This window comes from Cervus elaphus, chromosome 17 (genome assembly GCF_910594005.1).
Source record: "Cervus elaphus chromosome 17, mCerEla1.1, whole genome shotgun sequence".
NCBI lineage: Eukaryota > Metazoa > Chordata > Mammalia > Artiodactyla > Cervidae > Cervus > Cervus elaphus.
In genome coordinates, this window is record NC_057831.1 from 7,951,918 (window position 1) to 8,094,363 (window position 142,446).

A 142,446-nucleotide genomic window follows, 5' to 3' on the forward strand; every position below is an offset into this window, starting at 1 on the left:
CCACCATCAATTTACCAAGAACCTTCAGGGACCAGACAGCTCCAGTCTGGTTGGTCCTTGCCAACAATGGAGTAGAGACTGGAGCCATGTAGACATGAGCCAAGGAAAGCTAGCAGCTTCTAAAAGTTGGAAGAGGCAAGAAATGGATTCTCTTCCAAAATGAACCAATCCTGCAGACACAACAGTTTTAGTCCCACTGATTTTAGCCCTGTGAGACTTAATTCAGCCCTCTGACTTCCAGAAGTGTAAAAGAATAGATTTGTGTTAAGCCACTAAATTTGTGATAATTTGTCACCACAGCCACAGGAAACTAATAAAAGTGATTTTCCTAGTTACATGAATATAGTGAGGGGGCACCTATGAGGACAGATTCCTTTTGACACTCACTCTTTACTGTTGCTGCTTAAAAACCCATACGAGAAATTTGCATGAAGAACCTAGGAGCCTCAGAGAGATTGGGACCAAGACAGAAATCTGGAGTTAGACTGCCTGTCAGCATAGATTAGGGTGGTTCTGACTAAGGCTTGGTAACAGAGAAGAGCAATGACTCATCCCTGAACAACCAAAAAAGAAAAAAGCGTTTCATGTAGTCCAATTAGAATACACACTCTGTTGAACAACCCTAACTCTGACAAGTGAGAAGCAACATATTTAGTCATCTGGTATGAGTAGTTTATCTATTAGCAACTTTATGGGAAAAAACACAGAATATTAGGTTGAACTATATGAAACTGCCAATTTTTCCAGGTGTTTTACCTATAAAAATGGTAATGTCATATAGTGCAACATAAAGTCTATAAATGGTTGCATTTCAAGCCCCAGCCACACTCATCTAGAGCTCTACATGGGACACCTGGTAATTCTCCAAAACACCCTTCTCGCCTTACACCACCCTAACCTGACCCTCAGTAAGATTTTGGTGTGTTGGCTATCTTCTATTTGCTTGTCGAGACCCATCCTCCACCATTCTCACCAGCACCCTGCTCTGTAGTCCTGGGAGGCTGACCTCCGTGGACTGCTCCAGCCACCTGGCTTCAGGTACGTTAGCTAAGCAGAAGATCGGAGGGCATGGGACAATGAGATGAGAGTGTGTATCCACCCTCTTCCTCCTCCACCGGGTCATCTTTGGCTATCTGCATCTCTCCCTAAATGCTACCAACTTTTGTCAGACACCCTGTACAAACAGCTCCCTTGATTTCTGGTAACTTCTCCCTTTCCTTCAGTCCAGGGAAAGGCAATGGCTCTCTACTGTTACTAGTTTGGAAGTTCTATATAATCCTTATTTTTGTTTTCTTTAAACACTCCCACACTTTAAAAAATAATCCTGACAAGACCTCACAGCATAACACAGTGGTAAAGAGTGCATACCCTCTAGCTGAACTGTGTGGCTTCAGTCACTAGCTCTGTCACTCACTGTGAGCCCCTTGCCCATTAGTATAATCTCTGCATGCCCCAGTGTCTTCATCTGTAAAATGGTGATAATAGCAGCACACGGCTAATAGGGTTATTAGGAGGATTGAGTGAATATTATTTGTATATTATTCCAGAGTGCCTGGAATATAGAAAGTGTGACATAAAACTGTTAAATAAAATAACACAGTTCCAGAAAATGACCAGTTTCCACAGAAAGCAAAAGAATGAGTAAGACTCAATGAATCCAAAAATCCTTAAGGATAGTCTTAAACACCTAGTCTCTTCTGAAGTATTCTAAAGTATTTCATTAAGGGTAACTGTGAGGCTGTCACGGCTAACGCCATGGCAGGCAGCCTAGATTAGGAGTAGGCCTGGTTTCCCAGGGTAACATAATAATCAGGCCTCCTAGAGTCAGCCAATCAACATATGCCTAGCCAGAGAAAAGGGAACCTATCAGGGGAAAGCTGAAAGCCCCACGTTGGGCCAACAAAAATTACCTTGCAACTGTGTAACCTATCAGCTTGCGCCAACTACCCACTGTGTAACCAATCTGATTGCGCCAACTATGCGCCAACTACCTGCTGCTTATTTTGACCTAATAAATACCCGAGAAAACTGGGGCTCGGGGCCTTTTGTCCTCACACACCTGGTGAGGGTGGGAGGCCCTGGCTCGAGTCAGTAATAAATTCCCCTATTGCGAGTTGCATTGTTTCGAGGAGTCTTCTTTCCTGACCGGGGACTCGGACTACGGGCAGAACATTTGGGGGCTCGTCCGGGATCCCTTGACCGGGGAAGAACGCTCTTTGGAACAAAGGGGAAAAAAAGATAGGGAATAGCACCGGTGCTCAGGCAGGTTTAGAAAAAGACCAGAGTAAAGCCAAGGCCCTGCTGTGAAGCGGGAAGGTGTCTGGCGCAGAAAAAGACCAGAGTAAAGCCGAGGCCCTGCTGTGAAGTGGGAAGGTGTCTGGCGCAGAAAAAGACCAGAGTAAAGCTGAGGCCCTGCTGTGAAGCGGGAAGGTGTCTGGCGCAGAAAAAGACCAGAGTAAAGCCGAGGCCCTGCTGTGAAGCGGGAAGGTGTCTGGCATTAGGGAAAGCTTTCCATGAGGGAACGGACTGGCCGTTCCGGCTGGCGTGAGGCTGTGGCCAGCGAGCGCGCTGGGAGGCAGCCAGCTCTGCGGGAAGGAGACCTCCTCTCCTAAGCCCGAATCTGGGGAACAGTGGACGCCATACGGTAAGGTGACCCTTGTTCCAGAGGATCTGTGTCGTCGGCTGATGTATGTCTGTCTGTGTGTTTTTCTGTGTAACTGCTGGCATTGTCTCCTGTCTCGTTGTTCTCTGGTGTGTCGTTGTCTACTTCTTCCTATAAAGCCTTGGAGCCTCATTTCTGTTTCTGGGAGTTTCAGTGAACGGGCAGACAGTTGTCGGGGCAACTGATGAGTCCCGGCCAGGGCTACTCCCTGGCGGATTCTGAAGGCCTCCCAACAAGTCAGCCCCAGTAACGGGAGCCCGGGGGGGTGAAACTCCTTTCTTTTTTTCTCGTATTCTAAACCGAGAATCTGGCCAAATAAAAACCCGTCTGTGTGGGCACGGGACAGGCACTTAAGAGCCAATAGGGCGCCTGCCACTGGAAGACTCCCGTGAAAGGATAAGGGGTCACAGAATGGGCTAGAAACCCTTAGGGTGCCCGCCCCCAGCAAGAAAACTTCCGTGCAACGACTAAGGCACTCAAATAGTTCCACAAAGCATACCACAAGCCCAACCTCCTGGCCGCCACCACTCCTGATAGGATTTATTGGTGGTAATTCTCAGTGACTTTCTTCTGACTCTCGTTATGGGGCAAAGAAAATCTACCTCACTCTCTCATGACTGATCATTTCTCGGATGTCAGGGCTAGAATGTATGATCTGTTGCTACTGGTTACAAAGAGTAAATTAATAACCTTTTGCTCTGCAGAGTGGCCCACCTTCCAAGTTGGATGGCCTCCAGAGGGAACTTTTCAACCTTCTATTATTCGGGCGGTGAAAAAAAAAAAGTTATGGCTCCTGATCCCTGGGGCCACCCGAGCCAAGTCCCATATGTTATGGTCTGGCAAGATCTAGTAAAAGATCCACCCGAATGGTTAAAACCTTTTGTTCACAAACTCCCTGATTCTCCTAATGTACAGGCCCTGGTTATGAAAACTCCCACTGCCCCAGAGGAAGCCAAGAAGAATAAGGGCCCAAAACCGGTCTTGCAGGAATCCTCAGACCGGAACCTGATTGACTTGGAGACAGAAATTAGGCCCCCGCCATATGCCCCTCCTCTGTTGCAGGTTCCCCCGGGGGGAAGAGCCCCCCCCAATGAATCAGAAGGGACAAGGGAATCCCGACCCCGGAGAAAGAATAGAGGAAATAGGGGTGAGCAGGATCATGGGGAACCTTCATCTACTGTACAGACACTCCCCGTCCGGGTGGGACCAGCTAACCCGGACGGAGAGCGAACCTATCAATACTGGCCCTTTTCCATTTTGTTCACTCATAACCCCACCTGGGATGATTGCCAGCAGCTGTTGCAGGTGCTCTTCACCACGGAAGAATGGGAGCGAATCCTGGCAGAGGCGCGGAAATGGGTCCCGGGGGTCGACGGGAGACCAACCGCCCAGCCTCATCTCGCGGATGAAGGGTTTCCTCTGTTGTGGCCTAACTGGGATTTTGAGCAAGTGGAAGGTAGGAAGCGCCTAAATACCATCCAAATTATGGTATTGAGACAACAATATCAGTCAATTTCACAGGGTGAAGAGGAAGATTCCTCTACTTGAACAACAGACAGGGGGGAAATGTGAGGCTGTCACGGCTAACGCCATGGCAGGCAGCCTAGATTAGGAGTAGGCCTGGTTTCCCAGGGTAACATAATAATCAGGCCTCCTAGAGTCAGCCAATCAACATATGCCTAGCCAGAGAAAAGGGAACCTATCAGGGGAAAGCTGAAAGCCCCACGTTGGGCCAACAAAAATTACCTTGCAACTGTGTAACCTATCAGCTTGCGCCAACTACCCACTGTGTAACCAATCCGATTGCACCAACTACCTGCTCCTTATTTTGACCTAATAAATACCCGAGAAAACTGGGGCTCGGGGCCTTTCGTCCTCACACATCTGGTGAGGGTGGGAGGCCCTGGCTCGAGTCAGTAATAAATTCCCCTATTGCGAGTTGAATTGTTTCAAGGAGTCTTCTTTCCCGACGGGGACTCGGACTACGGACAGAACAGTAACATGCTAATTACCTGATATAAGTATGTACATGTGCCATTTTGCTAATTTGTGTGGTTTTCTAAAGCATAATTTTGAAACTCCTTACATAGACTGTAGCTTTCTCCTCTGTTCTTTAATAAATCTTGAAACGTGTATATATATATCAAGTCTGGTTTATAAGCCAAGATCCTGACAAGAAACAGATAATACTCTCAAACTAGGTGATGCAGGAGAATTTAATTAAGGGACTTTATTCTGAAAGGTGGACAAGATTTTTAAAAGCCAATGACAAAAGATAGTACAGTGCTTGATGGCGGGGAGTCACTCCTTCCCCTAGGCTGTAAAGCAAAAGTAGTTCTATGGAGAGGCTGTCTTGGAGAGACTTGGGCAGAGGGACACAGTCTACCAGGGCTCACCCAGCTAGGAGGTTACCAGGCGTTTGGTTGTTTATTGCTCTGAAATGATAATCACATACTGTGCTCACAATTTTGTGGGTCACTAGTTCTGGCAGGGCGCAGCAGGGATGGATTATTCTTGCTTCACAAAATCCTGGATCCTCGACTGGGGTGGTTTGAACAGCTGGAGATGTCTGAGACAGCCCCACAGGGGTCATATATATCTGGGGCCTCAGTAAGGCTGTTGGCTGGCTTCTTCGGTTCTTCTTCACCAGCTATTTGCTGGGACTGCAGTGTCCTTCAAGGCGTTGTCTTCACTCACATATCTGCCTCCGAAGGCTGGAACAGCTTGGGGACGGCCAGCATTGCTCTCTCCACGCTCTCTTCATATGCGTCTTTCCAGCAGGGAAGTCTCAGGGTGGTTGACCTCTTACTTACAAGACAGCTCAGAACCCCAAGAGTGAGTGCTCCAAGAAAGTGAAGCAGTGGGGTCTGTAAGTCTGCTTGTGATGATCTAGTCTCAGAAGCCTCAAAATGTCACTTCTACTGCATTCAGTTGTTCAAGAAAGTTACTTAGGCCAATCCTGATTACAGGGGAGAAAGGAATTAGACGTCACCCTTCGACGGCAAAAATAAAAAAAAAAAATGACATCATGTTTAGTTTACCATATCAGGTTATTAAATATGCTGAGCTCATTTTCCTCCTGGCCTGCCATCTCTTGCTTATACTCCCAATTAACCAAGACAACCAATAGCCAGAGGGCAAAGGAACTTGTTCTTTTTAATCCTACTAAAATTTAATAAAATGAGGAAATTTACAAATTTATATTATTATACTTTTATAATCACTATTATGTTGGTTAATATGTTTTTATATTCCTATTTTTAAATTGAACAGTAGTTGATTTACAATGTATTCATTTCAGGTGTACAATAAAAGTGATTCAGATTATATATATGCTGCTGCTGCTGCTGCTGAGTCACTTCAGTCATGTCTGACTCTTAGCCACCCCATGGACGGCAGCCCACCAGGCTCCTCAGTCCATTGGATTGTCCAGGCAAGAGTACGGGAGTGGGTCGCCATTGCCTTCTCCAATTATATATATACATATATATATATTCTTTTTCAGATTCTTTTCCTGTATAGGTGATTACAAAATATTGCATATAGTTCCCTGTGCCATACAGTAGGACCTTTTTGGTTATTTATTTTATATATAGTAGTATATCGGTACTAATCTGAAACTCCTAACTTATCTCTGCCTCCCCATTTCCCCTTTGGAAACTATGAGTCTGTTTTCTATGTCTGTCAGTCTCTCTTTTGTAAATAAGTTCATGTGTATCATTTTTTTACACTCCAGATATACATGTTCAGTTCAGTTCAGTTCAGTCGCTCAGTTGTGTCCGACTCTTTGTGACCCCAGGAACCACAGCATGCCAGGCCTCCCTGTCCATCACCAACTCCCGGAGTCCACCCAAACCCATGTCTATCAAGTCGATGATGCTATCCAACCATCTCATCCTCTGTCGTCCCCTTCTCCTCCTGCCCCCAATCCCTCCCAGTATCAGGGTCTTTTCCAATGAGTCAACTCTTAGCATCAGGTGGTCAAAGTATTGGAGTTTCAGCTTCAACATCAGTCCTTCCAATGAACACCCAGGACTGATCTCCTTTAGGATGGACAGGTTGGATCTCCTTGCAGTCCCAGGAACTCTCAAGTCTTCTCCAACACCACAGTTCAAAAGCATCAATTTTTTGGCGCTCAGCTTTCTTTACAGTCCAACTGTCACATCCATACATGACCCCTGGAAAAACCATAGCCTTGACTAGATGGACCTTTGTTGGCAAAGTAATGTCTCTGCTTTTTAATATGCTTTCTAGGTTGGTCATAATTTTCCTTCCAAGGAGTAAGCGTCTTTTAATTTCATGGCTGCAATCACCATCTGCAGTGATTTTAGAGCCCCAAAAATAAAGTCAGTCACTGTTTCCCCATCTATTTCCCATGAGGTGATGGGACTGGATGCCATGATCTTAGTTTTCTGAATGTTGAGCTTTAAGCCAACTTTTTCACTCTCCTCTTTCACTTTCATCAAGAGGCTTTTCAGTTCTTCTTCACTTTCTGCCATAAGGTTGGTGTCATCTGCATATCAGAGGTTATTGATATTTCTCCCAGCAATCTTGATTCCAACTTGTGCTTCCTCTAGCCCAGCACTTCTCATGATGTACTCTGCATATAAGTTAAATAAGCAGGGTGACAATATATAGCCTTGAAGTACTCCTTTTGCTATTTGGAACCAGTGTGTTGTTCCATGCCCAGTTCTAACTGTTGCTTCCTGACCTGCATACAGGTTTCTCAAGAGGCACCATGTCAGGTGGTCTGATATGCCCATCTCTTGAAGAATTTTCCACAGTTAATTGTGATCCACACAGTCAAAGGCTTTGGCATAGTCAATAAAGCAGAAATAGATGTTTTTCTGGAACTCTCTTGCTTTTTCGATGATCCAGCGGATGTTGCCAATTTGATCTCTGGTTCCTCTGCCTTTTCTAAAACCAGCTTGAACATCTGGAAGTTCACGGTTCACGAATTGCTGAAGCCTGGCTTGGAGAATTTTAATAATCACTTTACTAGTGTGTGAGATGAGTGCAATTGTGCGGTAGTTTGAGCACTCTTTGGCATTGCCTTTCTTTAGGATTGGAATGAAAACTGACCTTTTCCAGTCCTGTGGCCACTGCTGAGTTTTCCATATTTGCTGCATATTGAGTACAGCACTTTCACAGTGTCATCTTTCAGGATTTGAAATAGCTCAACTGGAATTCCATCACCTCCACTAGCTTTGTTCATAGTGATGCTTTCTAAGGCCCACTTGACTTCACATTCCAGGATGTCTGGCTCTAGGTGAGTGATCACACCATCGTGATTATCTGGGTCATGAAGAATACACAGTTCTTCTGTGTATTCTTGCCACCTCTTAATATCTTCTGCTTCTGTTAGGTTCCTACCATTTCTGTCCTTTATTGTGCCCATCTTTGCATGAAATGTTCCCTTGGTATCTATAATTTTCTTTAAGAGATCTCTGGTCTTTCCCATCCTATTGTTTTCCTCTATTTCTTTGCATTGATCACTGAGGAAGGCTTTCTTATCTCTCCTTGCTACATATGACATCATATGATATTTATCTTTCTCTGTCTGACTGACTTCACTTAGTATGATAATCTTTAGGTCCATCCATGTTGCTGCCAATGACATTATTTCATTCTTTTTATGACTGAGTAGTATTTCCTTGTATAAATATACCACATCTTCTTTATTCATTCATCTGTCAATGGATATTTGGGTCGCTTCCATGTCTTGGCTATTGTAAGGAGTTGCTGCAGTGAACATTGGGGTGTATGCATATTTTTGAAGTATAGTTTTCTCTGGATTTATGTCCAGGAGTGGGGTTGCAGGATCATGTGGTAACTTTATTTTCAGTTTTTTCAGGAAACTCCATACTGTTCTCCATAGTGGCTGCCCCAATTTCCATTCCTACCAACAGTGTAGGAGGGTTCCTTTTTTTCCACAGTCTCTCCAGTAGTTATTACTTGTAGACTTTTTGATGATGGTCATTCTGACCATGTGAGGTGATATACCTCATTGTAGTTCTGATTTGCATTTTCTCTAATAATTAGCAATGTTGAGCATATTTTCATGTGCCTGTTGCCCATCTGTATGTCTTATTTGGAGAAATGTCTATATAGATCTTCTGCCCATTTTTTTTATTGAGCCATGTATATATGTTTGATATTAATCTTTTATTGATTATATTGTTTGCAAATATTTTCTCCCATACTTTAGGTTATCTTTTCATTTTGTTCATGGTTTCCTTTATTGTGCAAAATCTTTTAAGTTTAATTCGGTCCCATTTGTTTATTTTTGTTTTTATTTCCATTCCTCTAGGAGATGGTTCCAAAGAGATATTGCTGAAATTTATGTCAGTGTCCTGCCTGAGTTTTCCGGAGTTTTATAGTATCCGGTCTTATATTTAGGTCTTTGATCCACTTTGAATTTAACTTTGTACATGGTGTTAGAGAACGTTCTGATTTCATTCTTTGACATGTAGCTGTCCAGTTTTCCCAGCATCACTTATTGAAGAGCTGTCTTTTCTCCACTGTATATTCTTGCCTCCAAAGGAACTTGTTTATACAGTCCTTATAAGCCAGCCCTCTGGAGAACAGAGGAGCCAGAGGAACAAACAGAAGATACCCAGCATATCCAGTGACTCTTCTAATCTTCAAATACTTGTTTTAGGACTTTCAAGCACTGTGCTATGGTTATATAGGAGTGTGTCCGTGAGAACATAGGAATGACCAAGAGAAAGGAACCCTATAAGCCCTTCATTACCTACATTTGTATTTCCTATTGTTGTACATTTCATTCTTAATCTGTGTTCATATGGAACAGTGTTCTTTGGTTTGGGCTAGAATTTCATTACCTACACATCCTCAATTTCTGGTAGTCTATTTCTCACCTGCAGGAAAAAATAGACTTACTTCCAGTTGGAATCCCACCACTGGGATATCTTTACAAACTATCCTTACACAGGGCCACTAGCAACATGTTAGTCTGTTGTGGTTGCATATTGAGACTTGGGATACAGTGTACTTGTACACCCAAGAGTCCAGCAACGTCAGATACCAGGTCCCCTTTCACCATGAAGCTCTGTTTAAAAAAAATGATGGAGGGCAGGGAATGGTAGAGTATCAGGTGAAGGCCCTGGAAATCATACTCTACACCCTTTTCTTTTTTATCTTCAGAATCAAATAGTTAATATCTTTTTCAGCAAAGGCTAGTAAAGTAGCATTTCCCTTCTGTATCTTCCAGAATTTTTTGCTGTCCAGTAATTTTAAGACATCTTGCAGTTTCATTTTAAACTGTTTCTTCACAGTTTTCCAGATTCTCCAAATCAGAGTCTTTTTTCTCTAGAATTATCCACATACTTCTAGTGACAGGTGATATAAGGCACATTCATATCTTGACAGGATGTCTGACCTTTCCTGTCCTGGTATTAGGTGATTCTGAAGCATGGGTGGTAGGGATAGTCTATTAAGCCTTTCCTACCTCAGGGCAGCTAGCAAAAACTCAACGATAAAAAGAAATGACAGAAAAAGAAAAACAAATATAATATCGATTATATGTAGAATCTAGAAAGATGATACAGAACTTATTTGCAAAGCAGAAATAGAGCCCCAGATGTAGAGAACAAATGTGTGGACACAGGGTTGGGGGGTGGGAGGGTAGGAGGAATTGGGACCGCAGTATACACACTGCTACGTGTGAAACAGATAAACAATGAGTGAGGACCTACCCTATAGCGCAGGGGACTCCACTCAGCGCTCCGCAGTGGCCCAGATGGGAAGGAAACCCAAAGAGAGGGGATGTATGTGTCCTGACCGCGGACTCACTGCGCCGTACACAGACAGTGAACGACGTCGTAAAGCAGCTCTGTGACCACAGTGCTAGGGACTCACTCAGACTCGGAAGGCGTCTGGTAAGCGAATGGTGCGGTGCGCCTCGGTGACTGAGGTGAAACCACCTGTGCCCTTTCGCAGGTGAATTTCCTCAGGAGGAGCCCATGCTCTCTGCCTCTGCACCTGGATCAGGGACATCCTGACTCAGCTTGGCGCACTCTCCACCAACCCCCGCCACCCCCAGCTGCCTCCCAGTGCTAGATCTCAGGTAATTGAGATACACATTTTAGTTCATCTCTTCCAGAAGTTCCAAGTTCCTTATGCAAATTAATCTAATTTCATCCTAGGAATCTGCCTTTGCTCAAGGGGCCCCAGGGATGGCATCCCCCTTCAGCGGAAACCTTCCAATGCCACCTGTACATAACTAGAGGCAAAACTTCATGTGATTTTTAGCAGATCTGATTCAAAGAAACAGTCTGCCCTCTTTCTCGCAGGATGGAAGTGCTCACTTAATTGTTAATTTTCCCCCTCAAAGGATACCTACAGGTTCTGTCTGCCTCAAGAGGCATCCTGTTACTTTTTATCGGCAACTACAACAAAAAAATACATGTACATATATCTATCAATCACATACTATATAACATTTTAGGTCATGATGTGGAACATACCCAATTTACTGTTCTCAAGGATCTTATAATCTGGTATTCAGTACTTTACTTAAAATTAAAGACCCAATATGTGCCAGATAGTATGGTGGGACCTGGGGACCCAGTGGTGAATGAAGCAAATTCAACCTTATGGAGCTTACAGACATCAGGAATGAAAAAAAAAAAAACAAATAGTAAATATAGAATATAATGTCCAGAGTAGACAAACGCCTCAAGAAAATCACAGCTCTGTTTGGCAGCTCTGATTGTGTGTCTTATTTGCTTGCTCAGAAGATCCTTCTGAGATGATCCTTTAAGATGATCCTTAAAGATCCACATTAAGTGAGAGGTTGAGGTAGATTCAATGCAACTATTTGGATTTTTCCAAGGCAGAGAGGGCGGGTGTGAGAGCCAAAATTTGACAGTTTTTTTTTTTTTAAATCTTAATAGCAATAAAAATTGTTAATGAGTCACAAGAACAGTAAATAAGACGTCAGAAACATTATTCATTCATTCGTTCATTCAATAAATGATTACTGAGGCCTATTATGTTCCCTGAAGGAGGAAATGGCAACCCACTCCAGTATTCTTCCAGGAAAATCCCATGGACAGAGGAGCCTGGCTACAGTTCATGGGGTCGCAAATGGTCAGACACAACTGAGCAACTGAGCACATTATGTTCCTAGGGATACAAATGTGAACACAAGGTCCTGGAGGGTGTAACTAAGACTGGTATGAATAAGACACAGTACCTGTAAATAAATTTCAAACAAATAGAGGGTAACAATACAGTCCAATGGCTAAGCAAGTGTTACGAGATTACGTAAGAGGTATACATAAATAAGCCTCATGTGGGAAGTGGGGCCCTTAGAGGGCCTGAGAGTATTGAGCTTCCTGGAGCACCTAATGTCTAAAATAAATCCAGAGGAAATAATAGGAATTAGCCAGAAGCGAAAGAGAACAAATTTCAGCCTCATGCAAAATCCTAGGAACATGAGAATATGCTACATTTAAAGAAATGTGGCATTGAGTTTCTGCAGTAAACCAACTTCAGATCACAAATAGCTTTCTATGTCCTACTGAGAAGATTGTCTTCTACCAGAGGATAATGGGGAGACATTAAAATGTTTTAAGAGGGAAGTGACTCCATCAGGCTAACACTTTGGAAAGATCACTCTGCCTACAACATGGAGAAGGCATGGCTTCAGGGATTGAAGACAGGAAGTGGGTTGGAGAAAAAGATTTAAGAGTCATGATGAAAGATCAGTCTTGAGGACTCCATGATTGGTTGGAAAAAGAGAAAATTACAAAATGAATTACTTACACAACAAAGGTGACTTCAGAGAATGGATTTGGAGTCAGTTTTGAGTGATGTGCTGGATCTGGATTGATGGATTGAGAGTTTAATAGAAACGAGAGGTCTAGAAATCCCTTCATGGAGTTATTCTTCAGGTGAGAACTGTTCAACTGTGTGCTGGGCACTCTGACTACTATGGTATATTTATTATATCACTTAATAGAACAAGTCTATGTGAACCATTGTTACTGTTGTTACAAATAAAGAAACTGAGGTGTTGGGCAGTCACATAGCTGACAAACAGGATAACACAAACTTCTAATCTCGACTATAAAAATCAGTCTCATAACCTTGTAACCATTTTACCAAAAAAAAAAAAAAAACCAAAGAAAACAAACAAAAAAAACCCTCTTATTTCCCACCAGACCATAGGTGAAGTAACTTTCAGTTCAGTTCAGTTCAGTCGCTCAGTCGTGTCCGACTCTTTGCGACTCCATGAATCGCAGCATGCCAGGCCTCCCTGTCCATCACCAACTCCCAGAGTTTACTCAAACTCACGTCCATCGAGTCAGTGATGCCATCCAGCCATCTCATCCTCTGTCGTCCCCTTCTCCTCCTGCCCCCAATCCCTCCCAGCATCAGGGTCTTTTCCAATGAGTCAACTCTTCACATGAGGTGGCCAAAGTATTGGAGTTTCAGCTTCAGCATCAGTTCTTCCAATGAAGTAAATTTAGGCTCTTTAAAATACCAAAAAAAAAACAAAAACAAAAAACAAAAAAAATTCACTTCCAGCATGAAATCTACAAACCAAAATATTGTCACTATTGAAGAGATGCAAAAAGTCAAATGCAGACTTTGAAAGCAATTCAAAGAGGAATTTCCCAAAATGTTTCAAGCAATGGCAACACAGTTTATAAAAACATACAGCTTTCCAAGGTAACTATGGCAAAGAGAAAATAACTTACATTGATCAATTCTAGAGTTTTAAGACATTATAGAAATGTTTTTCAAGTTCTCAGACCAGTATTGCACAATACTTCCAATCTATGCACCACATCAGTGATTTCACTGACAGAGAAGAATGAAAACAAATGAACTGTTCCATGGAACAGTTCCTTCTTTCCATTGATTTATTGATTGCTCTTCTTGGAAGTGCTATTATTTAAAGACAACATTTTATGTAAGCATAGCCAGAAGTTTTATCCTGGAACTTCCAGATTAGAATGTTGCACATTACCTACTTTCAATATATTGTTCATTTCCCTATAAGAAGTGAATGGGAAAATTGAGTCACTGTGAAAAGAATGAACTTCATCTCCGTACAGCCTTTGTTTATTTAAAACATGTATTATTTTCAAGGCATGTAGTAAAGTTGAATGAAGAATTTTGCATAAGTATTCCTAATACTTAGGGTCTTTTTTGAGTTTTAGTTGATTTTATTAAATTATAAAATGTTGATTTTTGTTTCCAACGAGTTCAGTCAAAAAAGTTATCCAAAAGCTACTTCTAAAAGATGAAAATTATCTCTGATCATGAGGTTCTTTTTTTTTTTCCCTGTGGCATTATAATTAAATCACACTTTCCTTACATATTTGGGAAGAGGCAGGCTTCATAATGATGTCTATGCAGTCATCTGAGATATTTTAAATGAGACTGAGCATCACTTAAAAAAATTTTAGTCTGTAACTTACAAAGGAAAGACAAATGATTCTCTAGGCTGGAATCAAGATCAACAAGATGATATCTCTTGATTTACGTTTAAACATACACGTTTTTGTTCCTTTAACCTTAAAGAGTCTATTTTTAAATGACCTACTTTTAAACTGGTTTTTAGTTAAGTATGTCACACTCAGGTGCAGTTGACTTTTAAAAGTGTTTCACTCCTTGCTATTTCTTTCTAAACTAATTATTTTATTTTTAGCCATTCTGACTAGCACAAGATATTTTCTCTAGAGAATGAAATCTTTTCTCTAATAGGAAAGTGGATGAAAAGAGCATAGGTTTGTTCTGGATATAGGTGTTTTAGGTTATTTCATGTTTATGTGCATGGTGCATATTATACTGATCAATTAAAACAACATCATTCTTCTGTTTAATATCTTCTCCAGACGCAGGTGAAAGGGCAGTGAGAAACCTCAGGAGTTCCTGAGGTTGATCTGCCCTAAGACAGGACTTCAAAGCATTAGCAACAGATGGTTGTCCACCTCATTCGTAAAAGTTGCTGGGGGGAAATTCCACAGTTGTTTTTCATCCTGAATCCATCTGTGCTGCATCCCTTTGTCAGGAAAGTGTGTCTAGTATCTGTCCAAAATCTCTCCTGTTTGAATGTAAGTCCATTTCCTCTCGTTGTGACCTTCCTTGATGTGAAGAACAGCTGCTCGCCATCACTGTGTAATGTCTCTTCACATGGATCAGCCTTTATACATCAAATAGAATTCTTGGCTTCTTCAAGAGACTTGGGTAAAAAAACCCTATGTTTGATTTGGAGGGAACATGCTGTGTACTGATTGAAATCATTGCACTGCACCATAACACAGTCTTATTATTCATAGGTTGGCTCTGTCTTTGAAATATATAATTATGGCTTGATTTAAATTTATGCAGTTAAAAATAATAAGCTGATCCCTACTGTGTGACACCCTGAAACATGTACTCCAACACTCTCTGCAGAAAACTGCTATATCACATGAGCCTAGTGCTGCTAAAAATAAAGGATGATCTTGTGAAGTGTGATAAGACTTCCACAGACCACTAAAAGAAATAAACCTTCCCCAAAGATCAGTTGCTGACATATTTACATATATCCAATAAGCAAAAGTACCGCCAGAGGCAGTATCAAAGTTGAGTGAAAATTTAAAGCTATTTAAAATTCTAAAAGATGATGCTGTTAAAGTGCTTCATTCAATATCTCAACAAATTTGGAAGACTCAGCAGTGGCCACAGGACTGGAAAAAATCAGTTTTCATTCCAATCCCAATGGAATGCTTTTCCATTCCAAAAGAAGGGCAATGCCAAAGAATGTTCAAACTCCTGTATAATTACACTCATCTCACATGCTAGCAAGGCTATACTCAAAATCCTTCAAGCTAGGCTTCAGCAGTACATGAATCGAGAACTTCAAGATGTACAAGCTGGATTTAGAAAAGGCAGAGGAACCAGAGATAAAATTGTCAACATTCATCGGATCATGGAGAAAGCAAAGGAATTCCAGGAAAACACCTACTTCTGCTTCATTGACTACACCAAAGCCTTTGACTGTGTGGATCACAGAAAACTGTGGAAAATTCCTAAAGAGATGGGAATACCAGACCACCTTACCTGCCTCCTGAGAAACTTGTATGCAGGTCAAGAACCAACAGTTGGAACCAGACATGAACTGGTTCAAAATTAGGAAAAGAGTACAACACGACTGTATATTGTCACCCTGCTTCATACAACTGCCAGGCTTGATAAATCACAGCTGGAATCAAGATTGCTGGGAGAAGTATCAACAACCTCAGATATGCAGATGATACCACCCTTATGGCAGAAAGTAAAGAGGAACTAAAGAGCCTCTTGACGATGGTGAAAGAGGAGAGTGAAAAAGCTGCCTTAAAACTCAACATTCAAAAAACCTTACCTTAGCTTTTTGACCATGGCATCCAGTCCCATCACTTCATAAAAGGTGGAAAAGTGGAAGTAATGTCAGGTTCTATTTTCTTGGGCTCCAAAATCAATGTGGACAGTGACTACAGCCATGAAATTAAAAGACACTTGCTCCATGGAAGGAAAGCTATGACAAACCTAGACAACATTCTACAAAGCAGAGACTGACAAAGGTCCGTATAGTCAAAACTGGTTTTTCCAGTAGTCATGCACAGATGTGAGAGTTGAACCATAAAGAAGGCTGAGTGCCAAAGAATTGATGCTTTTGAATTGTGGTGCTAGAGAAGACTCTTGAGAGTCCTATGGACTGCAAGGAAATCAAACCAATCAAACCAAGGAAATCAATCCTGAATTTTCAATGGTAGGACTGATCCTGAAGCTGAAGCTCCAATACTTTTGGAGCTGTTTGCAAACAGCTGACTCCTTGGAAAAGACCCTGATGCTGGGAAAGGTGGAAGGCAGGAGGAGAACGGGAGAGCAGAGGATGAGATGATTAGCTAGCACCACTGACTCAATGGACAGGAATTTGAGCAAAGTCTGGGAGATGGTGGAGGACAGAGGAGCCTGGTATGCTGCAGTCCACAGAGTCACAAAGACTTAATGACTGAACAGAAACAACTGCCAAAATACTCTTTTAAAAAGCCCACAGTTCTTTTTAAATTGACCCAACAAATAGCTACTGAACACATGTTATGTCCCAATCACTGTACCTTATTCTACAATATTATTCTAGGTGGATTTTTGAGGTGGCCTCCATGATCCCTTCATCCTACTATTTACACCCAATGTCACCCCACTCCAGTACTCTTGCCTGGAAAATCCCATGGACAGAGGAGCCTGGTAGGCTGTAGTCCATGGAGTTGCTAAGAGTCAGGCATGACTGAGCAACTTCACTTTCACTTTTCACTTTCATGCATTGGAGAAGGAAATGGCAACCCACTCCAGTGTTCTTGCCTGGAGAATCCCAGGGACAGGGGAGCCTGCTGGGCTGCCATCTATGGGGTCACACAGAGTCGGATATGACTGAAGCGACTTAGCAGCAGCAGCATATTCCCCTCTGAGCACACGGTTGGGACAGCTGCAGGCTTGATGGCAGGCAACATTCGCTGTTTACTGAAATGGCAGGCAACATGTTATTTTGCCCACACTTCGAACAAACAATATGGCAAAGGTATGCATGTGATTATGTGTCTGTGACAGTTTTGATGACATTATTACAAACGTGCACTGCCCTTCTTGCTGGAGGCTGTCTCCCTTGCTGGTTCTGAGGAAACAACTGACCACGTTGGAAAGCTCCCCGTGGCAAGGCACTGAAAGTGGCTTTGAGAACCAGAGAGGGGCCTCCAGCCAGTGACCTGTACAAGTTCCAGGTAGCATCCAGCAAGAGAAAGAATTTCTCAGTTCTACAATCACAAGAAAGTTAATTCTCCCAACAGTCTGAGTGATCCTAGAAGAGGCTCCTTCTCCAGTTGAGCCTCAGATGAGACTATAGCTCTGGCCAGCACCCTGACTGCCTTGTGAGACACCCCTGAGCAGAATGCCCAGCTCAACCAACCTAGACTCCTAATTCACAGAAACAGAGATAATGAGTGTGTGTTGCTTTCAGTCACTAATAGTGTGGTGGTATCGCTCCATAGCAATGAATAACTAACAAACAGCTCCTCAGTCTTTACCTTTCTTGACCTTGAAATTTTTGAAGCATGCAGGCCAGTTATTTTGCAGAATGTCCCTCAATCTAGGTATGTTTGTATGGAAATCAGTCAATCTCATCCTCATGACTAGATTCACAATTTTGACAGTAATGACATAAATGTAATGTTGTATCCTTCTCAGTATGTTCTAAAATGTGCATACTGTTGGTTTGTCCCAATATAAGTGATACTGAATCACTTAGTTAGAGTCTCTTTGTTGTAAAGATACTATTTGCCCATGGTAACTAATAAGAAACCTGCCAGGTGACACTTGAAGCTATGTAAATATCCCACCCATCATCACACTCTCATCAGTTAATTCTAATGACCATTAGTGATTTTTCTGGGTTCCCTAGTGGCTCAGACAGTAAAAGAATCTGTCTGCTATACAGAAAACCCAGGTTCAACCCCTAGGTCAAGAAGATCCCCTGGAGAAGGGAATGGCTACCCACTCCAGTATTCTTGCCTGGAGAATCTCATAGACAGAGGAGCCTGGTGGGCTACAGTCTATGGAGTCGCAGAGTCGGAGATGACTGAGTGACTAACAACTTCTTTTCAATGATTTTGTAATTACATGATTCCTTTTATATTCATTTCATTGACATTCTGGAACATTCCTTTCTCTTCTGTTTATTGCTTATCTAGTTACTTATTTATATCAGTATGGAATCACAGTTTATTTTAGTCAATGGTTTAAAATTTGTTACTATCAATATATGTCAATATATATCAATATGTATTTTGATGTTCTAATTGTTTCAGATTTGTATTATATTTTGGAAGTCCTCTGTTCTGATATGCTGGCATTATTTTTAAGTCTTTCTTATATTCTGTCAAAACAAGATTTTCCAGGTATATTTTGCACTTTCCCTGTCACAGACCTGGAATCTTCTACAGAGACTCTTGGTTTCTTTTGAAGTGAAGAAAGATATGTTTAAACCAAAATCTGGGACTAAGTGTACTCTGCCACATGAATATCATTGCTTCTAGTATTTCTCAGTGACAGTGGGATATATACTGAAATAAGTTTAACAAAATACATGTAAGTCATGTACACTAAAAACTTCAAGACACTGCTGGGAGAAATTTTGAAAGATTGAAGTAAATGGATAAATACATACATTAATAGATATAGGACTCAGTGTTATTAAGATGTTGATTATGAAGATGTCTACTGCTTAGCATCTCATAAGGGTGCAATCAGTTTATTGGCTGGAATTGTGGTTGTGGTCCCATTTGAGGCGTGACTGGGGAAATACCTGCTTTTGAGTTCACTTTAGTCTTAGTCTTGCAGTTACAACACCGAAGAATTAATTTTCTTGGTGGCTGGAGCTCCTTGTAGGCTATCAGCTGGAGGCTGCCCACAGCTCTTAAAAGCTGCCTGCATTTCCTTGTCATGTGGGATTTCCCCACATCATGCACGCATGCACACACACACACATACACACATTTAATTTGTAACCTCCAATTGCATTTCAACATCACAATGTACCTTCTAGGCTTCCCCTTCAACAATGAGGGACCTAGATCCTATTATATGTGCTAATATATTTATTAGCACATTATATATGCTAATATATTTACTCAGTTTTCTCAAGCTTAGAATATATAGGTTTGCTGTAAGAAAAAAGAAGATACTATGTAGTGTTTGGAAAAAAAAAAGGCAGGAAAGATGTCATGACTTTTATAATCTGTGTTCTCTTTTGGAAAAGGAATTTGATCATCCATTGTTTGTTTTTTCTAGTTGTATGAACAAAACCTTTAGCAACAGAAATGAGTAAAAGTCACGCAAAACCTTGTAAGCCATGTTAGAGACTTCGGGTTTTTTCCTAGTACAATGAGAATATAACAGGTTGGAGGGCTTTGTGTTAAGTCAGTGCAAGTTTTTTTAAGTAGCATTTACATCATTTTCCAGGTTATTTCCTGGTAATGTTTATTATTTACTCATCCTTCAACTTATTCTAAAACAAGATTTGATATGCTTAGAGCAATCCACACCAATAAGTTAGAAAGAATGTATGTTAAAAAAAATGGGGAAATTGGGATAAAGAATAAAAGGAGCTGGAGAACAGATGCCAGGGTGAGGCCAGTTCAAAATATTCTTAACTTTAAGTACTTTAAAGTTACAAGAGGTATTGTTTTATCTGAGTTTTCTAGAGACTAGAACAGTGTGAAATGCCTCATCCCCATCCCTTGTGATATACTCACTCAGGTAACGGCCTTCACAGTAACCCCCACCCAACATCTATACCACACAGACTTGAGACTCACTGATGGGAGAGTCCAGGGATTGTTTTTCTTGCATAATTTTTTAGACGCCTTCCTGGTTTCTGATAATTTAACCCTTTCAGGTTGGGAGAGAAAACGGACATTTGGATAATGCCTGTTTATTTAATCATGGTAGCCAACCAAAGCAAGCATTTTTAAGCCAAAAATTCACTCCATCCTTAGTTGGAAGTAGAATTTTAAATTATAATTGACCTCCTGAGGGGAGAAATGCATGACCTTCCACAGAGAAAACCTGACCACTGAGGAGATGGTCTTTAGGTCATGAGCACTATAATCACTATCATAGTAAGAAATTAGAAAATAATTCTCATTTAAAAGTCTGATATAACTTACCATGTATTATTTCATACTCCTTTGCTTGCTTTTTACTGGTTTGTGGCTACTTGCATACAACAGTGAACTTTCAAAGAAACTGAAATTACAAAAGGACAATTATTTAATGAAGGAAGTATAAACTGGGGGACTGGAAGACATTTATTAAAGTTCTCATATTATCTGTTTAATTATGTGTTTCTATGTAGTGAGTAATGTCTTACATTCTTGCCAAGAATATTTTGAAAGGAGTTTGTTAAAAGTGTGTCAGCTACATCACTTTTGGTATATCACTGCTAATGGTGTCGTTCACACATTGTGAAACACACAGCTCCAGTTTAATTCTGCCAAAAAAAATTAGGTCATTGCAAAATACCATATTAAAACTGCAGGGAGATGGGGATGAGAACAAAGCAAGGGAAGACTCCCAATTCTTTTTTTGTGAAGCATGACAGAAGTGAAGTGAAGTCGCTCGGTCGTGTCTGACTCTTCGCAGCCTGGTAGACTATACAGAGAAGGCAATGGCAACCCACTCCAGTACTCTTGCCTGGAGAATCCCATGGATGGAGGAGCCTGGTGGGCTGCAGTCCATGGGGTCACTACAAGTCGGACACGACTGAGCGACTTCACTTTCACTTTTCACTTTCATGCATTGGAGAAGGAAATGGCAACCCACTCCATTGTTCTTGCCTGGAGAATCCCAGGGACAGGGGAGCCTGGTGGGCTGTCGTCTACGGGGTCACGCAGAGTCCGACACGACTGAAGCGACTTAGCAGCGGCAGCAGCAGACTATACAGTCCAGGGAATTCTCCAGGCCAGAATACTGGAGTGAGTAGCCTCTCCCTTCTCTAGGGGATCGTCCCAACCCAGGGATCGAACCCAGGTCTCCCGCAGTTACAGGCAGTTTCTTTACCAGCTGAGCCACAAGGGAAGCCCTATCAAAGCATGATAAGAATACGACAAAACAGGGTAGGAATGCCGAGCCCTTTTAAACGGATACATTTTTCGAGGCATGTGTATTTTAACTCCAGTTCAATATAAATGACGAATTAAAAACTGGGCTAACTGGCTGCTCTGCACGGTACCTGGGGACTGCCCCTACGAGCAAGTTAACCTACTTGTATGGAGATTTGCGATTTCATACACAAACCATAGTGATTATTGTATTTCAATTTACCTTTATCTTTTTCCAGTTAGGAAAGGGGGCTTAATGCAAAGAAAGGCAAATTAAGCCTTTCCTGTGAAGGCAGTTAATTTATACTTACTATGGTTAGTATTAACCTTAATCACAGGAATGGCTCTGTTAGAAGTTACCCACCAGGACTGTCGAATCTATTTTGGTGACTCACGTCCCAGATCTCGTCACCCCAGACGTGGTCCTTGGCGGGGGCGCCCTGAGCGGTTGCGCTGTCCGGGCTCCGTGGGCCGTGGGCCCCAGCTCCTCCCAGACCCACGCGCTGATCTGGCGGAAAGCGAGGCAAGACAGTCATTGTTCTCCCAGGCCCGGGTGAAAGAGCCCGGGCTACTAGCACCTCTCATTTTCGGGCGAAAATTTCCCCAGCTACCGCTCTCTGGGTTTGGGCTGCGTCTCCACAGCGTGACCTTCCCTTGCCTAGAGCGGGACGCTCAGCGAACACATCCACAGTCACCTTTGCGCGCTCCTCCGGAGCCGGCTTGGCACGCAGCGCACCCCAGCGGCCGCCTGGCCTCCTTTCTAGTCCTGGCCACTAGGCTTCCGGAGAGCTCGCCAGTCGCCGCCCCGGCCGCCTCGGAATCTGGAGCCTAGAGAGACTTCCAGAGCCAGTCTCAGACAGACCCCGGGGAAGGCGCGGGGCTGCAGCACCGCCCCGCCCGCCGCACCTGGAAGCGGTGAGGACCGGGAGAGGCGGGGCGCGGCAGGAGGCTGGCCCGGCGCCTGAGCAGCTCCGCCGAAAGCCGGCCCGACTGAAGCAGGGCGAAGGGGGAGGGTCTCGAGGCGAGTTCTGCTCCTCCGAGGGAAAGGACCCCAGCTGGAGTGGAAAACCAGCACCAGCTGACCGCAGAGAGCCGGGCTGATCATGGAGAGCGGCCCCGGCTCCGCGCGGCCTCAACAGCAATGGGACCAGGACTCGGTCGAAGCGTGGCTGGACGATCACTGGAACTTTACCTTCTCTTACTTTGTTAGGAAAGGCACCAGGTAAGAGGAGGAGCCACGGAAGACCCGGCTGGGGCAAGGAGCATGACCTGGGGTTTCTCTCTTCCCTATTGAATTCCCTTCCTTAAGCATTAAACAGCCTCCACTCTCAGGCCCTGTGCTTTTGAAGTAGGGCCATGATCTTACGGTGTAGAGACCTCGACTTTTAAGGCGAGTACAGTCGAAAAATCCAAGCGTCGGATCCGATCCAACTTGCTCACAAAAGTTCAAATACAAAAATGTATGTGCCGAACCCCCACCCCCACCCCCTACACGCCGGCTGCCCTGGTATTCCCTGGGAGCAAGATTATTTCCATATATTTGCGCTCACGGGCCTTTCTCTAGCCTCCTGGTCCCCCTAAATCTCCTTAGCGAAACCAAAACAGTGTTTGACCCCCTTCCCTGCAGCTCCGGAAGCACCATTTCCAACGCGGTCCCCGTGGCTCCGCTCCTCCCCCGTCCCCCTTTGCCCCGGCCCTGGCGGGGCGGGGAAGCCGGGGTAGGGGCGAGACCGAGAAGCAGCCCAAAGCCAGCACCATGCCGGAACCTTCCCAGAGTGAGTGCTGTCGTCTTTTACCCCTTCCAGTCCCCTAGTTGTCCCGCGCTCTTCCTCTCATTCGCGTTTGCGCGCGAGGCGGCGGCGTGGAAGGCGCTCCGCAGAGGGGCTGGCGGCGCGCACACAAAGGACGGCGGAGAGCTGACCCCGGGGGGTGGCAGGTCCCGCGCGGCCCGAGGCGACCCCGGAGGCCAGTCTTCCTGGTCCGGAGCCAAGCGCCCGGGCGGCTGCTGCGGAGGGCGGGGAGGAGGGAGCCTGTGCTTTGGGAGGAGGCTGCGCGGCTGACAGTCGAGGCGCGCGTGGGAAACGCCCGCGGGAGAGTTGGAGAGGCACTGAGGCTGAAGCCGAGGGGCTAGGAGGGTGGAACGAAGAGTGGGAGGCTGGCGGGTGCCCGGAAGCCGGAGAGTTGATGCGAAGCCGCAGCCAGGGCAAGGCTGCTGCGCGCGGACGCGGGCTGACTCCCAGGCGCACTCCTTTGGAGAAGGGGCCCGGACTTCGCCGTCGCCGGCTCGGGGCAGCGGCCTTCGGGCAGCCGGAGCTGGCCGCCTCGGCCGGGAAGGAGGCGCACGCGGGGCGGTGATGGTGGAAGAGCCGGCCGGGGCTGGCAGCCGGGCTCCCACCCGCCGGCGCACGGCCGCGGTCCGGCCTGGCGCTCCCCGCCAGGGGGCGGCGCGGCGCGGGGCGAGCGGGCGGCGGCGGGCGGCGGCGCGACGGCGGGGACCGTAGGGAAGCCGGCTTCGAGCGACCCGCCTCACCTGGGCGAGTCGTCGCCCCCCGACGCCTCCTGCAGTCCAGGGTCCGCCGAGGCCGCCTGGTGTGCACCTCCAACTTCCCACGTTTGCTATGTTGCCCTTTGGAGACAAAACAAGGTACTTCCTTCAGCAGTCCCCCCGTCTTTCCCACTTTTCCCGGGGGGCGCGGTGGGGCCGGGTGCTGTGCTGGCTGGTGGCACCCGGGTCGCACCGGCTGGGAGATGCTCTATTGAAAATGCGTTCTTTGACATTTTTGTCTTCGTTTACATTCCTGCAGAGGTAATAATTTTGAAATCTTAGATGAGTCTTTTTAACTCCGTTTCTCCCAACGAACGTTCAGGGTTGGTATCGGTTTGATGACTTCGGGGGTTTTTAACAGAGGCGCAGGTTTGGGGACAAACCTTCTCTCTTCTGTTTGATTACTCCGCCTTCCTTTTAAAATCCTCTTCTCCCCGCTTTCGTCTTCTATCACAATACTTAATCTGGAGTGACCAGAGGATAAACCCTGAATGGAAGTGGTTTCTTTCCGAAGGGCACTTTTCTGTGAGTTTGGGGTGAGCACCAAGACCGTCTAGGCCTGGAATTATCCATTGCTGGAGGCCAACAGTTTCCAGAGGTGGTCTCCTCCGAGGCCGTCTGTCTCCGGATTCGTTTCACCGTTTGCACACTTCCACCCTTAATGAATTACAGCGCATAAGAGACTGGGCAGGAGATCTGGGCTGATCTTTTAAGTGTGAAGGGGGATGTTCTTTAGAGATGTTCCTTAGGCATATTATTAAGAAAGAACGAAATTATTTATTTAAAAATCAGAGTTAATATCCTTTTGTTTTGTTTTGTTTTCTTTCCTCTCCCTTTAAAGACACAAACTTGGGGGTGTTTGGCGGTAGCTTTTAACTCATACATAAGAATACTTCACTTTGAGAATCTGCCAAAACTTGAAGAGTAATATTTTTTCCTAATAAATTAAATGAATTCAGTTACATTTCTTTTCACATTTTTTTCCCTCCGAAGTAGCATAGGATTAAAATCTCAATTCTCAAAATGACACTACTTAGTATAAAATTTAGATCATCTGAGACTGTTAAAGACTTTTTCTTCAGTTGGAGTTTTTATATTACAGTTGATGTTGAGAGTAGGCTGAACACTTTCTGTGATATGTGTGTGTGTATATATATATAATCTTGAGAGAAGAGTTTGTGTTGAGTAGAAGTTGGAAAATGAAAGTGAAGATATTCAAGAATAGTACAGGCCCTCAGTTTTAGGAATTATAAAGTGCTGAAAGTTGTCAGTGTGAAGAATATAATCTAAGTCTTGTGCGTAGCCATAATTTTTTCTAGAAACAGTATTCCAGTTTGGGCTTATATTTGATAGCATTAGCTGGAGACTTAAAATTTTAAGAATGAGAGGTTGGACATAAAAATGCCACCCTGCTAAACCATGTGATTCACATGGTTGCGGTAAAATCTAATTGCAGACACTAACTTTACAGCTGAGCTGTGTGTGTGTGTGTGTGTGTGTGTGTGTGTGTGTGTGTGTGTTTAACCAGAAGCTCCTGTTACTTTGCTACCCCCCTTTTCTTAAATTTTGTATGTATAAAATGAATACTGTTGTAATTCAGGAAACTTGTGAAATAGAATAGCTCTGTAGGGGCGGTTTGCATGTTTATTTATTTAAAATAAATTTGGATTTACTTAGATTGGCCATCTGCATCTGTAGACAGGCTTATTGGTAGAACTATTTCCTCCTTATTTGATTTAATTGTTTGACATTTATCTGTGCTTCTCTGTTCTTTTCCCAGACTGAATGGTCTGCACCCAATAGTAGTCATTGAATAGAAGGAAGGTTCTGGCACTCCTAAACTCTCATTTAAACACCTGTGAATTTTGATTGACCTGGAAAGCAATTATTGCTGCTATATTACATTGTTTTCTATAATAATCTTTCAATACAGAGCTAAACACGTCCTTAGAAGCCAGAGCGTGCAGCACACAAATAAATGGTTTTTAGCAGTCAAAACCTGTTGAAGTGGATTTGAGAGTGTCAGTTGAACAATTCATAACATAATCTATTGGCATAAAAATTAGTTTGCGACTGGAAACTAAAACCTGTGGGAAACTCCCACCCTTGCTGTTGTAGAAAACTTTGCAGTCCTCCAGGTTTGAGATACCGTGTTCCTTAGGGGCTTAAATGCCCCTGCCTTTGCAGATGAAGCCTTTCTGATGCTAATGCCACTTTAACAGCTGTGGTTATTCTTGACAGCATATTAGAATAATTTACCTTTCAATATTACTTACCAGCTCTGTGATTGTGGGCAGTGTTTTATGTCATTTAGTATTGACGAGGTAATATGATTGACTTTTTATTACTTTGTTTTATACTAGACAAAAGCTTGAGAATATTTGGCACATACTGGAAATAGGAGATATTAAGTGAGGGCAACTTTTTATGACTTCTTGGATCAAAGTCCAGAAACAGAAGTTTTACACTCCCATGCAGTTTTCTATGATAGACTTTTTATTTAACACTGCAAAGCTGTGGTGAATTAGTTGGTGTTCCAAGTTCACTGTTTAGGATTCTTTCTTTTTTGTTTGCTTGTTTTTAATATTTTTTTTATCTCTTGAAGCTGTAATTATTATTTGCAAAATATTTTTCTTAAAGTCAGATGATGGGTATAAACTAAATATTGCTATTCACTCTTTAAAATGATAATTTCTATATCATATAGGAATATAAACTTTTCACAGTTTTCAGACAAACATTTTGTTAAACATATTTTGTTATGTAGTCATTAGGGTTGAAGACAATATAATCCTGTGCGTATTGACTTAGTCGGGCTTTGATATTATTTCTCATATTTTTATTATGGTAATTCTGGTGTGATAATGTCCTTTTATCCTTGTATTGCTTATAACCAGGGTTCTTATAGCCAGCTCTAAGGCACTTTTTAGTGCCCTAAAAGTTCTCATGTGGATTGAATTTGGATGTGATTAAATCTAGAAGAATCTGCAGGAGCCCCTGAAATGATGCTTCTCATTGCCCTTCTGTCACTAATGTTCTCAAGGTTTTATATTTAGTTCCATTTTTAGAGCCCCCAATACAAGATCATGATTCCTAAAACTGTGATAGAACCAATGCAGTGGCAGTTAGTCATAAATATCTCAAAATAAATATATTTGTTTAATATTAATATAATACTTAGGTTTGTAATACATTTCATTAACTTTTTTTTTCAGTTTGTGATCTAAAAATCTATAGAAATTGCTAATATTTTCATGAAGTCATCTTCAATACCTAAAGATGAGCAACTTTTAGCATTTTGATTATGTGGTGCAACAGAATTTCCTATTTAGATAGTTCCATCTAAAGAAATGACTTGAGTCTTGTCTCTGATATCATTTCTTTTAAAATATTTGAAGGTGTTTTCAAGTTGTATGGATAGAGTTTGTACCTTCACCCTCACCTCATTACAGAGAGTATGTCTTACCAAGATGCTTTGCTTCCTCTAGGTTTGAAGACGCAATTTAACTTAAAACTGCTTGAACTTCATAGTACATTTTAATAATGGTTGGGAGAAAGTTCTTTCATAGTTAAAAAGGCTGGGGGAAAAACTGCTTGCTGTTTATTAGTTTGTCCCAAATATTTTTCAAACAAACAATTTGTTAAACCTGTAACTGTTGTATTGAGTTGTTTTCTTTCTTTGTTTTCAGGGCTAAGTGTAGGATAAAAGCTTTTCTTAGGATAAAAGCCTTTGGTAAGGACTGCAGAGTAATTAAATAAATCACTGAGGTGATTGACAGTGAAGGGTTGAAAAATGACTGAATTTGGAATGCAGAGTGGCTACTGACTGTGTAGGACTTCCTATGAGATTAGTTTAGCTGAACAGATACAGATTTAGTTGACCAATTGATGTGGCTGATTGGTGTGGCCTTGGAAATATCTGTTAAATCAGGTTCAGTTAAAAAAAAGTACCTGTGAGTTACAACCTAAGAATAAAAACTGAAGAAACTTTTCCATATGAGTCATTCACTTGATACTTAGCTCTGTAATCTTACTTACTGACTTGGTATTCTCATTTTATTTTGAATCTTTTTTTTTTTTTCTTTTTCATGGTGTGAGTGCTTTATTCATTTTCTCTTACTGGTAGGAATTTATATGTATTACCAACTAAATATCAGGCAGGTAAAGCAAACTGAGTGTTAAGTTTATAAGAATCATTCTGATAAATATTAAAAGCTTAAAGCCTTTTATTGGTAGGACAGAAAGTTCCTCTGTTTTTTTCCGGAAGATGTTATGGAAAAAAACAAACTTTTCCTACTCAATATATATATGGATGCATGTGTGTATATGTGTGTGTGTGTGTATGTATATATATATATATATGTGCCCCGTTTGTCGTTTGTAGTGAACTTGCTTTTTAAAATCTTAGGTGCCATTATTAGCTTCTATATGCTTTGAAACCTTTTCCTTGATTCTGAATCATGACGTAAGATTAACTTTTTGAAATTGTCTTTTCTGAATAATTTTATTACATCTAAACTTGAGAGAGAAAAGTCTCCTATCTGATATAATATCGCTGGTAATAATCATGAAAAAAGTAATCACTTCTACTTTCTGTTGAATAAGCGTGCTGAGGTTATAAGAAAAGATCCTGATTTTTTTTTAAAGCTGGTGAAATGTTTAAAACACACACAGAATCTTTGAATTTTATAGAGCTGGAGATCGTGTAATCCAGTGTTTCTCAAATTTAAGTAATCTTCCCCTGTTAAAGAAAGACATTCTTATTGACCTCCAGTATTTTAGTTTAAAAACTTTTGGTCACAAATGACAGAAATTCATGTTGAACTCATGCAAAATTGACATTCCTGGGGACTGGTTTGGATGTGAAATTCAGCGGGATGATATAATCTTGTCAGTATTCTTTTTTTTGGCCTGTATATATATCTAATCAATCTGTCTTTCCCACTTTCTTCCCTCCATCCATCTCACCATCCATTCATCCCACCGTCCATCCATTTGTTCAGCCATCCTTTTGACACTGTGCTATATTGGTTTTATTCTCCAGCAGGCTTTCTTCATGTGCTGGAACATTTTTCTTGGCAAGTTTATGTGGGTCTTAAACTTTTGATGTTTGAGAAATACCTTCTTATCCATGTCAGTCCTCTGAGAATTATTTTGGCCTTACTTGCATAATTTGCCTGCTCTGGACCAACCTTTATTTCTGGAAGAATAGGTTTGTCTCCTTCCTTTGTTGGGGCAGGTAACCCATAGTGTGATGTGTCAGTGAGGGAGGAAAAGTTCCCAAACGAAAGTGATGTGAGTGCACCCAGAAGTTCCAGCTATCTGCCATAGCTAATATTGACTTTCTCTTATTTTAATGTTAGTTAAATGTGGAATTCTTAAGAGTAGGTATAATTTAATCATAGTTATAGCATTTGTGCAACTGCAATACCAAAATAAATGTATAAGTTAATTATGAATAAAATGATAAAACTCTAGCCAAATGCAAATTGACAACACTCATTAAATCATCCTTGCGGAGTGAATGTGGCCCTAATTGCAGGACGATGCTGGGGTCTGGTGAGGTCATCTTGCCTTTGCTACAGTTGCCTCGTGATGACTCATTTTTCCCACTGGGTCTCTCTCAACAGTCATGAAACTTTCAGTCCTATAGCACAGTACACCAGCTTTTGGTTTTACTTGGCTTGAAAGCATATTTGCATATTAAATCTACCTCTTTTATTTTCTCCTTATCCCAGAACCTTTGGGCTGCAGTGTGACTGTAAACACAAATATAAACTTGACTCCTAAAATTGCAGGATAGTAGTTGGTTATAAGGTAGTCATCCCAGTAATTTAAAGTATATGTCTTTGTCTGTCTTTGTTGTTATTGTCGTTAGTGTGAAAACACAGAATTGTAGCATTTCCATAGAAAAACTGTGTGTGGGTGTTAGTCGCTCAGTTGTGTCCAGCTCTATGTGACCCCACGGACTGTAGCCCAGCAGGCTTCTCTGTCCATGGGATTCTCCAGGCAAGAATACTGGAGTGGGTTGCTATGCCCTCCTTCCGGGGACCTTCCCAACACAGGGAATGAACACAGGTCTCCTGCATTGCAAGCTGGTTCTTTACCATCTGAGCCTACTACAGGTCTTCAAAACATACTTGCTTCAGACTCTGAGGCCTTCTCATACCTCATATTGAGACATGCCAATCTAGTCTAATCTTTTCTCCATGTCTAAGCTGCAAAACAAATTGACGTACATACTTACAGCATAGATTTTGGTTATTAGATTTTCTTTTAGATGTAAATAGATACTTCTTTAAGGAACATTTTTCATACATGTGATTATGAATGCATGGAAGATTGCAAAACATGTCTCTTCCAACTCTTGGTCAAATTTGAATGTAAAACCATATGAAGTGGTTATGCATTTTATTTATATTTGGTCCCAGTAAGCTTCTCAGATGTTTTCATAGCTGGAGAAGACTTGAGAATGTTAATTAACTTTAGGCAGCATTTGTTTCTAATCCATACCAGAAGCAAGGGAACTACTCACTGTAACATCAGAGTAGAGATTATTGGAGGAATCACTTGGCGGTGTCTCAGATCTCCCCTGTTTGATTTAATACCCTGTTATAGTATGGTAATCTTTTATTCTTATTAACCCTTGCTTTTTTTCTTCTTCTTTTTTAATTGAAATATAGTTGATTTACAATATTGTATGAGTTTCAGGTTTATAGCAAAGTGATTCAGTTATATATATATATATATATATATGTTTTATATATATGTATGGTATGTATATTTTTTATATATGTTCTTTTTTCAGATTCTTTTCCATTATAGTAAAAGATTGCTTCTTAAAGGGATGCTGTTTGGCCTTTGGTAGGGATACATTTTGTTGTGAGAAGCTGTTCAGTGTCTTGCAGGGTGTCTAACATCCCTGGGCCCCAGACACTACATGTCAGGAGCACCCCGTTGTTCTGACACGAGTTTCCAGATGCCACCCCGAAGTCTGGCAGCAGTACTTGGTTGCTGCTGCTGCTGCAAAGGCGCTTCAGTCGTGTCCGACTCTGTGCGACCGCATAGACGGCAGCCCACCAGGCTCCCCAGTCCCTGGGATTCTTCAGGCAAGAACACTGGAGTGGGTTGCCATTTCCTTCTCCAGTGCATGAAAGTGAAAGTGAAGTCGCTCAGTTGTGTCCGACTCTTAGCGACCCCATGGACTGCAGCCCCCCAGGCTCCTCTCTCCATGGGATTTTCCAGGCAAGAGTACTGGAGTGGGGTGCCATTGCCTTCTCCAACCACTGTTCTGAGCCCTTTAAAATTTATTTCAGTTTATGATGGTTAAAGTTCCCAGGTAGGACAGATTTAAGCTTCAACTCCCAAACTACGTCTTTCTTAAGACTATGACCTTTAGGTACTTTATTTGCTTTCTCTGTAAAATGTTAATAATAGCATTACTTCTAGTGTTCTTAAGAAATTTAAAGGAAAAATACATATTTTTTAATCTTTTTTGTAGAGTGATTTTCAGTAGGTTACAATTTATTTTACGTTGGGAATCACCAGTGGTTTAATTATAATTGCAAGTTTGGGGAGTCATCCCCCTATTCTGATATGTGGAAATTAGAACAGCAGAATAGGGATTTAACAGACTTTGTGTCCTCACTTTTAAAGTGAGTTTGTATTAATGGTTTGAACAGAACCTTCTGAAGACTGTGGAAGGTACTGGAAAGGGAACTGGAATGGAAGTTCAGACCTCCCAACTGTGTCCCCAGCTTGGTAACTGGCCCAGGTTAATAAACCTTGACTTTATGTGAGATGGGAGCAGGGAGAAGTCAAGGCAGAGAGATTTGTAAATGAGTTTAAAATTCTCTTTCATCCCTAAGCATTCTTGATTCTCACTAGAAGGGCAGAGTGTCAACTTCTCAGATTTGAATAGTTTCCTTCTTTAAGTATTTTCTAAGTAAGAGTGGTGGATCTAGGTCAAAGTGTCCAAACATGGCAACTAAAACTGTAAAATTAGGATCCAGGAGCAGGAGAAATATCTATTATATTTTATGTGAGATTTTTTGTGTTTTTCCTACAGATGATTTTAGCCATTTCTATGTTATCAACCATCCTTTGACAGGAAATTAGTACACTCTTCTTGATTCTCGTCTTAAGTAGTTAATTCACATGAAGATGGAAGAAACACGGGAAAGGAAGAAAGGGGTGCTGTTTTGATAGTGGCCTTGAAAACGCGTTCCTGCGTTGTGTCTTGTGGGTCATTCAGGGCCCGCAGCTTTTACTTCTGTTTTATTTGAGGCGCCCTGCAAGTCTCCCCAAATGTTACACCACACCAGGGTAACATCCGGGAGGCTCAAGTATCAGCCTACTTACAGAATTCTCCCAAGTAAGCCCCCTTGGGTAGGAACTAAAACGGACCGACTTTAATCCCTAAGTCTCCTGTAGCAAATGTTAAAGCATTGTTTTTATCAAGTATTGAAACCATTCCCCAGTTTAAAATTATGGTTTTTATGAAATATTGTTATGGTTTTTATCATAGGCAGTTAGTTGTGTATTTTATCACAATTGTTAAACAGTTTTATTATATCTTTGGTATTTAGAAACCACATCATCCTCCAAATTCTATAACTTATTTTTAGCGATTAAGTTCTGAGTGGTAATAGAAAAACAAGTTATGCTCTCTCAGTGATTTTCTTAACTAAATGATCAGCTCTTATTCTTTATTATTTAGAAAATTTTGTCATACATAAGTATAGTTATTGGTCTAGGGAGTCCGTGTTTTTTCAATTCTAGTTTGAGAAACTACAGACATTAAAACACCGTTTTTGTTTTGTAAAAGTGTTTTTGTAGAGAAATTAGTGCTTTTAAACTAGGAGCTTGGAAAACAAATGGCTAACATCTAGTTATTTTGTAGAAATCCATGAATAAATTCTTTTTATTTTTACAAAAAACTTAATTGCCTTTGAAAATATACTCCAGTTAATGTTTGATTAACTTAAAAACAGTAACTAATATATTAAACCCTTAGTACCAGACTCTATGCGATCACTTCATAGGTGTCATTTTTCTTAATTTTCTTAGGAAGCCTATGAGGGTTAATACCCTTATCTCTGTTTTATAAACAGCATAAATAATGCACCTGAGGTCTTATCTTAGAAGCAGCTTGGGTTGAAGCCTGAGTCTGTCCCACCTGGTGCCCTTATACGCCATGTTCCACTGAAGTTCAGTGTCAGTATTAATGGAAGCAAAGGAAAGACTCAGAGATTTAATGGCATGAGAAATTTGACTCAGGAAGAGGCTGAAGTTCCTCCTAGTGCCTCTTAATGTGCAAGTCCGTTACTAAATGAGCTGCCTAGAGACTTTGCCCAAGTGCGTTTTGTTTCCATATATGATTTTAGAGCATAAAAAGTGGGAACTCTCTAATGATATTTTAAAATAGAGTGGCTGAAAATTTAGATACTAGACTGTTAACAATTATATTCTTAGTATTAGACTACAGATACCCTACCTGCAGTATATTTTCAAAGGATTTTTATCCTCTGGTACATTATTTTAGGCAAGAGTACAAAACACATTAAGCTAGTTGCTCTACAAGTAGGTTTCATCTAATTATATTTTTAGCTCATGAGAATTATTATGTTTACCTTAGAATTTTACACTGCTTTGTAAATTGTTTCCTTTTCTTGATGCCAAGAAATTTTCTTTAAAACCTAGACAAGGTATTTTAATTATTTTTCCCTTTCAAAAAGCATCTGGAATACTGAATATGTATTTTAAGATATTCCTGTCTTTTTTAAGATTCGTTTTGTAACCTGAGTGAGCAAGTTCAACTTTGGTAGAAAGTAAAGTTATTATTGGATGGAGCTACGTTGTGTGTGTGTATCCCTTTTGCTAATCATATTTGAAGTGCTATGTGAGAGCTTGTATTTCACTATGCAGTGCTTTGCATATACAATTTAATACGTCTAGATTATAGGCATTTGGAAAAAACTGTGATCTAATTAGATTAGTGAAAAATTATATTAGTTATAATATAAATTATAAACTGTAGTTTTCCTTTCTGTGATAGATAGTACTATTGAGTGAAAATGAGAAATTGCAAAAGGGGAAAGTTTTCATCCTTAACAGAGTATGTGCCATCAGATAGTGACTTTCCATTTTTTTTTAAATGAATGTGCCTGTGTGCTCAGTCGCTCAGTCATGTCTGACTCTCTGCAGCCCCATGGACTGCAGCCCACCAGAATCCTCTGTCCATAAGATTTCCCAGGCAAAAATACTGAAGTGGGTTGCCATTTCCTCCTCCAGGGTTTTTAGTCAATATTATTTATCAATTTATAAAATTTTTGAAAAGTTTGAGATGAAGTATAGGTGATATACAAAAATTAAAGCTATTTAAATATCCAGTAAAAACAGATATTATTAGCTTGCTACCATTCAGTTTAATCATTACCTCGACTCTTATTTTAAGAATAATATATTTTTCATCTTCTTTAAAAATATGAACACATGGGATGTGTAGTATGAAATAGCACTTTATTTCTGCCATGTGTATAATTTTGATGAGATAAACTCTATTACAATGATTAAAAAAAAAACAGACAATTCACCTAGACATTCTGCCCCACAGATTCCCTTCTGTTTTTGTTTTTTTTTTTAAATCATTCACAAGTGGATGTATTCATTCCTTTCCTCTGTATATTATTAAAGACCCCAAACGTCCGGCCCTGGAAATGCCAGTACGCAGCCTTTTCGTGCAGCAGCTGCTGGAACGTGGCTGCCGGGCCTTTGAGTGCATCCACTCAGTTTTGTAGGGCGCTCCACCCACCCTGACACATCGTCTTGAAAGATGCAGTGCTGTTAACACTCTAAGGAAGCCTCATGAAGTCAAAATATGCTAAAGATTATTCCTCCTGACACTGATTTTTATATTACATCATCGTTGCATGGGCAAGATTCTTGAGCTGCTAGAGTCTTCACTAAAGTGGAATATTAAGGCAGTAAACTTCTGGTTGGATTCATTGTTTTAAAAGATTTGAGATTTAAAATCCAAGTCACATTTTTGATAACTCATAGCAAGTTTTTATCAGCTCCCAGTTGGCTTCGTTTCCTGCCATCTAATTAATATCAATTTGGGGGGTTCTTTACTTGCTCTTTTGAGGTTCTTTACTTCTTTACTTGCTCTTTACCTGCCTTGTGGGAAGGGGTCCCTTGGTGAGCCGTGAGCAGCATCTGTGCCAAGTTGTGTTACAAGTTTGAAATCACAAATGGTATTCACATTTATGTTACCTGAGAAAATAACTCCTGGCATTGATTTTGGTACCCTCCAGGGTTTCTGCATCTCACTTCCCAGGTAGTGCTAGTGGTAAAGAACCTGCCTGCCAATGTAGGAGACACAGGTTCGATCCCTGGGTCAGGAAGATGCCCTGGAGAAGGAAATGGTAACCCACTCCAGTATTCTTGCCTGGAGAATTCCATGGACAGAGGAGCCTGACAGGCTACAGTCCATGGGGTCACAAAGAGTCAGACATGACTGAAGCGAGTTAGCTCGCATGCAGGATTTCTCCAGTTATTGTAAGACATATTGTAAAAGTTTAAGAACAAAACTGAACTGTTTACCTATTTTAAAAGAGACATATAATTCATTTATGAGGTAAGAAATTTTTTCTGTAATAAAATATGGGAGGAAATAACTGACTAGAGGATAATAAAATAGGTTTCGGTGAGAAGAGAAGGAATGATTTGGATGGGATGTTAAACATCAGGATCTTGTCATTGATTATAAATTCTTGGCATTAACTTTTATTGCATTTCCTTTGGCTGTGGCTTTATTTCTAGCATCCAGGGCCTGTTGTCTTTCATTAAAAGCCTTGTAAAAGTTAAATCAAGTCAAAGACTTCAAGATGGTTGTTCTGTTTTTGTTTGCAGGGCAGTTAACAAAGACTTGCTTATACTTGGAAGTAGGGTTTCTAAGTTATTAGAACCTCCAGCAGAAGTAAAATACCTTTGTGGAATTTGCGTCCATTTCGTTCTTTTTGCTCAGACAGCTAGGATGTAATTTATGTAGAGTTGTGATGTAACTCATCTTTTTGGGGGAAGCTTAGTGGGATTCTATAATAAATAACAATCTACACTATCTTCTTTGGACAAAGACCTAGGTGCTCAGGGTACGTGTAGACAGGCTGTTTCCAAATCATATCAGACCCGCTAAACCTGTGGGCCTGTACCACCAGGAACATGACCTTTCTTCCCCCCTTGCTTTCTCTGATTCTCTCAGAGAACGTTATGAGGAAATAAACACCCATTGCCCCTTAGGCCAGCCCTGCAGCTCCACTGGAAAGGGTCTAGGAGATAGCAGCATCTTAAGTATGTGGAAGAGAGTTTGAAATACTTCCATGTGCATTTTCTAATTTGACTCGAACATCACCCCTGTGAGATGAGTGAAAGAATAAGAAAGAGAAGAAGCTAAGGGGCAAAAGGAGATGACGAGAGTTGACTGACCTAATAATCATCACCTATTGGTCTGCTGATAATGTAAGCACTTGTGGGCATCTTCCTGACCCGTTCAGAGAGCTGCCCATTTTTACAATGAAGAACTTGTACTCAGGAGAGAATGAACTCCAGAGTAGTGATTGTCCGGTAGAATGATCTCCTGATGTCCAGTTTAGTATTCTTGACTTTATACTCAACTGAAGATAGTTGCCACCTTGCACTTTAGGAAGAAGTTATAACAGTCAGTGTCTCCCCTGCTGGAAACAGGATGAAATTGAAACTCAGAAGAAAATTGTCTGCTATTGGTTACAAATCCCATTGGTAACAAATGCTAAAGTATAGATTGGAATTTGGGATTTATGACTAAAAACATAGCCTCTCAGTGCTTCCCAAGAATTTTTAGCAATGTGTCAGCCTCCGTTATATAAGCAGATTGCAGTTTGTTTTTTCTCTACTAAATATATGGCATGATTTGGACAGTAAAATGAAAAGGCTTGATGTAAGGAAGAATTTTATGCCACACATTATTAATCTAAGAGCTTTCAAAAGTTCAGTTACCATAACACACAGGATCCTTTGCGCCCTTTCAATGATACAGTTAGTTATTTGATGGCACAGAGCTCATTGATGTGCTACACAGAACCTACCTTTTCTTTGATGTCTATCTGCCAACAATTTCAGTTGGGAAAAACAGAATATCAAATGACTAGTACGGTCATTTGAAATAAATTCAGTATAATTTGAATTTTAGATAGTTTATATTAAAACTGTATTCATTGTTTATCTGAAACTCAGTTTTAACTGGTATCCAGTATTTTTATTTGCTAAGTTTAGCAAAATCACAGTGGATAGTGACTGCAGTCATGAAATTAAAAGACACTTGCTCCTTTGAAACTAGATGGCATATTAAAGAGCAGAGACAAAGGTCCATATAGTCAAAGCTATGGTTTTTCCAGTAGTCATGTACGGATGTGAGAGTTGGACCATAAAGAAGTTTGAGCACTGAATAACTGATGCTTTTGAATTGTGGTGCTGGAGAAGACTCTTTAGAGTCTCCTGGACTGCAGGAAGATCAAACTAATCAACTGTTAGGAAATCAACCCTGGATATTCACTGGAAGGGATGCTGCTGAAGTTGAAGCTCCAGTACCTTGGCCACTTGATGGGAAGAGCTGACTCACTGAAAAAGACCCTGATGCTGGGAAAGATTGAGGGCGGGAAGAGAAGGGGGCAACAGAGGAGGAGATGATTAGATGGCATCACCGACTCGATGGGTGTGAGTTTGGGCAAACTCAGGCACAGTGGAGGACAGAGGAGCCTGGTGTACTGCAGTGCGTGGGTCGCACAGAATCAGTCCTGAACTTAGTGAGTGAACAACAACAGTGCAACCCTGAGAATTACTCTTATCTTGAACACGTTTAATATACGTTCTTTTCAGTGCATCATTTTAGGTTTGTAAACCATGACCTGTTTTCAGAGAAACAGGCATGAGATTCAGTCAGATTTTTTTAAGGACACTGTCTTTCAGAGTTTTTGTTCTGGGTCCCGTGACACTGTTTTTGCCTCAGTGGTTTAGTATGCCATCCTTTTGTGGTCTGGATGGAAAGAATTAAGTCAGAGGATGTGCCGTTGTGAGCGACTGTGTTCCTTCTATACCTTATATGCTTAAATTTGATTTTTGACTCTTTCTACTGCATCTGGATGTTATGAGGTGTCTTCTTCATGACAAACATTGATGCTGTGGGAACTTCTATAGTCTTATAGGCAGTAAGACTTGGAATAAGAAACCTAGATTTGATTCCTAGTTTTGCTACCAGATAGAGTGTGTTTGGTTTAGCCATTTAATTTAGCTTCTTAATTTAGAAAGTAGGATTGTTAATACCTGCCTCGCCAGGTTTAAATAAAATGGTGCTTTTTTCTTCCAGTATCTCTGATAGACATACTTTTCAAAATCTCATAGATTCAAGGGAGAGAAAAAAGGGAAAGTAGAGATCCTGTCCAGGCCATAGAAGAGAGTTGCCCCAGTCAGAGCTGTCAACCAGGTTTCTTGACTCCCATCTGGTATATTTACCCTCATATTTGACATGTTCATCTTTCCATCTTTATTCATGTATATGCAAAACCCACTTCAGTACTCTTGCCTGGAAAATCCCATGGACAGAAGAGCCTGGTGGCTATCGTCCATGGGGTCTCAAAGAGTCAGAGATGACTTTAGCAGCTAAACAACGACATATAACTTCATATGACAGCAAAATTCAGTATGTGTATAAATTAACTTCTGGACACATTCTAAGTTTCGGTTTGGGGAGCAGCGGTCTGGGCTTGCTCACTCCCGTATCCCTGGGTGCCAGCACAGTGCCTGACGTGCACAAGAAGCTTCATGAGCACAATGCAGTCTAGAGAAAAGGACACTTAAAAGTGAATCCAGTTAAAATGAAAAAGTATCAGTGAAAAGGTTTCGATTGGAACTTTACTTTGAAAAATGGAAGTAAATGAAAGTAAATTTATTTTAAATCCAATAAAATTTAAATTATAATGGAAACTCCAAGCTAATTTGTAAAATAGTTTCTGGCAAATAACTTTACTTGTTTGACATTTGCAACAAAATCATAGAGTTTTTCTTCCCAAATACAGTTTTTTAAAATTAACATTTGAAGATCTTCAGTATTTCCAGCAGCCTTTCTTAATCTAGAATGCACTTGTTTGAATAGAATTTTCTTTTCAGGTATTTGTTATGTTAATGATCTTTGTTGATTTTGTTATCTGGTTTTTAATTGGGTTTAACCTTTAATTATCAGTGGCTTTATGTAATATTAGAATAGTCTCCAACATCACTTTGTTCTGCTTCTAGAAATTTTATATCTTACGTAAGTTTACATTTCAGTCTGCAAGTGATTTGTATTTGCAGAAATTAAAGTATTAAAGAACAGGAGATGATCAATACTAGTCTTAGGAAAGAAGGCTCACTTCACATAGCCACATAGGTCATGCACTGCAAAACGTCAAGGGATGCCTGAAAGGAGAGAGGTGTAAGAGATGATTTAATATTATTTATGGCTGGTTTATAAGTAATTGTTTTGATGTTATGATAACTTATGTTTTCCTCCTCAGGCATATATATCTACAGGGACACAGATAATCAATAATGTGGTCTTGAGAAAACCTTTCCCCCCATGACTGGTGGTTAATAAAAATTGTTGATTGAATGACTGAAGATACCAGATCTACTTTTCCTGTGTCATTTAATACTGAGTTCATTTCTCCAAGAAAGTATCTAGAAATACAACACCTGTGAGACAAATTAAACACCCTGTTTAAGATGTATATATAACAGGTCCTACGGGATAAATGAGGGGAGAGTAGCCATGGTCAGTGATGAGGCTTACATCCAAGGGGTGGTGACCATTAGCAGCTAAAACATAATGTTGATTTTCTAAGCATTCAAATTTTCAAAAGACTGTTGTCCTTTTTAATGCAGTTAGTTTAGGAGGCTTCATTTATTTATTCATTCACTTCACTCAGATATTTATCAAGGTCATAGTATTAATATGTGACAGACATTTTCTAAGTACAGGAATGCAGTTAACAAGACAGATGAGTATGAAATTTACATCTCCTTGGAGGAAACAGACAGTAAACCAACAGGTTAATAAGCAAGAAAAATAGATGATAGTAAGAATTCATTACCACTCTAATGGCAGAAAGCGAAGAGGAACTAAAGAGCCTCTTGATGAGGGTGAAGGAGGAGAGTGAAAGAGCAGGCTTAAGACTAAATATTAAAAAAAAAACCAAAACTAAGATCATGGCACCTGGTCCCGTTACTTAATGGCAAATAGAAGGGGGAAAGTTGGAAGTAGTGACAGATTTCTTCTTTGTGGGCTCCAACATCACTGTGGATAGTGACTGCAGCCATGAAATCAGAAGACGATGGCTTCTTGTCAAGAAAGCTGTGACAAACCTAGACAGTGTGTTGAAAAGCAGAGACATCACCCTGCCAACAAAGGTCTGTATAGTCAAGGCTATGGTCTTCCCCATTGGTCATGTACAGTGGTGAGAGCTAGACTGTAAAAAAGGCAGAACACCAAAGAATTGATGCCTTTGAACTGTGGTGCTGGAGAAGACTCCTGAAAGTCCCTTGGACTGCAAGGAGATCAAAGTCTTAAGGGAGATCAGCCTCGAGTATTGGAAGGACTGATGCTGAGGCTGAAGCTACCAATATTTTGGCTACCTGATGTGAACAGACGACTCATTGGAAAAGTTCCTGTTGCCGGGAAAGATCGATGGCAGAAGGAGACAAGGGCATCAGAGGATGAGATGGCTGGACGGCATCACGGATGCAATGGACATGAACTTGGGCAAGCTCTGGGAGATGGTGGGGGACAGGGAGGCCTGGCATGCTGCAGTCTGTCAGGTTGCAAAGAGCTGGACAGGACTGGGCGACTGAAGAGCAACAACAAGAATTCAGATCGTGTCGGGGTTGGGGGGGAACATGAGGTGTTGGGGCCCCTTGAGAGGTGGAGTGAGCAGGGAAGACCTGTCTGTGCAGGTGAGGAGGGAGCCGTGACCTGCCAGATGCAGGTGAGGAGAGCGTCCCAGCCTGGGGGCAGTCAAGGCTTGATGCGCTTGAGGAGCGTCAGGGAGGCCTGTGTGGCCAGGAGGGCCTGTGGTCGGGGGTCGGAAGAATTTAGGTTTTACTCTCAGTTCAGTGAGAAGCCCAGTAAGATGGTGAAGATGCTAAGGCCTACTTTTCCAAAGGTTGCTCTAGCTGCCATGGGGAGAATGGGTTGAAGGAGGCTAGTATAACCTCAGAGAGTCCAATTAAGGGGCTGTGGCCTTAGTCCAAGATGAGAGATGATGCAGCTTGAGCCAGGGCAGTAGTATAGGAGATAGAAATGAGCAGGTTGGAGTATAGGGTTTTGGAAGTCAACTAGACAGGACTTGGTTGCTAGATTGGATCTGAGAGTTGAAGGAAACATTCAGAGTAATTCCTAGATGTGCAATTGAGTAACTGATATGAAGAAAGTGGACAGGGAGTGAGATTTGAGCAAGAAGAAGGGCAGGGTGTTAGGAATTGTGATTTCATCGCTTCAAGGTGTCTGTGTAGATGTTGTCAGGGAGGTGGTTTGATTAAAAATTGAAATGTTGATCACCATTTTTCAGTGAGAAGATAAATAGGCTGAGGCTGTGTTTCAGGTTTGTAGCTGACATAGTTAAAATACCTGTTTTTATGTTGATTTGAGAAGTGTTTAAGTTACATGTACATATTTTTTAATCACATAAACTAGATTAACTTAAACATATTGCTGGGTTCCTGTTTCATGTTTTACAAAACATTTTATTCAAATGCTTCCTGTACATTTCTCACATGAATATCTGACATCAATGTCTTTGGCACAATCTTTCTTTGTGATTTTGGACATTACATAAACATTTCCCAAAGTATGTCCCCCTCATTTCTATAGAAGTTTTTGAGATACACTGTTACCAGAGTATATTCTTATCACTAGAAATTTTGTGCCAAGCCACGGCATGCATTTATAAAATATTAGGCAATTACATTAAAAAAAAAACAAAACTCTGTGCTACGTATACACTGGAGTAATATAGTAAGTACTTTTTAAAGAGAGCTTTAAAATGTATCTGACACTTGGAATTATGAGATAATCCTGATAATATCTATGTTATATATTTTTTTTACCCATTGCATTATAGATTGGTGTCAATTCAGGGTAATATATATTTACCAAACAATAGATTATTGTTCAAAATAAAATAATTCAGGGAACACTCTATAAGTGAAAGACTTAGTGGAGACCCAGGAAAATGATTAGCTCTTCTCTCCTCCTTCTGGATCTTCTTTTTTCACTTAATAGATTGGAGTGATTATTCATATCAGTACCTTGTACTATCTGCCTCGTGATCCATTTGGGCTTCCCAGGGGCGCTAGTGGTGAAGAACCTGCCTGCCAATGCAGGAGATGTAAGAGATGCAGGTTCAATCCCTGGGTCGGGAAGATCCCCTGGAGGAGGGCATGGCAGCCCACTCCGGTATTCTTGCCTGGAGAATCCCAAGGACAGAGGAGCGTGGTGGGCTACAGTCCATGGGGTCACAAAGAGTCAGATATGAAGCACCTTAGCACAGTGTTCATTTATAAATGTGCCATGATGGATTCTGCCAGGCTTCTATTTATGGGATTAGTTTGCTCTTATCTTTGCTATAACAAACAGTAAGTAAATACACTGATACTTCTTTTGCCGTGTGTGTAAAATCTTTGGAACAAAGGATAAATGCATTTTAAAACTTGTTAGATACTGCCTGCTTGCCCTCTGAAGAGGTGTTATCAATTTCTGCTGCAGCCAGAAGGCTTGGAGAGTGTCTGCATCCTGGCTGTTTCATGAAAATAACCAGTAAGCCGTTGCCTCATGGAGATTGCATTGCTCTTATAGGCCAATTCTTTTAAGCATCCTCGGTGCTAGCAAGTTATTGTCTTTTGAAAGTAAATTTTGAGTTTGGAGAAAAATCAGGTCTGTATTCGGGGAAAAATCAGGTCTGCATACAATATGTATTGTTAGCCGTTACTCTAGGTTTTTTGTGGTTTTCTTTGCTTATTTTGAGAGCAAGGCTCAGTGAAAAACAAGATCTAGCTTTTAGGTAAACTAATATATATGACTTTGAATTTCTTTAGAAGTTAGTTTCAAAAGTTCCCAGAATGTTTAAAGTAATGGGGGCATCAATTTGCATCAGATTACAGCTTCCCAAGAAGCTTGAACTGAACAACAGTCTTTTGGATGTATATGATCTGGTATATTTGTTTTTGTTTTTGTTTTTTTTTAATACTGACTATGAAACCTTTAGCCCAGGTAAGTTTCTTCATGGAGTGGCACATGAACAACATAAATAATTTAAATTTTCTTGGATTAAATTTTGTATACTAGTTACTGCCTATTTTTTGTTTTCCTCCTTTATACAAGGAGTAAATAGAAGATTATTCTAGATTATTGGACATGCATTATTAGGAAGTTATTAATGGTAGTCTACGATCTTTCTTCTACATACTAGATCAAATTGTTTCTGTTTTCTATTTCCTTTCCTAAATCTAATCTATATATAGTGGTATAGATAAAAACTGTCTAAAATTAAGCATGTTACCTAGCCAAGTTCAGATAATTTTTTAAAAAAATTTTGAATATTTAACTTCAGAATAAGTTGTGTGTTTTAAACAGCAGATTTCCATGCCTGTGTTTTCCTTAGACTATTGTCAAATTTAGTGGCTTTTACTTTAATTCAAACTGATTTTGAGAGGAACCGACTTGACACTTGATGCATTATAAATCAGATATCTGAAAATATATGTATACAGGAGTCAATCTTTTATTAAAATGTTCAGTGAAACAATTGTCCTCTACAGTTTTTCAAAATAAACTGTCTTAAATAGACCATCATGTTTTCATTTTCTATGACAAATGGTTACCGCATCAGTTAACCATGAGAGGATTTTAGAAGTTTTCAGGGGTAGCAGTGTTTAAGGAGGGAGGCTTCCCAGGTGGCACAGTGGTAAAGAACCTGCCTGCCAATGCAGGAGACAGAGATGTTGGTTCGATCCCTGGGTTGGCGAGATCCTCTGGAGTAGAAAATGGCAACCCTCTCCTTTGCCTGGAAAGGTCCCTGGACAGAGGAACCTGGCAGGCTTCAGTCCGTGGGATAGCAAAGAGTCAGCCATGACCGAGCATGCTCGCCACCGCCCCCCCCCCCACCCCACACACAGTGTTTTGTTTTTATTGAGGTATAGTAGCTTTATACTGTCGTGTTAATTTCTGTTAATTTCTGCTCAATGGTGAAGAGAGTCAGCTATGTGTGTACACATGTCCCCTCTCTCTCGGACCTCCCTCCCTTATCCCCATCCCCATCCCCATCCCACCCCGCCCCCGTCTAGGTCACCACAGAGCCCTGAGCTGAACCGCCCACGTTCCACAGTAAGTGCCCACCACTGTGTGTCCTATGCGTGGCAGCGCACATACTGCGATCCTGGTCTCCCTGTTCACCCCCCTGCATGACCGCCGTCCACTTTCTACATCTGCATCCCTGTTCCTACCCTGCAGATAGGTTCATCAGTACCATTTTTATTGATTCCATATATATGTGTTAATATAGGATATCTGTTTGTCTCTTTCTGACTTACTTCATCATGTATGACAGACAGTAAGTCCATCCACGTCTCTTCAAGTTACCGTGCATCAGTCCTTTTTTATGGCTGAGTAGTATTCCATTGTATATATGCACCACATCTTATTTATCCACTCCCGTCTTCCTCAAATATTTAATGTCTCTACATGTTCTTTTCTACAGAGAAATGGTCAATGCATGGTTTGCTGAGAGAGTACACACCATCCCTGTGTGCAAGGAAGGAGTCAAAGGCCACGCGGAATCCTGCTCTTGTCCCTTGCAGCCAAGTACCCGTGCAGAGAGCAGTGTCCCTGGAACACCAACCAGGAAGATCTCTGCCTCCGAATTCGATCGGCCACTTAGACCCATTGTTATCAAGGATTCTGAGGGGACTGTGAGCTTCCTCTCTGACTCAGACAAGAAGGAACAGATGCCTCTAACCTCCCCCCGGTTTGATAATGATGAAGGGGACCAGTGCTCGAGACTCTTGGAATTAGTGAAAGATATTTCTAGTCACTTGGATGTCACAGCCTTATGTCACAAAATTTTCTTGCATATCCATGGACTCATCTCCGCCGACCGCTACTCCTTATTCCTCGTCTGTGAGGACAGCTCCAATGACAAGTTTCTTATCAGCCGCCTCTTTGATGTTGCAGAAGGTTCAACACTGGAAGAAGCTTCAAATAACTGTATCCGCTTAGAGTGGAACAAAGGCATCGTGGGACACGTGGCCGCTCTTGGCGAGCCCTTGAACATCAAGGACGCCTATGAGGTAAGTAAGCTCGTGGATCAGAGGCAGCGTGGGGCACGGGGTGTGGATGGGGCATTGGGCAGCCGCTGGGAATCATAGCGATGTTTGAAACTGAGATTTCATCCTTTACAAGCTTATTTAAAGTGGGGACGTATGGTTAGGAACCTCCCCATCTTTTGAAAGTCAATTTCTTCACTGGTGGTTGAGTCCAACCCAGGGGCCTTAGGGAAATCTTGTCTTGTTATTCTCCTAAGTGATAATTTGACATAGCTCATCTCACAGTTGTGTTCTCTCGTTTTTTCCTGATTACTGTACATATCCCTCTCCACATTATCACCACGTGGACTTCTGAGGATTTTACTGAGATTCTAAAATAATAGGTCCAAAAACTGTCTGAAAACCAAACCAATAGTCTTTTTAAATTCATTCATTCACTTCATCATACTCATTCATTTGACATCTCATTGATACCAAAGTCTGATTATCTTCCTTTCCACTCTTTCAGTTGTTTTACTAAATAAATTTATCTGTATCTTCAAAAAATAGAAATTTTTGCTCTACAATATTTTGATGGAAGGATTTGATATTTCTTCCATTTTTGTTTCAGTAGTGAACAAGTCTTCATTATAGACTTAAAGATGACAATATATGTTTCTTCAAATTTCCTATGAAAATGATTCTTTTATTGATAGAGTTAGAGATTTTAAACAAAGCGTCTTAATTGAGTGGCAGTGTGTTTATGAATCATGTTCTAGCACCTTGATAGAACAATTGTTCTTGCTACTTATCATGTGGTACACTGTGTAGGTCCCATAGTAACACAGAGAAGGTGAGGTTCCTCTGTGCAGTTTGAGGGGTCATAGACGTTTTGCTCAGCCCTGTACTCCTGATGCCTAGTACAGTGCCTGGCACAGAGATAAGTCCTAATAAGTATTGATTAAGAGAAGATTGTGGTAGGGGAGGTAAATAAGTAGAGTAGAAAGCAGGTCATAATAGAGCCAGGAAAAATGTGTTAGGTTCAGGGAAGTAGAAGGTCGCATGTAACTGGGGGGATGGAGAGAGGTTTCTCTGAGGAAGCAATGATTGATACAGACCCTGGAGGATGGGTAAGATTTGAGTAGATTGAGTTGTGTGCGTGGTGAGAGCCAGATGCAAAGAGAAGTTTGAAGAAGAAACGGGAAGTTGGACCATGTGTTGCTTATGTGGATATATGTTGGGGATAGTGTAGATTTTGAGGAGCTACTGGAGATCACTGAGGTCTTGAATGCCCAGCTGTGGAGCATGTATTTGATTCAGAGCCATGAGGAATAATTGAAGATGGTTTGAAAGGGGGACTGGGGTGATTCAGACTGTGCTTTAGAAGGATGAATATTATGGTGGTCATAAAGTAAATTAGATGGAAAAATACTGGAAACTGGTAGGAGAGGCTATTTTAATAGGCTGAGGAAGTAAGGACCTAAAGCAGGGCACTGGCCTTCAAGATCAAAAGGAGGAAATGGATTGCAGAAGCAGTTGAATCTGCCAGACTTGGAAGCTTGCAGGAGATGGAAGTGAGAAGAGACGTTGGAGATGCCTCAGGTTCTGAAGCTGGGTCAGTAAATAGTGGTGACTGGTGAGGAATTCTGAGGGTAGGGGTCTGGGGAGATAAGTGATAGTTCACGTACGTTAAATCCTGAGATAGCTCTTGGAATCCACTCTATACCGGCAGTGTTTTCAATTTTGGTTCTTCACGGAGCCATCTCCATGACCTCGTTGAGCTCTGTAAATAACATCACACTGTAGCAGACTCCAAGAGGGGAATTAAGGGCACAGCTGAAGGATTGCTGCCAAATTTGCAGAATCCCCTTCCCATCTTAGGTGACACTGGTAGATTAGGACCATAAATATGCTTCAGTTTTGCTGAGAAAGCCTTCATTTGTCTGCATTGTCCTAAACTTCACCAGCACTGAGGATTTCTTCACCTATATCATTTATTTTCTTTACCATCTTCAGAGTTTTTGGGTTACCCAAAAAGTTTGAGTTTTTCATAAGATGTTACAAAAAGTCTGAAAGAACTTTTTGACCAACCCAATAATATGGTGTAATTTTTGTTTTGCAGTGAGCAGTGGTTTAATTCTTGTCTAAAATAGGCCCACAGGGTGAAGCCCCTTAGCTTGGTGGATTTCTCGTGTTGCTACTTCACCCTTGACCCCCTTGATCTGCGTTTATAGTGGCCTTACAGAAGTTCTTCCTGGCACAGAATTTCATTAGAAGTTGTGGGATTGATTGTGATGTAGTTTACGTTGGTCTTAACAGTGAAAGTCAGTTGGCTAGTGGATAATTCATTACTTGGCTTCCCTGGTGGCTCAGTGGCAACGAACCTGCCTACGAATTCAGGAGACGTGGGTTCAGTCCCTGGGTCAGGAAGATCCCTGAGAAGGGCATGGCAACCCACTCCAGTATTCTTGCCTGGGAGAGTCCATGGACAGAGGAGCCGGATGGCCTAGTCCATGGGGTCGCAAAGAGTTGGTGCACCTGAGCACGCCCGCAGTTCCTTACTCAGCCCACTCATAATTAGTAGTGGTCAGAATACTGTCTCTTAGCCTTCTGTGGAAATAGTCAAAATGTAAAAGCGTGTTCTGTGTTTTCTTAGTCCTACACATTCCTTAGATATGTAATCTGTAAAAATGACACTGTATAGCAGTATTTCTTCAGCTTACATGACCACAGAACACTTAGACATGGTGGTGTAGCAGTAGAAAACCAAGCGGTGGCCATGAAATAAAACAGTGTTCAGATTGAAGCTGAGAATAAAAAAGTCTCTTAGATAAACTAATTTTAAGAAATGGTCAACATTTGATTCCCATTTTAAAACTTTGTAACAGAATGGTATACAGTTGGGAATTCAACTGTTTTATTGCTGATAAAATAATACGTTCACATATTTAAAACATGACATGATCCGCAGCTTAGACCAGTGAGTTTCAGTTACACCACAAATGTCACTGATGTTCAATCAACACATCATCTCCTCTCTCAGGCCATCTTTCATGCAACTTTCTTGAATGTGGCACAGCATCTATTAATAATAAGATATTGACCCAATAATCAGAACAACTTATATAAATGTGTTGGAATTTTCCTAATACTTGAAAACTAGACATCATCCAGTATTTAGATCAGATTGCGTATCACTCAGTGTTCTTCAGAGTAGGATATATAGAGATAAATAAGAAGTGATTTATTGTAGGAATAAGCTCACTTGGGTATGGAGGCTTAGAAGTTCCACAGTCTGCCTTCCATCTGCAAGCTGGAGAACCAGGATTGGTGTAGTTGATGGTATAACTCAGAGTCTGCAGGCCTAAGAATCGGGGGCCAGTGGTGTAACTCTGGTCTGTGTCTCAATCAAAAGCTTCAGAGCCAGGAGCTGTGGTGGACTGCACAAGGGCAAGAGAATATGGATATCTTGGTTCAAACAGCAAATTCGTCCTTCTTTTCCTCTGCCTACTCAAGGGATTAGATGATGCCCACTGGCATTGATAAAGATCTTCTTTACTCATTCCACTGATTCAGATGTTCATCTCCTCTGGAGACATCCTCACAGACACACCTAGAAGTAACGCGTTATCAGCCTTTTGGGCGTCGCTTAGCCTAGTCAAGTTGACACATAAAATTAACTATCACAGATTGCCTTGAAGCCCTGGTTCTATGTCTGGTGGAAGCCTTACGCCTCCCAAGATTTCCTATGTCAAAGGATTTATATTGTCTAAATAACCCTCTTATTTCCTAAATCAACAGGAATGCAAAACTTAGACCCATCTCTTGTTTCCATGGGGCAGCCTCTCCATGGACACCATGATTTTTAGGGAGAGAAACTGGAGGGTTCGTAGGGACGGATCACATCGCCACTCATGTGGTCTTTCCCTCGAGCTGCAGCTCTTCCCACCCCAAACTTATTCCCCCCTTTTCAGTCCTTCTTCAGATAAATACGTCTTCACCATCTCTCATCCTGCAGGTCTCAGGCACTACTCAAGTGAATTTCTGGTAAATCAAATTATTTCCAAAATGAATTTCAGAAGAAAGAAATAACAATAGCTACTGTTCTAATTTTAATAAATTACCAATTTTGATACATTTGTCGTGTTGTAATTGTGTCCTAGGGAACAGAGTTTGGGAATTGCTGTATCATTGTTAAATGCTCTAATAATCTTTAGATATTCCACTTTGTGGAAGAAGACCAGCATATAATTTGGCAAATCTAGTTGGTTATTTCCTTTTTTGTTTTCTGTTATTTTTATCTTTATATGATTTCAAGCTTATAGAAAAGTTGCAAGACCAGTATCAGAAACTTGGGTATACCCTCTACCCAGATTCTCTAATTGTTTATATTTTGCCCCATCTGCTTTATTACTTTCTTTTTCTGTGTGTAATGCATGTAAGTGATGCATGCTTATTATTTTTTTTCTGAGCCATTCGGAGACATTTTTACTATATGTATATTCTGGTAAGAACAGATACTGCACTTGATCTTAGCTAAAAGGCTGAGAAGCAATTGCTATATATATTTTCTAACAAGAATATAGTCTTACACAATTGTCGTACTTTTATCAAAATCTGGAAATTTTTTGATACAAAGCTCTTAGCTAACATTCCATAGTCAAATTTGGTCAGTTGTCCCATGAATGTCCTTTGCAGTGATTTCTTCCCCCTCTGTTGAAGGCTCTAACTCAGGGTTACATATTGCACGTGTTTGTCCTGTCTTGTTAGTCTCCATTAAATCTGGGGTAGTTTCTCAGTGCTGCTCTTTCTTGACATGTCTTTTGGAAGGAGACAGGCCAGTTATCTTGCAGAATGTTTTTCTTGAATAGATTCAATTTAGGCGCTTTTGGCAGGAATACCACAAATGTTCTTTCGACCTCGTTTGGCTTTACAGCCGACAATCAGTTCTTCACCTCTACACCAGCTGGGGTGTCCTACAGTCCAGCTCACTCCTGACACGAGTTGCCTGGAGTGGGTACAGACCCCATGGGTTAGGGGCCCTGTCGTACAGTGTTGTCCCCACTTAAGATGCCAGCCGTGAGTAGGACCACACTAGTTTCAGGCCGACTGCAGACGCAGGGGCTCCCCACTCGGGTTTAGTGATTTGCTGGAATGACTCAGAACTCAGGAAAGTGCCATACGTAAGATTATAGCTATATGTTTATAAAGGATAACATTCAGAAATAGCCTAGTAGAAGAGATGCACAGGGCAAGGAGTGAGAGGTAGGGGACACAAAACTTCCTTGCCCACCCTCTATGGCAACACCATCCAGCACATAGATCACCTTTACCCAAAAGTTCCCTCAATCTGATTTTTTTTTCATTATGTAGGGATGGTTGATTAAATCATTGGCCATTGGTGATTGGACTCAGTCTCCAGGCCCCTCTTCCTTATCCAGTGGCAGGGCTGAACGTTCTGACCCTCTAATCACTCAGGTGGTTTTCCTGGCACCCAGATCCAGTCCTGAAGCTATTTAAAACCTTCTCACCCATGAGACTTTACATTACCACGAGCTCAGGTATGCTTGGCAGGGGCTTGTTATGAATATAAAAAGACTATCAGGTAATTCCAAGGGTTTGAAGAGATCTAATGCCAGACCAAACATGTTTTTTAATTATACCACAGATCTTAGCATATGTTACCAGGTAGCACGCGATGTTACTTTACCACATTTTTGATGATATTAAACTTGGTAAGTGGGTTAAAGTGGTGTCCACTAAGTGTTTCACAATACAGGTACAATTTTCCCATTGTAATTAATAAATATCTTAAGAGAAGTTATTTTGATATTATGTAAATACTCTTTTCCTTATCATAGCACTTACCACTTTGGGCATCTACTAATTTTCCAACTTTATATCAATAATACCCTCTATATATATTAGTTACATTCTAATGTGAAGAAGAGCTTTGTCTTCCTTATTCATTCATTATTTCTATCATTATGGACTCATGGATTTTTATTTTTTAATGAGTTATGCTGTGTTACTATCTTATTCATATTCTCAGATTATATCCAATTTATTGGCTCAAATGATGTTTTTGAACTGTGGTGTTGGAGAAGACTCTTGAGAGTCCCTTGGACTGCAAGGAGATACAACCAGTCCATCCTAAAGGAGATCAGTCCTGGGTGTTCATTGGAAGGACTGATGCTGAAGCTGAAACTCCAATACTTTGGCCACCTCATGTGAAGAGTTGACTCATTGGAAAAGACCCTGATGCTGGGAGGGATTGGGGGCAGGAGGAGAACGGGACGACAGAGGATGAGATGGCTGGATGGCATCACCAACTCTATGGACAGGAGTTTGAGTAAACTCCGGGAGTTGGAGATGGACAGGGAGGCCTGGCATGCTGCAATTCATGGGGTCGCAAAGAGTCGGACACAACTGAGCAACTGAACTGAACTGAACTGATGTCCTTTTGGCTCAGTCTATCAAATCCTAAAAGATAATGCTGTGAAAGTGCTACACTCAATATGACAGCAAATTTGGAAAACTCAGCAGTGGCCACAGGACTGGAGAAGGTCAGTTTTCATTCCAATCCCAAAGAAAGGCAATGCCAAAGAATGCTCAAACTGTCGCACAATTGCACTCATCTCACACACTAGCAAAGTAATGCTCAAAATTCTCCAAGCTGGGCTTCAACAGTACATGAATCGTGAACTTCCAGATGTTCAAGCTGGATTTAGAAAAGGCAGAGGAACCAGAGATCAAGTTGCCAACATCCGTTGGATCATAGAAAAAGCAAGAGAGCTCCAGAAAAACATCTACTTCTGCTTTATTGACTACGCCAAAGCCTTTGACTGTGTGCATCACAGCAAACTGTGGAAGATTCTTAAAGAGATGGGAATACCAGACCACCTGACCTGCCTCCTGAGAAATCTGTATGCTGGTCAAGAAGCAACAGTTAGAACCAGACATGGAACAACAGACTGGTTCCAAATTGGGAAAGGAGTACATCAAGGCTGTATATTATCACCCTGCTTGTTTAACTTATATGCAGAGTACATCATGTGAAATGCCAGGCTGGATGAAGCACAGGCTGGAATCAAGATTGCCAGGAAAAATATCGATAACCTCAGATATGGAGATGACAGCACACTCATGGCAGAAAGCAAAGACGATCTAGAGAGCCTCTTGATGAAAGTGAAAGAGGAGAGTGAAAAGGTTGGCTTAAAACTCAACATTCAGAAAGCTAAGATCATGGCGTCTGGTCCCATCACTTCATGGCAAATAGATGGGGAAACAGTGGAAGCAGTGACAGACTTTATTTTTTTGGGCTCCAAAATCACTGCAGATGGTGACTGCAGCCATGAAATTAAAAGATGCTTGCTCCTTGGAAGAAAAGCTATGTCTAGACAGCATATTAAAAAGCAGAGACATTATATTGCCAACAAAGGTCCACCTAGTCATAGCTATGTTTTTTCCATTAGTCATGTATGGATGTGAGAGTTGGACTATTAAGAAAACTGAGCACTGAACTGTGGTGTTGGAGAAGACTCTTGAGAGTTCCTGGGACTGCAGTGAGATCCAACCAGTCCATCCTCAAGGAAATCAGCCCTGACTATTCATTGGAAGGACTGATGCTGAAGCTTAAGCTCCAATACTTTGGCCAACTGATGTGAAAAACTGACTCATTTGAAAAGACCCTGATGCTGGGGATGACAGAGAAATGAGATGGTTGGATGGCATCACCATCTCAATGGACATGCCTTTGAGCGGGCTCTGGGAGTTGGTGATGGGCAGGGAGGCCTGGCATGCTGCAGTCCATGGGGTCGCAAAGAGTTGGACATGACTGAGTGACTGAACCGATGTCGTTTTGATATGTTCCCACATCACTCTTGGCATTTTCTTGCTTTCTGGGGGAACTGAAAGTTTTACCTACTTAGCAGGATGTTCTAGACTTTATCTTACACTTCCCCTGCCGTGGACCTAGGAACCCAGGTGCCTCTCAGTGGACGGGGTGGTATTTAAAAACCAAGATCTAGGCACTAGGCATGCTCGTTGCTACTAGTTTTTCAGCAGATAGAGGTAGGAAAAAAATACACAGACTAACATACACTAATATTTTATTTATTCCTATAGCTGGCTACCCACTATATTATAAACAATAAATTCTTACCTCTGATTTTAATCTAACACTTCAAGGTACATTTTGTTTTCCTCCTCCAAAAATGAAGAACCAGGCTTCCTTATTCTTCTTTTTTTAATTGAAGTATAGTTGATTTACAGTGGCATGTTCAGATGTATAGCACAGTGGTAAAGTTATGTGTGTGTGTTTGTGTGTATGTATATATACACACATACATATATATTTCAGATTTTTTTCCTTTTAGGTTATTATAAAATGTTGAATATAGTTCCCCAGCTTTACAGTAGGCCCTTACTGGTTATCTTTTTTATATATAGTTTGTTAATCCCAAACTCCTAATTTATTGCCCTACGTTTTCCCCTTTGATAACCATAAGTTTGTTTTCTATGTGTATAGATCTATTTCTGTTTTGTAAATAAGTTAATTTGTGTCTTTTTGTTTTTTTTTCTTTTTTTAAGCTTCTGCATATAAGCAGTATCATATAATAATTACCTTCCTCTGTCTGGCTTACTTCATTTAGTGGGATAATCTTAGATCCATCCATGTTGTGCAAATGACGTTATTTCATTCTTTTTCATGACTGAGTAATATTCCATCCTACAACAAAAGAGGCAGGAATACACTGGACAAAAGACAGTCTCTTCAATAAGTGGTGCTGGGAAAACTAGACAGCTACATGTGAAAGAATGAAATTAGAACATTCTCCAACACCATACACAAAAATAAACCCAAAGTGGATTAAAGACCTAAATGTAAGACTGGTTACCATAAAACTCCTAGAGAGAAAGGTCGGCAGGACACTCGTGGACATAAATCACAGCAGTATCTTTTCGGGTCTATTTCCTTAGTGTTTATATATTTGTGCATGTGCTCAGGCCAAGTTCCAAGCTCTTTATTCGTTTCTGTAAAATCTGTTTCTTCAGGCTGAAGAACTTTCTTTACTATTTCTTTAGTATTGGTCTGATGGTGACAAATTCTCTGATTTTGTTTACCTAAATATGCCTTCATTTTGCCTATAATCTTGAAAGATATCTTTACTGCAAAGATGCTTCTTGGTTAACAGTAGTTTTCTTTTAATATTTAAAATGTTTTCCCACTTTTTTTCTGGTTTTCACTTTTCTTATGAGAAGTGAGCCAACCTTCCTTTCTTACATGTTTCGTGTTATGTATCATTTTCACACTGTGTGTATATGTTTAAGGTTTTCACTAACTTTGGGAAAATTCTGGTCATGTGTTTAAATATTTTTTTTAGGCCCCATTTTCTTCTCTTTGGTCTCCAATTGTATATGTTAGACCATTTGATATTGTCCCAGAGAACACTGAGGCTCTGTTAACTTTGCATAGTTTTTGTTTTTCCTCAGTCTTTGATTAGGTACTTTGTCAGTTTCCCTTCAGGTTCACTGACTCATCCAATCTGCTGTTAATCAGTGAACTCTTCATTTTAGACTTCGTACTTTCCAGTTCTAGAATTTCCATTTGGCTTTTTAAGAATACTTTTTTTCTTTCTTTGCAGAGATTCCCATCTGTTCATTATTACCATATTTTAAGCTTTTTAATACATTTATAATAGCTTCTTTGAAGTCCTTGTTGTTAATTCCAATATCTTTCACATCCTGGGGTCATTTTTTATTGACTGTTCTTTTTCTTCACTATGGGTTGTGTTTCCTGTTTCTTCATTTGTTGTGATTATGTTTATTGTAGGCTGGACATTGTGACTGTTTGTTGAAAGTCATTTGGGTTATATTATCTTCTTTTAAAACAGGGCTGACCTTTATTTTTGCAAGCAGTGAAGTTACTGGAAGATCCTTTTGGCCCTGTCAGATTTGATATTATTATTTATTATGATGGATCTACTTTAGTTTTAAATTTATCCTTAGGGAATGCTGCCTGGATCTCCGGTAGGGTCCTTGCTCCCAAGGAGTGGCCCTTCTGTGCCTCAGCTGAATGCCTGGGTACCTAGTGAGGTACCTCTGATGGGTAGGACCCCAGTGTCTTCAAACATTTTTATAATTGGAGGCACCAGTCCACTTTCAGCTTTCAAAAGGTAGTTTTTGCTTGTTCTCTTAAGAGTCTTGCCAAATACATGTTCAGCCTGTATTGAACCAAAGACATGTTCAAACTGTCTTCTGCCACTCCTCTTTATACCCTACCACACCGACAACACAGCCTGTCTTAGCAGGTACTTTGCCTTGCACACCCCAGCACTTGTGTTATTGTTGTCATTCTGTCCCTAAGTCTTCTACAACTCTTTGCGACCACATGAACTGCTGCATGCCAGAGTCCCCTGTTCTTCCCTCTATCCTGGAGTTTGCTCAGAGTCAGTCCGTTGAGTCTGTGATGTTGTCTAACCATCTCATCCTCTGCTGCCCCCTTCTCCTTCTGCCTTCAATCTTTCCCAGCATCAGGGTCTTTTCCAGTGAGGGACTTTGCATCAGGTTGCCCAGACTATTGGAGCATCAGCTTCAGCATTAATCCTTCTAGTGAATATTCAGGATTGATTTCCTTCTGGACTGGCTGGCTTGATCTCCTTGCTGTCCAAGGGATTCTCAGGAGTCTTCTCCAGCACCACAGTAATAAAGCATCAATTCTTCAGTGCTCAGCCTTCTTTCTGGTCCAACTCTCACAGCTGGAAAACCACTACTGGAAAAAACCACAGCTTTGACTAGACAGATATTTGTCAGCAAAGTGAGTCTCTGCTTTTTAATACACTGTCTAGGTTTGTCATAGCTTTCCTTGCAAGGCGCAAACGTCTTAATTTCATGGCTGCAGTTACTGTCCACAGTGATTTTGGAGCCCTAGAAAATAAAATCCGTCACTGCTTCTACCTTTTCCCCTTCTATTTGCCATGAAGTGGTGGGACTGGATGCCAAGATCTTAGTTTTTTGAACATTGAGTTTCAAGCCAGCTTTTTCACTCTCCTGTCTCAGCCTCATCAAGAGGCTCTTTAGTTCCTCTTCACTTTCTGCCATTAGAGTGGTATCATCTGCATTCTGAGGTTATTGATATTTCTCCCAGCAATCTTGAGTCCAGCATATGATTGAAAAATCCAACCCAGCATTTTGCATTATGTACTCTGCATTTCAGTTCAATTCAGTCGCTCAGTCATGTCTGACTCTTTGCGGCCCCATGGAGCACAGCATGGCAGGCTTCCCTGTCCATCACCAACTCCAGGAGTTTACCCAAACTTATGTTCATCGAGTTGGTGATGCCATCCAATCATCTCATCCTCTGTCTTCCCCTTCTCTTCCTGCCCCCAATCCCTCTCAGCATCAGGGTCTTTTCCAAAGAGTCAGCTCTTCACATGAGGTGGCCAAAGTATTGGAGTTTCAGCTTCAGCATCATTCGTTCCAGTGAAGACCCAGGACTGATCTGCTTTAGGATGGATCTCCTTAAGTTAAATAAAACTTAGCAATTTTTATTAAATTGTTACAATTTAATTTAATTTAAGGGTGACAATATATAGCCTTGTCACACTTCTTTCCTGGTTTTGAACCAGTCATTTATTCCATGACTGGTTCTAACTGTTGTTTCTTAACCTGCATACAGGTTTCTCAGGAGGCAGGTAAGGTGGTCTGGTATTTCCATCTCTTCAAGAATCCTCCAGTTTGTTGTAATCCACATAGTCCAAGGCTTTAACATAGTCAAAGAAGCATAGTCAAACCAATTTTTTTTTTCTGGAATTCCCTTCCTTTCTCAGATTGTTACTAGATTGTTATCTCTATAGAAAATTTTAAAAATTAAGAAATATATGTCAATGCCTATAAAATGAAGTGAAAAAATGTACTCTACAACTACCCTCACATAATTTGGTTGGAACATGAAGAATGCTAACAAATGGTCATTCCCACTTCCTGGTCTATAGTTTAAACTGGAGTGGAAAAATCACTCAGACTCCACCATCTTGGTAAATGGACAGGGAACCTTGAGAAATAAATAAGAAGTGGATGAAGGAGGGGACAAAATAGCAGGGGAAATCAGTGTTTGGATCAAGGCTGGGGCTTTACAGGCTTTACAGGCTTTGTGGACTTTCAAGCTTGAGTGGGGTACAGAGTCAGTTAACTTAGGACTCTTGACGGCTTTGGCTAACGGTGCAGGTGTGGGAGGCAGGGATTAGGTGTTTTTAGACCTTGCTGCATGGACTATTTGTAGCTTTTGTTGCGTTTCTGAGCCAGTTCTTCAGGCCTGCACTTTGAAGCCCAAGAATAGATGTCTGATATGGTCTTGAGATGTGGCTGCTATCTGGGCTTTGTCCACTTCCAAGCTGTGTCCCCTGCTCTGGGACCCTCAGGTCACTGCTCTTGATATTAGCTCCGCACTGCAACAGAATGTGGGTGAAACGTCCTTTACAGAGAGGAAAAGTGTGTTTCTTCACATGGGCCAGTCAAGACAGAGTGTTTAGCAAACAGATGCAAAAGCACCCCAGAGGGTTCCATTGGCTCCACAGAAAATAAATGATGAAGAATGTCAATAAAACAGAGGAAGTTATGAAGTCTGCTTTGATGATGATTATGACCACCTACAGCATTTGAAAGAAGCATCTGGGCCCTACATGCTTAAATCCCAATTACCTTTAGTACATGTAACAGGAGAGAGGAGAAAGAGGAGACTTTGATAATTCTAGGCCGTGCAATTAATTTGCCTTAATCAGAGTTTAAAACAGAGTTTAAGAAAGTTATTGATTGGTAAATAAACCCACTCCTATTTTGGGCCCTCAACTGGATTTGGTCCTGACATTGTTGCAGCTCTGGGTGATGATTTCAACTCTGTTACCCAGAGAGTATATGTGAAGGTGACTTTATCTTTCAGATTAGTGAGGAACAAGAGAGGAAGAGGGGATGAATAGAAAGAAATCTGAAGCTGAAAATGTCAGCAAGTGGAAAGATGTGGATGGGAAGAAAAGTGATAGGGAGAAATGATGATTATGATGTATAAATGCCAAACTCAAATGAAGACGATCTGGCTGCCTGGACAAACTTCATGAAGGCAAAGATGCTGGTTTTTTTCTTTTTTTTTTTTTTAGGAAGAAAAAATAAAAAGTCACCTTGTAGAGAATTCTACGACTTTCTCAGTCATGAGAAGAAATGAATAGCATGAGCAGTTTGAGTATTATGAAAGTTAAGATGATAAGATTGGAGCTAACTTAAGCTAAGCTAAGTTAAGTTAAGATGATAATTCAGTCGCTCAGTACTCTGATTCTTTGCGAGCCCATGGACTACAGCACACCAGGCCTCCCTGTCCATCACCAATTCCCATAGTTTACTCAAATCCATGTCAATCATGTCAGTGATGCCATCCAACCATCTCATCCTCTGTCATCCCCTTCTCCTCCTGCCCTCAATCTTTCCCAGCATCAGGGTATTTTTCGGTGAGGAAGTTCTTCGCATCAAGTGACCAAAGGATTGGAATTTCAGCTTCAGCATCAGTCCTTCCAATGAACACCCAGGACTGATCTCCTTTACGATGGACTGGTTGAATCTCCTTGCAGTCCAAGGGACTCTCAAGAGTCTTCTCCAACACCACAGTTCAAAAGCATCAATTCTTCTGTGCTCAGCTTTCTTTATAGTCCAACTCTCACATCCATACATGACTACTGGAAAAACCGTAGCTTTGACTAGATAGACAAAGTAATGTCTCTGCTTTTTAATATGCTGTCTACGTTGGTCGTAACTTTTCTTTCAAGGAGCTAGCATCTTATAATTCCATGGCTGCAGTCACCATCCGCAGTGATTTTGGAGCCCAAGAAAATAAAGTCAGCCACTGTTTCCCCACGCAGTTGCCATGAAGTGATGGGACCAGATGCCATGATGTTAGTTTTCTGAATGTTGAGCTTTAAGCCAACTTTTTCACTCTCCTCTTTCACTTTCATCAAGAGGCTCTTTAGTTCTTCTTCACTTTCTGCCAAAAGGGTGGTGTCATCTGCATATCTGAGGTTACTGATATTTCTCCTGGAAATCTTGATTCTACCTTGTGATTCATCAGCCTGGCATTTCTCATGATGCATATAAGTTAAATAAGCCAGGTGACAACATGCAGCCTTGACATACTCGTTTTCCTATTTGGAACCAGTCTGTTGTTCCATGTCCAGTTCTAACTGTTGCTTCCTGACCTACATACAGATTTCTCAAGATGCAGGTCAAGTGGTCTGGTATTCCCATCTCTTTAAGAATTGTCCACAGTTTGCAGTGATCCACACAGTCAAGGCTTTGACATAGTCAACAAAGCATAAATAGATGTTTTTCTGGAACTCTCTTGCTTTTTTGATGATCCAGCAGATGTTGGCAATTTGATCTCTGGTTCCTCTGCCTTTCCTAAAACCAGCTTAAATATCTGAAAGTTCACTGTTCACATACTACTGAAGCTTGGCTTAGAGAATTTTGAACATTACTTTACTAGCGGGTGAGATGAGTGCAACTGTGCTTTAGTTTGAGCATTCTTTGGCATTGCCTTTCTTTGGGATTGGAATGAAAATTGACCTTTTCCAGACCTGTGGCCACTGCTGAGTTTTCCAAATTTGCTGGCATGTTGAATGCAGCACTTTCACAGCATCATCTTTTAGGATTTGAAATAGCTCAACTGGAATTCCATCACCTCCACTAGCTTTGTTCATAGTGATGCTTCCTAAGGCCCCCTTGACTTCGCATTCCAGGATGTCTGGCTCTAGGTGAGTGATCATACTATCGTGATTATCTGGGTTGTGAAAATGATTTTTGTATAGTTCTTCTGTGTATTCTTGCCACCTCTTCTTAATATCTTTTGCTTCTGTTAGGTCCAATCCATTTCTGCCCTTTATTGAGCCCACCTTTGCATGAAATGTCCCCTTGGTATCTCTAATTTTCTTGAAGAGATCTCTAGTCTTTCCCACTCTATTGTTTTCCTCTATTTCTTTGCACTGATCACTGAGGAAGGCTGTCTTATCTCTCCTGGCTATTCTTTGGAACTCTACATTCAAATGGGAATATCTTTCCTTTTCTCCTTGCTTTTCACTTCTCTTCTTTTCATAGCTATTTGTGAGGCCTCCACAGACAACCATTTTGTCTTTTTGCATTTGTTTTTCTTGGGGATGGTCTGTACAATGTCATGAACCTCTGTCCATAGTTCCTCAGGCACTCCCTCTATCAGATATCTATTTCTCACTTCCAAAGTATAGTCATAAGGGATTTGATTTAGGTCATACCTGAGTGGTCTAGTGGTTTTCCCTGCTTTCTTCAATTTAAGCTGAACTTGGCAATAAGGAGTTCATGATCTGAGCCACAGTCAGCTCCTGATCTTGTTTTTGCTGACTGTATAGAGCTTCTCCAACTTTGGCTGCAAAGAATATAATCAATCTGATTTTGGTGTTGACCATCTGGTGATGTCCATGTGTAGAGTCTTCTCTTGTGTTGTTGGAGGAGGGTGTTTGCTATGACCAGTGCGTTCTCTTGGCAAAACTCTATTAGCCTTTGCCCTGCTTCATTCTGTGCTCCAAGAATGGTTGGAGCTCTGGATCATGCCAGATTGGAGGGCTCCGTTCATGTAGACAGCGCATGGTTACAGGACAGAGAAGGTGGAGAACCGTGTAAAGCTGAATACACCTGAGACTCTGAGGATGAAGGTCTGCCAGGAAATGAGACTGATGAGTCTGAGGAAGGAAAATTGTTTTCTGTAGTTGACCAGCAGCAAGAGAAGCAGGACTGTGAATTCATTTGTAGCACATGCTCACATTTAACCATCCTTAGTTTGTCAAGTAACAAAAGCCCAAACAAATTCAAATATTTAATAAAAGAGGAATACCTCTCAACACTTTATCAAAGACAGACTCAGAGCAAAGCAAGTTAGTAAGTGCAGACAATTAATGGCAGTCATCTGCCTGAGGTACCGACTCAACCACATTCTGAAAATGAAAGCAAAGCAAATAAAAGAACAAGAAATCAAGTTATAAAAGAACAGCACAGGGAACAGAGGGTGGAGAAAATAGGTAACAGATCATCCTGCAAACTGGAAAGGGCAGGAAAAGGAGCAGTTAAATATAAAAATATTCCAAAGTTATGAAAATGGGACATTTAGTGGAAAGCACACCCCCCTGAGGGACGCCTCATTATGTTCAGGAAGGGGGCTTCCCTTGTGGCTCAGATGATAAAGTGTCTGCCTAAAATGCGGGAGACCCAGGTTCGATCCCTGGGTGGGGAAGATCCTCTGGCGAATAAATGGCAACCCACTCCAGTACTCTTGCCTGGAAAATCCCATGGATGGAGGAGGCTATTAGGCTATAGTCCATGGGGTTGCAAAGAGTCGGACACGACTGAGCGACTTCACTTCACTTCACTTCACTATGTTCAGTGATGAATTGCAATGTTCAAATGACAATACTCTGCCATTTTTATTGACAGGTACTGAGAAAACAAGTATAGTATTTGAACTAATTTTATTGCTCAATTATAAAACTGTTGAACAAGTTTCCCCTGCAGACCATAACATACATAGTATCATTTTTTTTCCATTTATTTTTATTAGTTGGAGGCTAATTACTTTACAATATTGTAGTGGTTTTTGCCATATATTGACATGAATTAGCCATGGATTTACATGTGTTCCCCATCCTGAACCCCCACCCACCCACCCACCTCCCTCCCCATCCCATCCCTCTGGGTCATCCCAGTGTACCAGCCCTGAGCACTTGTCTCATGCATCCAACCTGGACTGGCGATCTGTTTTACACTTGATAATATATATGTTTCAATGCTATTCTCTCAGATCATCCCACCTTCGCCTTCTCCCATAGAGTCCAAAAGTCTGTTCTGTACATCTGTGTCTCTTTTTCTGTCTCGCATATAGGGTTATCATTACCATCTTTCTAAATTCCATACATATGCGTTAGTATACTGTATTGGTGTTTATCTTTCTGGCTTACTTCACTCTGTATAATGGGCTCCAGTTTCATCCATCTCATTAGAACTAATTCAAATGCACTCTTTTTAGTGGCTGAGTAATATTCCATTGTGTATATGTACCATAGCTTTCTTATCCATTTGTCTGCTGATGGGCATCTAGGTTGCTTCCATGTCCTGGCTATTACAAACAGTGCTGCGATGAACACAGGGGTACACAAACTGAAAGAGACACATGTACCTCAAATTTTTAATTTAATGTTTATTCTTATTGTTTTTAATGTTTGACTAAATTTAATGTTGTGCAATAAATTTACATCCATGCTAAAATGACTTCATGAATGTGAAATGTGTTGATAAATTATTGGAAAATATCATCACGGCCTGCAAAAAAAACCTGAAAGGCCACAAAGTTTGATAGAGGCTCAATAGTAATGGATGGAGTTCTAGTTTTAAATTCCTAGTTCAGGCCCTTGATGGGCCGCTTAGATCAGCTGCCCTGAATACTTTTCATTCTTATTCTGCTTTAAACTATGTTCACGGCCAAGGAGAAATCTCTGAAAGAAATCTGTGAAAGGCTTCACTTCAGGAGCCTACGGCTTTGCCTGTGGCCTCAAGCCTTACCCTCTCACCACTGGAACACAGCCTGTCTTAGAATCTGATCATAGTTTTAGATATCAGTGACCCAAACTATTATTTCACCAAGGGAAGAGTGATAGATTTTATTAATGAACAACTAAAACTGGAGGAAGCTGTTATAAAAGAACATTTCACCTTCTTAAGGTAAAGAAACAGTTCTGAATATAAATGACAAAATCTGAGAAAAATTATTTAACAGGGCTGTCTGTGGAACAATCTAATTCTAAAAATTGGATATACTTTAGAAATTAGGAATAAACGGGAGTGGCTTTAAAAATATGGTTGAGTCTTATTTGCAGAATTAGAGAAGTTTCAGTATAATAACAAAAAAAGAAAAACAATAGCATTAAAATAGAGAGAACTAGAAGGAAACCTAAGATCTTAAAAAGGCAGGTGAGACACAGTGACAAGGGAAATCAAATGATTTCTCTACAGAGGCCAGGCCAGAAAGACATAAAAAAGAGGTGCCCTAAAGGCAGTCTTTGAAAACTCCCCAAAAAGCTCCGATTACAAACTAGCTCTGCTCTTCAAAGATGCCCTCAGTAATTCCAGCCTCATGACATTCACGCCCCTATATAGTTTCTTCCTACTTTTTACCTGGGTTCATCAATGTATGACCAATAGAATAAGCAGAAGTGATGTGTTACTTTCAAGGTTAAGGCATGATAAGATACTGTGGCTCTCTTAAATCACTTCCCCTGGTGGAACCAGATGCCATCTCGTAGGAACACTCAGGACCCACGCTAAGGCCAATACACAAGGAACTAAAACCTTCTGCCCAGGTCAGTAAGGGGCCAGGGGTCCTGCCAAGAACCATGGGAATGAGCCATCGTGGAAGTGGATCTTCAAGCCCCAGGAAAGAAGTCAGATGTTTACAGATACACACACACAAAAAGATTAAAGGAAATGTTCGTCTCTGGGGTGTTGTAACCATGGACTTTTTTTTTTTTTCTCTGAAATGCTTTTATGTTCAACGTTTTCTAAAATTGGCACTGTTTTAAAATTTAAGACTGAAAACAACAATGATGGGGTGTTGTAACCATGTACTTTTTTTTCTCTGAAATGTTTTTATGTTCAAAGTTTTCTAAAATTAGCACTGTTTAAAATTTAAGACTGAAAACGACAATAATGTAGGTAACAGTTGGGAAGTGGGGAGACATGCATGGCCAAGATACAGGCTTGAACAGAACCAGAAAAGGATGAGTTTACAGCTGAATAAGATTGGCAACCCTCAGAAGAAGCTCCTGAAACTAGGACTTGATGCAACTTGTTCCCAGAAGCACTGGTACAAAAGTGGACAGGTGAGACCAAGAAGGAAAGGAAAGCAATACTGATGTGCTCAAGTCAGATACCAGTGTAGGCCACTGGAGCTCAAGTCCATCGGAGACTTCTGGGAGACCCGCCCAGAGAGAAAAGCTGGGGAATTTAATCTCAAGTCCGTCGGAGACTTCTGGGAGACCCGCCCAGAAAAGAAAGCTGGGGAATTTAATCTCCAAACCTCTGTCATTTGTTGGGGGCTTCACAGCGATGTGCCTAGACTAAAGGAATGCAGAAAATCAGGGAAAGATGCTCACACGCACACACTGAGGAGTCTGCTGAGCTGCTAGATCAGCAAAGTGTATACAAAGGAGACACTGGCCAATGACCCTGGGAAGATAGACTGGGACTGACCTATGGCTTTTATTCTTAAAGAGCTTGGACTTTATTTTACAAGCACATAAAGAACTAAAGTGTTGACTTAATTTTTATTATGCAGAATTTCAAACATACATAAGATTATAAAGAACAGTCAGCATCAACTCTGGCCTATCTGTCTATGCTGCCATCCATGCTTTCTCACTCTATATGATTTGAATCAAAACCCAGGCATCATATCAATTATTCATAAACATTTTAGTATTTGTGTACTATATTTAGTATTTGTGTACTAATACCATCAAATGCCCAGGCAACATTCAAATTATTGAGTGAGAACTTTAAGAGGAAACTTAGGTGTGAAAAGTTCCCCTCGTACCAGCACACATGATGCTTTAATGCCACGAGAACCGGAACAGAGGAGAGAGTGTGGATGCCATCAGCACAGGCCAGGCATGAGACAGCCGAGGTGTGCGCTGGTGTGATGGTGACGGAGACACGGGCCCCGCGTGAGAGAGGCCTCGGGGGACTCAGTGAACGCAAGGGTGAAGGCAGCACAGGCGTCACCAGGTCACAGAGAAGCGGCAAGGGATAACGGACACAGGACGGGAGGCGATGGGTTTAGCCACGGATCCACTGGCTTTAAAGACTAATCTCTGGTTGGAAATGTAGAGAGGATACCTGGAAGATACAGAACCGTGGTTTGAGGGAGAGACTGGAATTAGAGACTTAGATCTGAGAATCACAGAGGTTATGCATAATTGAGAGAAAGTGTACAAAAGAGAAAAAAGCAAAGGGCAAGACAGAACTTCATCCTCGCCTTAAGGACTAGAGATTAAAACAAAGTAACCTAGATGCCCATCAGCAGACGAATGGATAAGGAAGCTGTGGTACATATACACCATGGAATATTACTCAGCCATTAAAAGAATTCATTTGAATCAGTTCTAATGAGATGGATGAAACTGGAGCCCATTATACAGTGAAGTAAGCCAGAAAGATAAACACCAATACAGTATACTAATGCATATATATGGAAATTAGAAAGATGGTAACAATAACCCTATATGCAAAACAGAAAAAGAGACACAGATGTACAGAACAGAATTTTGGACTCTTGTGGGAAAAGGCGAGGGTGGGATGTTTCGAGAGAATAGCATCGAAACATGTATATTATCTGTGGTGAAACAGATCACCAGCCCAGGTTGGATGCATGAGACAAGTGCTCAGGGCTGGTGCACTGGGAAGACCCAGAGGGATGGGATGGGGAAGGAGGCGGGAGGGGGGATCGGGATGGGGAACACATGTAAATCCATGGCTAATTCATGTCAATGTATGACAAAAACCACTACAATATTGTAAAGTAATTAGCCTCCAACTAATAAAAATAAATGGAAAAAATAAATTAAAAAAAAAAAAAAAGGCCATGAAAGCAGACAAATATGGAACAGTCAAGAAGGCAAGAAGGAAACAAGAACTGAGATTTACCACAAAAGCTACTTTCAAGAAGGATGAAAAATCCCCAAATATAGAAGGTACAGGAAAATACTCTGGGGATATCAAAGTGCGTTAAACACTCAGTGGTATTCTACCATATGTGTGGTTGGTGGTTTAATCGCAGCCGTGTCACTCTGCAACCCTGCGGACTGTAGCCCGCCAGACTCCTCTGTCCATGGGATTTCCCAGGCAAGAATACTGGAATGGGTTGCATTTTCTTCTCCAGTCTTATCATATACTACCCTGCATTTCTTAAAGAGTTCCCATCATGTGCCGAAGACTGTGCTGAAGGTCCTGGGCATGAGATGGAAAATCCAGCTCAGACCTGTCTGTCTCAGAGGACAGAGAGAGAAGCAGTTATTCCACTGACTGTACAAAGAGATAATTACCAGCTGCAGTGACTGCGATGTGGGGAAGCCCGAGGTTGCAGGACTGAGGGTGCACATTAGGAGAAGCAGGTTTATCCTGGGAGAGGAGGGGGGATAACAGATGGTTTCCTTGGAATCTTGAATAGATTGGACAGCCACATCCACAGGAATTCTCTGGCATTACTCCTGGACTTGTTAGAAAAGAATGACAACATTGTTTTTGTCATTCAAAAAAAGAACATGAAAACATGTCATCCACATTTCCTAGTAAAGTCAACTAGACCTTTATTTTGGAAAAAAAAATAAAGGATTTTAGGAAATTTTGATAATGGATTCCTTGTTGAGATATTTTATACAAATGTTTACAAAGAAAAGAGGTATCATCAAAAGCAATGTATGGGAACTTCTAAATTATTTTTAGTGAGATCAGACATATGAGTGTCATAAGAGAAAATGCATATTTTGGCTTCAATTTCTGCCATAAAACCTTATGACTGAAACGAGTATTTCTTTTGGAAATCAGTATTTTGGTTCTCAGGGCTCAAGCAGTCATTTTGTTTGGAAATTATCTTTTCATACTTAGAGCAAGGACAGAGCTCTGCAAAAGTACCACACCATGCCAACAATCCCTGATCAAGTTTTTACTGTATTCCCACACTGCTCACATCTGATAAATTCATATATATAAAATTACCTCCAAAGAGATGAAAAGTAACGGCTTTAAGACATCATTCATGCAACAACAGTAAACTCTAAAGTTGATCTATCTAAGAATTAAGAAATTTAGCTCAGAGATTTGAGCAGTGCTCAAATGTTTTAGAAAGCAATTTGGATGCAAATTAATCCTTAAAATATCCTCAGAATATTCTTGGGGTTGTTTTTTATTATTGGAATATTATACTTTATTATTTTTAAAATAAAAATTCAGATTCCTTTTAGAAACCTTCCTTGAGAAATAAGTCAAGTTCAAAAGTATTAAAAGTTTACTGACATGGTTTCAGATTTCACATGACAACTTGTCTTTAACAAACTATTACTTGTTGAGATTTGATGTAATATTAAAAAGAATATCCAGAAGTATCTGGAAAAGTTGTTAAAATTGTCCTCCCTTGCCAACTACATATTTGCATGAAATCAACTTTTCTTCATATATGTCAACCTAAATGCCATATTGTAACAAGCTGAATGCAGAAGCAGATTGAAAGAATCCAGCGGTCTTCCATTAAGATATATATTCAAGACGTTTACTAAACGTAAAACAGTATCACTCTTCTCACTATTTCTTGTTGTTCTGAAAAATCCATATTATGTATTTTAACATGTAAAGTTGTTGTTTAGTCGCTAAGTCATGCTTCTTTTGCCACTCCATGGACTGTGGCCTGTCAGGCTCCTCTGTCCATGGGACTCTCCAGGCAAGAATACTGGAGTGGGTTGCCATTTCCTCCTGCAGAGGATTTTGTTGACCCAGGGATAGAACCCACGTCTCCCACATTGGCAGGTGGATTCTTTACCACTGAGCCACCAGGGAAGCCCCAACATGTAATTATTCATTATTATCTTAAAGTATAGTAATAAAAAAAATTCAAAGATTTCTCAGCTTTAATATCTAATGTGATAAATACTCAGACATAACCTACATTAATAAAAGCTCTTTAATGATTTTTCATAGTGTAAAAGTGTTGAGAAATCCTCAATAGATAAGATTTCTGTTTACCATGTTTACTATTTGTTATTTTGGATCATTCCTAGGTTGCTTTAATCTACTCCAAGTGCACCTTCCATTGAATGTTTGATTTCAACAGTCTGGCCAAATCAGCAGTGCAAAGGAAAGAACAGGGTATTTGCCCCAACAGGTTTTACAAGGTTCAAGAGGAAAAGAAAAAGTTATTGTCAAACTATATTATAAAATTATTGTCCAATTATATATCACCTATGCTGGAACTCTGTGTTTTTTGAAACGGAAAATATTTATATCTTTCCTAATTATAAAAGGATCAAAAGCCTATATAATACAGTACAGAAGATTTAATAAATCACCCCCAAATCACCCAAAGATATACATTTTGCTATATTTTCTTTCAGACTTCTTTTTTTCATACTATAGTTAATGTGTGTGCCAGGCAAGGATGAAATAACCCATATATAAATTTAGCTATAAGAGTTTCAGGATAATAAAGGATTTCAGATTGGAAATCTCTGGATCCTGAAAATCATTGGGATATAAGTAAGAAATCTATTGTATAAACCTAAGTGATTTGATTTCATTAAATTAAATGTATACTGCTCTATAAGCTATAATAATTAAGCTTTCAATCTAAAATATAGCTGAAGGGAGGAGCCAAGATGGCGAAGGAGTAGGACGGGGAGACCACTTTGTCTCCTACAAATTCATCAAAAGAATAACTGAACGCAGAGCAAACTTCACAGAACAACTTCTGATCGCTAGCTAAGGTCATCAGGCGCCCAGAAAAGCAGCCCAGTGTCTTCGAAAGGAGGTAGGACAAAATATAAAAGATAAAAAGTGAGACAAAAGAGCTAAGGACGGAGATCTGTCCCAGGAAGGGAGTCTTAATAGAGGGCGTTTCCAGACACCGGGAAAGCCTTGCACTGGCGGGCCTGGGGGAAGTGTTTGAATCTCGGAGGGCAACCTGACTGGGAGGGGAACAATAAATAAAACCCACAGATTACGAGCCTAAAAGCAACTCCCAGCAGAAAATTACCCCAGACACCCGCATCCGCCACCAGCAAGTGGGGGTGGAACGGAGAGGAGCGGGCGGCATTGCTTGGGGTAGGGTCCGGGCCTGAGTGCCCTGAGGACAATCGGAGGGAGCTTTTATGAGTTGCCAACTTGAATTGTGGGAGAGCAAAAGAGAGAGAGAAAATTAACCGGCCGAACACACTGCCGGCCGTTCACAGAACAAAGGGACTGAGCAAGTCCAGAGAAGAGCTCGCAGGCTGTGGAACCGCCCAGCCCCGCCGGAGGCAGGAGGCAGGGGGGAGGGGAAGGGGGCAGGCTCGGCCCCAAGGACTGCATCCCCTGCCCCAGTGCAAACAGGCCTCCAGTTTCTAATCAAAGACCTCCTGAGATTCTGGATGGTCGACATCCGCCAGGAGGGTCGCGGCGAGACACAGGGCGCAGGCACCCGACTGGCGCGGGCGGGGACTGGGGCTGGGGACGCGGAGGGCAGAAGGCGCACGCACCCGACTGGCGCCGGCGGAAACTGAGACTGGGACCGCCGAAGGGAGTGGGCGCGCCGCACCAGGGGAGAGTGCGCCAGTCAAGCCCCTGGCTGCCTGGACCGCTCTCACGGGGAAGGCACAAAGAGCAGGCGCAGCTTTTTGTTCCGCGCTTTTGTGGAACACCCGAGGGCTGGAACCTCGCGCAGCGCGGGCCGCGCTCCATATAGAGCAGCCGGGAGCCTGAGCAGCGCAGACGGAGAAAGCAGCACCAGCCCCTCCCCGAAGCGCCACGGAACTAGCAACCTGAATAAGAGTCCACCTCCGCCGGCCTGTGTCAGGGCGGAAATGAGGCTCTGAAGAGACCAGCAAACAGAAGCCAAATAAAAAAAGGGAACCACTTCAGAAGGGACCGGTGCAACAGATTAAAATCCCTGTAGAAAACACCGACTACACCGGAAGGGGCCTGTAGATATCGAGAAGTGTAAGCTGGAACGAGGAGCTATCTGAAACTGAGCTGAACCCACACTGACCGCAACAGCTCCAGAGAAATTCCTAGATATGTTTTTCCTTTTTTTTTTTAAGTAAGAAAAAAAGAAAATTTTTTTTTCTTTTTTATTTTTTCTCTTTTATTTTCCTTTAAAATTCCCTATTACTCCCCCATTACTCCTTAACTTTCATTTTCATAGATTTTTATGATTTTTTTAATTAGGGAAAATTTTTTTTTCTTTTATTTCTTTTTTTTTTTCTTTTTCTCTTCTATTTTCTGTTTTTCTTTTTCTCTTATTTCTTTTAAAGTCCCCTAGTCTTCCTCTACTACTCCTTAATTTTCATTTTCAATACACTATAACCTTACAAAAAAAGAAAAGAAGAGAAGCCCTGTTTTTAAACCAAACTTCATATATATTTCTAAAATTTTTTGTGTGTGTTTTGGTTTTTGTTTTTAATATAGTGTTTTTAAGAGTCTAACCTCTACTCTAGATTTTTAATTTTTGTTTTTCAGTATATGATATAAATTGTGAACATTTAAGAATCTAATATTCAGTTCCCATTTTTATTCAGGAGTGTGTTGATTATTCTCTCCCAATCTTGACTCTCTGTTTTCTACCTCAGAACACCTCTATTTCCTCCTTTCCCCTTCTCTTCCCAATCCAATTCTGTGAATCATTGTGGGTGTCTGGGCTACGGAGAACACTCTGGGAACAGACAACTGCGTGGATCTGTCTCTCTCCTCTTGAGTTCCCCTTTATCTCCTCCTGCTCATCTCTATCTCCCTCCTCCCTCTCCTCTTCTTCATGTAACTCTCTGAACCTCTCTGGGTGTCCCTAACGGGAGAGAATCTTTTCACCATTAACCTAGAAGTTTTATTATCAGTGCTGTATAGTTGGAGAAGTCCTGAGACTACTGGAAGAATAAAACTGAAATCCAGAGGCAGGAGACTTAAGCCCAAAACCTGAGAACACCGGAAAACTCCTGACTACATCGAACTTTAAGTAATAAGTGACGGTCCAAAAGCCTCCATACCTACACTGAAACCAACCACCACCCAAGAGCCAATAAGTTTTAGAGCAAGACATACCACGCAAATTCTCCAGCAACGCAGGAACATAGCCTTGAACGCCAACATACAGGCTGCCCAAGGTCACACCTAACACATAGACCCATCTCAAAACTCATTACTGGGCACTCCATTGCTCTCCAAAGAGAAGAAATCAAGTTCCATGCACCAGAACACCGACACAAGCTTCCCTAACCAGGAAACCTTGACAAGTCAATAGTCTAACGCCACCCCCTGGGTAAAACCTCCACAATAAAAAGGAACCACAGACCTCCAGAATACAGAAAGCCCACTCCAGACACAGCAATCTAAACAAGAAGAAAAGGCAAAGAAATACCCAACAGGTAAAGGAACATGAAAAATGCCCACCAAGTCAAACAAAAGAGGAGGAGATAGGGAATCTACCTGAAAAAGAATTTAGAATAATGATAATAAAAATGATCCAAAATCTTGAAAACAAAATGGAGTTACAGATAAATACCCTGGAGACAAAGATTGAAAAGATGCAAGAAATGTTTAATAAACACCTAGAAGAAATAAAAAAGAGTCAATTAAAAATGAATAATGCAATGAATGAGATAAAAAACACTCTGGAGGGAACCAAGCGTAGAATAACAGAGACAGAAGATAGGATAAGTGAGGTAGAAGATAAAATGGTGGAAATAAATGAAGCAGAGAGGAAAAAAGAAAAAAGGATCAAAAGAAATGAGGACAACCTCAGGGACCTCTGGGACAATGTGAAAGGCCCCAACATTCGAATCATAGGAGTCCCAGAAGAAGAAGACAAACAGAAAGGCCATGAGAAAATACTCGAGGCGATAATAGCTGAAAACTTCCCTAAAATGGGGAAGGAAATAGCCACCCAAGTCCAAGAAACCCAGAGAGTCCCAAACAGGATAAACCCAAGGCGAAACACCCCAAGACACATATTAATCAAATTAACAAAGATCAAACACAAAGAACAAATACTAAAAGCAGCAAGGGAGAAACAACAAATGACACACAAAGGGATTCCCATAAGGAAAACAGCTGATCTATCAATAGAAACCCTCCAGGCCAGAAGGGAATGGCAGGACATACTGAAAGTAATGAAAGAGAATAACCTACAACCTAGATTACTGTACCCAGCAAGGATCTCATTCAGATATGAAGGAGAATTCAAAAGCTTTACAGACAAGCAAAAGCTGAGAGAATTCAGCACCACCAAACCAGCTCTTCAACAAATGCTAAAGGATCTTCTCTAGACAGGAAATTCAGAAAGGTTGTATAAACGTGAACCCAAAACAACAAAGTAAATGGCAATGGGACCACACCTATCAATAATTACCTTAAATAGAAATGGGTTGAATGCACCAACCGAAAGACAAAGATTGGCTGAATGGATACAAAAACAAGACCCCTATATATGCTGTCTACAAGAGACCCACCTCAAAGCAAGAGACACATGCAGACTAAAAGTGAAGGGCTGGAAAAAAATATTTCACGCAAACGGAGACCAAAAGAAAGCAGGAGTCACAATACTCATATCAGATAAAATAGACTTTCAAATAAAGGATGTGAAAAGAGACAAAGAAGGACACTACATAATGATCAAAGGATCAATCCAAGAAGAAGATATAACTATTATAAATATATATGCACCCAACATAGGAGCACCGCAATATGTACGGCAAATGCTAACGAGTATGAAAGAGGAAATTAATGGTAACACAACAATAGTGGGAGACTTTAATACCCCACTCACAACTATGGATAGATCAACTAAACAGAAAATTAACAAGGAAACACAAACCTTAAATGACACAATGGACCAGCTAGACCTAATTGATATCTATAGGACATTTCACCCCAAAACAATCAACTTCACCTTTTTCTCAAGTGCACACGGAACCTTCTCCAGAATAGATCACATCCTGGGCCATAAATCTGGTCTTGGAAAATTCAAAAAAATTGAAATCATTCCAGTCATCTTTTCTGACCACAGTGCAGTAAGATTAGATCTCAACTACAGGAAAAAAATTTTTAAAAATTCAAACATATGGAGGCTAAATAACACGCTTCTGAATAACCAACAAATCATAGAAGAAATCAAAAAAGAAATCAAAATATGTATAGAAATGAATGAAAATGAAAACACAACAACCTAAAACCTATGGGACACTGTAAAAGCAGTGCTAAGGGGAAGGTTCATAGCATTACAGGCTTACGTCAAGAAACAAGAAAAAAGCCAAATAAATAACCTAAGTCTACACCTAAAGCAATTAGAGAAGGAAGAAATGAAGAACCCCAGGGTTAGCAGAAGGAAAGAAATCGTAAAACTCAGGGCAGAAATGAATGCAAAAGAAACTAAAGAGACCATAGCAAAAATCAACAAGGCTAAAAGCTGGTTTTTTGAAAAAATAAACAAAATTGACAAACCATTAGCAAGACTCATTAAGAAACAGAGAAGAACCAAATTAACAAAATTAGAAATGAAAATGGAGAGATCACAACAGACAACACTGAAATACAAAGGATCATAAGAGACTACTACCAGCAGCTCTATGCCAATAAAATGGACAACTTGGATGAAATGGACAAATTCTTAGAAAAGTATAACTTTCCAAAACTGAACCAGGAAGAAATAGAAGATCTTAACAGACCCATCACAAGCAAGGAAATCGAAACTGTAATCAAAAATCTTCCAGCGAACAAAAGCCCAGGACCAGATGGCTTCACAGCTGAATTCTACCAAAAATTTAGAGAAGAGCTAACACCTATCTTACTCAAACTCTTCCAGAAAATTGCAGAGGAAGGTAAGCTTCCAAACTCATTCTATGAGGCCACCATCACCCTAATTCCAAAACCAGACAAAGATGCCACAAAAAAAGAAAACTACAGGCCAATATCACTGATGAACATAGATGCAAAACTGCTTAACAAAATTCTAGCAAACAGAATCCAACAACATATTAAAAAAATCATACACCATGACCAAGTGGCCTTTATCCCAGGAATGCAAGGATTCTTTAATATCCGCAAATCAATCAATGTAATACACCACATTAACAAATTGAAAGACAAACCCATATAATTATCTCAATAGATGCAGAGAAAGCCTTTGACAAAATTCAACACTCATTTATCATTAAAACTCTCCAGAAAGCAGGAATAGAAGGAACATACCTCAACATAATAAAAGCTATATATGACAAACCCACAGCAAGCATCACCCTCAATGGTGAAAAATTGAAAGCATTTCCCCTGAAATCAGGAACAAGACAAGGGTGCCCACTCTCACCACTACTACTCAACATAGTGTTGGAAGTTTTGGCCACAGCAATCAGAGCAGAAAAAGAAGTAAAAGGAATCCAGATAGGAAAAGAAGAAGTGAAACTCTCGCTGTTTGCAGATGACATGATCTTCTACACAGAAAACCCTAAAGACTCTTCCAGAAAATTACTAGAGCTAATCAATGAATATAGTAAAGTTGCAGGATATAAAATTAACACACAGAAGTCCCTTGCATTCCTATATACTAACAATGAAAAAACAGAAAGAGAAATTAAGGAAACAATACCATTCACCATTGCAACAAAAAGAATAAAATACTTAGGAGTACATCTACCTAAAGAAACAAAAGAACTATACATAGAAAACTATAAAACACTGATGAAAGAAATCAAAGAGGACACAAACAGATGGAGAAACATACCGTGTTCATGGATTGGAAGAATCAATATTGTCCAAATGGCTATTCTACCCAAAGCAATCTATAGATTCAATGCAATCCCTATCAAGCTACCAACGGTATTTTTCACAGAACTAGAACAAATAATTTAACAGTTTGTATGGAAATACAAAAAACCTCGAATAGCCAAAGCAATCTGGAGAAAGAAGAATGGAACTGGAGGAATCAACCTGCCTGACTTCAGACTCTACTACAAAGCCACAGTCATCAAGACAGTATGGTACTGGCACAAAGACAGAAATATAGATCAGTGGAACAGAATAGAAAGCCCAGAGATAAATCCACGAACCTATGGACACCTTATCTTTGACAAAGGAGGCAAGGATATACAATGGAAAAAAGACAACCTCTTTAACAAGTGGTGCTGGGAAAACTGGTCAACCACTTGTAAAAGAATGAAACTAGAACACTTTCTAACACCATACACAAAAATAAACTCAAAATGGATTAAAGATCTAAATGTAAGACCAGAAACTATAAAACTCCTAGAGGAGAACATAGGCAAAAAACTCTCCAACATAAATCACAGCAGGATCCTCTATGACCCACCTCCCAGAATACTGGAAATAAAAGCAAAACTAAACAAATGGGACCTAATGAAACTTAAAAGTTTTGCACTACAAAGGAAACTATAAGTAAGGTGAAAAGACAGCCCTCAGATTGGGAGAAAATAATAGCAAATGAAGAAACAGACAAAGGATTAATCTCAAAAATATACAAGCAACTCCTGCAGCTCAATTCCAGAAAAATCAATGACCCAATCAAAAAATGGACCAAAGAAAATAAACAGACATTTCTCCAAAGAAGACATACAGATGGCTAACAAACACAGGAAAAGATGCTCAACATCACTCATTATTAGAGAAATGCAAATCAAAACCACAATGAGGTACCATTACATGCCAGTCAGGATGGCTGCTATCCAAAAGTCTACAAGCAATAAATGCTGGAGAGGGTGTGGAGAAAAGGGAACCCTCTTACACTGTTGGTGGGAATGCAAACTAGTACAGCCACTATGGAGAACAGTGTAGAGATTTCTTAAAAAAAACTGGAAATAGAACTGCCATATGACCCAGCAATCCCACTTCTGGGCATACACACTGAGGAAACCAGATCTGAAAGAGACACGTGCACCCCAATGTTCATCGCAGCACTGTTTATAATAGCCAGGACATGGAAGCAACCTAGATTCCCATCAGCAGATGAATGGATAAGGAAGCTGTGGTACATATACACCATGGAATATTACTCAGCCATTAAAAAGAATTCATTTGAATCAGTTCTAATGAGATGGATGAAACTGGAGCCCATTATACAGAGTGAAGTAAGCCAGAAAGATAAAGAACATTACAGCATACTAACACATATATGTGGAATTTAGAAAGATGGTAACGATATGCAAAACAGAAAAAGAGACACAGAAGTACAGAACAGACTTTTGAACTCTGTGGGAGAAGGTGAGGGTGGGATGTTTTGAAAGAACAGCATGTATAATATCTATGGTGAAACAGATCACCAGCCCAGGTTGGATGCATGAGACAAGTGCTCGGGCCTGGTGCACTGGGAAGACCCAGAGGAATCGGGTGGAGAGGGAGGTGGGAGGGGGGATGGGGATGGGGAATACCTGTAACTCTATGGCTGATTCATGTCAATGTATGGCAAAACCCACTGAAATGTTGTGAAGTAATTAGCCTCCAACTAATAAAAAATAAAAAAATAAAATAAAATATAGCTGAGTAACAGATCTGGACATTAAACAGTCTTCCAGCTAAACGTTTTAATGTATAGAAATATTTAACATTCAGAAGCTATTCTACTAGCAATTTTAAAATGTTATACAGTAGAAGGGGCTTCCCAGGTGGTACTAGTGGTTAAGAACCAGCCTGCCAATGCAGCAGACATGAGATGCAGGTTCGATCCCTGAGTCAGGAAGATCCCCTGGAGGAGGGCATGGCAACGCACTCCAGTATTCTTGTCTGGAGAGTCCCATGGACTGAGAAGTCTGATGGACTTCTCTGCAAGAGTCCATATGCAAAGACTCAGACACAACTGAAGTGACTTAGCATGCACAGGCATGCATTATAATAAGCATGAATAAACATCATAGTTCTATTTTGGCATTTGGTATTATTAAGAATGCCTGTTTAAAAAAAAAAAGCCTGTATTTTAAAAATCTTGTTTCAGTGAATCACTACAATATCTACCAACTCTGCCTTAGAACCTTACTTACAATAGTGAGGATTCCCTTTTGTTTCAGTGGTAAAGAATCCACCTGCCAATGCAGGAGCCATGAGTTGGATTCTTGATGCAGGAAGATCGGGCATGCCATAGAGTAGCTAAGCCCATAGGCCACAACTCTTCAGCCTGTGTTCAAGGGCTTGGAAGCCCCAACTACTGAGCCACATGCCGCCACTTCCGAAGCCCAAGTACCCTAGAGCCTGTGCTCTGCAACCAGAGAGGCCGCCACAAAGAGAAGCCTGCACACCCAACCGGAGACGAGCCCATGCGGCGACCAAGATCCAGCACAGCCCAAAGTAAAGACTCCTGCTTACAACAGTGACTTAACCCCATACATGTGCTGGTATTCGTGTGAAAGGTAAGAAGTAATTAGCAATAAATGTTTCTTAAAGACCATCTGCTTTCAATTTTTCCTCAGATGTTTTATGAACTGTCACTATGAAAAATATTAACTTTCCAAAAATTAAGCACATTTGAAACAATTTTTAAGAGGGGAGAAAAACTGACAGAACTGACCATTACACAATAAAGTTGAATGGTAACATACAAAAATGTTTGAGAATGCTTTTTTCTTAACTACCTTGCAAATGTTTCAACACCACATTTTTAAGAATATAATCTGCTTTCCTAAAACAGGCAATTTGTGGCTTCCTGAATTACTTTTGTATCACTTTCAAGCATCACTGATAAGTTCCAGCAATCACACTTTGAACAATAATTATCTAAAATAACTTATTGAAACCCTAGAATTTTTGTTGTACTATACTGCAAAGTACTTCACTACATTTTAACACCTTAGATTGAGTTGTGAGCACATTATTTATAAACTTTTTTATTTTTAAATTAATATTTATTGGAGTATAGCTGCTTTGAACTGTTGCATTAGTTTCTGCCGTACAACAAAGTGTATACATACATCCCCTCGGATACATGTACTGGGCGATTTCCTGCATTCAGGTCACCACACAGAACTGAGTACAGCACATAGTATCAGTAGTGAATATATGTCAAGCCCAGTCTCCCAATTCATCCTGCCACCACTTTCCTCTTGTATAAACTTCAATTTTTAATTATTTCTTCTTGGTTTCAAAGTTGTCTCACATGACCTATTTGCATATTTCATGAATATGAACTCAAAGGCATCAGATATTAAAAAAAAAAAGGCCTTCACAAACTAATATAAATGTGGTCCAAACAACAAATAGAAGAATCATGTTAATCTGTCATTGTATTTTCAGTCACACAACAGGTTTAATGTAATAATTACATTACTGTCACTAATGAACATACTTATAAATATGAAGAGTATCTACTAAAAACATATACACTGCTTTTAGATATTATCAAAATCACAGTGTAATTCAAATGGGTATTATAAATCTGGCCTTAAAATAATCTCATTTCTATGCATGTAGATGCTCTCACAGGCTGTAGAAAGCCGCCACCATATTCATTTGAAGATGGATATAGACAGCATTTACTTCAGTTCACAAAGTGTGGGCATGAAACAATCTACAGAAGCTTTTTACAGGGTTTAAAAGAGTTCTAATCACCCATGCCAACTGCACTTCTTTCTCAACACAAAACTGCCTTTGAAACCAAGCATTCATTTGCTAAAGCAAGGAATCTGCTGTTAAAGAGATTGATTATCCTAGGGCCTGACCTAATTGGGAGATTAGATATGGTTCTCTGTTCTGGGTGGCACGGTTTATAGAGGGGAAAAGCAACAGAAAAAGAGCAAACTTCTTTTGAACTCCAATGCACTTCTACTTAATTCTAATTTTCTCTAAATAGAAACAGTCTGCAATTGTCAGACTGGTGAAACTGGTGTGTTATAAATTAAGAATGCATTGAGTTTTTCACATCATTTTGTTAGTAACAGGTACTTTCATCACATAATCCCACTTTCATCACATAACCCAAACAGTATCCAAAAAATGACTCTTTTTGGTCATATCCCACTGAGTTAAAATCACTATATAATGCGCGCACACACACACACAAACACAAATCCGGACTTTTACTGATGTATCATTTCAGTGTCTTCTATAGCCAGTTAGATATCAGGTTTTCCCCCCAAACACAGGCATCACTTCATTGCTGTGGCTGATTGCATTTTTCTTCCTAGCCTTTGATAATCAGACCTTTGTTAATGCTATTCACCATATATCAGATTCAGGTCATCCATCCAAAACGCGACAAAAGACCCAGACGCTCATGTAAATTGCACTCCCCCAGAGCACTGCCCTTTCCTGCATAAGGACACAGAACCAGGACCCCCTCCCGTTTCTGCTCACTCTCCGTATTCATTTAATCTGTCACGGTTGGAAAAAGTATTCATAGGCTTTAAGAAACATTATGCTTTGTTTACTTGATAAATCAAACAATCAGATAATTATGAAGTGTGATAAAATTTTCTATACAAAATTTAATAATTTATTCCAATTCAACTTCAAAATTAGGTCCACTTTTCAGAATAGACTCTTTTCGACTTACTTTTCACCCCTTCTTGAACTGTCAAGATAAAACCAAATTTGACTGCCCTTTCACTAAAGAAAAAAGGTTTCAAGAAGAAGGGTGGACTGAATCATTCATAAGTTATCTCAGAATTAAATAGCTAATTTAACAACATGATGTATTCCTGTTGTCTTCAGTTAAAATCTGTATTAAGCATTAATTACTCAGAATCTCTACTTTCTAAAGCCTTCAGTAGCTTCAAGAGACTTAAAAACAACTATAACGATACTTTTAAATGGAAACGATTATAGGGTCAAATCATATCAGGATCATATGTGTGCAGATGAATCCATACTCCAGGATTAAAACTTTTTTCTGTTCATTTCATACTTTACTTCCATCCCATGTATTCTAGTATCCGCTATGTTGTGGATACTGAAGTAGAAACAGACAGTTGTTTTTTAGAAACCCTTTACTGTTTGTAGTTTTTGGCTGTGCTGGGTCGTCATTCCTGGCTTGGGCTTTCTCTAGCGGCAGCAAGTGGGGCTACTCCTTGTTGCTGAGCAGGCTTCTCGCTGGAGAGGCTTCTCCCTTCAGAGGCTCTAGGCACGCAGGCTTCAGTATGTGCAGCATGCGGGCTCCCGAGCACTGGGCTTTAGTAGTTGTGGCACACGGGGATTAGCTGCCCCGTGGCCTGTAGGATGTTTCCAGAGCAGGAATCAAACCCATGGCCCCTGCATTGGCAGGTGGTTCTGAACCACTGGACCACCAGGGAAGCCAGTTTTAAATAGAAAACAATTTATTCAAATAGAAACCACCAACATTTTGGTATTTCAAAGAGAGCATAAAGATCAAATTAATGTATATGAATTTCTGATCTCAATTCTAGAGGCTTTCAAATTTAGTTAAAATTGAGTGAAAACTCAGTAAAATGGTAAGAAACTTCTAGGGTTCCCACGCCTACTATCCAGTCACTAATACAACCACACTAAATTTAATACACTCAACAGTTGATCATAGTACCAAAAAACCAGAAATATTTTACTGCACTTACATAACAATGTGATATCAAACACTAGCAGCCATTGATGTTCAATAAATATTACAGAATATATCATTGATCTTAGCAAGTGAATGACGCAGGCCATCAGTTCATTAGGATTCTCTGTGATTGAGGCTGAATAGACAGGACAGAGAGAGAGCAGCGTGACTCATGCAGAAAGAACACTGGGAAGCAGAGCAAATAAGGTCAAGAGGAAAGGACAGGAGATTTTTTAAATGACTGGAAATTTAGGGGAGTTAAAGAACCATAAATATCATACAGCAAAGACACCTTTAGAAAGGGGAAAATGGGGGGACATTGATGAATCTGTGATAATGGGGCAAAACCTGGGATTCTCCTGGTAATTATAGCACTCACCAGACTTTAAACACTGAAGTATTCAAGTGCCTCTTGCTTTTCCTGTTACTATAACTCTGCAGTCTGTACTGTATGTCACGCTCCTCTGTCCATAGGATTTCCCAGGCAAGAACACTGGAATGGGCCGCCATTGCCTTCTCCAGGGATCTTCCCGACCCAGGGATCGAACCTGGGCCTTCTGCATTGCAGGCAGATGCTTCACCATCTGAGCCACCAGGGAAGCCGACAACTCTGTAATCTGTACTTTACACCAGCTATGCTAATGCTGCTAAACATGACTCTATATTCCCAAGTCCAAAACCTTCAGTGGCTCTCTAAAGTCTTGGAAAAGGACAAGTTTTCCAGCCTGTTACAAAAGGGAAAAGAAAGAAGACCCAGATGTGATCTGATTACATGAGAACTGTGTCCCAGGTAAAACCAAGCTAGTGTTTAAACCTTGGGTCTGTTGATTTTCAGTTCTGTGCCTGTAATATCCTACTTATATGTTTCAGTTCAGTTCAGTCGCTCAGTCGTGTCCGACTATTTGTGACCCCATGAACTGCAGCACACCAGGCTTCCCTGTCCATCACCAACTCCCAGAGTTTACTCAAACTCATCCAGTGAGTCAGTGATGCCATCCAACCATCTCACCGTCTGTCATCCCCTTCTCCTCCCACCTTCAATCTTTCCCAGCATCAAGGTCTCTTCAGATGAGTCAGTTCTTCATATCAGGTGGCCAAAGTATTGGAGTTTCAGCTTCAGCATCAGTCCTTCCAATGAATATTCAGGACTGATTTCCTTTGGGATGGCCTGGTTGGATCTCCTTGCAGTCCAAGGGACTCTCAAGAGTCTTCTCCAACACCACAGTTCAAAAGCATCAATTCTTCGGTGCTCAGCTTTCTTTCTAGTCCAACTCTCACATCGATACATGACCAGTGGAAAAACCATAGCCTTGACGTACCTTTGTTGGCAAAGTAATGTCTCTTCTTTTTAATATGCTGTCTAGGTTGGGCATAACTTTTCTTTCAAGGAGCAGGCATCTTTTAATCTCATGGCTGCAATCATCATCTGCAGTGATTTTTGGAGCCCCAAAAAATAAAGCCAGTCACTGCTTCCATTGTTTCCCCATCTATCTGCCATGAAGTGATGGGACCAGATGCCATGATCTTAGTTTCCTGAATGTTGAGGTTTAAGTCAACTTTTTCACCCTCCTCTTTGACTTTCATCAAAAGGCTCTTACTTCTTCTTCACTTTCTGCCATAAGGGTGGTGTCATCTGCATATCTGAGGTTATTGATATTTCTCCCGGCAGTCTTGATTCCAGCTTGTGCTTCTTCCAGTCCAGCGTTTCTCATGATATACTCTACACATAAGTTAAATAAGCAGGGTGACAATATACAGCCTTGCCATACTCCTTTCCCTATTTGGAAGCAGTCTGTTGTTCCATGTCCAATTCTAACTGTTGCTTCCTAGATTTCTCAAGAGGCAGGTCAGTGGTCTGGGATTCCCATCTCTTGAAGAGTTTTCCACAGTTTGTGGTAATCCACACAGTCAAAGGCTTTGGCATAGTCAGTAAAGCAGAAATAGATGTTTTTCTGGAACTCTCTTGTTTTTTTGATAATCCAACGGATGTTGGCAATTTGATCTCTGGTTCCTCTGCCTTTTCTAAAACCAGCCTGAGCATCTGGAAGTTCACATCTAAAAAAGGTTATTTCCCTACTTTATGACTCAAATTGGACTTAGTATTCTCCACTGAACCTTCCCTAACCACCACACATCTCGCCAGCCAGTTTGAAGCACTCTTGAAGTTGCCTTCCAAGAAACATTCCCATAGTTATCTTGGGAATCATTGTGCATTTGCTGCATATATTCACTTGGTTCTCATCTGATACCTCCTTATTTGCAGCTGTTTTTGTGTACTGGCTTCCCAACTAGATTTGCCTGGCAAAGCAAGGTTATTTTCTTTTCCCTCTTGCAGTGACACAGTACCACATCACAAGATAAATATTACTCAGTAAATATCTACAGATAAAAAAATCTCTCTTAAAAAAAAAAAAAAAAATCTCTCTTGAGAAAACATGCTCTGTGTTGTTACTTCTCCTTGGCTGACGTTTCTTCCCACTCCCCACAATGGCTGCACTGAAAACCTTGTCTGCCCATCTCTACTCCCCTCCCTGCCCCTCCCTCCACTGAGAACTAAAAGTTACTGCAATACTGTGACTCATAGGAAATTTATGTGTTTGTTTATGACCAAGCATATGTGAGAAATACACAAACACACACACACACACACATGAAGGTGTTTGTGTGTGTATGTTAGGTAGGAAGTGAGGCATGAGCAATGAGGAGTGGACTAGCGGGAAAAGATTCAAGTTGATCTCTAAACCCCACCCCAGACACCCCCACAGTGTGGCCCAGGAGAGCTCACAGATATGCTACAAAATAACTTTTGCCCTAGGCAGACTTTTCCAACTCCTGCCCTTGCACCCTAGGCACAGGGTAGATACAAACTAAACACAGGGGCTTCTCCAACTCAGCACCTGAGACCTTGATGCATAGCTGTGTCCTCAAGAGACCTCAGAAGCCCATAAAAGATTCATAAATATTCTATACATAGAGACACCTGATTATAACAGACTTAATTATGGGAAAGACAGGCACAGGAGAGCCCGCTGTTATGTAACTTGCAACTGTAAATCAAAACTGCTAACTCACGTCCACCTAAATACGTAAAAGTCCAGTCACCAGGGCCCCTCCTGCCTGGCCCACCTCTCCCTTGAGGGGCTCTGTGCTTTCCTTAATAAACTTCTTTTTGCCATGGATAAGACCTCAGATTCTTCTCTTCGTCCTTACCGAGAACTGAGCCCCGTGAGAGAGTCCTCTTTGACCCTCCCTTACCCGGTAACATATATAACACACACAGAGAGCGTCCACATACATCCCAACGACAGACTGTGGTCTTCATCCAGTTTCTGGCTCACAACTTCCAGAACGCTTGAAATGTCCTGATTGAAACAGGCAAAAAAGGTAACATTTGGTCTCTTAACCTTTGGTTGCAGACAAAGGTCCAGGGAAGGTGACTTTTGGCTTCCACCCAAGGGTGGGGGTTGGCTGCCAGGAAAACCAAAACTAATCAAAACTAATCAAAACTGTGATTAGACAAAACTTTCAGTCCCACCCCCGGGGACTGGAGGTGGGATCCATCAATCAATCATGACTATGTAATGAAGCCTCCGTAAAAACCCAAAAGGACCACGCTTGCCCTTTTCCAGGAAGCTTCTGTGTAGGGAAACCAGAATACCTCGCATGCCACACAGGGCTTCTTTGTCCAGGATCTCACCCTACGCATCTCTTCATTTAGCGATTGATTCATATCCTCTAATAGTCTTTTATAATAAATGGGTAATTACTGAGTAAACAAGCTTTCCTGAGTTCCATTATTTGCTCCAGCAAATTAATCAAAACCGAGGAGGAGGCCGTTGAGAACCTCTGGTTTGCAGCCAGTAGGTCAGCAGCACAGGGAAACAACTCAGGCTTGAAACTGGTGTTGGAATGAAGGGTGGCCTTATATGAGAGACTGAGCCCTTCACCTATGGACTCTGACTATATTTCTGGGTAGGCAGTGTCAGAATTGAGTTGAATTCTGGGTAGGCAGTATCAGAATTGAGTTGAATGAATGCTAGGATACTGTTGGCATCAGAAAATTGCTTGTTGCTGTCCTGAAGCCTACACACACACACACATGCTGATACTTGGTCCAGGAACCCTTTGCAGCTATCCTCACTTAATGTTTCATAAAGAAAAATAAGAATTCTATACTCTTCCTTCTCCTTTCTTGCATATTTTCATTTCCCAGGAAGAAATGGTCTCTTTTAAAGCTTATTCTCCATCTAGGTCCTCCATGTTGCTATTTTCTGTGGTCTTGGACTGTTAGTTACACCTTTCCAACTTCCAATCACAGTTTATATATTTCTTCTGGATCTCTTTCCTCTATATTCCTAAAAATAAAATGTCCAAGTTCCAGCAATTGCTCATGTTATCACCCCACTCTCCCTACCCCTCACTTGCAAACTCCTCAGAGAAGACGTCCATCACCTCTGCATGACCCAAATTGCTTCCTCTTAGTTCACCAAAGATCTTTTAAGTGCAAAATCTAACGTTTTCCCATTCTTATTCATACTGAATTGTGAACTGAACTACTAAAATATTCTACCATCCAACTCAAATTCATTAAGTAGGTTTTCAGGACATTCATCTCATGATTTGCCTCCTACTTCTTCATTTCTTCTGTTTCCATCACTGTGTCTTCTTCAACCATGTGTCATTTTATTAGTTATTACCCCCAGATCCTTCCGAGTCTTTTCCTCACCCAAACTCACTTGAAGGAAAATTAATCCAATTCCACAAATTGAGTTATCATGATCTCCATGTATATAATTCCACGATGACCTCTAAGATACCAGACTTAATTCTTCAGAGTTCAAACACATGAACACATTTCCAAAATGTCTGAGATCTGTCATCCCTTTATATTCTTATTGTACTGGACATTCTCATTTCCTTTTGTTGGAACTATCGAGAGTTGGCAAGCTGAGAAGGCTGGATTTCAATCACCAAGCTGTTTCTTAGCCAAAGCATTTATATAGTGCACAAAATAAAACCACTTCTGTTGTTCCAGTCCTACTCGGGTACCCTTTTTGGTTGCCCACTCTTAACCTGAAGAGACAAAACTTCAACCTGGACAACCCCTAAGCCCAGGGTCTTCTCTCTATGCTGAGTTTCCACTAGGTTTCCAGCCATTCAGCTTTGTTGCATTCCACTGCTGGATGGGTTCCAGGAGTTTCCCATCAAGAACAGAGGGAAGGACAGAGCATAAAGGATCGCTCAAGCTAGATTATTAAAAATAGAGTCAGACCTTCCACACTTTTAGGATTCATATCCTGCTATCATCTAGACTTTCCTCGACTTGATTTCTGTTCTTTTAGCTGCATGACCTTGGATAAATTAATCCAACCTCCTTCTGTAACTTAGTTTCCTCCATTGTAAAAAATGCAGATAATAATAGTACATAACTCATGGGTTTGTGAAGGGATGAAATTCACTGATTCCCATAAAGCACTTAGAAGTGTGCCTGGCAGAAAATAAGAGCTTAATAAGCGGTAGTTAATAGTATTATTATTTCATCTTTGTCACAATGTTAAGAGAGTGTGTCCCCATCTTTGCTTTAAGTTGCTTTACCTAAGGACTCCTTTAGTTATCCTCTACTAAATATGTACCTGACCCAGGAAAGTTGCATGGGAAAATGGAGGGAAAGCTACCTAAACAATAATAATAACAACAACAAGAGTAATGTAATACATTAACAGTAAATCAAGGCTTCACTTGCATTATCTAATGGAATCCTCACAAAAATTTTATGTGGCAAGTACTATTACAACTTCCATTTTACATACGAGGGGGAAAGGTCCTTAGATAACTTTTCTTAAATTGTTCAGATAGTCTGCCTCTAAAAAGTTTCTGGAACGCACTATTTTGGCAACCCTTTCTTGCACATTTGCCTATGAAGTCTGCCTCTGATAGACTGCTTGGAGATTCCTGCTTCTCCAGACAATGCCATGACACTCTACCCCTATGCTGCCAGCAGTAAAGCGTTTTCTTGTGATCCAAGTGGGTTTTTACCACATAAGAATTTGTCAAAACTCCTAAGAGGGTATTTATTCTATGCCTTCAGCACATTTAAGTGGAAAATGAACGAATGTGCCTTCAGCACATTTAAGTGGAAAAGTCTGGAGCTCTCTTTCCCAATAAAGATCATGTATTTTCCTCACAGGACTGCCCTGGCAGAAGCCAGCAAGGAGAACAGTAACTCAGATTTCTACACAAGAATGCAAGTTGACTATCCTAGCTACATCCATTCCACGTCTGCCTTAGAGAGGGGGACAGGGAAGGACCACGACCATCCCCAACTCCAGGTGATATATCCTATAACCAACTGGGTTTCTGCATATACTATCTAAACCAACTATTTCCACAGTGGGATTGTACAAACCGATTCACTGGGGTACAGGGAGAAATGTAGAATTCCCACTTAAGTTGAAAATAAACTAAGCTGTACTAAAACGTAACAAATGGATCAACTCCAACACCCTCACAATCTGCACATCAGAAAGTCACAGATCATGACTTGTGTCCTAAAGAAATGAAAGTCAACAGTTGCAAATCTACTGGTGCTTTCTCTGTGCAGCTAACAACAGATACTGTGCCCTCTAACAAGAATTCCAGAAAAATTAACATTTATTTCTTTCAAAGAAAAAGTGACTTAAAATGAGGATTTTTTTTTTTTCCAGAAGACACTTGTGTGGCTGAAAGAGCATGTCTGTGTCAATTATCTTTTTAAAAGTTTCATCTGCACATTAAAAAACTTGGAAACAAATTTTTCTAATCTATTTATAATATTTCTAAATTACAATCTATTTCCAAAGGCAATTAAGACGAAAGCAATTAGTTCCAAACTAATAGAAAGGTACTAAGTTCTCATAGTTTAAAGAAATGGACCAAAAATACTTAAACTTTCAGTTTTAGACCCATTCATTAAAACTATAAAGCTACAACATTTTTAAATTAGTTTGCAAGAATATTTAATTGGTACCAAGAAAATGAGGAATTTAGTAGTTTTTCAAGACTCTGCATAATTGCTAAATACTGATAAATAAAAATAAGAAGTCAACAATGCACTTTCACTTGGATCTTCATATCTTTGTGCTGTATCTTTTTTAGCTATGATGGCCAAAAAACAAAGCAAAACTAAAACAACAAATTAAAAAAAAAAAAAACAACAAGTATTAAATTAAGCTGAAGTATCTGACTTTTATGGAGAAGGCAATGGCAACCCACTCCAGTACTCTTGCCAGGGAAATCCCATGGACAGAGGAGCCTGGTAGGCTATAGTCCATGGGGTCTCGAAGAGTCGGACACGACTGAGCAACTTCACTTTCACTTTTCACTTTCATGCTTTGGAGAAGGAAATGGCAACCCACTCCAGTGTTCTTGCCTGGAGAATCCCAGGGACAGGGGAGCCTGGTCTATGGGGTTGCACAGAGTTGGACACGACTGAAGTGACTTAGCAGCTGCAGCAGCATCTGACTTTTAAGTCATTATTTAAACCAAGATTTTTAAGAATAAGGAACATGCTTCCTTAACATGTTAATCACATAATTCTTAATATAGTTAATATATTTAGAGATAGTAAAATTATTTTCTAGTGATATAAGAATCATCTTTAAATAAATACTTCTTTAGATCTTTAATTTCCTACATACATACACACACATGCACACACTGTAGCTAATACTGTGGAAAATGTCTATCATTAGAGATAAATAAACCTATATTGTGGAGAAGGAAATGGCAACCCACTCCAGTACTCTTGCCTGGGAAATCCCATGGACAGAGGAGCCTGGTGGGCTACAGTCCATGGGGTCACAAAGAGTCGCACACAACTTAGTGACTAAACCCATATTGGGGTGTATTCACTATTTTCTGTTATTGTTGAGATACATTATTTTAAACAAGATCTTCGAGAAAGAGATGAGGATGGAACATTTACATTTCCAGAGTCCTTTGAAGAACCTCCCTTCAAGCTCCAGTCTCCCTGGAGGCACAGCAAGCTTACCTGCGGTTCTGAAGGCCTGCTCCTCCCACCCTGCCGATCTTTTTCCCAAGGCCGGCAGCCATCCTAGGAATAGCAACACACACCTTCTTAAGTCCCTAAAATGTTCATCTTCTATGAACAGTGGTATTTTGGACTGCTCTTGGAAAGTAAATATTACAATTTCTTATTAATTTAATAGAGATTAATGATAACTCAAAATTAAAAAGAATCTTGACTCAGATCAGGAAGATCCCCTAGAGAAGGGAATGGCTACCCGCTCCAGTATTTTTGCCAGGAAAATACCATGAACAGAGGAGCCTGGCAGGCTACAGTTCATGGGTTACAAAGAGTCAGATATGACTGAGCGACTATCACAATAAGAATCTTAATGCAAAATTCCAAAAACAAAATGCTGTGCTGTGCTTACTTATTTGCTCAGTCGTGTCCGACTTTTTGCGACCCCATGGACTGTAGCCCACCAGGCTCCTCCATCTATGGGATTTCCCAGGCAAGAATACTGGAGTGGTTTGCCATGCCCTTCTCCAGGTGATCTTCCCAACCCAGGCATCCAACTGAGGTCTCCCTCATTGCAGGTGGATTCTTGACCAGGGAAGCCCTGAAATCTATCTTATTAATACCTTTTTAATTATACAAAAAAAAAAAAACCCACACATTTCTTTTAATAATAAAATTCTGCGAATAAATTTTAAACCATATATATGCCTCATTCTGTTGTTTCTTACACTAGAGTCTGCAAGAATATTCTTGGGGATATACTAATTAAATGAAATTTGATTTCAAGTTTTCTTTTATTTTGATAATAGCATAACACAGGTTTAAAGAGGTATATTCTAGATCACCCAAACAACTGCAATCTATTTTGAAGTAAAATGTTTCCATCTATATTTACAACCATACTGGGACTTAGCAAACATAAAGAGACACTATTTAATATTTAATCCATTTGATCTTCAACATTCAACCAAAACCTTTGGAATTCAGTAAGTCTTTGTGCTGTTAGTTGATGTTTACAGGTTACATACACCATTCAAGAATTTAAAATGCTGTCATATTCAATTTATAAGTAGAAAAGCTCAGCACAAATAATAGAATTAATGTGCATGACTGATCTGTAACCTGATAAATATGGCTTGACTACTATATTGTTTGATTGAGGTATAAACACAAGGCAAGTTATAAGAAAACTGTTTCAGTTGAAAAAACCAAGCTTATATAAATAGAAAAATATAAACAAACTTAAAATAAAGGGATTTTTCATATGTTCACAAAGCTTTTTCTTCCCATAAATGTTTTATAAAATGATACTAAAAAATATTTGAGAAACACCCAACTTATGGCTTGTCTATGGAATATCTCAGAAAATATTTTCCACTTACTCAGCTAACATCTTAATTTTATTATTAGTTAGTAGATTTAACAAAACTAATTCATTTATATGCACATATTAAGAACAATAAAAGTGATTTTATCTACAAAAGATTCAGAAACAACATGCTTAAAAGGTACTACAGGCATAAAATATTTAACCAAATTTAATATGTAATTATAAAGTCATTTAACACTTTAAATCTGTTTTTATCAATTTAATTGCAACCATGGCTTTTAATTTTTCATAGAGTCTTTGTGTTTTTAGTTTCCATATCAGACCCTGTTCTGACTTGTTTGAAATTTCACTTGTATTTTAAAATATCCTCTGCTGTCAGAGGCAACTGATTACAGGACCCATTTTTCATATATATATATCACACACATATTTGTTGATATTTGTAAATATATAAGTGCTCCATCAAACAATCTCTGAGAATTAGATATGAATAAGATTATCATTTTACTTTCAAATTATACCTTTTGGTGCCTAATTATGGTTGAGCTATGGAAGACTTCTAAGTCTCTATGTATCATTTATTACAAAAGAATTATAATAAAACAATACAACATGGTAATACTTTCTGATAAGAACAGCCCATATTTTTCATTACAAGAACTTATGAAATTATTAATGTTCTCAATAATTTTTGTACCTAATTTTTACTAAGGTAAAATTTTAATATCCTATGTATGCAACTGGATCATTAAAAATGATGAATTATGCAAGTACAGAGATACATTTGTTAATTAAGCCACTGTTTATTAATAAAATTCCATGATTTAAAACTGTTCTATTAGTTTGAACATGTGGAACAACAATCAAACAGTCCTTAAGAGGAAAGTATTTGGGGAAAATGGATCTTTAGGAGATTTACATTATGTAACTTAATTTTTAAGCTTATGAATAAATGTAAACATTCATTCGACCTACAGCATAATCCGAGTAGGAAATTTCTGATTTTAATTCTTGCTCTTCAAATCACATGAGAGAGCTGTATAAGAAATAGGGTAACACAGACTCAGGACAGCATCCTTGCTGTTCAAGAAGGCAAATTCCTCATACTGACAACTGTGCACAAATGCCTACGTGCACAGAATTTTTACCGAAATTTAGTAAATAAATGTATTAAAGTTACAAAGACAAATATTCTTACTTCACCCATTTCAGAACAAAATGCTCCATGTAAAGATACTGGACTCAAGAATAAAATAACATCTGGAAATTTGATGGAAAACCGTCCTCAGTCTATCAGAATCGTGATTCAACTATCCAAAATGTTTTCTCTCTCCATGTGAAAACAAATACGCAACTTAAATGTAAATATAAATAAATATGCTTTAGGGCATGAGTGTGTGCATACACACATATTTAAAAGAAGGATACAAGTTCTGTAATATCTTATGATCCAACATTTCATTCTGATGTGTTCCACATATACAAATACCTTAGAAATCACTAAATTCTTTTTCCCTCATTTCACTTTGAACCAAAGCACACATACAGGGCCCGAATTTTCTAAAGGTATTATTTCACATGTAAATAGTGCCATCTTGTGGCAGTTGCCGCTATTTGCATTCTGGCATAAAACTGATTATGGATTGAAACTGCCATGGTTCCTGGGGTGGGAAGATCCCCTGGAGAAAGGATAGGCTACCCACTCCAGTATTTTGGGGCTTCCCTTGTGGCTCAGCTGGTAAAGAATCCACCTGCAATGTGGGAGACCTGGGTTCAATCCCTGGGTTGGGAAGATCTCCTGGAGAAGGGAGAGGCTACCCACGCCAGTATCTGGCCTGGAGAGTTCCATGGACTGTATAGTCGATGGGGCTGCAAAGAGTCTAACACTAACACACTGACACCTATAAGTCTCCTGAAAGTTCACAGGATTTCCTCAGTGGCTCAGGCCTAAAGAACCCACTGCCAACGCAGGAGATGTGGGTTCGGCCCCTGGGTGGGGAAGATCCCCTGGTGAAGGACATGGCAACCCACTCTAGTATTCTTGCCTGGGAAATCCCACGGACAGAGGAGCCTGGAGGACTACAGTCCATGGGGCTGCAAGAGTTGGACACAACTTAGCAACAACTCAGCAACCTAAGGTTACTGAACATGCTCAGTCTAAAATCAGTTAATATTTTAAAAACAACCATCTTCCAGAGTATCCTCAAACAGAAATACTTTTAAAACAACTAAATCAGAAACCCTAGATTCTATTACTAAATTTTCTACTAACCAGATAATGGGTTACTAGACAGGAAGCCTGGCATGCTGCAAACCCCAAACTCCATGGGGTTGCAGAGTCAGACACGACTCTGCAGACACGACTCAGTTATGAGCAATTGAACAACAATAAACCAGATACTGAATAAACTATATAATCACTCTGGACCTCATTTTCTTCATCTCTAAGATTGTCCAGCTAAGTTACTGTCACTTTCTAAAATTCCATTTGATTCTAGCTTTAGAAATTTGCATGAGTATTTCTGATTTTAGCATCCTAATATGGAATACAGGCCTGTTTATGACATATGTTTTCATATTTATATCTTTTATTAATTCTAGGTTGCTTGGTTATGCAGTCTGCTTGAATTTTCTTCAGAAATAAATCTTAATTTATACTTCTCCCTGTCCAAAAAACCTTCAAAACACATTAGAAAGATGTCACCAAATTGTGAATAAAAGTCAATTCAAGTAACTGAAAACAAGTTTTAAAAAACTTTTTGTAAGGATAAGAGTGCATGCTTTATTTATTTTTTATTAGTTGGAGGCTAATTACTTCACAACATTTCAGTGGGTTTTGTCATACATTGATATGAATCAGCCATAGAGTTACACGTATTCCCCATCCCCATCCCCCCTCCCATCTCCCTCTCCACCCGATTCCTCTGGGTCTTCCCAGTGCACCAGGCCGGAGCACTTGTCTCATGCATCCCACCTGGGCTGGTGATCTGTTTCACCACAGATAATATACATGCTGTTCTTTCAAAACATCCCACCCTCACCTTCTCCCACAGAGTTCAAAAGTCTGTTCTGTACTTCTGTGTCTCTTTTTCTGTTTTGCATATAGGGTTATCGTTACCATCTTTCTAAATTCCACATATATGTGTTAGTATGCTGTAATGTTCTTTATCTTTCTGGCTTACTTCACTCTGTATAATGGGCTCCAGTTTCATCCATCTCATTAGAACTGATTCAAATGAATTCTTTTTAGCAGCTGAGTAATATTCCATGGTGTATATGTACCACAGCTTCCTTATCCATTCATCTGCTGATGGGCATATAGGTTGTCCTGGCTATTATAAACAGTGCTGCGATGAACACTGGGGTGCACGTGTCTCTTTCAGATCTGGTTTCCTCAGTGTGTATGCCCAGAAGTGGGATTGCTGGGTCATATGGCAGTTCTATTCCCAGTTTTTTAAGAAATCTCCACACTGTTCTCCATAGTGGCTATACTAGTTTGCATTCCCACCAACAGTGTAAGAGGGTTCCCTTTTCTCCACAGCCTCTCCAGCATTTATTGCTTGTAGACTTTTGGATAGCAGCCATCCTGACTGGCGTGTAATGGTACCTCATTGTGGTTTTGATTTGCATTTCTCTAATAATGAGTGATGTTGAGCACCTTTTCATGTGTTTGTTAGCCATCTGTATGTCTTCTTTGGAGAAATGTCTGTTTATTTCTTTGGCCCATTTTTTGATTGGGTCATTGATTTTTCTGGAATTGAGCTGCAGGAGTTGCTTCTATATTTTGAGATTAATCCTTTGTCTGTTTCTTCATTTGCTATTATTTTCTCCCAATCTGAGGGCTGTCTTTTCACCTTACTTATAGTTTCCTTTGTAGTGCAAAAGCTTTTAAGTTTCATTAGGTCCCATTTGTTTAGTTTTGCTTTTATTTCCAATATTCTGGGAGGTGGGTCATAGAGGATCCTGCTGTGATTTATGTCAGAGAGTGTTTTGCCTATGTTCTCCTCTAGGAGTTTTATAGTTTCTGGTCTTACATTTAGATCTTTAATCCATTTTGAGTTTATTTTTGTGTATGGTGTTAGAAAGTGTTCTAGTTTCATTCTTTTGCAAGTGGTTGACCAGTTTTCCCAGCACCACTTGTTAAAGAGGTTGTCTTTTTTCCATTGGATATCCTTGCCTCCTTTGTCAAAGATAAGTTGTCCATAGGTTCGTGGATTTATCTCTGGGCTTTCTATTCTGTTCCATTGATCTATATTTCTGTCTAACAGTGCATGCTTTAGATAAGATGGGGTCAACATCAAGCACCCAAAAGTTAATGGGAAAGGAGTTCCACCAAAGCTTCTAGAATCACGTGTTACAGTGATAAGCAAGAAACAGAACAGGCTCAGAGTTAAGCAGCTTTGACCAACACTAGCATATACTGCATGCTTGCCACCTTGGATTCTGTACTACCATTTCATCCTTCCTCCACATCAGTCATCAAAACTCAATTCTTTTTTCAAAACATCTTGCTCTGATGTACATCTTATTTAAGCTCTGGCATCCACTTTGTCCAAGAATTCAAGCTCCTGGGCCGGCATTACTAAAATCACCATCAGAGTTTACTGCTTTTCAAAGAGTGATTTAAGAACTTGCATCAGAATCATTTGGGACTCTGGTTAAAACAAGTTATCTCTTAGATTCCATAGAAAAAGACCAGCACTATCCAGTAGAAACAGAACACAAGTTACATATGTAATTGTAAAATGTTCTGGTAGTTTAAAAAACTAAAAAGAAAAAAAAGTAAAATTATTTTAATATTTTATTTAATTCAATGCACATATAGTATCATTGCAATAAGTAATCAATTAAAGACATATCAATATACTTTACTATCAATATACTTTACAGGGCTTCCCTGGTGGCTCAGAAGGTAAATAGCCAGCCAGCCTACAATGTGGGACACCCAGATAGGATCCCTTGGTTGGGAAGATCCCGTAGAGAAAGAAATGGCAACACACTCCAGTATTCTTGCCTGGAAAATCCCATGAACAGAGGAGTCTGGTGGGCTACAGTCCATGAGCCCCAAAGAGCTGGACACGACTGAGCACCTATATATATATATATGTGTGTGTGTATATATATATATATATGAGCTGTTATACACACATTTGTTTTTCATACTAAGACTTCAAAATCTGGTACTTTATTCTTGTAGCATATCTCTATTCAAACCAGCATATTTCAAGTTCTTAAGTCATAAGAACTTAAGTTCTTAAGAACACAAAGAAAGTAAGTACTTCCTCTACATGGAAACCTCATATATTTCACCAGTCTTCTAGAATTCCCAAATTATATTGATACTAATGATTATTTGCATCTTCAAAAAATTTACAAACTATAGTATTATGAAACTGAAGGATATCTTTCCTGAAGTGCTAAGTAGTAAGCTCCTTAGAAAGAGAGACAATTTCTATATGGAGAAAGGTGGGCACCATTTTCTACCAGCGTGGCTCTAACCCGAAATCCTGGTGGAAGAAATGAAAAGGAGGTGATTTAAATACACACAAATTTGCACCACAGAGACTAAAGGATGTAAGGAAAGTATTACTGGATCAAGTCAGCTTATTAGCTATATACCTGTTTCACTCTTCAAACTGATTAAATTCTGATATATAACACTGTATATAGACAAGAGTTCTAAGATGGCCCCCCAAATTTGTGATCTCCAGGGAACATATCCTATATAATCCCTCCCCTTGAGTGTGGTAAGACATGTAGTTATGAGGCAAAATCATTTTGAAGATTAGGTTTAACAAAGAGGAAATCATCTGTCGGGGTCTGACTTAATCACATGAGTTGTTTATTTATTTTTTTTTTTTAATTTTTTTATTAGTTGGAGGCTAATTACTTCACAACATTTCAGTGGGTTTTGTCATACATTGATATGAATCAGCCATAGAGTTACACGTATTCCCCATCCCCATCCCCCCTCCCATCTCCCTCTCCACCCGATTCCTCTGGGTCTTCCCAGTGCACCAGGCCGGAGCACTTGTCTCATGCATCCCACCTGGGCTGGTGATCTGTTTCACCATAGATAGCATACATGCTGTTCTTTTGAAACATCCCACCCTCACCTTCTCCCACAGAGTTCAAAAGTCTGTTCTGTATTTCTGTGTCTCTTTTTCCGTTTTGCATATAGGGTTATCGTTATCACCTTTCTAAATTCCATATATATGTGTTAGTATGCTGTAATGTTCTTTATCTTTCTGGCTTACTTCACTCTGTATAAGGGGCTCCAGTTTCATCCATCTCATTAGGACTGGTTCAAATGAATTCTTTTTGACGGCTGAGTAAAATTCCATGGTGTATATGTACCACAGCTTCCTTATCCATTCATCTGCTGATGGGCATCTAGGTTGCTTCCATGTCCTGGCTATTATAAACAGTGCTGCGATGAACATTGGGGTGCATGTGTCTCTTTCAGATCTGGTTTCCTCAGTGTGTATGCCCAGAAGTGGTATTGCTGGGTCATATGGCAGTTCTATTTCCAGTTTTTTAAGGAATCTCCACACTGTTTTCCATAGTGGCTGTACTAGTTTGCATTCCCACCAACAGTGTAAGAGGGTTCCCTTTTCTCCACAGCCTCTCCAGCATTTATTGCTTGTAGACTTTTGGATAGCAGCCATCCTGACTGGTGTGTAATGGTACCTCATTGTGGTTTTGATTTGCATTTCTCTAATAATGAGTGATGTTGAGCACCTTTTCATGTGTTTGTTAGCCATCTGTATGTCTTCTTTGGAGAAATGTCTGTTTAGTTCTTTGGCCCACTTTTTGATTGGGTCATTGATTTTTCTGGAATTGAGCTGCAGGAGTTGCTTGTATATTTTTGAGATTAAGCCTTTGTCTGTTTCTTCATTTGCTATTATTTTCTCCCAATCTGACGGCTGTCTTTTCACCTTACTTATAGTTTCTTTTGTAGTGCAAAAGCTTTTAAGTTTCATTAGATCCCATTTGTTTAGTTTTGCTTTTATTTCCAATATTCTGGGAGGTGGGTCATAGAGGATCTTGCTGTGATTTATGTCGGAGAGTGTTTTGCCTATGTTCTCCTCTAGGAGTTTTATAGTTTCTGGTCTTACATTTAGATCTTTAATCCATTTTGAGTTTATTTTTGTGTATGGTGTTAGAAAGTGTTCTAGTTTCATTCTTTTGCAAGTGGTTGACCAGTTTTCCCAGCATGGCTTCACAGCTGAATTCTACCAAAAATTTAGAGAAGAGCTAACACCTACCTTACTTAAACTCTTCCAGAAAATTGCAGAAGAAGGTAAACTTCCAAACTCATTCTATGAGGCCACCATCACCCTAATTCCAAAACCTGACAAAGATGCCACAAAAAAAGAAAACTACAGGCCAATATCACTGATGAACATAGATGCAAAAATCCTTAACAAAATTCTAGCAAACAGAATCCAACAACATATTAAAAAAATCATACACCACGACCAAGTGGGCTTTATCCCAGGAATGCAAGGATTCTTCAATATCCACAAATCAATCAATGTAATACACCACATTAACAAATTGAAAGATAAAAACCATATGATTATCTCAATAGATGCAGAGAAAGCCTTTGACAAAATTCAACACTCATTTATGATTAAAACTCTCCAAAAAGCAGGAATAGAAGGAACATACCTCAACATAATAAAAGCTATATATGACAAACCCACAGCAAGCATCACCCTCAATGGTGAAAAATTGAAAGCATTTCCCCTGAAATCAGGAACAAGACAAGGGTGCCCACTCTCACCACTACTGTTCAACATAGTGTTGGAAGTTTTGGCCACAGCAATCAGAGCAGAAAAAGAAATAAAAGGAATCCAGATAGGAAAAGAAGAAGTGAAACTCTCACTGTTTGCAGATGACATGATCCTCTATATAGAAAACCCTAAAGACTCTACCAGAAAATTACTAGAACTAATCAATGAATATAGTAAAGTTGCAGGATATAAAATTAACACACAGAAATCCCTTGCATTCCTATATACTAACAATGAAAAAACAGAAAGAGAAATTAAGGAAACAATACCATTCACCATTGCAACAAAAAGAATAAAATACTTAGGAGTATATCTACCTAAAGAAACAAAAGACCTATACATAGAAAACTATAAAACACTGATGAAAGAAATCAAAGAGGACACAAACAGATGGAGAAACATACCGTGTTCATGGATTGGAAGAATCAATATTGTCAAAATGGCTATTCTACCCAAAGCAATCTATAGATTCAATGCAATCCCTATCAAGCTACCAACGGTATTTTTCACAGAACTAGACCAAAGAATTTCACAATTTGTATGGAAATACAAAAAACCTCGAATAGCCAAAGTAATCTTGAAAAAGAAGAATGGAACTGGAGGAATCAACCTGCCTGACTTCAGACTCTACTACAAAGCCACAGTCATCAAGACAGTGTGGTACTGGCACAAAGACAGAAATATAGACCAATGGAACAGAATAGAAAGCCCAGAGATAAATCCACGAACCTATGGACATGAGTTGTTTAAAAAGGACCTCCTTGGAAAGAGAGACAGTGGAAGTGTGACAAGGGCTCAAGACTGGCCTCTGGCCAACAGCTAGCAAGCCAATGGGGACCTCAATTTAAGAACAAAGACATTAAATCTGCCAGGAACCAAGGACCTCAAACCCAGAGTTTAGATGAGATCCCTCTTGCAGCCAGGTGCCTTTACTTCAAACTTACAAGAATACATAGAGCAACCAGCCATGCCATGCCCAGACTCTTAGATCTAAGGACTGAGATCATAAATGGGTTTTTTTTTTTTTTTTTAAACCACTAATGTGTCATAATTTGTTACACATCAATAGAAAACTAATACACTCAGGCACTTTCTCATATAATTAAATAACTACATCCGGGCAGGTTTCTCAGACTTCATTTTACAAATAATTTCTCCACCTGCTGTAAAAATACAATTGCTTCACAAGTGACACGCCATTAGTAGTACACTATCTGCTTAATTGGGTTTCCCTGGTGGCTCAGTGGTAAAGAATCTGCCTGCCAATGCCGGTTAGATTCAAGGGTGGGGAAGACACCCTGGAGGAGGAAGTGGCAACCCACTCCAGTATTCTTGCCTGGAGAATCCCATGGACAGAGGAGCCTGGCGGGCTGCAAGTCCATGGGGTCGCAAAAGAGGCAGACACCACTTAGCGACTAAACAACATCTGCTTAATGCTTCTCATAGAAACATTAAAAGCCTCTGGATTTGAGTCAAAATTCACTGAGAAGCTCTTCAGCGTTGACGAGCCTTTTTGGTGAGATGACTCTATTCCTGACCAGTTGCCTAGGGGTGGCGGGGTGCAGAGTAGAAGCTGGACTATCAGACGCAGACTCTTGCTGCCGCCAGCCTCCGCAGAGCAGCGGGGTCGGGGGTAGACGCGAGCTGAGCCAGGACGAGGGGCAGAAAAAGGGATGCCGTTCGTCCCTTTAATCCCTAGCCCAGTTTCTCAGGAAAAACACTACGCCGGCACAGTAATACCTCTAAAACCCTGTCTGCGGCACGCAGCTGCTTTGAAAGAAAGTGAGAGTGAGGCGCTCAGTCGCGTCCGACTCTTCGTGACCGCATAGGCTGCAGCCTCCCTAGCTCCTCCTACCATGAAATTCCCCGGGGAAGAATACTGAAGTGCGTTGTTGCCATTCCCTTCTCCAGGGACTCCTCCCAACCTAGGGATCGTGCGTGGCAGGTCTCTGGCACTGCAGGCAGAGTCCTCACCGTCTGAGCCACTAGGGAAGCAAACTCCCAGAGAACCCAGCAAGTTCCGACCGCTGACTAAACATCACTGGGGCCACTCAGCGTGGCGGACAGTTCATAACCCTTTCAAAAGATCTTTCAAACTCGGGAATTGTGCTCCTAGGTCGCTCGGTCCGCAGACCTAGAGAGCGGCCACTAAAACCTGAACCTACCGTCTTCCCCTCTAGCCGCCAGCTCGCCAGCCAGCCCACAACTACAGCGGGAACCCGGCCAGGTGTAACCACCCGGAACTGCGCCGCCACGCTTCCCCACTGCGCCTGCGCGAACCGCCGCTCCTAAAGGGGCAGAGAACCCGGCGGGCCCCGCTGCGCAGGGCGGGGTCCAGAGGCGCTTGGCGCCTGCGCAAAGGGCGCGACGGGCGGGGTCTAGAGGCGCTCCGCGCCTGCGCAAAGGGCGCGACGGCGTCCTGCGTCGTTCCTTTTTAAACTAGTGGCGGGGAACTGCTCCGGAAGCCCCTGGCGCCGCTGTCTGCTGGGTGGAATCGCGTACCGTCATCCGTGGGCCTGGCAATGGCGCTGCAACTCTCCCGGGAGCAAGGCATCACCTTGCGCGGGAGCGCCGAGATCGTGGCCGAGTTCTTCTGTAAGTCCTCCTCGCGCGGAGCGGAGGGCGGGGAGAGCCGAGCGCAGGCCGCCCGCAGGCCCGCGGCTCAGCCGGAGCGGCCCCGAATCCCGGCCCCTGTAGCCGCGGCCTCGGGTGCCGGCAGGAGGGATCAGGAAGTGGGGCGGCGGGCACCGCCTCCGCTCGCGTTGCTCCGGGCGGAGGAGGAGGCCCGGGTGCCGCGGGGGCCCGCCTTGCGGTGGGCCCCTTGGCGGGAGCGTTTCTTTCCAGTGCAGAGCTCCTCCCACACCCCCCGCCCCCGCTACGGGGAGGCCTCGGGGGTGGACCGAGACGGGCTAGATTTCGGGAAGCGCTGTTCTGAGCTGGCCAGGTGTACCTGCTGACAGAACCTGGCAGGATCGGTGAGGAGAAAAGGAGGAAAGAGACGTGGGAGAGGCCTGCCTGGGCTTGGTACCCGTCTGTCAGTTGCCTATTTTGACACCCTCTAACCATAAAATAGGCATTTGGACTTGTTTTACAATGAAATGAAATTTTGGCACTGGTAGATTAGTGGTTTGGCATTTTTCTTCTGTTGCCACATATGCAGCTGTCACTTAGACGCAAGATTTTAAGGATTTTTTTTAAATGCCACTTTGTACCTACTCGGCTTTCAGCAAAACACAAACACGTGTTTAGACATTTATAACTTTACACTATCATGAAACCATAGCCCCATCTACATATGCCTTATTTCCCCAGAAGTTACAACGTGACGATGACTTTAATATTTCTTATGTTTTCAGCGTTTGGCATCAACAGTATTTTATATCAGCGTGGCATATATCCATCGGAAACCTTTACTCGGGTGCAGAAACACGGTCTCAACCTTGCTTGTAACTACTGATCCTGAGCTCATAAAATACTTAAATAATGTGGTGGATCAACTAAAAGGTATTTTATTGTTGGACACAGTTTTGAGTTTTGTGGGCCTTTATGTTAATAGGATCTTCCCAGGTGACTCTGGTAAAGAATCCACTCGCCAATGTATGAGACACAGAAGACTCAGGTTCCATCCTGGGTCTGGAAGATCCCCTGGAGGAGGAAATGCCAACCCACTCCAGTATTCTTCCCAGGATAAGCCCGTGGACAGAAGGGCCTGTCGGGTTACAGTCCATTGGGTTGTAAAGAGTTGGATACGAGCACACCTACGATCCACATTTTCTAGCTTCTTGGTGGTCATTTTTCAGCTCTGTATAGGGTAGTGTAAAATGCACTACCATCTCCCATACAGTGAACCAGTTGGGAGGGAAACAAATAACATACAAATTGAAAGAATTCCCACCCTTCCTCCACTTTTGAATAGGCTGAATATTTTAAGGTTCAGAATCTGATATGGCTTAACAAAACAATCTCCATCAACTCCTTCAGGGATGATAGAACACATTGGAATTTTATGTAATTATGATGGAGTTTCTTATCTGAGAGAAATCCACTGCATATATTTTTTGTAGCTGCTTGGAATCTAAAGCCATCATTATATTAAGATGAAGGAACTAAAATCAGATTGAACCTAGGGAACTAAACTTTAAAAAGAAGGAACTACTAAATAACAGCACTCATTAGAATTTTCTTATTTTTCACCTGTTTCCATTTGTCTTTTTTTTTTTTCATCATGCCTCTGAGTCAGTAAGCCTTTTCTATCTGCGCACTCATTTTCTTCTTTTAGCTCAAGAAGTTGCAGTATTGTGGGATCAGTATGCTCTATATATTCCTTTTATTTCTAGTAGTTTCTCTTTCATATTTCTCTCCACTTAGGATTCTTGTTTCTAATTTCTCTGTGTTGTAAAATGTTTCTCCCTTTCTGCCCATTAGATCTTCCAAAATACTAGTTCTAAAAATACTACAGCCCGCATTTTTTTTTAACCTTAAAATTCATGAATCATTTTTGTTGCTTCAGCTAGCTTCTTTTTCAGATTACATCATTGCGTTTTCATTAACTTGAGAGCTAAGCCACCCATAGTCGTTCATACAGCTGCACTCAGATTGTTTGGTATGGAACCTCTAGGCATCTATGGATGTATGTCGTCATCTTAATCTGAAGAAGTAGCAAGCCAGCTTTGCCCAAGTTACTGGTTTTTGGTTTGTGTCCTTTGAGACCAATAACATTTCTTGTCAGATGTATCTACACTTTCCTACTTAACTTCTCCCTTTGAGTTCAAATGGAGGAAATGCTTTACAGGCAAATTATTCAGTCTTTTAAATTCCACTTCTCTAGCCTTAGGAATTTGACCCTATTTCCTCTCTCTTATGTTGTCAGTTTCTCTGTTTTCGTTTGGATTATTCCCATTGGTTTCATTTCCATTTTTAAGAGAGGAAAAAAAAATCACCAACTTCCCCATATCTTCAAATTACCACTCAATCTCTTTTTCACAGGTAAACTGGTAAAAGTTGTTCATATATGCCAGGGGTGAGCAAGGCCAACAGGCCAAGTCCAGCAAGTGGCTTATTTTTGTACTGCTTGCAAGCTAAGAATATTACACATTTTAAAGAAGACTATGCTACGTAGGTGACCCATAAGCCCTCAATATTTCTAAAATATTTTCTATACCTGCCGATTCCTGAATAAAGTATTCTCAATTTCTAAGATTACTTGAGGGCTCAATCTGAGGCCCTCTTACATGTAGATAATTTTAGTAACAACTTGTGTATCTGACTCATGAACCGATATCTAACCAAAGCCTCTCCTAACTCTCAGCTCATACATTGAGTGACTCCCTTAATGTCTTTATGCAGCTATATAATATACCACTTCACACTCAGTATATTAAAAACTGAATTTAGGATCATCTCCATTTCAGTTCTCTTTCCTCTTAGTGACTGGATCAACCATCTGACTACTGATATAAATCAGAAACCTGGGAGCTATCCCTGATTCATTCCTCTTCCTTACCCTAAGGTAATCCAATAAATCTTAACAATTTTAACCATGAAATCTCTTGAATCTGTCTACTGCTCCATCTCTACCAGTATATCTTTCTCTAAGTCTTTATTAGCTCTTGCTTGAATTATTCATTACTTAGTGCCCTAGATCCCCTGTTTACTTCCAGCTTACTTTCTACATGTATCCAGAAGGATAGTTTTCAAGTACAAGTTTAATTACATCATACTCTGCTTCAAACACAGTAATGACCTTCTTAGTTCTTAGTATCACGTCTTTAATGGCTCCCATGACTCTGTGTGGTCTGGCCCATTTATCTTGTCAGACTAGCCTTGCTCATTCTCCCTTTCTTAAACTGCAGTTGTTTTGGCCTCCTTTCAGTCCTCTGATCCAGTGCTCTGTTCTGAGTCTTTAAGACCTATACCTTTAGCAAGGAAGATCCCACGTGCCACAGCTAAGACCTGACACAGCCAAAAATAAATTACTTCATATTTTAAAACCTATACCCTCTTCCCTGTTTTGCATATGTATACTGTTGTCTCTTAGGACAAAACTCAAACCCCGTGAGTCAGAATTCCCTATTCGGTGCTTTAATTGTGCTCTATGTTGCCCCATGATGGGTAACTGCTACTACATCATAGGAAACTGCACCATCATGGCGGTTACAACAATTATAATTTCACACTTATTGTTGTGATTAGATTAGTGACATCTACACCCTTCCCTTGGATTAGGATGGAAGTACCTCGTGTTCACTGTCCTTAGCCCCCAGTGCTATGCCTGGCAGAAATAGTGAGAATTTGAAATCGGGAGCTAGGCTATTGATGGGGAAAGTTTTCTGCATAGTTTGGAGGAGATCCAAAATAGCAGTGGGAGAAATTTGCTGAGGATAGGAAGTCGGTCTTGAGAGGACAGTTGCTTTGTAATGCAGCAAACTAAAAAAGATGCCTTGTTTTGTGTATTGCAGAATGGTTATACAAGTGTTCAGTTCAGAAACTGGTGGTAGTCATCTCAAATATTGAAAGTGGAGAGGTCCTTGAAAGATGGCAGTTTGATATTGAGTGTGACAAGACTGCAAAAGATGACAGGTAAGTAGCAGTTACTTCCATTCTCATGTTTTAAAATTTATTTTCTTTACTAAATGAGTTCTGATTATATTGAACAAGTTTCATATAAAGTACAGTTTTTTTCTAGGATGTTAATTTGATCCTTAGTCTCCTGTGGCAAAGAATAGTTCACTGTCTTACATAGATAATATACTTTTAACAGACTTGCCTATAGTGTAAATGGGTGAATTTCACCTTCAGTGTTTATGGTAGTATGTACCTGGTGGCCCTTTAGTGAATTGTTTAAAGGTACTTTTAACCATAAGAGATTATCCTAGATTCCCCCAGCCTAAGATTCAGCTCTATTGTATTTCATTGAATGCCCCAAATCTTCTAAGACACTTCATAAAAAAGTTTCCAGACCACCTGTCTGGAAATGCCCATATGATCATGTCTAGCATTGTCCTAGGCTTGCTTACTGGTAAATTCAGAATCATTTCTCATAATGAAATGTAGTTTGTTTCTGAAGCCTTTGGTCTATTTTAGGAAATTTTTAGCTTATAAAAATAATTTGATAGTTAATTTAGTATTTTATTTGAAGCAGTAGGGAATTAAGCATTACGAAAAAATGCCAAAGTGATTGCACCAACAAAATATTTTAGATACTATTATTATTAGATACTATTATTTTCATTTTTTAAGGGGTTTCCCTGGTGGCTTACAGGGTAAAGCGTCTGCCTGCAATGCAGGAGACCTGGGTTCGATCCCTGGGTCGGGAAGATCCCCTGGAGAAGGAAATGGCAACCCACTCCAGTGCTCTTGCCTGGAAAATCCCATGGACAGAGGAGCCTCGTAGGCTACAGTCCATCGGGTCACAAAGAGTCAGACGCAACTGAGTGATTACGAAAAATGCCAAAGTGATTGCACCAACAAAATATTTTCGATAATACTATTATTAGATACTATTATTTTCAGTTTTTAAAAGGTGCTGTAGTTTGCCTAACTTGAAGCACTTGGCCAGTTTTCCGATTATCTGATACCAAATGACCTGATTTTAAGACCACCCCTAAAAAATGACTAAAATGATAAATGAAATAATAAAAATGCATATGCCTCTTGTGGTATATAGGTCCTGATGATACACTTATAACTTTAAAAAAAACACACAAAAAACTCCATTTTAATGTATTACTTATTTGATCTTGGAAACATTTAATCAGTTAGTCTTACCAATGTTTTAAATAATTTGTTAACACGTAAATTGATTTGGTTTCTCCAATAGTGCACCCAGAGAAAAGTCTCAGAAAGCCATCCAAGATGAAATCCGTTCAGTGATCAGACAGATCACAGCTACAGTGACATTTCTGCCACTGTTGGAAGTTTCTTGTAAGTATTATACAGCTTCACATTGACTTAAAATTTGTCAGGGAAAAGACTAAGCTATTAGTTTAAGAGTTAGCCCTTTATTAAAATTTTTCTTAATTATTAATATTACATAATAAAAATGAAAAATGTATTATAAAGCAGAAGTAGTGTTACATGCATTCTAGAAATTCTGAAATTCTGAAAAGGAAAGGAATGAAAGTATTCCACAGTATTCATTCTTGAATGTCTTAATGTAATCCCTTTCATTATCTTAATTTTTTATGTATATTTTGAAGGCTAGCCAGAACTGTCTTGCTTTTCTACCTTATCAGATATTTCCTGAATGCCTTCTATATGCGAGACACTGTTCTAGGCCCCAGGCTACATCAGTCACAGAACCCAGATGTTAGCTTTCCTTCGGGTTACCTTTATGCTATCCTATGTGATTAACTATATACTTCTTGCAAATAATGGTTTTCTCTTTTAAAAAAAGCAAACTTGAACTTTTCATAAGATAAAGCAAAAGGAGTGCAATATTTTCTGTACTACAGTAAATTTCTATTGAGGAAAAGCAATTGACTAGTCATTACAGTCCAGGCTAAACTCCCTTTTCTAATACTGTGGGTGGTTCAAAATGTGAGAGAGACAAGGAGGGTTCTTCTACTTTTGAAAAAAATAATGTACTTTAATGATTTTATCTCCAATTTAGGTTCATTTGATCTCCTCATTTATACAGACAAAGATCTGGTTGTACCTGAAAAATGGGAAGAGTCAGGACCACAGTTCATTACCAATTCTGAGGAAGTTCGTCTTCGTTCATTTACTGCTACAATTCACAAAGTAAATAGCATGGTAGCCTACAAAATTCCTGTCAATGACTGAGGATGAGATATGGACAATAATGTACTTGTAACTCTCAAATGTGGTTTTCCTTCCAGATCACCTATAGTTGGTATGTTTTATTTCATTGGTTAGTTTTTAGATGAGGAAAACTTAACATGATGCTTTACTGAATCTGTGCAAAATTGTTCCAGTTTTGGTACCTATCTGACTTTCCATAGGGTTGACGTAAGTTACTGCACAGATTACATCAGTACTGCCGTGTTACTTTCTTTCAAGGTAGTAACCGTAGGTGGAAAAACTTTTGCTAAATGCCTCTCTAAGTCAGGCTTTTGGTCAAGTAGCTTGACTCAGAATGTAGAGAAATAGTTAAATATAAAATAGAACAAAAGAAATACGAATATTCAGAATCTTCATTTAGATCCTGAAAGTAACTAATGATAATCCATAAGTAGTGAAATATTGCTCTTTATTGGGTCCTATTGCCATTCATTTCATTTGTATAGTTTCCATATTGAAAAAATGTCCAATTATTTGAGTTTAATTTATGTAACTTGAATCTATAAAGCTGTGGGTATTCCCACTCTTCAAATTGTTGTGATACAGAACTCTTAAGAATGTCTTTTCATGTTTTATAAAATCAAGCTTTAAATGACAATGATGAAATAAAGTTAAATGTGTATGCTTTTAATTTGTATTAAATTTTTTATATTGGTGTGTTGATACAGTTAAGTAGTTACGGATTCAGTACGGCATATTATTTCTTGTGCCTACTATGTTGTAGGGAGGGCCTAAGGATACAAAGTTGAGTAAGTCTTGAGGTACTTTCAATTTATTGGACAAGCTTTAATTAAACCTCCTTCACCCTATAACAGTAGATTTAAAATAAACATTGTTCTTTATGTAAAATGATAAGTGTCATTTGGAATTAATTCAGTTTAGCAAATGTCAGATTGTATAGAACCTTTCTATGCTCTTAGGTTTATTATCAGTCTAATTTTCCGTATACAGTTGACCCTTGAACAACATAGGGGTTGGAACACTGACCCTCTAAAGCAATTGAAAATCCCAGTAAAACTTAGAACCAGCACTCCATATCTGTGGTTACCCCAAACCCATGGATTCAACCAACCATGGATCATGTAGTACTATAGTACTTACTCTTCAAAAATAGCCAAATATAAGTGGACCTGCACAATTCAAACTGTTGTTCAAAGGTCAGCTGTATCCTTAAACATCATGTTTATTCTTCTGCCTGTGCCTTCATTAATACTCTCATCAGGTATATTCTTTCAGTTCCCACCTATTTTTCCAAGGTCAGTTTAAGGCAAACTCATAAAAATTCCTTTCTAATGTCTATACTAAATCTTAGCCCATTTTGTAATAATTCAGTTTTTTAAGTATGTAGTAGCAGACACTGTTCTAAGATCTTTATATGTATTCATTCATTCAACCTTCACTATTAAGTAAGTACACATAATCGGTATCCATTCATTCAAAAATCACATAATGAGCATCTGTTAACGTGCAGAGTAAGAACACTGCGTGCCAAGTACTAGGAGGAATGAAACAGAGTCCTGGCCCTTCCAGAGCTCGAGATCTTAGGAAGGAGAGGAAAGGAGGACAGAGGACCACAAGGTGGCTGAGCAGGTCTCTTTCCTTGTGTGTTTGTCTGTTATTTCACTTGGAAGAATCTCTCTCTGATCCAGCTGGGTGCTTGTGGAGCGTAAAGGCCTATGTCTTACGTTCTTTCATCTCTCAGTGCTGCTGGACAAACAGGTGCCCGTCTTTGATGATGGGTTTATGTATGCTGCTGCAAAAGCCATTCCCAGAGAGGAGCTAAAAGTATCTAACTTAGGTCCAGCCATGTCTTTTTTTCCTGAATAAGAAAAGCAGTTATATAGAAGTGGAAATTGTGTTGATTTTGGGATGGTCAAAACTCAATATTCAAAAAACTAAGATCATGGCATTTGGTCCCATCACTTCTTGGCAAATAGGGAAAAGGTGGAAGCGGTGACAGATTTTATTGGGCTCCAAAATCACTGTGGATGGTGACTGCAACCATGAAATTAAATGACACTTGCTCCTTGGAAGAAAAGATATGACAAACTCAGCATATTAAAAAGCAGAGACATTACTTTGCCAACAAAGGTCTGTCTAGTCAAAGCTATGGTTTTTCCAGTAGTCATATACAGATGTGAGAGTTGGACAATAAAGAAGGCTCAGCACTGAAGAATTGATGTTTTTGAACTGTGGTGCTGGAGAAGACTTGAGAGTCCCTTGGACTGGAAGCAGGTCAAGCCAGTCAATCCTAAAAGGAAATCAACCCTGAATATTGGAAGGATTGACGCTTGAGCTGAAGCTCCAGTACTTTGGCCACCTGATGCGAAGAGCTGACTCATTGGAAAAGACCCGGATGCTGGGAAATACAAAAGGCAAAAAGAGAAGAGGGCAGCAGAGGATGAGATGGTTAGATAGTGTCACTGAATCAATGGACGTGAATAGGAGCAAACTCCAGGACATAGTGGAGGACAGACCCTGGGGTTCTGCAAAGAGTCAGACAACTTAGCAACTGAACAACAGAATCTCTGTTTCCAAGCAGCATGAGGTGTATTATAGTGGTCAATATTAAGACATTTGAATTATTGGGCTGTTGACATTTGATATAGTCATTGAGAAGGAAAGCAAAAGTAGAACTTGAGCAAAAATATGAAGAGAGTTGAAAATTATGGTCCTGTTTTTAGGAAATATGTTTGAAAATCATTATAGGAAGCAATGACTGCTTCTGGAAACACTGCCCCTTTGCTAATAGGAAAACTAAATGTGGTTCTTTCCTCCTAAAAGCACACCAGTAGCAACATTATGGATAACCAATAACACTTAAATGTCTGTCATTTATGTATTTAATATTAGTGATCTTAATACTGATTTATTATTCATACTCTCTTTTCAAGAGTTATGTCCAGAAATTCATGCTCTGGATTTGAATGTTAGTCTCAATAGAAGCTTCTGCCATACAGTCTATTGCCTAGAAGTTACTCTATAGTACCAATTCTGCATTATCTAGGCTCTTAAAAAAAAAAAAAAGCAAAAACTGGCTTTGAAAAAAATTAATGAAAGAACATTAACTACATAAAGGATCAAAGGGAAGGCTGAAAACTAGAGAACTAGGGCAGCCTCAAGGACTCTCAAGTCACAAATTTGTGAACTCTGTAATAAATGGGTCACTGGTGTTACCCAGTGATATCTCCAAAGGATTCAAACTGATTGTTTCAAAAAAAGTAATATGGATAGTTTAAAAAAAAAAAAAGTGACAATGAAGAGCCTTAGCATTTTAACAAGCTGAGATGTAAGACTAAGAATTCTGGGAAGTTGCATTTTTAAATATTTTGATCACTTTGATGCAGCCAGCGTTGTTAAGATGGTTAAATTAGATTGCATATTACTATTGTAAGTTTTCTGAGGAGCTAGTCATGATCATTTTTTACCACTTACAGATTATATATCAATTCAGAAATACACTTACTGGAGTTGAGTAGGAAGAAGCCAAGCTGTGAGCTTTATTGATAAAGCCTGACTGGAAAACTCTGGCCTCAATCCCCATTGAACTTGTCCCACCCTCTTGCTATAACTTGAGGCTCACCTTGGGAGGGAAATGTTTAATCCAACAGAGGAAAGAATTGTGACTGCCACACCATGTTAAACATAGAGAAGTTGATTCCGAGAGAGTCTGGTTAGCCTCCAGACATGGCCTGCACTCTGACCCAGTTTTGCTTACTGTAGGTAGAGGAATGAAACGTGCTCCAGCTGAGCCCCTCAAAGTCCGGAATAGCCCCAAAAGGGACTGAACCCCACCTAATCTGCAGGGCCCTTCCCCCAGTGTCGTTAGAGGGACAGAGAAGTCAGTCCTCTGGTACTTTTACGCAGAGGTGTAACAATCTCATGTATTGGCTGAAATGGCAGCTCACTCCAGGGTTCTTGCCCAGAGAATCCCATGGACAGAGGGGCCTGGTGGGCTGCCGTCTGTGGGGCTGCAAAGAGTCAGACACAGCTAAGGAATTAACATGCACACAAGCACAACAGTGACAACAAACATCTGTTTCTCCTTCAAGTCTGCAGGTCAGCAGATTGCCTCATTCTCGCGTAAGTCTACAGGTCACACGTCTCACTTGACCACTGAAGGGGCACAGAACTCTGAGGCTTCGCTTCAAACTTGTACACTGATGCTTTTCCACATTCCACTGACCAAGGCAAGTCTCATGGTTAAGCCAAACTTCAGTGGGAAAGGGAAATACACTCCTCCCAAGGAGATGGTAGGGAGAGGTGTGAAAATCGAATGAAAGGCTCTAATAGACCAGGGACTGGCAAACTTGTTCTGTAAAGGGTCAGTTTAGGCTCTGCAGCCAATATGGTCTCCTGCACCTACTCAAGTGAGTCAGTCGTTATGAAAGCTCCTCAGACAGTAAGTAAACGAATGAGCGTGGCTGTGTTCCAGTAACAAAAAGCTGATGTGCTGTATTTGGTCCATGGGTTATAGTTTGCTGACCCTGTAATAGGTACATTTGCTCTTTTGTTCACAAATGTTCAAACCCGTCGCTGGCTCAAAGCAACTGATTCTCTGATACTTAAGGCTCACATTTAAAACATCATTATTTGTTGAATCCATCCACAGTACCTCAAATAGGATGGCCCTCTATTTCACCTCAATCCCGTATTGAAATATAACTGGCTATTTCTTCGAGGTACTCTTCAGGACACCCTACAATGAATTTTTATCTGAAAACGGGAAGGGAGCCCCTTTGGCACATGATGCCTATGAATAGATTGAGAACAGCGAAAATGCTGCATGCTTCTATTTTCGATCACTGTGTAAACATGGATGCTGAATACATTTTTACTACTAGTATGCATTCAAGTTTCTTAGGTTCCTAACCTCCTATATGTTTTATAATTATGGACTGAAAAATTCCTAGCATAATAAAGCAGGTACACACACACACATTTAATTTTTTTTTTTACCTTCTGTTTCATTTCATTGTAAGATTTATCTTAATTTTATTAAACGTGAAAATTCAGGATAGCTGAAATAATGCTACATTGTAATACCTATGTTCTCCACCAGGTGGCACTAGTACTGTGACTTTCTTTTGGCTAAAGACTAATATTCAGCTTCTCTTACTGAAGTTAACATTGGGACTTCTGGCTACAGAAAGACACCAGGAGGAAAGGCACAGCAGCTGTCTTTTGCTGGCATTTCACATGAACTGTTTCATTTAACTCTCGCGCTGTAGTGCACAAAAAGAATTGCAGGGCCAAGGGGCACGCAAATGGCACTGTGATCTAAAGTTTAGATGGTCTCCTTTTGTCCATGGCCGGGGAAGTTCATTTGACTCCATAACAAGCACATCGAAAGGAATGTTTCCTCACCATTTTCTGAGTGGCTCTTACCGTCTACATCCTGTTAGCAACTGAGTGTCCTGAATAAGTCAGTTTTCCTTTACTGGGCTTTGAGTTTCATCGGTGAGTTTGTATTTCCACTTCCCTCAGATGACTCTGACCAATGATGGGAAGCAACCAAAACACAGAGGACATTTTCCTAAACCTTATCTGTATTGTTTATAGAAGAAATTCAAGTACGAATTTTCAAGCATTTGTGAACCAGTTTTCCAACTTACCAGGAGAATTGTCCATTACTCCTTGGGGCATTAACTTTTGGATTAACTTGTAAATAATTTCTCATTTTTAAAAATTCCATGTGTGAAACTGTATTTCAGTTATTTTATTCATTGTAACCATGATAAAAGTTTGTGTTGGAATAACTATGGAAGAAACCTGTCTATTAAACTTCAAATTTTATTAGTTATATTTTCTAAAAACAGATCTTTGGTAATCTTTCCATTATTCATGATTATGGCTTTGAAAGTCAGCAGAATTAATCTATGCTTATTAAAAAAAAAAAAAATCTAGCTGGGAAAGCTACTTAATCTCCATTAGAGCGGACAATCCTGTTCCAATCTGGCAAAAACACTGTAGCCCTAGCAACAAAACTATTAGAAAAGGCCTAGAGAGAAAAATGTCAGCGCTGACCCTCTGATTACACAAGTCAGTTTATGTTACCACTTCACCTATTTTTGTCCTCCTACCATTTAATCTATGTTTATACTAGAGAAACATAATACAGTTTCATTTATTTATCTAGGTCCATTTTCATCTACATTTATCTGCACCATTTTGCTATGCCAGCTTGTTTGCACAAAGGAACTTAACATCAGATCAAAATCTTTATTGTCTTGGAATTTCATCTGTGCTGGAAAAGGCCTCTGAGCATAAGCAGGCTAACCACACTCCGCTTCCATGCAAGGGAAAGATCTCAAACATCTTTAAAAACTAGCTAGATGCGGATATATCAAGTGGATGCCTAGACATGGATATGATTTCTATCTGAATGGCAGTCTCCCTGTCTATGCACAGAAGTTACTGGTTTTAAAGATTAAGTCAGTGATACCAAAATAGTTCATGTCTAAAATACCATTCTTGGATTGCTGTACTCAACCATAATAATCAATGCAGCTTTGTAGAAATCAACTCAAAGGTTCCAGATCTAAGAAAGGAAATTTATAGGCAATGATGGTCTAGCACATGCCCAGCACCAGTGAATGCTTTCCATCTGTTCAGTCCGATTCCTCGTGGGAGACCAGAGGGTGGGGCTCGTGAGGAAGTGAGGGACCGGGGCTGCAGCCTGTGGCCTTGGGAACTGGTGATGGGCACGGGAGGGCCGTGGAGCAAGAAAAGGATGAGGTCGGGGTCTCCAGCGACAAGCCGTCCACAGTAAGCAACAGCTCCAGAGCCTCAGTTCAGGACTGCGAGGAGAGAAATGTGTGGAAAGAGAAGGAGTGGATCCAAAAGGAAGGTTTATAACTGAGGATGCCTAGAGGATAACCATGAAGGAACACTGAGTAGGTAGAAAGGATCCTTCATAGAGTATCTTAAACTCAACCTGTAGACAGGAATGGGATCTGGCATCAAATTAGTACATTATATGCATTATATCTGGAGTAGGAAATGGCAACCCACTCCAGTATTCTTGCCTGGAAAATCCCATGGACAGAGGAGCCTGGTGGGCTATGGTATATGGGGTTGCAAAGAGTCAGACATGACTGAGTACACACACACACACACACAGTCTCAATCCTCACAACAAACTATCCTCATTTTACACCTGTAAAAAGTGAGATCCACGTAGGTTAAGTAATTTGTCCAACTTCAAACATCCAGAATACATTCCCAGACCTGACTCCAAAACCAATATTCTTTCTACTATACCTCACTGCCTCTCAGAGACTAGGGAACAAAGAAGCGCTGCCCTGTTCCAATGTCCATCTCAGCCAAGACTTACCACATGAATCTAACCCCAGGCTGGAGAAGTGAAAACTCACAGCCACAATATTTGACTGTCGAGGTGCATTAACTTTTTCAAAAACTCTTTTTCATAATAAGCTATCACTAAATGTTTATAAACACAGAGCGTCTTGCTATGTAACAGGAGCATTTTCTTCTAGCAACATTTTCTTCTCTCATTCTTTCACTTGTTTTTGTACCAACTGCTGTGTTGGCATTTGGGTTTCTAGTTTACGGCCTTTAACCAGTTTGAGAAACAGACACAGGAAACAGGAAGAGATTGAAGTGTATTTATTACTATATGAATTATGGGGTTCCTATTAATGCTGGGTAGGAGGATGAGGCTTAGACCTAAAGCAGAAATAGGTTTGCTACTACTCCTCCATGAATGAACTGTGAACACTCAGAAAACTTCAGTCTTGCTCACTCAAGCCCAGCTCTACCGTGGGAGTAAGACCTGCATCCTGAATACCGAGGGCGGAACTAGAAAGCATCTTACCTGAACTCCTGTAAGTCTCAGAAAGTGTTCTTCTTCGTTGCTGCGGATGGTGTGAGAGAAAGTGGAGAGAGAAGCCCCGAACATTTCTCCAGTACCAGTTTCCATCATCAGAGTTAGAACAGAAACCTGAAGGTGGGAGTAACATGCATCCCTCCCAATATTTGCCAGGTTTTTAATCTTTCATCATATCACACTGTGTGTTCCACTGGCATCATGCCAGTTATTTTGGTACCCAATACTTCCAGGTATCTATGTGAAAAAAAATATTCATGGTGATGGTGACAAGCATTTTTTTTTTACTTTGGTAATTATGTATTTTAATATGTATTCAGGAAAATACATAACACATTTTAACATACGAGTTAAAGGTTTTTAAGTACACATAACATTTTTTAAAGTATTAGCATGAGTGATAGGCAAATAAAGGAAAATCATGACGGCACCGTGTGTATGAAGGGAGGCTGGGGAGCGATGCCATGAGCCATGTCCTCACGCAGCTCAGACGTAAGCCAGGGCGGCCGTCCCCGAGTGGGGCAGGCTGCGTGCTCACACCATCCCGCGCCCTGCTCTTGCTGCACAAACCTCCCCGCTGCAACTGCTGACGGGCATCTCACTGCCCGCAAAAGACTCTAGCAGCACGTGAGTCAGACAGGATTCCATGCAGCACCATAAACTCGAAATTCACTCCCTGTTCTATTCTTATCACTAATTATGTCCTAACATGCTGTCCAAAATACATCACCAGACTTTATGAAATGAACACAAAGACTGGATCTACAACATAAAGATGCTCCAAGTCCAAACAATAGGAAGCTCTTATTATTTGACTTCCTCAAAACTAACTCCCCCTGCAAATAAAGGACCATAGAAATTAAAGCCCAAATGCCTTCACTCCCAATGTTATGGGCTCAGTCTTGCCAGAGGGTCTTACTTAGTTGTCTAGGTTCCTATATCTGCCGCTGCGTCCTAGGCTGTCTTTCACAAGAATGTAGCTTCTTTAAATCCTAATCTCTAGTTGTGTAATGTGGGTCAACACTGCTATTCTCAGCCAAAGAAGACGACAGATAACTCAGTGGTGCCTGTGTTGGAGACAGTGAGGACTTGAGACGAGTGGGTCTCAGTCCCAGGGCAGGCCAGCCAACTGCGCCAGAGTCAAGTCCACAGTCTGGGAATCTGTACTCACTGACCGGAAACTGCGTCCATGTTTAATATATGTGTGTATTTCTTGTTTGTGCTCTTCCTTGTTTTGTGTGGGTGGTGCTCGTGGGATCTCCCCATATATGCTGCCTACTTTCTCTCAGGGTGACATGTGAGACATTATTGCCTTCTTAGAAAATTTAGATATTCTAGTTCCTTGTCTCATGCAAGACTGTGGTCTAGAGAAAACCTCTACTCCCAAATTCTTCCAACTGTATTCTTTCTAGGGGTGAAATACACTTTTCTCCATGAAAATATGAGGAGTGGGGTAGAGACCATCACCCCACTTCCTTAGCACTATGTTTTTTAAGTTAATAATATACACTGCTGTGTTTATTCTGATTGTGATTGTCGTCACTCTTCCATAAACTTTCCCTTCCTACCTAGGTGGGTTAAGCTGGACCCAGATAGGAAGTAGGTGACCAGAGTCAAAATTAAAACACCAGGATCTCAGTAAGACCAGAGGGGCAGGATTACTCTTGTACAGTGTTGGTGGGAATGTAAACTGCTTCACCCACCGTGAAAAACAGTTTGAAGCTTTCTTTAAATGAAGAATGAAGGGGATCAAGTGTATGGTGATGGCCGGTTACTAGACTTACTGATTACTTTGTACTGTACACCAATATTGATTTATAATATTGTCTACCTGAAGTCTGTATAAATATGATATACTAATTTTACCTCAATTTTTTTAAAAATTAAGAAAAAGGAGCAGAAGGATACAAAAGTTTAGCAAGACTTTAAGGAGATTCTAGATATCACAGATTAAATTCAAAAGTTAGTATTCCAAAAGGTGGGCCATTGAGAAGATAAAACACAAGCATAAGCCAAAAAAGAAAAAAAAGAAAAGCCTAAACCTAAACTTCAGGGCAGAAACGTTGCTGCTTCCCTCCGTCCTGTCTCGGCAGGCTCTGACTGACCGAGTGTGAGGAGAAAGACTGCAGCTGTGGAAGAAAGCAGTGCCGGGAGGTGCCGCTGCAGAAAGGTCTTGCTTTTTGCTTTTTCACTTTTAATGCGTAAAATTAATACATATGCAAGTTTTTCTTTTAAAAATCAAACAGTCCAGAGTGGTGCTGAATGAAAAGTTCTCTACCTGACCTCACTCTCCCACTCCCCATATCTAATTCAGCTCCACACTTTTAAACATTTTTTTTTATTTTGCTGCTAGTTATTACCACACCTCTGAAACTTACGTTAGTTCTTCCACCTCTTGTTCATCAACTTTAGACAGTTATCTACTGAGAGATGATAAATTTAGTTCATATTTCTTTATCCATTGCTAAGTTTTTCCAGTTCCAGTATTTCGGTTCTTCTGGTGGTTACCTATAATTCTAAAGCCTATGCTTAGTCTCCATATTTTGTTACATCAATTTTAGATAGCATGTCTTGACAAAGTGAGAAAAATTTGTGTCTGACATAACCTTCCACATGTGTCTGCTGCCTTTAACATTCAAACTTCCTTTTTCTTACATGATCAATGTCAATATTAGATTCTCTTTAATAGTTATTATTGTCTTCCAAGTTTTATTTATATGCTGATTCTACAAACTGAAATAGCATTTACATTACTGCAATTATGAATTACTACTTACTGAAATATTGAATCGCTTTATTTATTGAGAAAAATAAGGTAATCTATATAAGATGGCAAGATGAATATTCCAAGTGTCAAGGTCAAATCAGATTCCTTAAACTCAATCTTCAAGACTTTCAAATAAATTATTCATTTAGGCAATGATACTATGACCAACCTAGACAGCATATTAAAAAGAAGACATTACTCTGCCAAAAAAGATCTGTCTAGACAAAGCTATGGTTTTTCCAGTAGTCATGTATAGATGTAAGAGTTGGACCATAAAGAAAGGTGAGTGCTAAAGAATTGATGCTTTTGAACTGTGGTGTTGGAGAAGACTCTTGAGAGTCCCTTGGACTGCAAGGAGATCCAACCAGTCCATCCTAAAGGAAATCAGTCCTGGATATTCATTGGAAGGACTGATGCTGAAGCTGAAACTCCAATACTTTGGCCACCTGATTTGAAGAACTGACTCATTTGAAAAGACTCTGATGCTGGGAAAGATTGAGGGCAGGAGGAGAAGGGGATGACAGAGGATGAGATAGTTGGATGGCATCACGGACTTGATGGATATGAGTTTGAGCAAGTTCTGGGAGCTGGTGAAGGACAGGGAAGCCTGGCGTGCTGCAGTTCATGGGGTCACAAAGAGTTGGACACTACTAAGCAACTGAACTGAACTGACCTTTAATTTCTAAGAAATCTTCCTTCTCTGATTATTCTTGTTTCCTAACCACTTATTTTTTGGGTCCTTGACCTGCAGATGTTAAGTTTGGGAGGGCATGGAGTTTAATCACTTTTTTTTCAGTTCTCTTAATTAAAAAAGAGGCTCCTGTTTTCTTCAGGAGTCAATTTAAATCTGTTCCACCTGGACCATCATCTTGTTTTTTGCTGTTGGTTTCTTCTAAATTTTATGGTTTTTTCATACACATGCATGATGAAAAAGATTAATACTGGTTGCATAACTTTCAACTGTGCTATCAGATCTCTCCTGTGAATGAAAAGATGGATGGCAGGGTTTATGTACATATAAGCTAGTACAATAGGCCCTAGGTGTCTACAGGTTTCACATCCACGGATTCAACCAACCTAAGATAAAAAAGTGTTCCCCTCAAAATTCCAGAAAATTCCACAAAGCAATATTTAAATTGGCTGTGCACTGGCAACTATGTAAATAGCATTTACATTATATTTACCTTGCACCTATAGATTATAAGTAACCTATAGATGATATAAAGCATACAGAAGGATGTGCACAGGTTATATGCAAATACTATACCATTTTACACAAGGCACTTTAATATCCATGTGTTGCAGTATCCACAGGACATCCTGGGTAGAATTAACCCCTCATAGATACTGAGGTATGACTGTATTTTTTAAAGGTATGTTTAAATATTTAGTTCACTGTGTATTTTTTTTGAAATTTGAAATACATTTTAATGTATATTTTTAAAATTTGACTTTTAAAAATGATACATGATATATCAATTATTTTATTTCATTTTTTGTATGCCAGGATTCACTGACTGTTTAGAAATCTGCCTTCAACCAAGGGCCTGAAGGTTAAACATAGTTTCCAGGTATGGTCAGCAGAGGGCAGCAAAGGGTAGTGGAACAAATGCTCCCTGCCAAGGATTCGCTTCCCTCTTTGTGAAGGAAGAAATCAATTATCAGGCAGCAGAAGGCCCAGAGTACCAGAATCAGGAGAGAAGTTACTCACAGGGACAGTGACCCAGAATGGGGATCGGTTGGAGAGGCAGTGGAAAGGTTCACCCACAATTCACTCTGGTATCTGTCATTAGAGACGTGAACAACTGGACATCAGGAGGTGACTCATCAATTAGAACACTTTCAAATCCTGCCTGCTCTTCCCAGTCTGTCTACAGCCCAAGTATGGGTCCTTAGAGTGACAGGGGCGTGCTGTCCACCCGGGGAGATGATGCAGTGGCACCTTAGAGTGACGGGGGCGTGCTGTCCACCCGGGGAGATGACGCAGTGGGTCCTTAGAGTGACAGGGGCGTGCTGTCCACCCGGGGAGATGATGCAGTGGCACCTTAGAGTGACGGGGGCGTGCTGTCCACCCGGGGAGATGACGCAGTGGGTCCTTAGAGTGACGGGGGTGTGCTGTCCACCCGGGGAGATGACGCAGTGGGTCCTTAGGGTGACAGGGGCGTGCTGTCCACCCAGGGAGATGACGCAGTGGGTCCTTAGAGGGACAGGGGCGTGCTGTCCACCCGGGGAGATGACGCAGTGGGTCCTTAGAGGGACAGGGGCGTGCTGTCCACCCGGGGAGATGACACAGTGGGTCCTTAGAGTGACAGGGGTGTGCTGTCCACCCGGGGAGATGACGCAGTGGGTCCTTAGGGTGACAGGGGCGTGCTGTCCACCTGAGGAGATGACACAGTGGGTCCTTAGGGTGACAGGGGCGTGCTGTCCACCTGGGGAGATGATGCAGTGGGTCCTTAGAGTGACAGGAGCATGCTGTCCACCTGGGGAGATGATACAAGCTTCCTGTCTGAGCGCTGGCTAAGGGTTCCACAACCTGCCACTTTGAGAAGAGTGTGTGTGCCTGTGTATGTGTGTTAGTCACTCAGTCACGTCTGACTCTTCGCAACCCCATGGACTTGGGGTTGCAAGCCATGAAGCTTGCCGGGCCCCTGTGTCCATGGAATTCTCCAGGCAAGAATACTGGAGAGGGTTGCCATTTCCTTTTCCAGGGGATCTTCCCAACCCAGGGATTGAACCAGGGTCTCCTGCATTGCAGGTGAATTCTTTACTGCCTGAGTACAATGCTGACAGTTAATGAAAACAGTCAGATACATTCCAATTAAATAATCTGGGAACCAACCTAAATGTGAGGTGGCTTAGATATACTTCCTTCCTCCAGAGGGCAAACGTTGTTTAGTTGTGGAAACACCATATGATTTTTAAATTAGATAAATGTGCCTCTATGAATTGTTAGATATACGACTCTCAGTTACTTAACTTTACTGAGCCTCAGTTTCTCTGTCTGTAAAACTATAAATAATGATTCTTACCTCACAAATCTGCTACAAAGAAACCAGACGACATACATAAACTGCCTGAGAGAGAGCATGGCAACTTACAGTTCATCAGTCAACACTAGAACCTGTTCCATCTCCCCGTCTTTGTCATGGAGGAACATCCATGAGAGTGTGTTTTGTTTTTCAATGCAAAGTTTCACAGTCTCCTAAGAGCATAACTAACATTAACTGAGGGATTACTGTGCTGGGAACCACAGTGAGTTTTCCAAAGTATTATCTAATTTTAGTAACAAGCCTATTAGGTAGGTACTTTTATTATTATCTTTTTTACAAATGAGGACACTGTAAACTGGTTTTCCTTGTCTTCTCATGTATGTAGTAAAGAACAAGGAGGGAGTCAAACTAGGTAATTGGGATCCAAAACTCACATTCTTGACAATACACCATCCATTTTCCACTACAGACATTTAATCAAAAATTTAAAAATCTAAGGGAAAAATCAGAATTAAGAAAATAGTCTTGTCTTTGCAATGTGTTTAAATGGTGGTACTACTGGCATGGGATCGTCTCTTCTATTTTATATTTAGGGCAAAAGTTCAATGTTCAGTGAAATAAATTAAAACACCTTGCCACTGTTATTCTATTTAGTTCTTTCAAAAATTAAAACAACTAGTAATGGTATTTTGTAAAAATTAAGCTTTAAAGTTAACTACTACATGACTAAGGAAAGCTCCCTTAATCTTTCTGGGAAAAAAGTTTCTCTCTTTTGCCTCACTCCAAGGGAACAATGATAAAAGAACACTTCTTTCTCAATGGATACCTAAAACACAATCACAATCCTGGTTACATGCAAGAATCATACAAAAAGCTTTTCAAAAATACAGGTTCTTTGGATCTGGTGGCTCAGAACCTCTGGAGGAGGATAGCCTGAAAAGTCTGAAGCATATCAAAACTGATTACCAGTGAATAGATTCCAGAAGGGGAGAAGTTTTCCTGGCTCTAAGCGCTCCAAAAGAGAAAGACAGAGAATGGAGATAATCTGGGAATTGGGGAAAGTGCAGAGATATGTCTGTCTACACTTCTTGCCTGAAATAGATCCTGCAGACCCTTGATGAGAGGCCAGGAAGTGTTGCCCAGTAAGCCTCTATGGTTCTAAATACAGTCGAGCATGTCCAGTGGCACCGTCCCTTTAAAAGTAGTAAGCGGTCTCTGGAGGCCGCTGTCTACTTGCGGTCCGTGCTTGGGCTTCCCAGGTGGTGCTAGTGGTAAAGAACCCACCTGCCACGCTAGTTTGGCTTTAAGATCACAGGCCTTAACAAGGTCAGAAAACACTAAGAAGACCTTTCCTGCTGGCCTCCACCTACCTTTTCAGACTTACTGCACCTTCTTATACCTCTTGTTTGTGTCTCCAACCCAGTAAACTCTTTCAGGTCTCCGAAATTTCATAGATTCAAGTTCTACCCTTTGGCACAAAATATAAAACACCCTCTCCCCAAACACTGTTTTCTTCCTCTTCTTTTTCCCCTTCTCATTCTCCCTCTCTCTTTCTCCTCCCTCCTGTCTCCATCCCTCGTTCTCTTTCTCCCTCCCCCGCCTCACCAATTGTCTAATTCCAAATTATCTTTAAAAGCTCATTTCAAATGAGTCCTTCAAAGAAGCCTTCCTTGCCTGCCCTCCCCACAAAGGCAGGAGTCCGGTCTCAGTGGTAATTGATCATCTCAGTCTGTAAATTTTCTTTGTAGTACCTACCAGAGTCTGGCATTAAGACTTACTGGTGACACTGTTTAATTTCTGTCTCCTCCACTTAAATCTAGAGTTGAGTCAGAATCCCTTTTGCTCCCTCTGCCCAGACCTAACCAAATGCCTTTCCTTTAGTGCCAGGTTCAAACACCGTTGAACAAATGAAGTGAAAGACAGACTACTTTGGATGATCCTTTTCCCCTACATTCATGGCAGAAAGCCATCTCACTGATTTATTCAATAAAATGTTTTGAATTCTTCCCATGTGCCAATGCCTGTGAGAATTAAATGATAAATCAAAAATAGACTAATTCCTTGAAGTCCTTAAGAGTCTGCATGCATCCTCAATCACTTCAGTCATGTGTGACTCTTTGTGACCCTATGGACTGTAGCCTGCCAGGCTCCTATTGTCCATGGGATTCTCCAGACAAGAATACTGGAGTGGGTTGCCATGCCCTTCTCCAGGGGAATCGTCCCAACCCAGGAACTGAACCCATATCTCCCGTGTCTTCTGCAGGTGGATTCTTTACCCACTTTGCCACCTTGGAAGCCTCTGTAAGAGTCTAGTGGGGAATATAAAATATGCATTCAGATAACTATCATAAGAACCTACAAGAGAAACCACAAACTTCCATATGGTCAAATTTCAGTTCTCCACCATTGTCAAAGAAAAGAGACCGTCCCCAGGAAAAGAGGTTAGGGGCCTCGCTGCCCAGAAGCTGTGTGACCCCTGGGTCGGTTGGAGCTGATCCTTCATTATTACTATACCAGGCTTCTTGGCCTCACAGTTACCCAAACTAACTGAGTGGCAGCCTCCTCAACTGTACAATGGTCAATTTTCTAGTGGAAAGAGAATACCGTCTTTACATAAAATGCTTTTAGCAGAAGACTACAGGTTCCAGAACACTGAAGAAGACACACAGAAGGCAAATCAGCACAGGAAAAGATGCTCAGCATCATTAACTATTAGGGAAATGCAAAATAAATCCACCATGAGATGGCACGACACAGCTATCAGAATGCCTAAAAGTGACACCACCAAACACTTATGTGGGGAAACTGAATCACTCATACAGTGCTGGGGAGAACACGAAATGGTACAGCCACTCTGGAAAACAATTTGGCATTTTCTTTAAAAACAAAAGATACCATTGCTGCTGTTGTTTGCTCTTTGTGTCCTCGTAGACTGTAGACCATCAGGCTCCTCTGTCCTTGGGATTCTCCAGGGAAGAACAGTGGAGTGGGTTGCCTTGTCCTTCTCCAGAGGATCTTGCTCACCCAAGAATCAATCCCTCATCTCCTGAATTTGCAGACAGATTCTTTACCCCTGAGTCATCAGGGAAGACCTATAACTACCATACAATTGGGCATTTACACTCCTAGGCCTTTAACCTAGAGAAATGGATACTTCCATTGACACCAAAAAAAAAACGTGTACACAAATGTTTGCTGCAGCTTTATTTGTAACAGCCCAAAACTGAAGACAGCACAGGTGTTCCACAATATGGTTAAACAAAAAGTGATACATCATTCTCATGGACTGCTACTAAGAGTTACAAAGAAATGAACTATTAACACCTGCAAAAGTCTAGATGAATCTCCAATTATGCTGAGCAGGGAGCAAAACTGGAGCAAATCCCAAAATGTTACATCCTGTATGATCCCATCGATATAACCTTCTTGAAATGGCAAGATTAAAGGAGAAAAATTAGTGGTTGCAGGGATTAAAGAGGTGGCAGAAGTGGAGGGGAGTCTGTGTGGCTATCATTGAGGTGATGGAAATGTGCTGTATCTGGACAGTTTCAATGTTAATATCCTAGTTATATTGTGCTATATTGTGCTATAGCTTAGAGAGATACTACCATCACGGGAAACTGGGTAAAAGGTTATAGACTCTGTGTTATTTCTTGTCACTGCATGTGAATCTGCAGTTATTTCAAAATAAAAATATTAATTAAAAAAAAATCAAAGCATCAGTCGCTCAATTGTGTCCGACTCTTTGTGACTACCTGGAGCCTGTAGCTCTCCAGGCTCCTCTGTCCATGGGATTCTCCAGGCAAGAGTACTGGAGTGGGTTGCCATTCCCTTCTCCAAAAACATCAAAAGACAGAGCTAAAGTCAGGGGAACAGATATGGAACCTTGTCAGCTATGGCATGAGCCTCAGAACGGTGACATCATAATGGCCTACTGGCCATCACCTGGACTACTCCTCCTCAGGCTTCATGGGTCTGTTCACAGTACTCTGCCAAGTGCTGTAGACATACTCAGCTTTCAGTGCCGAGAATTGGAGAAAAAAAGGATTTTCAGGGCAATCAAAAAGCACTCTGAGCTTTTTGGTTGTCATTCAAGGTTTCACCACATCAGGTAATCCTTTAATATACTATTTTTTATCATCAAAACAAATTGGTGGTCACACGACGAATTTTATTTTGTTTCTTCTAAGACATATGAACTAATTTTTCACTTCAGCACAGGTTTCATGAAAAGCTACTGGTGTTCCTAAGATTCATACTGCAGAACATGAGTGAGCAGCTTTATATTCTCATGGTGGGGCAGGATGTAGGGGGAAATTTTCTTGACTTCAAGACTAAAATTTTCTATAGATCTATGAAAATATCTGCTCTGTTTATCAAAGAGTCTTTATGTTCAGTACAATTTAGTTGTTTTGATCAGGCAGTTCTGTTAGACCTTAGTCATAGCTCAGTCAAGTAATAACTAGGCACTGCCTAGTATTTATAAACTTTTTTGATGTTTCCAGTATTATTTAGCTGATCTTAGAGAATTTTCCCCAAAATTTGAATATTGATTTAGATATGATTGAAGTCAATTTTCCAGAATCCTCGGTTATCTAAAATTTTAGGCTAACATGAAACCAAATTGTAATGACTTCTTGGCAAATCTCCACATCGTTTTATCTATAATAGGCCACACATTATCCTATTTTGTGTGGTTTTTAACTATTCTCTGTTTTTGCCTTCCTGTAATCCTCTCTACCTTTGGCCTTCTGGTTCTCCTCTTCCTAACAGTTCAAGACCAGCTCTGCTCCTTTCTCTATTTCACTGCCTCTAAGAGTCCACAGGCCCAAGGGCTTTGTCCTTGAAACTGTTGTCTGTCCACATCAACTCCCTGAGTGACCTCATTTTTCTCGGTAGCTTTCTATAGCTTGCTGATTCCTAGATTTGAGCTGTGAAGCTCTGTTTGGGAGACTGAGGCTTATTTTTAGAGTTGTGTCAACCTTGACATTTAACATAAACCCCATCGTATATCTGACCAGTGACTAGCTGTTCTGTGGTGTTTGATGTTTTTCAGGAGAAGCCCTTCTGTTGAGGTGGACACCAACAGCGAGAATACTTCATCATCTGAGGAAGCTAATGGTACCCTGCTGATCCACAGCCCCATAGAACTCAAAAGCGGCTAGAGAAGCAGAAGCGGTACCTCTCCTTATTTAGTGATTTGTTGCTTATGTCTAATACCAAGTGCGTATATATTACATGCTTTCCTAATCACCATTAAATGACACCTTTGCTAACCTTTAAGAAAATATGACAGACAGGGTCTCTCTTGTCTGCGGCTTGTAGACAGATGATAAAAAATAAGAAATGAGAGGGGGAAGGAAAGGTTGTGACTAACGCCTGTGATACAAGGCGTTACATCATGATACATCATGAGTATCATGAAGGGAATCATGAAGAAGACAGGACCATATTAGAAAGGGGTTGTCCAGAAGGACCTCTCAAGAAGGCAGCCTCTAAACTAGACCTGTGCGTGGAGAAGCAGCCGCCATTCCCAGCCAAGGCGCTGAGCCTTCGAGGCTGAGGGAGCAGCAGGCCTGACTGGGTGCAGCTGGGCCCGGTGGATGAGGATAGCTCTGGGAGGGCCAATGTGACTGGAGCCTAAAGTGAGGGGCATGACGTTAGACGTAACACTGTAGTCAGGGGTCCAGGCCACTGGGTCTCCACAGGCCACAGTAAGGGGTTAAAATGCTATGCTGAAAAGTGTTTAACGAGGATAGTAACCATATCTGCATATACTTTTTAGCAAAGCTTTCTGGCTATTGGCAGACGACAGATGTTGGAGTAAGCAAGAGTGGAAGCAGGGAGACTAGCAGGGAGGCAGCAGTCCTGTGAAAGGTCGAGGACTCCACCCCGGGGCTGGCGGTAAAAACCAAAGATTCAGCCACACAGGTGCAGAATATATGTTGGAGACAGAACCAGCGGGGTGCACTTTCCACTCAGCCCTCAACACAGATGCGACTAAGACCACAGACTTGGTGGCTTCACAAAAGAAATGTGTTTTCTTATAGTTCTGGAGGCTGGAAATCCAAGATCAGGCGCCAGAATGGTGAGGCTCCAGGGAGAGCTCTCCTCCTGCCTTGCAGAGAGCTGTCTTCTCATCGTGTGCTCACAAGGCATCTCCTTGGTGCCAATAAGCCCACCAATCCTACTGGATTTGAGTCTTACCCTTTATGACCTCATTAGCCTTCATGACATCCCCCAAAGCTCTATCTCCAAATAGAGTCATGTTTGCACTGAGGACTTCACTGTGTTAAGGACTTTAGCGGGTGGGGGAGGGGAGGACACAATTCCCCCACTGCAGGAACTACAGTGCTGAGAACTTGTGCAAGACTGCACCACAGTTTTTAGAAAAAGACCTAGAAGATCATTCCCACAGTAACATTTAGGTATATTCATGATCGTTATTAAAATACAAAAATGTTTTTTTTTTTTCCCCCAGAAAGAAACAACTAAAAAGAAATCACCTCCTGTGATAACAAGCATATTTCTTCCCTGTCATGCCTCATTCTTAGATGGAATATTGTATCCTGCCTTGAATCAATCTGTTCAAATTAATAATCTGAGTTTAGCACCTAGTTTTGCCACTTAGCCATAAGAAGAGGTGGGAGCACTGAGGGTCCCTATTACCTCAGCTCACCTTCAGACTTCAGCTGAAAACTCACTCATCTTGAGGCTGATGCGGTAGAAATTAACACAAATGGAATAAGTAATTTACTGACTTCTCCCTATGTATTTGATCAGAATAAGTACATTTTACTTTCTAGGAAATAATAACAACGGAGAAGGAAATGGCAATCCACTCCAGTGTTATTGCCTGGAGAATCCCATGGACAGAGGAGCCTGGCAGGCTACAGTCCATGGGGTCGCAAGAGTCGGACACGACTGAGCGACTAAAAAGAGGGGGGGGGGGGGTAATAATAAGGAGGGTTTAAACATTTATTTCTTCACAAAGAAATTATATTTCTCCAGTTGTGGGATGTTAATATTCAGTGAAAATTATTTTGAGATTTTTTTGGTCATTTTCTCCCACACTACAAACATTAGAACTTCTGTTCTCAAGAATCAATCTCAAGAATTCTTCAACATTATTTTGATATTAATTAGAATGCTAATAAGCTACCTTTCAAATAAAATTATACTTTTACTTTTTATAACAGGATCTACTTTATAAATATTAAGATATAGATACTAGTAGAGGCCTATGAAGAATTAACAAATAGGGAGGGACTATACATAGCCAACACCATTTTTAGACATCACTATCCTCACATTTAGCTGTTACAGAATACAGAAACAGTAAAAAATGAATGTTATTTAGATCAAAAGATGATTACTATTAACTTATCAATGAAACAGCAGATACTTACGCAATATACCACAATCTCTATTTCGAAGCATCTAAGAGAACAGTCTTGTGTTAGAATAGGAGAAGTCTGCCTAGAATCCCATAAGCTCCACAAACCATTGGGGCTTACCCTCCAGTATAAAGGCTGAGATAGAGGAAAGGAAGAAGGGCAACGGTGAACAGAGTTTTGTCAAGAGAATGCACTGGTCATAGCAAACACCCTCTTCCAGCAAAACAAGAAGAGACTCTACACATGGACATCACCAAATGGTCAATACTCAGCTTCATGCCTGAATTTTGCAGTCAGGAGCTCATGATCTGAGCCACAGTCTGCTCCATGTCTTGTTTTTGCTAACTGTACAGAGCTTCTCCATCTTTAGCTGTAAAGAACATAATCAGTCTGATTTCAGTAGAGCACCTAAAGAACTATGGACGAAAGTTTGTAACACTGTATACGAGGCGGTGACGAAAACCATTCTGGAGAAAAACACATGCAAAAGGCAAGGTGGCTGTTTGAGGAGGCTTTACAAATAGCTGAGAAAAGGAGAGAAGTGAAAGGCAAGGGAGAAAGGGAAAGATATACCCATCTGAATGCAGAGTGCCAGAGAATAGCAAGGAGAGATAACAAGGCCTTCTTCAATGAACAATGTAAAGCATCAGAGGAAAACAATAAAATGGGGAAGACTAACAAATCTCTTCAAGAAAATTGGAGATATCAAGAGAACATTTCATGCAAAGATGGGCACAATAAGGGACAGAAATGTTATGGACCTAACAGAAGCTGAAGATATTAAGAAGAGTTGGCAAGAATACACAGAAGAACTATACAAAAAAAGGTTTTAAAGACCCAGATAACCACGATGTTGTGGTCACTCACCTAGACCCAGACTTTCTGGAGCATGAAGCTGAGTGGGCCTTAGGAAGCATTACTACAAACAAAGCTAGTGGTGGTGATGGGATTCCAGCTGAGCTATCTAAAATCTGAAAACAGAATGCTGTTAAAGTGCTGTGTTCAACATGCCAGCAAATCTGGAAAACTCAGCAGTGGCCACGCGACTGGAAAAGGTCAGTTTTCATTCCAATTCCAAAGAAGGGCAATGTCAAAGAATATTCAAGCTACCATACAATTGCTCTCATTTCACATGTTAGTAAGGTTAGACTCACAATTCTTAAAGCTAGGCTTCATCAGTATGTGAACCTAGAACTTCCAAATATACAGTCTCAGTTTAGAAAAGGCAGAAGAACCAGAGATCAAATTTCCAACATTTGTTGGCTCATAAAGCAAGGGAATTCCAGAAAGACATCTACTTCTGCTTCATTGACTATGCTAATGTAGTCAATGAAGACTCTGTGGATCACAAAAAACTATGGAGAGTTCTTCAAGACATGGGAATACCAGACCACCTTACCTACCTCCTGAGAAACCTGTACGCAGGTCAAGAAGAAACAGTTAGAACCAGATATGGAATGACAGATTCAAAATTGGGTAAAGGAGTATGACAAAGCTGTATATTGTCACCCTGCTTATTTAACTTATATGCAGAGCACATCATGCAAAATGCCAGACTGGATAAATCATAAGCTGAAATCAAGATTGCTGGGAGAAATAGCAACAACCTCTTGATATGCAGATGATGCCATTCTAATGGCAGATGCAAGCAAAGAGGAACTAAAGAGCCTCGTGATGAGAGTGAAAGAAGAGAGTGAAAAAGTTGGCTTAAAACAACATTCAAAGAACTAGTATTATGGCATCTGGTCCCATCCCTTCATGGCAAACAGATGGGGGAAAAGTGGAAGTAGTGAGAGATGTGGGCTCCCAAATCACTGCAGACAGTGACTGTAGCCATGAAATTAAAAGAAGCTTGCTCTTTGGAAGAAAAGATATGACAAACCTAGACAGCATATTAAAAAGCATAGACATTATTCTGCCAACAAAGGTCCACATAGTCAAAGCTTATGGTTTTTCCAGTAGTCATGTATGGATGTGAGAGTTGGACCATAAAGAAGGTGGAGCACCAGAGAATGGATGCTTTTGAATTGTGGTGCTGAAGCAGACTCTTGAGAGTCCCACGGACAGCAAAGAGATCAAACCAGACAATCCAAAAGGAAATCAACCTGGAATATTCATTGGAAGGACTGATGCTGAAGCTGAAGCTCCAATTCTTTGGCCACCTGATGTGAAGAGTGAACTCACTGGAAATGACCCTGATGCAGAGAACGATTGAGGGCAGGAGGAGAAGTGGGCAGCAGAGTTAGAGATGGTTATATAGCCTCATTGTCTCAATGGACATGAATCTGAGCAAACTCCCGGAGATAGTGAAGGTCAGGGGAGCCCGGCATTCTGCAATCCATGGGGTTGCAAACAGTCTGACATGACTTAGCAACTGAAAAACAACAACAAAGAGGAAAGGAGAGGGGTGTGGGAATCCGTAGTAAGGGACACACAATAAAAATTTTAAAGGTAGTCCTCTTCCTTCTCATCCTTGGGTCAGTTTACGTTAGATTTGTTCTAACTTATGAGAAAATCTCATTAAGTCATGACTAAGTGTGAAGAAATACAATGAGACCCTAGGAGAATTCACTAGAGTATAAAGTTTTGTTGTTTAAAACATTTCCAAGCTGGCATCTAGCTTTGTTGGTATAATGTCATGAGATTTATCATGTCAGTCTGCAAATTAAAGAACAATTCCGTCAGAAAGTCTGGTGGTTCCTGGAGAAGTGTTGAGGCTGAGGATAGGAAAGAGGAGAGGGTACCTCAGGGAAGTTGAGGTCAACACACATGGAGGCCAAGTAGGTAGGAGCACAGGCTCATGATTTAGCCTCATGAGTTAGGTTGTCTGAGTTCAAACCCTGCTTCTGTTGCTTTGGGCAATTTACTGAACCTCTATGTGAGTTTCCTCACTTGTAAAATGGAGCTGCTAAAGACTACCTGGTGTAGTTGACAATTAAGTGGAAAAAAAAATGTTTATAAAATACTTAGAACAGTGCTCACTGTATGGTAAGTATTCAGTGTTCCTGGAGAATAGAAACATGCTCTGGGCCTTTGGATAACTCCTTGGTTTGGTTTCAAGGGAATGAATAATCTCGGCACTTCATTTCACTAAGAAGAGAATTATTGAAATGCCTTTTCCCAGGTCAGTGGATTTGGAAGTTTCCACACAGTACCTTGGGTGTCAATACACTTAGACATTTACATCAGAAAAAATAAAATCTATAAAATCCAACAGATAGGCATCTATCTTCCCCATTAAGTGAAAGTCATGTCCAACTCTTTGTGACCCCATGGAGTATACATTCCATGGAATTCTCCAGGCCAGAATACTGGAGGGTAGCCTTTCCCTTCTCCAGGCGATCTTCCCAACCCAGGAATCGAACGGGAGTGTCCTGTATTGCAGGCAGATTCTTTACCACATATCAGGAAAGCCCTCTTTCCCACTGGGCATAAACTTTTAATTTGAAAATACTTTTAGAGTTACTATATAGAAAAATAATTTTATCTGATAATTATGTTTCATTAAATCTTCAAATACACAGGCATAGGGTAAAAATGTTGAAACTGAATGCAGAAAAAACCCACCTTGTATCACAAAGCAGGTCTCCATCACATTTATATCCATAGTGCCCACTGAATCAAGGTTATCCTTCAAGCAGGCTTCTTGCAAAATTATTTTCATTTCATAAATCCCATTGAAGAGTTGGAGCTTTAACTGTTCCTGAACCAGAGGAATCAAAGGCATTTCTGCACATGAAGTATTTCAGATCTCATTCTACATTTAGTGTGTCTACATGTGGTTCTGAATTGTAGAAAGCTCCAGAACTGTGTGCCCAAGTTACCTAGGCATCTTTCATAGGGGTTGTAGCTATCTAAATCTCAGGCCTGCCAAGAGTAAAATTTGTGAATTAACCAAGAGATATGGTGGTTTCCATGCTAGAAGTCAACAGAGAATCAGCAGAATCTGTCAGAGAGCAATTTCACTGGTGACCTTCTGATTCCCCAGGTAAATGGGAAAGATGTCTATCATCTACACAGAAGACATCCTGGCCACTGGTCTGAGGTTGACTGACTGACTGACTGACTGACTGAGTTTTAAGTTGGGGTTCAGTTTGTATGCTAACAATTTTTCAGTTTTTAGCTATAAGGGGAAATGTTATGAACAAAATTTTAAGAAAGGAAATTTAAAATAACCTATGCTAGATAATAAAAAATTTTTTTTTTAAAAATTAAAGTTGAAAATGTATTTTAAATCTCTCTAATCTAGCTTTTTTTTTTGGTCTCTGTTAAGGAAAAAGTTCTTTAACTTTTTATAAACCATATATCATGCATGCATTTTGGTTCAGCCTCTCAATACTTTTTGACATATGCAAGGCATGAATGATTAATTATAATAATTACAAAAATATTTATATATTTTGTACATTTATATTATTATAATTATAAAATGCTAAATATTTACATTTATATAAGATTTATTTTTAAATATAATATATAATAGTAAATATGAGACTGATAAGTGAGTTAATGGTTTTCTTAAAAAGCTCTAAAATAAAAAGGATGGTCTATACTTATTACTTAACATTCAGAAAATGTCTATTCCTACGATTAAGGAAGTATTTTCAGGGACTTCCTGGACCAGCCTCCGCTCAACACACATTTTTGAAAAGGTCTATCAAATGCCTTGCCAGGCTGTCCACAGAGAGAAATAAAGATGAAGGAGGCATGCTTGGCCCTCCAGGAATAAGAAGCACCATCTTAGCATGAACACAGCTGCTCCCATCACGTTTAAGAAAAAACTAACAGAGGCGTTATTTGGTTCTTTCCAGGTATAAAAAGAACTTTAAGATAAAATACTCCTGAGCACCATGTGGACTGCCAACAGTAGAGACAAGGCTGGTGAAGCCAGCGTCAGCGCCAGGAGGCCCTTTGGCCTGGGCTGGCCCACGGTGAACTCTGTGGCCACCTTCAGGTGAGACCTACAGCTTGCTGTCCTGTATCTACGTGGGTTAAAAAGAAGAACGTTTTAATCTGATTGTATATTGAGCCAGTGACTCACTTCTTGACTGACCATAATGACACATATGGGCGTCCCTGGTAAAGAGTCTGCCTGCAATGTAGGAGACTTGCAGGAGACGCTGGCTCAATTCCTGGGTCAGGAAGATCCCCTGGAGGTGGAAATGGCAACCCACACCAGTATTCTGCCTAGGAAATCCCGCGGACAGAGGAGCCTGGCGGGCTACGGTCCACGCGGTTGCAAAAAGTCAGACATGACTGAGTGACTTAAACAACAACAGATGACACATATGCCTTGTACTTCTCCCCCCAAAACGGTTTTTATGTGCAAATGCACGCATATGGATAGTAAACAGTGGAAACGAGTGGAGTCATTTCCTTTGGTTTTGATCAGTGGTTTTTCAGATGGGCTATCTGAGCTACTTGGGAAGCCAGATCCTCATGTGTTCATGGTATCCTTGTATGAGGAAGGAGGATCATGAGAGCAAGACTCTAGGACCCCTCACCAATATCCTGCCCTCAATCCTGATTATCTTTCTTGAAAAAGTACAATTATATTTGAAAAACTGACTTTATACTCCCAAATTAATTCCCTTTAAAATGGGATTTAATTATACACATAACATTGATTGTGTCACAAAATACTAGGCTGCCTGAATTGCTGTGTACATATAATCTTATTTGGTGTGCGTAGAAGGGTGACAATAAAAACAAAGGTATGATTCCATGGAGTACATAGAGGTCAGTTTTCCAATAACATTCTTAGACTGGAGTGAAGATGGGGAATGTGAATGTCCCAAGTTGACAGTCCCCGGTTCGCAAGTGTCATGAAACGTTTACAACTGCCATTTGGAACAACCATGCCCCAAATCTCAGTCTTTTACGCACACTGGGCATTCATCACACGCACTTGACACCCTCTCTTGTCCTCCTCACGGACTCCACCGAAATCTCTTGTATCATCACAGAGGTAAGACAACTAAAATGTTGCCAAGTGGTAAATTTACTAAATTCTAGAATGCAGCTGTTGACTTAATGAAAACTTTGAAAGCTTTTGGGGAAGAAATGTGTATTTGTATCATTTTTACATGTCTCCTTTCCATGACTTATTTCTCTAAAGATCCAGTTCCTATTGCTTAAACATCTTTTCCATGTTGTAAGTGAAAGAAAGCAGTTTCATTTGGGAATGTGCAGTTTCTGATAAGGGAGTGTCCAAGAAACTTTTTTCCTAGTGAGTCTAGAAAGGCAGAAGTCAGGTTTACACATGTTATTAGGTTTAAAAGCTGTGTAAGAACATACATGGCATTCATAACAATGCCTGGCACCTAGTGCTTTTGCCATTTGCTATTTTACTCTTCTGCAGATTGCCATGAGTAATTAGAAGCTGTGTTTGTGTACATATGCAGGTTGGGGAGCTAAGAGTGCATTCACTTCCTGGTGAAACAGTGCTTGAAATGCGGATGAGGGGTAGGAGCAGTGTTTTGGTAGGAATATAAAATATGGCAGCCATAGGAGGACATACATATTCCGGGTATATATCCAATAGAAATGAAAACTTACATCCACACAAAAAATTTATACACAAATGCTTATAGCTGCTTTATCCATCATAGCCAAAAAAAAAAAAAAAAAGTGGAAATAGCCTAAATGTTTATCAACTAGTGAATGTATAAACCAAACCTGGTATGGGGCTGAGCATGGAGGGGACTGGGGTGTGACTCCTTAATGCACACAGGGTTTGCCGTTGGGTAATGAAAATATTCCAGAACTAGGTAGTGGTGATGGTTGCACAATACTGTTAATGTACAGATGATCACTAATGGTCAGTTTTATGTTATGCATAATTTACCACAATAAATAAAAGTTAGTGATAAGTCTGTGTATGAATGAGCCTAAAACATTTTCAGCTCTGGATATTAAACGCTACACAAACTTTAGCAGAGAAAATGCTAATCTTTAATAATTTAGCAGTAGATGGATCTTCATCAGAGGATCGTAGTAATGAATAAGTTTTCTAGGAACTAATTTCATATATTACAATTTATTATATGATACACACATAAAGGAATAAAATATTGTAGGGTTCTTTCCTAAAAGGACACTCCTGTTTCTGAGATAAGACAGTTCCATCCAAATGCCGATTCCTAAGTATGATTTAATCTGAATAATAATGTTCTTTATATCTGAATAGCACTTCCACCTACAAGAACACTCAGGTATAGTTAATCCTTTTCCTGTTCTGGAAACTGAGGCTCGGAGTGGTTTAGTGACTTGCCCATGATTACACAGCTTGCATCACACTTGCAGTTAAGTGTTTAGATTTCAAACCATCTTCTTGTCAAGTTTAACATCTACTGTAATTACATTACATCACTGTAATATGGTTTAAAAAAGAGAGACTCCATATCAAGAGCCTAATTAGGAAGAAGGTACAACTTACACATGCATACACATTAGTTAACAACTGGCTGCTGCTATTTTTTTTAATCTGGAGTAGCACTTAATATGTTAGTACCAGTCTTAATATGTTAGTGTACGTATTTTCTGTAATTTTTCTTCCATTTTTTAATATCGTAGTTCTTCTGAACAAAAGGAAAAATGGCAGTCCTTCCTTCAAAGGTATTTTGACAACAGTATACATATTTTAAATCTTTAATTCATGATAGAAGAATGCAAATCTCTTCAAGGCAGGGCCCCCAAACTTTTTCCTTCTCCTTGGTGGGAATTGTTAAGACTCCCCTCAAATGACTTCTTGTTTAGATTTATCCTGACTGCTACTGCAAAGAATGTTCTCTCATATCCATGTATGTTCTGCTTAGTTTTAAGGAAGTTCTCTGTGTCACTGTCATCTTTCCCTTCTCGCCATCCTAATGGTTGGAACTAACATTATTCTCAAAACATATGCTAAATTTCCACAAGTGTGGATTACTTATTCTAATGAAAGAGTCTCAAAGCACATGCTACTTCCTGTCCTCGAACCCAGGAAGGCCCCGGGTCCTCCAATCTACGCAGGAAAACTTTGAGGATTGGATCTACTGCCCAAATCTCACATGACAAAGGCGACCTGTTACTTTCTGGGTCACATCTTATTTTCCTGAAAATATTTTTGCATATCTTCTTCCAGTCACTAATTTGATTTTACTCAGTTTATCTCTCCACACTTTTAAGAATAATGACAAGGGCTTCCCTGACAGCTCAGTGGTAAAGAATCTGCTTGCCAATGCAGGAGACACAGGTTTGATCCCTGATACAGGAGGATGCCCCATGCCATGGAGCAGCTAAGCCTGTGCACCACAGTCAACTGAACCTATGCTCCAGAGCCCAGGAACCGAACCGCAGCTGCTGAAGCCCGCGTGCCCACAGCAAGAGAAGCCACTGCAAGGAGACGCCCGTGAACTGCAGCCAGAGCGTGACCCCCACTGGCTACAACTAGAGATGGGCTTCCCCAGCAACAAAGACCCAGCACAGCCAAAAATTTAAACATTAAAATAAAGCAAAATAAAAAATAGACGTTAAAAAAAGAATAATAACAAATAAGGGACTTCTCTGGGGGTCCAGTGCAGGCGCCTGCGTTCAATACCTGGTCAGGGAACTAGACAGATCCCACACGCCACAACTAGGAGTCTGCATGCCACAAGTAAAGATCCTGTGTGCCACAACTGACACCCAGTGCAGGCAAATTAAATAAATTTTTAAGAAAATAATAACAGTATTTAAAATATTAGCAACATGGATTGATTTGAAAATAAGCTAATAGCTAAAGCTAATTCGTCTACCCTATTCTGGGTTATTATTGAATTTTACTAGGTACATCAGTCTAGCCGAAGAGAAGGATCAGCCAAAAAGTGTTCCCCTCAAAATCTTCACTGAGGACATCAAAAACGGTGCCTGTGTAAGTATTTTTAAGAGCAAAAATTAAATTCCAAGTTTTCAACTTAGCAAAATGAAACTGATAGAGATATACAGAAGAGATAGAGAGATGGGGTGGGTAGGAGGGAGAACAAAGGAGAGGAGAAAGAGAGGGAAAGTAATTTAGAAAGTACTGTAACATATTTTCCTGTAAAAAGATGAGTGTCTGTGCATATATAAAAAGTGAATCCTAGACAATATGATGTAAGAGGGATCCACAATAGTTACAGTGCTTAAGCATGGGAAAAAAAATATTGCCTGTTAAGTGTCCATAATATTTCTCTGGATCTTTTAATAACAATTATAGTGGATCATTGTAATAAAATGATTTTCACAAGCAGCTATTTCCTATTGGAAATAAACTTATTTTTTAATGGCTGCTATTTGCATACATTGTGGTTTGGATTGTTTCCACTGTTTTTTTTTTTTTTCCTGTGATGTTTTTATTTGAAATAATTGTAAACTTACAGAAAAGTTACAAAAATAGTACAAAGAACACACCATATACCATTTACCTAGATTCACCTATTTATGAACATTTTGTTCATTTGTTTGATCATTTATTTGTCTCCTCTCTTTTTCTCTCTCTCTATATATTTGTGTGTGTGTGTGTGTGTGTGTAGCTATTTTTGAGGGTCATACGTACACCATGCCCTTTCTCCTTAAATAATTAGGTATGTCCTAAGAATAAGGATGTTCTCTCATATAACCATCACACAGCTGTGACCTTTAGTAAATTACCATACATGTAATACTTTAATCAACCATTTACTTTTCCATTTTGTCAGCTGATCTCAATAATGCCCCTTTCCAGCACAGGATTAAGAGGAAGGTAATGCTAAATGCAGAAGACTTTTGAAAGGTTTTTCATTCTGAGGAATGTCTGGATAGAACTGAGCCAAAAGGGATGATACTTTCAAAGGATCAGCATATCTCTACCTTATTTTGCTTATGCTACCTGGTGGGGGAGGGGGGATCATACCATTAACCCCAGTTTTTTGCATGTAATTTGATTTCTGAAAGTGTAGTGCAGTAGCCTAGACATTTGTGATGAAAAGATATTCTGGATATTTTTTTTATGATACTTTGTTCTACTGTAGTTTACAGTAACTCTAGATGACATAAAACAGTATTTGAAGGTAGAAAAAGGAAGTCATTTAAGACAGTTATTTCCTGGCCAAGAGCAAAGCCAGGCAAAATCCCCATCTGTTCCTGAGCACCAGGTAAATGCAATGCCGGCAAGAGCTGCAACTAGAGGGTTCTCCGGTTGCAAAGCACAGTTTCATCTCTGCCTACATTAATTTGTGACAATGGGTAATATTCAGAATTTTTCACCTAGAAATTTTGAAAAATCAACTTTATTTATGTACAATTTACACAAAATAAACATTTCTAATGTTCTTCATTCCTGAAGATTCAAGTTTCCTTCTAGTACTTCATTTCATCCTGGAGAACTTTCCTTAACTTTTCTTGTACATATCTGGTACCAACAGATTTTCTTAGTTTCTTTCACCTGAAATGTCCTTATTTCACCTTCACTCTTCAAGGGTATTTTTGCTGGATATAGAATTTTGTTTGCAAATATTTTCCTTTCAACACTGTAAAGATGTTTCACTTTCAGTCTCTATGTTTTCTGATGAGTACTCTGTGCTCACTCAAACATCAACCCTCTGTATGTGACTTGTCATTTTTCTTCAGCTGCTCTCAAGATCTTCTCTTTATTTTTGGTTTTTAGCTGTGTGGCTATGAAGTGTCAAAGCATGGTTTTCTTTTAATCTACCTGTTTGGTATTTTCTGAACTTCTTGAATTTATACATTTATGTCTTTCACCAAGTTTGAGAAATTTTAGTCATTATTATCTTATATTAATTTTCTATGACTTGTCTTCCTATTTTTAGGGAGAATTTTTTAATGTGTTGTGTGGCCAAGAGCTATAATAATCACCCTGTTCACTGACAGAGTTTAGAATGGAACTTAAATTTTTAAAATTTTCAATCTCATTTCCTAGATTAGTTTTATTTAATTGATTCATTAGATTTCAATCATGAAAATCTTAGTAATCATGACACCTGAAAGAAAGAAAGTAATCACTGAATAGTAGTTTTGTTTTTAAAAACATCTTTAATAACCAGTTCTCATTCTAATTTTACTAAAACTGACTGTGTAATGGCAAAGAAATAAATCCATATTATAACAGCACAACTCAGGAACACCGAGATGGTACTTTTTTTTAAACTATTTTTCCTCCATTATGGAAACAGCCTTAAGGTGCTGAGGGTCAGCCTATGTGCCCTTGTGGAATTCTCAGTCTTTCTATTTCTTGTTAGGCTATTATATTTTGTGTGCCTCAAATCCTTTAGCAGAAATATTTGTTTTACTGGAATGCTTTCTACTAGCTTCATGTTATATAAAGGAATGGAAATAGATTATAATTAGGGGCTTATATTCTATACACAAGCATTTTACTTTGTCATTACCTGAATTATAAGCTTTGCCTTTAGAATATAGATAATAATTTAACAATAATTATTTACTCACTTGTTTAAAAATGTTTAATTTACAGCAGCTTTTCTCGCTTCTTTTTTGCAGTCTGTTACTGTAACAGTGACAAATTCAGACACAGTGAATGATGTTATCAACATGTCACTTTCTAAGCTGGGAATAACTGTAAGTTACCAGCAAGTTATTTTTAGTTAAAAAACCAACTTTGATTTTTGAGATTTGTATGTGTGTGTGTGTGTCTGTTTGTGTGTAATGTATCTATCATCATAAGATAGCTGATTATTTCAGATAAGTAAGTCATATTTTGTCTCATTAAATGTAGAAACTGAAGGCAGCCAAACTATATTAATAACCTACGTGTGTGTTGGTCACTTAGTCGTGTCCGACTCTTTGAGAGCTCATGGACTGTAGCCCACCAGGCTCCTCTGTCTATCGAATTTTCCAGGCAAGAATACTGGAGTGAAAATGTCTTGCTATTGTGATATGACATAATTACAATATTTGTATTTATGTTTCTCAATGGTATAGTAAAGCCCCTTAAAACCTCAAGGCATCCAGAATTTGGTATAAGACATCAAGATTTCTGTAAAAATATAATTTAGTAATACATTTTAAATAAAATTGAATTCATATGCATTAAGTACATCACCCCTCTGCACTGACTTCTAATCTATATGATATATATGCCCTGAATGAGAATTAAATCTTAGAAGAAACTGGCTTTAGGGATAAGGCTGGTGAGACTAATTAATGTTAGAACTCATTTTATTTCATTTTTGTAACTTTCCTTTGCTTAATCAAAGGAAATCAAAGTGATCCATCTCACTAGACAAAAAATTTCTATTTCAGTGAATAACTAGGGTCATTTGCCAAATACATATGCCTGATTTAAGGGATTCCATCATAGTTTTTCCAATTTTTACCTTAAAAGAAAAGATTTTTATCTGCTCTCTCATTTCTTATTTGCAATACAATTTTGAGCCTATTTAGTTATATGTGTGTGTTTGTGTGTGTGATTGCTTCCATACCTGGGACTTTGCTTCCTTCATGGCAAGGCTGTGACTTTTAATCAGGAGTCAAAGGTAAGCATAGTATCTATTACCTATCACCAACAACTCTATTTCAAACATTTTTTGCTTTATCCTCTCCTGGAGGGCTCTTCAATTTAGCAGTCTTCATAATTTAAGCTTGTTTCAAATGGGACATTCAGTCTTCTTAGGCAGTGATTCTGCTGGAAGAAACTCTTTTCTACATCTGACTCATTCTTCAGGTTAGAGTCCTTGTCCCTTCTCTGCCTTGAGTGGTGCTTGCCTACATCACAGCCAGTAGGCTGCCATCTACTGAAGGCCTCTTGGGCATCTGTCTCATTTTGTTAATGGTTGCTGAGCTAATGCCTCCTTTCAAGTTTCACTTTGTTCAGGAACAGTCATGGCAGAGCTATGTGGCTTTCTGGACAACACGTCTGACTGGGCAGGGGCCTTTTAAGGCAAAAGCCAGCATTCTCCAAGGAGCCTCAAAACAGCAGAAAGCAGGATTCTTGAGATTAGACTTCTCTTCCATGGTGAAGAGAAGTTTTTAAAATTATTTTTATTTATAATTTATAAATTTTATTTATATATTTATTTATAATTTTATTTAAAATTACCATGATTTTTTTATACTATGAACCACCCACAAAGTGAGAGGCTAACTGACTGTACTGTGGTTCCACAGATCCTCACCCTTTATCAAAAAGGACGAGAATCTCAAATGGTCCACTGGAGGCTCTGAGAGAGGGACAGGGGTTACTGGAATCTGCATTGTTAACTCAAAAATGTTTGCCACTCCCACGGGCCAAACAGCACTTATACTAGCCCTAATTCTCCTTTTGAAAGTATAGAAATGCTAAGGAAATGAGTTCTTCAAGTGCCTACTAGGAAGATTTGCTGTGACACATAGTTCTTTTTGTTTCCAAGGGCTCTGAGAAAGATTACCAGTTGTGGATCAGTTCTGGCACGAAAAAGGCCTCATATCCACTTACTGGTAAGTGTCAGGGAAAACCTAAGATGGAGTTGGTTGGGTTCCAAATTGTAACTTTAAGGTCTCAAAGTAATGGTTGATAAGCTTAAATGCTTAAATGCACTTAAACTGAAAATCTCTTGCGGTATTCATTTATACGTGTGTTAAATAATTCTAAGCACCTGCTCTATCCCAAGCACAGATAGCATGTCTTCAGGCAGCAGCTTATGGTCTATTTGGGGACAGCAGTGTGAATTTTTCTTCTTTACTTTTTCCACTTGACAAACAGAGTTGTCTTGAAAACAATTACTCTTTATTTACTCACTTAGATATGAAAGCAACACAACCGGGAATTTCTTTTGCTCATACATTATTTTTCATATTCCAGTCTTGATGTTCTCAGTTCCATTTTCTAACTACTAAGTAGTCTCTATTTTGTGATAATCTTCTAAAATCCAGCCATGCCTCTGACTTCAAGTACATTTATTTAATACCTACTCTGTGCCCAAAGCTTTTCTCATAAAGAAAAGTATCATAAAGAAAATGAAGTAATCACACTCAGACTCTTAGATTCTTCACTGACTAAACCATCTGCATGTAACTTTGCTGTTTCTCAAGCTGAGTTCCCTAGCACTGCTCTTGAAATTTTTGATAAATAGACTACATCTTTCCTAAAATAGTTATCATAGCAAGTTAACTAGAAATAATAATGCACATTCTTGGATGAGCAAATCTGTCAGGGTGGTAAGTGAAAAAAGGAGGGATTAAAACAAGGGAAAAGACAAAATCTAGAGTAGAACTTGCAATATAGTAATGGTGACAATGACTTCTGCTAGAAATCTTAGAGCACTTCCTCTTACAGAATCTTTTTTTAACTTTTTTCATCTGTTCAACAATCCTGTGAGTCTATTACTCTTTCTTTTTTTTTTTTTTTTTTGAGTCTATTATTCTTTCAAGTGATCTGAGGAACATTTTCAAGTGGTCTGGAGAATCTAAACAACTATGTTTTTTCTTTGATATGTATATTCCCAGTCTTAGACCACATGGAGTCACCAAGTATAAAGCTGAAGACAAAAATCACCTCACCCATTTCACATGTTTTTCTTGCCTTGTTGACATCCTTGTAAAAGTCAGTCAGCAGTAAAGTGAAAAAAATTGAATAAACATATTTAGTTTAATAAAATGCATTAATTTAAATAAAACAATGTAGATGACAACTTTTAAGCTTCGAACAGCTTCAGACACCATGGCTGGCTCTAAAGACTCCTGAGAGGCTGCCTTTCATGATGCTGCCTCAGCAGTCATTCTGAATGCATTTGTTAACATGTTCTCAGCTCACAATTATGGATTAGCTCCTGGTTATCCTGGTGACTTGGTTGTATTTTATTACTCTCACAGAAGCTTCTTTTGCCTTAAAGGATGGAAGTCGCTGTGATTCTTGTTCTGAATAGAGCACTGACATTGTTTTTATGCCAGATGTAAAGCAAAAGCAAGAACTCCAGCTGCATTTAACGA

General features: G+C 40.3%; 1 protein-coding gene and 2 pseudogenes across 7 annotated transcripts; 2 read left to right on the forward strand and 1 right to left on the reverse strand.

The window, feature by feature from the left end:
* The first annotated feature begins 23,579 nt into the window (after positions 1 to 23,579).
* Positions 23,580 to 100,047, forward strand: LOC122673606 (cGMP-specific 3',5'-cyclic phosphodiesterase-like). 6 transcript variants are annotated; one of them, XR_006334743.1, is made up of 4 exons: positions 23,580 to 23,962; positions 44,686 to 45,274; positions 86,755 to 86,896; positions 99,900 to 100,047. XR_006334743.1 is itself a non-coding variant. In XM_043871537.1 (3 exons), the coding sequence occupies exons 1-3, from the start codon at positions 23,937 to 23,939 to the stop codon at positions 77,092 to 77,094; spliced, it is 621 nt and encodes a 206-aa protein (XP_043727472.1). In that variant the 5' UTR covers positions 23,580 to 23,936; the 3' UTR covers positions 77,095 to 77,615. The 6 variants fall into 6 exon arrangements, 3 of the variants coding, with proteins under 3 accessions (XP_043727472.1, XP_043727471.1, XP_043727469.1); XR_006334745.1 differs by lacking the exon at positions 99,900 to 100,047 and adding an exon at positions 92,522 to 92,637; XR_006334744.1 differs by lacking the exon at positions 99,900 to 100,047 and adding an exon at positions 88,539 to 89,231.
* LOC122673663 lies at positions 49,670 to 49,785 on the reverse strand (annotated as a pseudogene).
* Positions 100,048 to 100,080: 33 nt separating the features above from the next.
* Positions 100,081 to 107,373, forward strand: LOC122673609 (annotated as a pseudogene). The gene is made up of 5 exons (XR_006334748.1): positions 100,081 to 100,314; positions 101,076 to 101,223; positions 104,178 to 104,298; positions 105,539 to 105,642; positions 106,331 to 107,373. The product of XR_006334748.1 is annotated as a mitotic spindle assembly checkpoint protein MAD2A-like (transcript).
* Positions 107,374 to 142,446: the final 35,073 nt, after the last annotated feature.

Excerpts from the sequence above, each read along its gene's own strand:
- LOC122673606 (XM_043871534.1), top strand. The coding sequence starts at position 23,937 with ATGTTGCCCTTTGGAGACAAAACAAG. Across the intron at positions 23,963-44,685 it reads CCCTTTGGAGACAAAACAAG|AGAAATGGTCAATGCATGGT; the intron begins GTACTTCCTTCA and ends TCTTTTCTACAG. Across the intron at positions 45,275-51,281 it reads ACATCAAGGACGCCTATGAG|ATTATATCCAATTTATTGGC; the intron begins GTAAGTAAGCTC and ends TCATATTCTCAG.